Raw genomic sequence first — 144179 nt, 5'->3', positions numbered from 1 at the left:
ATTTTATCTATTTCATGATATGTAGACACTGATTCAACTGTTACAGACATCTGTCAATTCAGCTGTCTTCTCTTAACAAGAGCTGGTGTTGTTACTCTCCATTAGACAATGAATCAACTACGTTTGGAAGCGACTAAAATTCTGCCTGTTTCATCTGTGCTGCGTTTCTGAAACAGTCCAAAGGACCCTGTGAAAGCAAGCTGCTTAAGGACAAAAAGCCAGAGCTGATTTTGTCAGATTTTAGCAGAACTGGATCTTTTGGTCTGAATTTGAGTGTCTTTGGAGCATCGTTTCTATAGTTTGAAAAATTCCTTTCTGTATGTCTAACAAGCATCCTTTGAGGAAGGCCACTGAAAATGCAGATCTACTCTAGGTTGCAGAATTGCCTGACCAACCACCAGTACTCAGCACAGACAGGTTAAAGCCAGCACCACCCAGCTCTTCAGTGGCGTGGGGAAAGCTTTGCTGTTCTACAAAAAACTTGGACCTCTTCATGTGTCAGTTTACTCTTTGGCTGAAAGACAAAACCTTTTACAGGTTGAAATGATCTTGTTGCTGGATAGTCATCCAAAATAAGGAAAAAAAAAAATCTTAATTGTCAATGACCTGTTGCATCACAGATTACTGAGAACTGAAACTCAAAGCAAGCCTGTTGCTGATGGCAACAAGAACTGGGCTTAAATCAGAGGGATTCCTCTTAGCACTAGCAAAAGCTTTGAGTCTGAACCCTCACCTCGAGTCCTGGGGACATGCAGCTCTGAGTATCTTGATAAGCAATATTTCTCATTTAGAAGGTCAAGCCTGTACAGAAACAAAAGAAAGTAAAATAAACTTCGGAAGAATTAACAAAGCTGAATTAATCATATATTTGTATTAGCAGTGGTGAAAGGCACATTCTGTACTTCTTTGACCTAAACCTTTTACTCAGTTTCACAGCCACAACCATGACACTTGTTTCAGCTATTGCCCGTTTGTGGTCACTACTGTCATTTCAGCTAGCCCTTCTCTCTATTTCACCATCAGTGCTTACATCACCATGATATCCAGGAATTCCTTCAGTCACACAGACATGTTGCTAGCTCATAGGGATGCTCAGCCCTACCCCACTTGTTTCAAGAGACTTACAGGGAATTCACAGAGCCCTGATGCTCTGCTCAGCAGCTTCAGCTCAAGTTATTTCTTTCCCTCCAAAGCCACCTCCATATTAGCTCATCACAACGTCTGCAGGTGGTCTACAACTTGCAGGAGTCTTGAAGTCCTTGCTCTGTTTCTGTTATCATCTCTGTTCTACTCTGCCTCCATTTCAGCATGAGCTTCAAGCAGTTACGTAGATGATTCTGGATAGAAAGGTTATGCAAATAGAATGACGCTTTAGCTGCCCTTCTCCTTCTTCAATAGTATTTCATATTCTTCCCTTAGGTGGAGGTTATATTCTTTTTTGTCTCTGTTTACAAACACCAGCAAGGAGCAAAAAGCCCTTATTCCTTTAAGGAAATCACATTGAAAATGGTTAAAAAGTACTAGGTAACCACTTTCTTACTCTCTGTTGAGTCCTAATACCTTGTTTCCAAATGCCTGCCAGATAATGGCCAGTGTCATCAGATAATATCATTGAATTAGATCCAGTTCCCCCAGTATATGATGCTACTTGCTGTGGCCCTGTGAACACTCAGTATGTCAAATGCAAATTTTAAATTGCTCCTCAAAACTAAGCTGTCCTGCTGGGTTACCAAACAGTGCTATCAATGAAAGTCTGTTAAGAAATGACACTTTTATCTTGAGAAATAGCAGGTTTTTTGTCAACCAAGGATATATGGGTAGTTGCAGTTCAGATGACAGCCATGTTGATCCTTTTACATGGCACATACTATCAAATTTCAGTATGTATAAACACCAACTGATTTTCTGAGGCAGAACATAAGTCCCTTAGGAGCTTTACAGTCAGTGACTCAATTTTGCATAAAGAATGTAACAGGTGCAAATAGTTGGCATAAAGCACATCTGAATATTTCTAAAGACAGGTCAATAGTTTTGGAAAAGGGCATGAAATGGAATAGTTCTCACCAAACAAGCTGTCTGTTTCCAGAATCAATATTGGTATGCACAACAGAAGTAAAAACACTTCCATATTGCCCTGCAGAAATGTCTATCCCATGTCTTTTCAAAGGGTAAAGAAATATACTGCAGGATTTTCTAGTTTTTACCTCTTCCAACACTGATACATTTTTCTGGTAATTTCTGTGTTGTGTGGACCTAGGACTGAAACTGGAATCACTTCTGCCATGCAAACCCTTCCATAGCCAGAGAACAGTGATGTGATCACAGTGAATCCAATGTGCATTTAAACTTTGTACTCTGTGGTTCTCTAGTTTGTGGCACTTCTCGTGGAAATAAGCTCTGTTTATCTAATTAAAGTTAGAATTATTTATTTTGCATTTCTTCTACCGGCAACTTATTTGCAGTTGAAGACAAAAAGTGCAGGAAAGAATAAGTGTAATCTAAAAAGTTTGACTGAAAAATTTGTGTAAGATACTGCTCGTTCAAAACTGCTAATCCATGGAGTCACCACAGCTGTTCCATAAAAATCTTGGGTTTGGTTTCTAACAGAAATACTGCAGCAAGCCACAAAGTCATACAGAGGTTGTACAGGGCAAAAGTCAATGACTTCAGCTAACAAAGTATCTCCTGACCAAACTGATACTCCAGCCTGACCATAAGTCTGTCTTAATCAAGTACGGTCTTCTATAATTTGCTGGGAAAACTTATGCATTTGACACTGTGTAAAAGCCTTGCTGAAAATGGGCCTGATTTATATAAATCTTTGGTCACAGTGCCATTACCGTTCTGCAATGAATTCTGCATGGAGGTTGAAGTGGAAACTGGGACCAGAGCAAATGTCAGCCCTCCACTGCTTTGTGTCTCCAGGTAGCACGGAGTAGCTTTGAGATGAATGGAGAACACAGAGCTCTTGAGGAAGTCAAAGCTGAGCCCAAAGTATGAGACCAAGCCCCTTGCTGCTCCCACACGGCTCTATAAAGCGCCTGAGGAGGGGGCGAGGGCTCCCTTGGAGAGCTGATGGGAAGGGACCCAGCACCTCTCCAGCATCTGTGTCGCCGTGTCAGTGGTGTTTAGCTGATAGACCCCAGTAATTTCTGTTCATCACGGCTCTTCCCGAGCCACGTGTGTTGACTGCTCCCAAGCAGGGGTTGAACATCCTCACAGGGACCTTAAAATGCCACTGGATGTAGTATAATTTAGGATGTATTTTTCTGGCTCCCATGACATCAGAACCCTTCTGCTGTTGTATATAATTATAAAACTGTCCCTCTGACTTCTTGTTGCTGAAAATACATGGGCTGTTTTGTTTTCAAAAAAACAACATGTTCTTTCCCTCTTGTTTTTCTATTTTTGGCAGATTCTACCATGAAAACTGTGGTGATTACTACAGCTGAAAGCTCGAGTAAGACTTGAGATTACACCCTCTAGCATGCAGCTTTAGAAAGTTACCTAGCCTTTAACCTCCCTTCCAGGATTAACACTGGGGTTTTTTTCTTTTCATTTATATAGTACTCCTAAGAAGAAGATGAAGCACACTAGTTATTTGTAACTGGTGCTAAGATCTTACTAGCCTTAACCATGGGGCAAACTATCCCAGCAGAGGGGGATGCACAGCAGCAGAAAGGGAGTAGGCACTGAAATACACCATGCAGAAGCCTGAGTAATGGGCAAAAAATGGGAGTGTAACCCTATGACCATATTTAGTTTCCACATGTGAATCTTGGCTGGCTGAAACCTACTCCAAATGCCAGTGAAGCCTGAGAAGCTGGAAATCTTTTGCTCTGTGCATACAAGCAGAATCATGACTCACACAGAAGAGAAACAGTTTTCTTCTGCAAGAGGAACATTTTTCCTTATTGACCAGGGAGACACCCGAAAATAACTTTGCTTTCTGAGTGATTCTGTCAATTCACAGTAACGTTGTAGAGGTATGAAAACCAAAGAAGCATTTACAGCTCCAGGAATTTGCTAGTAAGAAGTAGAAATCCCTATTTAAAGCCAGCCAGCCAAATTTACTTTATATGTTAACTGCTTGAAGACAATGCATTAAACTGAGGGCAACTTGGACTTTTCAATAAATTCCAAACATCAAAGAAATGAAATGAAGGACCAAATAATATTAATGCAAGATATTTAAACTGCCATGCAATTTAATCTCTTTGAGTAGGGAACTCAGTGTACAATCTCATTTGCACTGGGCTTTATTTCTGATGCAATATATTTTCAGCATCAAAAGTGAAGAAGCATTAAAATTCTGTGAAAGATAGATAGAGCGCTCCCGACTGCAGGAAAAGGATGTTTTCTGGTAAAGGAAGGACAGTTTGGAGAATTCCAGATTATTGGAGTTTGTTTCCACCGAAATTGTTGGAATTTTCCAAGTTACCTCAATGGAAACCGAAGTGAGCCAAGGAAAAGCGCCCCCCCCCCCCCCCGGAACATAATTTAAAGGTATTAGTAATCAGAGCAAGGCAAACAGGACTTGTTTTAATGCTTTTTTTCTCTCCTGATTTGCACCAGTGACCCTCTTGTTCTAACGTTTATGAATGACATCGATCCAAACCAGCTGAAAATCAGGCCCTTGCCCACCAAGACGAGCTCGCCCAGCCCCACGCGTGTCCCACCGCGGTCCCCGTGCGGCCACCTCGCCCCGCGGCACCTCGCCCACGGGAGCAGCCGCAGGCAGCGGTTCAGGGGCACGGCAAAGCCTTCCCCGGAAAATACCTCTTTGTTTTTCCTTTAAATCCATGACAACACATGAGACGCAAAATTTTTTATTATCATTTATTTTTTTATTTATTTATTTATTTATTTTTAACGAGGGGGAATTTCGGCGGGGGACACGCCCGGCGGCGGCCGCATGGCCGTGCCGAGGCTGCCACCTCCCGGCGACCGGCCCCTGCGGCGCTGGGAACGGCGATAAAACGCTGCTTCGGAGCTCGACAAAGAAATTCATGTGATCCTGCTTAAGCTCACAACTTATTTCTCAAAACACCCCAGTGCACATCTGGCGGCAGGGCCCTGCTGTGCTCCCTCGGACTCACAGGGGGGTTAAGGATGCGTTTAGAAGTACGCATCAGCTTGCGAGATGTCTGGGATAAAAACGCTTCAGTGACCGGAGGCAATATTCTAATACGAGAAGTCAATTCTAAGTGTGAGAAATCCACATACATACATACATACATACATACATACATACAGAAAGAAAGAAAGAAAGAAAGAAAGAAAGAAAGAAAGAAAGAAAGAAAGAAAGAAAGAAAGAAAGAAAGAGAAATACAGTCTATTGACTGTAACATACCAGCTCCAGGACCCAAGTTTGTAAAAGCATGTTAGTGAAGTTACTTCCACTTACATCTCACCTGGTAAAACAGAAGTTTGTCGACCGCTTTACCAGTGGAAACATACCCTCTGCTCTCATTCTGATGGGATTGTTTCAAAAAGTCATCTGTTACTGTAAGTGTGGAGGGAAAGTAATTGAATAAAACACTCCCTTGAGGACAGCAAAAATGGATCCAGCAATGCAAACTGTGGTTTGACTGAAATCAGTACCAGGCTTTTCACACCAGGGAAGTGCAGTCAAAAAGAGAACAGAGAAGACACGAAATTAGACAAGCAGACCACCCACCTGCTAATCATTGACAGCAGAGGGATCAAGCCAGAGCAAGCTTGAAAAGACACAGTTTTTTCTTCTCTGCCCAACTTCCCTGGAAATTTTGGCTGGGGTTGAGCTGAGCCAGAGGCTCCCGAAACACCAGGTAGTGCTGTAGTAGTGGCAATGCACCAGGTGAACCCGTTTTAGCCCTGTGCTGTGCTTACCAGTGCAGCACAAAGCAGCCACTGCCATCCCTGTGAGTCCTATGGAGTAGATAAAATGCATTGTCCAAGGGAGGTGATAGTTCCACCCGTAACCACTATTTTTTTGCAAGAATATGTGATTCTTTAAGGGAATAAAGAGTGTTTTGAGAAGCCCAGCCCTCTATGTCAGAAGCAGCGGTGCTGCCAGCCGGCAAGGTTAGGCACTCTCACATTTGCTCAAGTTTTAGAGGAGTAACAGACAGGATAACAGTGAGCTAGAGTTGTTGCTGGTTAACATCTGGCTGTTCCGTGCTTCTTCCAATATCACAAAACAGCCCTAGGCCTCCAGTGAACTCACTGGCTGCATTAAATCCAGCAGGCAGATCCTCTGTTTTCAGAGCCACGCTAGGCATCAGGAGCAGATTGGTGACTCTGGCACAATGTCTATTAATAAATAAAAGCATCAGGCTTTGCATTTGAATAAGCTCTTTTCTTTGGAGATCTCAAAGTAATTTCTAAAGAAGGGCAAACATTATTATCTCCATTATGGAGCTAGGTTATATGACAAGCTCACAGTCAGGGACTGGGTGAGATCTTGGCTCTACAATAAGCAACAGCTGCTTTCCTTGGTAAAGTGCCACACACCAGCAGTCCCAAAAGTTGTCAGGTCCTGGCCAAGCACACAAAGCCCCTTAGCCAGATGGGCAAGAGTAAGCGCTGGAAAGCTGGTCCCATTACCCAGGCGGTTCCTGAGGAAACTAAAACTTCACAGAAGTCTGGAACTTATCCAGAACTGCAAACAAGCAGCGATAGTTTTTAACATGACCTGCCCTTTAGTTAGTTTCTCTTGCTTCCCATGCTCAGTTCTCAAATAGTCCTCACCTTTCCTTAGGCAGGGATCCAAACTGACCTGCTGTAGGGTAGAAATACTCTTTTTTTATTTCAAAATGTCCTGTTGGGGAAAATTTTGAACCTGTTTCCATTTTGTGGGCTTGCTACAGGCTTTTGGATACTTCTACAGCTCTTGGAAAGATGGCATCCTGGCAGAAAAACTACCCTGCAGGTAGCCTGCTTCACGTGCAAGCTTTGTATGAAAACACCATATAGAAACATCATAGCCGATGTTTTAGGTATTTGTCACTTTATATGCTAAAGGAAGAACTTACCACAGTCATTTCTGATTCTTAGTCAAGATGTCAAGCCAGCATCTCTTCCCGATCCCTTTGCAAAATAGAAATAAAATGTATTTCCAGTTAACAGTTCATTGGATTACTTTGACACATAGACATTAACTTGGCCTTTTAGCTAGTGAGCCAGGGCAATGCAAACTAGGGTTTGCAAACCACAGCACAGGGTAATATGCAACTTTACATGAGCCATTCTGTGCATTCATTAGCAAAGAGAAGAAAGCGGCTTCCCAGCACAGGGGCGGTTCAGAAGTTACACAAGCACAACACAAACATGTAAACACAATGAAAGCAGGCTCCTGCCGTTGGATACTGGCATTTGTTATCATCTGACAGCTGCTCTGAACCAGATGGGAAACAGGCATTCCAGTTCTGCTCTAAGCCACATCCCAACACCAGCATCACCACAGACTCCCAGGCTAGCATATCAATCGAAAGGCAGCAGGGCAAATGGGCAAAGGAGCCAATTCCGCCCCCCCCGCCCCCCCCCCCCCCCCCCCCCCCCCGATGGTGCCATCCCTCCAAGGAAAAGACTGAGGCATATTTGGTGTGGAGAGGAGAGAAGCAGGGAGCAGCAGGCTCATCTAAAGATGCTGTGCTTGGAAAACTATGATCACATCCATTCTGTGCACAGGGAACATCTGGGTCCAGTGTTGACAATCTGGCAGCGACTGAAAGCTGTCGAGTTAGCTCAGATGCGATAAACAGAAGGAAAAAAAGTAACAAGTCATCACCAAAAGCAGTAGTTCCCAACCGATGCGTCAAGCCTTCTTACTAAGGCATGACAGCATTAAAGATAAGATACAGAAGAAAGAGCAGAGGTACTGGTGAGGCTGAAAAACAGAAGAGAGCAAATTATGTTTATTATGTTTCTTCACTCTCTCTTTCACCCCCAGGTTCAAATCTCAGAGAAAAAGAACATGCGGCTTGGTTGTAAGGAAATATAATACTCTCGATCTCCGAAGGCAGGGACACCGAGGGGGTTGTGGGATGATGGAGGAAAGAAGGAAAAGAGACTATAACAAAGAGCTACAGCTATGGGGCATGCTTAAACAGATCAAGCATTGCAGCCTACAGAAAAGTGTCAGTCTGAAGCACTACTGTATTTAGAATAGTAAAATCAGCCAAATCCAAAACAAAAGCTCCACCTAAAGTCCAGTGAAATTTTCACACACACAAAAAAAAGAATAAACAAACAAACAAACAACATTCTCAGCCATTAAAAGTAAGTATTGGCAGTTATTTCCCTCAAATTGTATCATTCTGGTACCCTGCACAAAGATAAGTTGGTCATATATAAGAAATCTCACTTAAACAGAGAGGTTTAGAACATAGAGAGAGGCCACTTCTGTAAATGTTTATGTATATCAGCAATTTGATACTCATAAAAAATTACTCTTCTGTAAATGAGTGTGCTTCCCCAGATCCATCGAGTTACTGATTATCTCAAGCGAATCAAAGTCAAAAAAGGCAAAGCTCATATCTTTCCCTTTTGTTTGAAATTGAGTATCCTATTACACTTCAAAGACCCTTTTGGTATTGCAGTTCCACTGAATAATAAATATCTCGTAGTTATGTTTAGTCCAAATCTGTGTTTGTTTTCTGTCTTAACAGCTAGAAAAGGCAACAAGTTTTGCCTTGGATTTCTATTTTTCACAAATACTCTGAGGAAAATCATAAACAAATTGGGTATTGATTATTCATTGCCTGGATCCTATTGTTTGTATTTATCATCTTCATACTCCTTTGGGGATAGCTGCTTTAAATTCCACGTCAGACTTAGCAGTGCTGCAGCTCTGATGTCCTGTTTGTCTGCCCAGCAGTCCCAGCGCAATACAAGCATCAGCTGTTGGCTTTGCCCTGGACTGAAATCAGATGATTTCATCATCTGCAAGATAATCATCGTTCACCTGTAGGATGAGACACAAGTCTATAAATACAAGGGGATTGTATTTTATTGGCTTTGGGGTTAGTCTTGCATCCACAGTTCCTCTGTTGAAGCTCCCCTCCAGGATCTATGCTATTAAATGCCTGTGCTGTTTACAGTTCATATATTCTAGTCCACTCCTTTTAATGCCTTTCATCCAGTGGGGGCCATGCCTAGACTTGAAAAACCTGCTTGCAAGGGCAATTGTGATCATGAAACATATAAAGACTGCTAGGTTCAGTTCAGCTATTTTTGCTTACCTGGAGTCCCAGGACTCACCTCATCAGATAAAGATGTGAATAAAGCTCTCCTCCTACATTAGAAAAGCAAAAGCCAGCAAGCTTCAACGGCCTACTACAAACAACTGTTCCTAGGCACCTGTCCTCTCCACTGCTTTAGGCATCTCTCGTAGGATGGGATGTCTACGGAGGGAGTCTCTAGACCTGTATTTTTTTCACTGACTACAGAAAGAGCCAAGATGATGCTCTCGGACTAGCCTGGCTTTATGATGGCCAGCAACGGGTGAGATGGATCCCACCCACTGGATCCAGAGATGTTCTTCAGCACACTGGGAGCATAGCATTGCTCCCAATCTGAGTAAACAGCTCAGTTAGGTGGAACAGTTGGGTTTTTTTCTTTCATAATGGTGGAGCATCATCTTGAATTCATTTATGAAAATGGAAACCTAAAATAAATGTTCTCCGCTGGGAAGCAGTGCTGCCTTCCTTACCTAATGTACATTTCAAACGTCAGGCTGCTGAGAAGTATTAACATGCAAATAGAGATGTACTGCATGCAGAAGAACAAACCACAACATTAGCTTATCTTTGTGTAACACAGACAGCAACATGCTGCACATATATGAAGAGATGAATACATTAATCTGCTTGCACGCGCACAGGCACACACACCTTGTTTATACAAGGGTAATGATGTTACCCTCAATATGCAAACAGATGCACACAAATTTATCATGTGGCCCAGACAGGAATGAACAATTAATACCAATGGCCTGAATGCATACACATACATGCCAAAGACACATAGATAAATAATAATCTATAATCCTTTCAAATGATAATAACTAAAAAAACCTGTACTCAGACACAGAATATAGCCAGTGAAATTTTCTGTACCCTGGTGACCGATGTGGTGACAGTTTGGGTCCCAGCAGGTGGAATTAGAAAGGAGAAATCAACAAATGGCATAGGAAAATGCACTTGTCGAAGGTATCACTTTGATGTGTATTAGGCAAAATGAGACATGACAGCCATGCACTGACCGAAAACCTTGGGAGCCTTCTTCTGCTTCAGAAGTCGTAAGAGCAAAAAGGGTGCTGGAATAGCAGCCCTGGCAGGGTGGAAGCACCGAGCAAGCTTCCCCAGCCCCAGCCGAATCACGGGGCTTGCGACAGGTATGAAAATTATTCCTTACACTGCTGAAATTGTCAGATACAAGGACTAGAGACATCAAGTACCAGGCAGAAAAACAAAATCGAAAAATCATTAGCTGGGATATTACACCCACAACTTCTGGGGCAGGTGGAGGTATTTGGTTCCCCGCTGCAGGGGGAAGCTCGGCTCCCACAGCCCCAGGAGAGGAGGGGCAGGGGCAATAAAATGAGGGGTGATAAGATCAGAATATGAAGCACAGCAATCTCTGCTGCCAGTTGACTTTCCCCTGGAAAATACATACACACTGGGAAGAGCAGGCAGGGGAGTGGCTGTGCTCTCCTGCGGGACGCTTGCCCTTGCATGGTACTGCTGCAGGGAATGCCATGGGGTCCCTAAGGGGGTGACCAAAGCTGCAGGAGAAGACCACATTGCTCTGAGAAGATGAGTGACCACAGTAAGCTGCATTCATGCAAAATGATTGTATTCAAAAGTTAGAGGTGGTGAAAGTGCTGTGAGCCAGTGTTAATTCAACTGTTTGAGGGTGGTGAAACGCTGGAACAGGCTGCCCAGAGCGGTTGTAGCTGTCCCATCCCTGGAAATATCCAAGGTCAGGTTGGACGGGCTCTGAGCAACCTGATGTAGTTGAAGATGTCCCTGCTCATTGCAGGGGGGTTGGACCCGATGACCTTTAAAGGTCCCTGCCAACCCAAACCATTCTATGATTCTACGTGGAAAAACACCTGGATCCCACAAAACAACCATGGATGGGATTTCTAGGCCCAGAACAAGGAATTCTTAAGGGGATTTATCAAGGAAAATGTGACAGATGCTTGTGGACTGAAAAGCAATGGAGAAGTAATATTTTCCACATCAATAATAAAGAACTTTTACTCTGTGCTTTTACCTGAGCGGATCAATAAAGGTTACAAATGTTCCAGATAAAGCAATATATTCTAGCCTAAGTTCACTGTTCAAAATGCCAAGAGGTTAGGCAGAGAGCCAGGTTTAATAAAAATGAAACAGAAGCCATGGTTTGACTAAATCATTCTTTTGGATTTCTAGACAACATTATAAAGTGTTAGCGGCTACAGCAAAGAGCACTTCGAGGGCATGATTCATGGCTGTTTTACTCCAGTTGTGCTCTGGCTGAACACCCCTGGACACAATAAACAACACAGTGAATCAGACATGAAAGCTGTCAAGAGAAAGAAAACAGAAAATACAATGATCTTTATCATTAATCTGATTATTATCGTAATACACAGATCCTGAAGTCGCAAGGAAGAATGTTTGTCTCTGGCACATCGCTAACAGTCTTGAGCTTTGATTGCGATTTTTGTTTTCCTTGTCATTCTTCCTTAAGCTCCCAGGTCCTTGACTCGTATGATTAAATAAAAACTGGTGGGTTTGTGTTGTTGTTATTTTTTAAAAAGGACTCTCTGGCGCTCGTGGTACTGCTGGCAAAACCTGCGTAATAAGATTCAGATCTGCAAGAGACAAATAAAAAGAAACCATGGCTTTACTGTCACTTATTTCAAACACTTCTGATTTTAAGCTGCTGTAATCCTGGAAGACCTTGATACCTTGTTTTGTAGAGCCTGGAGCACTCGCTGACTTGGCATGTATGTGGTCAAGATTTAATATTTTGGAGCTAGGTTTTGCTTGTTAGACTCTGAAACAGTTAAGGGAGCATGACCCAAATAAAGGTAGCAGAGGTCAACATGGAAAATAACAAGACAAACGAGTAGCACAGATCTACCTTGATGATTTAAAACCTCACTTTGCCGGATTTATTGCTGAGGCCATTAACTGCTATGCCCAACTACAAAAACTAACGAGACCATTAAGGGGAAAACTAAAGAAAGACAGAGACAACTTGACTTCTTTTGTAACTTACCACTTGTAACTAGATTGTTAAATTGTTAGCATTGCCATTTAGTCGGCATTTACTGGATTTAGGTAACCTCATTGCCTGGACTTTGGAGCTATTAATACAAGGTAATGGAGGGATCTCCTAGTTAACACAGCAGAGAGCTCAGTCTTCTGGGGAGAAATAGGACCCTGATTCTCTTGATAAGAATTGCACTAAAGGCCATGTTTCCCATGTTGAAAGAAATGATAGGACACATTTGGCTAATTAAATTCAGATCAGTGAGCTATGAACAGTTTTGGAAGTCACTTCTTGTTAAGTGTAAAACCCATTCAACAAATAGTTGTCATCAGCACTGATCCATGATGCAGTCTGCAGCTTGTGACCATCCCTTTTGCTCATATTGTCCTCACCTTCCTAAGGTATAAGATGTTCGGCAATATCCTGAAACAGTTCAATGCAAATTGTAGTTTCCAGGATGTGTTCATGCTCAGAGGCTTTTCAGTGATGTTGTTTGTCTGCTTGGGGCACCAGCAGCCCGTGGCCTTGAAAACCAGATAGATATTCTGCAGGTGCTTTAAGAGCCTGGTGATCCTAAAAAAGATTTGCAAAATTGGTTGTCACAGAGGGTAAACACTTATTATTTTATCCATTTCATTCAGTTATACGACTAGAGATCTGTTCAGTGCAAACACCATGCACTCTGCGCACACACTTCTAGGCGTGTGTGAATCAACATCAGTATTCTCATATGAGGCTAGATATCAGTTTTAGTGTCTTCTTATATATTTTTTCAGATGAATTTTAAAGCAAATCTTCAGTCCAAAGCTATGCCTGTACGCTTCAGATGAGATACATTTTGGACTCATTGACAGCGAAAAGTAATGGTAAGTAGTTCTGCACTGGGTTTCCTCTTTTGTGAATCAGTAGTGAGCTTTGGTAATGTTACAGTGGAGCTTCCAACCCACCAGGTGTGTAATCATTCTTTTCAACTAAGCAAAAACGACGGCTTGCGCTACAAAGATATAATCATCATAGAAGAACTTAACAGAAAAAATGTAGATGTTGAGGAGTGAAGGAGCAGGCATGGACCTGCGGTAAACCTTTCCTAGCACACCCAGGTGCACAAGCTTGTTCAGAAGGTTACAGTTGAGATGGTTGCTCACCAGCATAGCCAGCAGTGTATGACAGTGGTGGGTGACGCTAGAAGCTGCGCAATTCTGTGTTCCTCCATGCAGCTAAATCCATGAGAGCTATTTTGGTTGTTAAGGGAGTACAATGTGCCCAATGAAAACAAAATCTTGCCCATACAATTTTAACACCATAGGGAACAGGTCTGTTCCCTTGGCAAAGCTGTTCTGATCTTGCTGACCAGCAAAACTTCTTCCATGAGCTTATGAATTGCCAGTAGGAAAGCTATTAAAACAGCAGTAATGTTACTTGGTGGCTTTCCATGTTGGAGAAGAACAAAGATCCTTGCTCTTTTTGAGTATACTAGTGAGAAAGATCTAGCATCTCCCAGCAGTGAATTCATCTCAAACACGTTCACACTATGGCTCCAATTTTTTGAAGGAGTCCCAAATTCTTGTCTTGATGGCATAAAGGGCTTGTTTGCATCCTCTGTGGTGTACAGGGAGAATAGCAATGACATGGGCAGATTCTGTCAAGCACTCAGAAGACATCCTCCCCGGATCTCCTTTACAGTGAGCTTTTTACTTTTGGTCCTTGAGCTGCAGAGAAGATAAGAGGTGACAGGAGCTGCTGTTGCTTTCGGTTGACAGTGCTTTGCCAGGTCAGCAGCATCCAGCTCACGGGGGAGCGCTCAGGCTCTGCAGGTGCCGTGGGCAAAGTCGAGTCCCTTCACTGTCTCATTCCATCTCTTCAACAGAGCAGGGTTCAGCTGATCTGGTGGAGATTTTGCTGTATCTGGATCACCATTTGCATAATTTTAAGGGTACTTCCACCTCCAGGTGTCAGTTGGAACTGCAGACCTCCTGTAGGCAGAGGGAGTAAGTTTCATTGCAATCGTGCCATAGCTGTGTTACAAGGGTCAACAACACAATTATAGTTTCTGGGACATGCACATCATATTTTTAACTTCTGTTAAATGCAATCCAGTGTTGTTTTGCTGTTGATACAGTTGGCAGACCCTCAAAAGTGTTGTGCAAAATGGAAAGCTTGCAAGAAAAGTTTCTTTCCATGTTCATGAGGCTTGCAAAGGAACATTTTGCTTCTGTGTTTAATTAAAAGTCAAAGGTCCAGAAAGCCATCCATATAGCTTGGAAAAGCCTTAAGTACTTCAGAGACAAGAGCAGGAGAAGTTTTGAAAGGAAGGGCCACTCTGTGAGCTATTTACCAGCTGTATCCCCATAGCTGACTGGGGAGGAGTGGGCTGTTCGATCTTCAATGCTTACAATTTGTAAGTTTGTAGATGGTCGATTACTTTCTTCTGGTTATTGTAGAAATTCACAGCCTTTGATCTCTCCAGAAAAAAAGGTATTTCTAGGCCAGCTCTGGCCCACATTTTTAAATTTCATTCAGCAGGTCAATAGCAAAGCAGTGGCCTCCTTAGGGCCTCAGTACTTTTCATAAAGCAGCAACGTCGATGTTACTTTTTACTTTCAGAATTCTTGAAAGTTATTTCAGTTTAACAGGTTACAGACTTGCACATTAAGTTAGAAAAACTACAGTTTTTCAGCAGTTCTCCAGGTGTGGACTCCTGGCAAATGTAGTCTTCATCCTGGACAGGGTAACCTTTTTCCAGCTCGCTTCCAGTGGATAGCAAGCACCTATATTTAAAACTTCTTTGTCTTTCCAGCTTGTATACCTTGTGGCTGTATGATAACCCTGTAGAGCTGGGCCTACTTGCCTTCTTAAAGAGCCAAGATTTGTTTTTCCAAGCATTAATGAAGGAAGCATCACTGGGCAGTCACGATGTTCTTTCTGCCATACAATATCCTCTGCTACCTTGCTGATCATCTTCCTACTGTGAAAACTGGTTATGCAGAGTTGAGGAAAAGCCACAGGGAAGTGTTTTATTTACATATAAACAGGAGCCTTGGAGCTCTTAAACTGGGTGCCTGTCTTTCCCAGGCACCCTGCCAGGGGGAGAAAGGCTGCACTGGAGAACAATGCAATGCACCCAAGCTGAACTTTCCTTCTGAACTGCTGGGTGTATTACCTGCACCCAACAAAGCTTCCTCAAGAAAGGTATTTTTAAGAGAGCAGGTTCAAAGTCAAGTACCCTTGCAAATCACCAGCAGGATTCAGTGTTCCAATTGCTATTGTTTTTTGGTTTGTTTTTTTTTTCCATTGAAAGCAGTGTTTCAGCTAAATCCAAATATTCTGCAGCAATTTTTAATTTCATTGGAATTGTAAATTAAAAAGCTAGCTGCAAATTAATTTCTGCAGTGTTGAAACAATTCGCTGTTACCATTTCAGCTTTTCTGTTTCAAGTAACATGCATTATCAAATGTTTCACTATGATCAGCTAACTAAAAATACAGGAATTCCTCTAGAGCTGGATTTCCCTTTTCCAGCCTGCTTTAGAGCTGGCTCTAAAAATGTGTAGGGTAGAGAGGAAACCTTTGCACAGATCCCTTTCTGCAGAAGACCGTTCTTCGGGGAACCTTGTGTAAACAAAGCTAACATCTATTATGCAGTCCCAGGACAGAAAACAGAGGGGAAAAAAACCAACTGGAAGACAGTATATAATGATGTTCTATGTATTTTTGAAGTCGTGGTTGCCATAATTCCACTGACTTTTTGCTGGAGCCCATTGAAACTTTATTTGAGCCTATGCAGTCTGTACCTCATGCACAGCTTTGGAGAACTGAGCATCCTCCACGAGGTACTAAGCACTACCTTCAGGGATCCTTTTTGAGGGTATCCTAGAAAAAAAAACTAGATCTGTCTGGAAGGAACTTCACCTTTGAAAATGCAGACTGTTCTTTGGAAAACTCAAGCAATGTAGCAAATCTTCCAAATCTCCATGGTTCAAAAGAGGACAAACTCTAGCTCCTGTCTGTATGTATGCATTAGTAATTAGACTGGCTTTTCATTGCCTTGTGTACCTTGGCACAGTTGCCATGCTGCACCCTGCCCTCACACCTTTGCTAAAGGTACACCATTGCCTGGTGTCCCACACTCCCCCGGTCCCAGCCGAGCCACCTGGAGACATTATGGGAGGGGAGAATAAGGCCTGTGGTCAACACCTGGGTCATACAGATGCATCCAGTCCATTTCAGGAGTCACTGGAAATAAGCAATAACTTCTTAACTGAGGCTGAAGAGAGAAGCAAATCCAGGCTTTATTGTTAGGAAAGGTTTCTGTCATGGGGGTTGGGGAGGGTGGGTTAGAAATGAATGGCTGCTCTCTCAGAAATCATTAAATTATTGTGGAAAGCTGCTGGCAGTGCTGTGTACTGAGATGGATAAAAATCAGAGTCAGAGCTGGGATGTGTTATAAAGAATTTAATTACAAAATCTCTGACTATATGTCAGAATTTTGATTGGCTTATCAATGGAAAAAATAATGTTATTGCTGTAGAATTAATGCCGGTTTAATTAGAAATAATGTTTTAATTAAAAATTACGATAGATTTCTCATTGTAAAGGTGCCATGACTGTTATACACTATCAAAATATTTGTGTTTGAAAGTGAATTGTATGATAATACCTGTATTTTACCTTTTATCAATAGATATCATTAGTGTGATCCACGGCGAATATGATGATCTTACAAAAGCATTTGAAAGAGTTTATGAAACATTAATGAGTCCTGTCCACAACCCTTGGGGGGAGAAACGTGCTCTTATAATAATTTAACAGTTGGATAAACTAAGGCAGGTGGTTTATGCAAATGATTAGAGGTCAATACAGAAAAAGAGCACCTCTTGCATCCCAAATACTCTTGTCCTCCATGAACAGGTTCCGTGCTCTTTCTGTGTACATTTATTTTATTTAATTGCAGTTTAAAAGAGTCTTCTAAAAGGCTGCTGCCATAGCTGCAGGCAAGGTAGCATCTGGAAAAATACACAATAATAACCTGATTAATTATGAATACATACAAACAGGCAAAATACAAGGGTAGCATCACGATGCTGTAAGAAGTCCATCTTCAGAGCCACTGGAGGTGGTACACAGGTTTTAAAGCAGAAAGGTGAATTAGCTGGTGATAAAAAGAAACTTCAGTTCCACACGCACCTCCTTATTTCATCCCATATTCTTCCTTTTGTTGTTCACTGGGGGAAAAAATCAACATATTAATGGAAAAGAATAGTCTGTCACCCAGGCTGAAATGGGGATGGGTTAGTGATAATCTGCTGCCCAATCTGTTGCATCTGGAATCTGACGATATATCAGAGCCACGGGCAGTTATCCTGTTTCACTGTCGTACAACAATCTGGGTAGAAAGGCTATTCAGATTATTATTCTTTTAATAACTAGGAAGAAGCAGGGTGTGTGGATGCCTACGAATTTATCGAAGTGGAAGAAACTCTCCTGGAGGAGCAGCTCATCACAGCGCTGTCACTCACGGCAGGGACACAGGGGCTGCAGTGCAGGAATCACACGGGCTCCTCTTCTGAGCAGCACCGCTGCTCCTGCTGGTTTTTCTGAGATCACCCCTATGCCTGGCAGCTTGTTTAATGGTTTGTAAAACCACCTTGACAGAAATCTAAAGTCTCTTCTGATCTGTAAATGAATTTATATCTTTGGAGCCTCTATTTAAGCTGAGCTAACAAGCCGCATTGCTATTGGCTGGTTTGTAAATGCGTTGAAGAGCCGTTTGACAAGCAGGAGTGATGACATTTCTGAAAGATTGTCACAACATTAGTTATTTAATACTGCACTGAAGTCAAAGACACTTGCCTGTGCAGGGACATGTTTCTACCACAGACTCAGCATACTAAATACAGAGTATCGGCTGGATTGCTAACAGCTGAAAGTAAGAAGTAATTTATGTTTTGGGCACTAAAACAGGAGTCTAGAAAGAAAATCTTGCTGATGCTTTGTTGACTATTCAGTCAACAATATTAGATGCTAAGCTTAGAACATAACCAGCAAGCGATTAAAAAGATAAATACTGTTCAATTATAGTCTCAGTAGTTATGTTTTCTGGATTTTTTTAAATCTACCTTAGGAGTAAAGATACATGTTGTGATTTTTAAAACACAGTTCAATTAAACACAAATTGATTAATTTTGATCTTCAAGAAGGTTTAGGTACTTTTTTGGAAAAGATGAAATAAACACGTAAAATACCTAGAGGTTTGCAATCACTTCAGTTGTCTTCGCCGGGAAGCAAGAATCAACATCCATATCTATGTTGGACAGAACAGACTAGTAAATGAAAACCATCTGAAAGGTTCATTTGTTCTCCCAACTGTGTCTGCACAGCAACTAAGTTTTTTATTCCAAAGGCACCAAGGTCCATTTAGTAGTACCTTACCGACTGATTTTCTAATCACAATATGCATTTACTATACTTTACTCCATGTGGTTCTGCAAAACCATGACAGGCACCTACAGTGACACCCAAGTGCATCTGCTGCTGGTGGTGCAGGATGTGCAGCCCTGTGAGACAGGTTACACAGGCAGAATCCATACAGCTGACAGGAGTCAGGGAACAGCAAACGTGACTTGCCCATGCGGATGAAACACCTCTATGTCTTTAAAAATATAGCATCTTTGAAGCTGAGATTTGGTCATGTCCCAAGGAGTCAGCAAACGTGGGAGCTAACGCTGCAGTTCAGATGCTCACATTTCGGAGTAGGACTGACAGTGGGATTATCTCCCCTCAGACCATTTGAGCTCTTTGAATCAAAGGTAAATCTTACATGATATAGTCATGTTTAACAAAAGAAGCCAGACTGACTGCGTGATAGGTAAACTAACAGGTTTACCTGTCAGATTAGCAATCAAAATGAATATTGCAGAAAAGCAGCCTCCCGAAATATCCTGAAGGCACTTGTTTCCTGGGCACAATATAATTACATAATACAACTATGAGAAAGACAGTTGTTGTATTAATATTATCTTGGCAGCTCTAGATTTACTACAGCAGCTTTATTAAGGCAATCAGAAGATAATAAACCAAGTCATCTTGAAAGCCCATAGCCCAATTCAGTCGTGACTTTCATCCCACTGACATCAAAGGAGTCAGTCAATGAATCGCGTCTGCTCCATCAGTCTCACAGGAGCAGGAGAAGGGAGAGACAAAAGACATAAGGTATCTTGGAAGACACAATAGTTTGTTTTCAGGATAAAATCAACTAGCATGCCTATATGCCATCAATTTTCCGTGAATTCACTGTTCCTCAATGCTTGTTACTTTTAAAGTAGTAAAAAGTCCTTAATTGGCCTGAAACTCGAAAATTTTATGCTTGACTTCCAGTGACCAAAAAATGCCTTTTTTGCTGCTGAGTGGTTAAAAGGTGTGGGGGGAATATGCCTAGAAAGAAATGAACACAGGGAAGCTAGGAAATGAGAATACCTCACCAAGCAGGTCAGTTGACATGAAAATCATGTTTAACACAGATCATAAATGCATAAAGCATTTCAGACAAAGCCATAAGGCCCAGCAAATCATATCATTATAGGTGGAAAACCTTTGATTCTCACCAAAAAAAACCAAAGTTGGCACTGAGCGTACCATAAACCAATGGATTTTAAATCGACAGTTTGGATAGAAGGAAACTTCTCCCCAGCTTGTTCTTTTTAGCATTGCAAAACCTGGCTGAGGTAGCCCATTGCAATAAAAAGGGGAGGAAAATCCTCAGAGATTAATTCAGACAATTGAGACCTGTGACAAAGTGCACAAAAGCATGAGAAAGGCCCACTTGTGCAAACAGGAACATGAGGGACCTGAAAAGCTGTCTGAAACGGAGGGGAGGAAGGTGTCTGAGAACACAACGTCAGGACCTGCTGCTGCTGTAGGGCAGGTAAAATAAATGAGCTAGGTTCTGACTTAAAAAGTCAATATATTTATTTTTAAAAATAAATCTAAGACCGTATAGTAAGAATGAGAATACAGACAGGAAAACACGATGTTTAAGAGACTGCCACGCCAAGCCTTAACAATCTAGTACCCAAGCAAGTTTAAAAAAACCTCCCATGCAAGACCTTCTGGTGCAAATACCTCAAAAATCACCCTGAAATTGTTTGAAAGCAGTTGTGGCTAATGCGAAATGCTCAGTATTTTCAGGTGGTGAAGTGCTTATGCTACAGGTTTGCTATGCAGCAGAAGAGTTTGATCACCCAAGTGCAGGTGGTCGGACCAGGTTTCCTATTGTTTCAATTGTGTTCAGTGCTTTGCGTATATATCTCAAGTGCAGTCATTTATAATTTTGTCAAGTATCCATCTTATAAACTTTCCTTTCGTGCAGCACAGATCAGTTCTCTGACAGAATCAGCATCATTCCTGAAACAAAGGAAATCAGTTAATGATATGCAGACCTTTTCTATCCCATTGCTTTCTGACAAGTTTTCAGCTAAATTAACTTCTTGATGAGAACTAGCCATTTACCAGGCAAAATTTCATGTTTTCCAAAAAGCGGATGCATTGTGTTGGCATGGCAAGGTTTAGGTAGCAGGGGGGCTACAGGGCCGGCTTCTGTGAGAAGCTGCCAGAAGCTTCCCCCATGTCCAATGGAGCCTGCGTCAGCCAGCTCTAAGGTGAACCCACCGCTGGCCAAGGCCGAGCCCATCAGTGATGGTGGTAGCACCCCTGGGATGACGTATTTAAGAAGGGGAAAAAACCTGCACAGCAGGAGCTGGGAGAGGGGGGTGAGGCTGTGTGAGCGGAGCGTCCCTGCAGCCCCCCGGGCCAGTGCAGACGGAGGGGCAGGGGGGCTCCAGGCCCGGAGCAGAGGTTCCCCGGCAGCCCCTGGGGAAGCCCCTGGTGAGGCCGGCTGTGCCCCTCGGCCCGTGGAGGGTAACGGTGGGGCAGATCCCCACCTGCAGCCCGTGGGACCCCACGCCGGAGCAGGGGGTGCCCGAAGGGGGCTGTGACCCCGTGGGCAGCCCGTGCTGGGGCAGGGTCCTGGCAGGGCCTGTGGCCCCGCGGGGAGAGGAGCCCGGGCTGGGGCAGGTTTGCTGGCCGGGCTGGTGGCCCCGCGGGGGACCCCGGCTGGAGCCGGCTGTGCCTGAGGGGCTGGACTCCATGGAACGGATGAACTGCAGCCCATGGGAAGGAGTCATGTTGAAGAGGTTTGTGGAGGACTGTCTCCCATGGGGGGGACCCCGGCTGGAGCCGGGCGGGGTGTGAGGAGCCCCCCTGAGGGGGAAGAGGCAGCAGGGGCAGCGTGTGAGGGACTGAGCGCAGCCCCCAGGCCCCGTCCCTGCGCCGCTGGTGGGGAGGACTTCGGAAAAATTGGGAGTGAAGTTGAGCCCAGGAAGAAGGGAGAGGGCAGGGGGAGGTGTTTTTGAAGATTTGGTTTTATTTCTCATTATCCTACTCTGATTTGATGGGTAATAAAACAATTTTTCCCCAAGTCAAGTCTGTTTTGCCTGTGACGGTAACTGCTGAGTGATCTCCCTGTCCTTATCTCGACCCACCAGTCTTTCATTATATTTTTCTCTCCCCTCCAGCTGAAGAGGGGAGTGACAGAGCAGCTTGGTGGGCACCTGGCACCCAGCCAAGGTCAACCCACCAGAGCAGATTACCAGGAATCTAAATTAGCTTCTTTTTTTCTTTTTTTCTTAAAGCAGATTACCAGAAATCTAAATCATCTGTTTCTTTTTTCTTTTTTTCTTTTTTTTTTTTCCCTTAAAAACCCAAAACATTTCAGGATTGTCCCTGTGGTGGTTCATGAAAGCTGTAGCTGTCTCCAGCCCCCTCCGTTGCCCAGGTTTCCTAGCTGGACCAGATATCGTATAACGAGTCCTACAGCCGGGAACTCGTACAGCAGGTCAAGGGAGGAGCAGTTTGTTTAAGAAGCCCACACAGCTGAAGGCTTTGGAATATGAAGCATGCAGACTACCGCTCCCAGGAGATGCTTGAGGTATCAAAACAAAAACATTTTCCATTGAAAACATGAGCTTAATTTTTCATCATAAAGCATAATTTTCATTAAGAAAAATAATTTCTGGGCAGCTCCAAAAACAACAGTCCAGTGGCATACACAGTTCAATGGCTTATTAAAACTGAAGGGGGGAATTTGCATGTTATGAAACTGGGGCATGGCCAGGATATTCTCGGAAAAAAAGAACCAGGGGACCTTTGCTAATCATTAACAGTCACAGATGCCAGTGATAACACCTCGTCCAAAACCTGTTACCTCCAAAGTCCTGCACCTCCCTAAGACCCTGTGAAGGAGGTAATCAGGAAGGATTCAGGGGAAACTTAACAATAATAAATGCTTATTTTTGCCAAAGCTGATTAAAACTCCCTTCTTTTGCCAGCAAGCAAATGATTCAACATGTGTACCTCTTTCTCCATCTGTATTAAGATGGAACAGTCTTTCCTACATTGCACTGCTGGTATTATTAGAAATACTGAATCAACAGACAAGATGCATATTAGCAAGAAAAGCATCCAACGTTTTCAGCACAAAGCAAAGCAACTTCCCCAAGTGCATGTTCAAAAACCTGACTGTGTCACAGCAAGTCAAAGTACTTTAAGATTACTAAAAAGCTCTTCTTCCCTCAACATCAGGCAGCTGGGGTTGTTTGCCACTGTGGGATTTATTGGAAGCCATGAATTTGTAAAAGCTCTCAGAAAGTGGGCACTACCTTAGGGCCATATTGCAGCATCTTAATTAAGTTTTTCCAGCAAAATATTTGCTGCCCAATGGCTCTAACGGTCGGGACCTTTCTCTCAATGATTTTTCGGAACTCCCAGAGACTATGTGAGAGGTAGGATAAAAGGAAATGGCACAGCCCTAAAAGTGCCTCACCAGAAGGTGGGTGACTGTCTCGACAGCAAGGTCCAGCCCCACAGGCTGGCACCCTGCCCCACCGCTGCCTTCGGTGGAGGGGTGCAAAGGACAGGCGGCCACGAAGCAGCCACGGAGTCTGTCTGTAATTGCTATGACAGTCCTAACATTTCAGCAGCCCTGGGATGGAGAAAGGCTGGCTGAGGTACTTTAAGGAAGGGTTAGATGACAAAGACAGTGGCTTGCCAAGAATAGAAGCCCAATCCGAAAAGGAAAGCCTATAATAGCTGGTCAAATCTATATAATAGGTCAATAATCTTCAGGGAAAATCCCCCATTAAAGGATTATAGTTGCAGAGCTGTCTGAAAGAGGGGAATATTTGAGACTTCCTATATTGCTATTCACTGCAGACTTCCTAGTACTTCTCCTAGGCCCATTCAAACTTTCAAGACAGATTTTTTTTCACAAGTTCTGTACGCACAAACACCAAAAAAAAAGCAAAAAGCAAATGAGAAGAGATGCAAAAAAAAGGTTAGAATGATCAGTGGTCCATTTCCAAGCTTAGTGTTTGCTGACTAGCATTTTTTAAAGCAGAATTTATAGAGAGATTACTACATTTATATATAGTTCATAGTGCTTAGTTCTATCTTCCTATGTTCATTCTGCCTTGAACTCCAAAAGATCTTCTGGAGTCAGACTCCTTTCCTAAAAATTTTATATCTTTAATGAGTTACATTTCCAGTGTTCTCTCAGGTAAGGGAAAGTCCTGAAATACAGTCCTTTCTTCTCCAAAAGCTAAATTTGAAAGTATATCTGCACACTGTTCCCTAAATCCCACTTGCAAATGTTCAGTCTTTTAATTTATTTGCTGATAGATGAGAAAACATCAAACTGCACACTGTTTATGAATTCATAAACCAGTATTTGGCCTCTGCTTACACTGTGAGATTAAGACAGGCTTGCAGACAAGCCTGAGAACATTGAGCCTCATGTCATGATCTCCATGCGTGAATGGATGCTTTCCATACATATCCCTGCCTATTAGTTTCATTCAAAGCACGTGCTGAAGGCAACTCATGAATAAGCTCTGGCCATGGACTGGTCCAGGAAGCTTGACCTCCCCCATGCACATCTGTTCGGGTTACCCAAGCCGGTGCAGGTACCGAGGCAGTGACCAGACCCCAGCTTTCCTCCCCAGGTGTATGCCAAACATCTGTCTGAGCCCACAGCAAAGCACATACCTGCTCATAAACAACGTGGAGTCTGGGCTTCAGCAAGGGCTTGAGACTAAAATAGCAGGTTAGACACATCAGTGCTGCCTCTTCCACACACAGCTGCAGCAGTGTATTGCATGTCACTCATCCATGCCCACAATTATTTCCTCGGAAAAGAGCAGGACTCTGTAAAATTCACTTTATTTTCAAATGTGTATGAAGAAGATCAGTCAGGCACAGTACAGAAAAGTATGACTTGGATGCAAATAGTGTTGCTCGTGTCTGCCTATGACAACAATAAAAAACACAACACTTAAGTGAAATTGCTGACTCCCTAGTCTTTGGGGTTTAAAATATAATATTGATATTGACTTTAGATCTTGCCTGATTTACTTTAATTTGAGCCGGGCCTCTACAGATACCTGTTGCCTAGGTAACAAATGCTGTGCACCATAATAAGGCAAATTGCTGTTGAAATAAATAGTAATTATGGCCCTGGTTTCAAAAGTATTATCTTTCTCTTTATTTTAAACTATCCTTGGCTAAGGCTGTAAGCACCAGCTTTGTTCATTTGCATCATCTCATTGCGTGGCAGCTGGGGGAAGGGAAAGTGCCCACTTGCCTCCGTGTCCTCCCTCTGCTCCCCTAGCAGCACTAAGCACGTACGTATGGATATTTTCAAATGGTATTTAGTTCCTCAAGGGTACATCAATACCAAGTGTAAAATTCCCGGAAGGAAAGAGCAAGGGTTGACATTGCTCTTGTTCAACATCTCTTACAAGAATTGCTTACATGGGAGTGCCATCTTGCAGTTTTTTCCACGCACCCTGCAGAGTCCTGCCCTGACCTCAGGCCTTACATAGTCGTTCACATCCATCAGGTGCTGTATTTGTTTAGCATGTATGGCTCTTCATCTAATAGTTAGGTGACTCAGAGACAAGTATGAGCCTGAAGGAGCGAATAACAATGTCGTGCCTAACATTCATCTGCTTGTACTCGTAAAGTATTTGTATTGGAAAAACAAATGTAGAAGGAAATATGAATGGCCGCTTACGCTTTTTCCCTTATTCATCAGTTTTGGTAGAGTATGACAGACTCTGCTTTCATAATATGCCATGACCAGCCATAGCGTGGCTGCCATGTGGGTGCCCTAAATCTGCCACAAGGGAGCAAGGGGAGCACTCATTTACATGCCTCCTGGGGCTCTTGTCACAGCCCACCACAGCACGCAGCCAAGCCAAAGTCCCACCCCCCACCTTTCTCCATAGCAATCAGGCCCCAGAGCAAAGAAAACTGCTGCTGAGCAGATACGCGAGGAATAAACCACATGAGAAACTGTAACCCCATGACAGGTGGGAGCCATCAGCCAACACATCTGCAGGAAAGCAGTACACAGCCTCCCTGCTTGGTCCTACCACCCATGCCATGGAAGAAGGATGCTCAAGTTGTCACTCCACACAACAGCTCCTCTGCAATTTGCAGACAGGAACTGATGCTCCCCATGTGGGAATAGGGGGCAGATGACAAACTTATTTGGCTGTAGAGGATATCTGTCTGGAAAGAGTGACAGCAAGTCCATCCCTAGGTATACTTTCTATTGACATCAGATTTATTGGGTTGTAATGAACTAAAAAGCTAACCTGCAGTCTTCCCAGGCTGGTAGACCTCTGGAGTGGTGACACTGTCTTTAAAACGTCCTTCATCTTAATGATTTTCTTGTGATTTCCCTGGTGTTTCTACCTCTGTCATATGTTTGCTTACCAGAGCTTTCAGGCATTCTGCCTGATAAACTACCATAGAATCCAATTTAATAACATTGATGTGACAGCAGCCAGGGAAGTGACAGGATATGAATAAAAGAAATGTTCAAAATGCCACATTGCTCAGGAAGACGTCTTCTTTCCATTAGGAAAAGCTAAGTCCTGGGGTGAGGGTGGACTTGGCTTTGAACAGAAGGGGTACGGCCAGTCTCCCTCCTGGCTTCTCCTCCAGTCTCAGAAGGAGTTGCAGCCTATGGGGACACCCCTGCATAATCACATCCTAGCATCCATTTTTTCCAGCATGGCTTAGATTTGGTCAAAGCTCTGTTCAAATAGGGCCAGGAGCACGGTACGTGCATCCTTATATGCCTATTCCTGGTAAGATTTGCACACCTCTTTGGAAATTCAAGAGGAGTTTTGGAAGTAAACTGACCTGAAGTGGTGGCAGTTGTTGTGCTGTAAGCCCTGGGACACTGCCCAGGCAATGGGTGCTTGGTCAGGCTTCAAAAGCTCTATGCTGAGAATAAAGGGTTCAGCCATGGAAAGTGAATTTTCACCTACTTTGGCTACTTTTTGAGACTTCCAAAAATGTGCAGAGCATGGATTCATTGCCCCATTGAGAAAGAATGATGTTTTCTAGAATTATCAGCCTGGCTTATTTAATGAGCCCTGAAACCACCTTAAAAGTGTGTGTGAGCATGCATGCATGTATGTACTGGAGGGCAGGGAGGCAGAGGGAATCAGAGATGCTTTATCAGAAAACATGATCTGTTCTTCACGGAGTTTGACACACACAATCTTATCTAATTATTCAGAACATTTAACATCACCTAACTCCAGATTAAAATCTCTTTCCTCCTCCCCTGCCCCCTCTTTGCTGAAACTTAATACACAGAGACTAATACGGCACAAAACCATCTCATTGAGCTTTAAGATGTAAGATGACAACTCATGACCTTTACCATTGATTGCCAGCCAAGTTACATACGCCTCAGAGTCTCAGTGGGCCACCATTTGTCACTGCACTGACAGTGAAATATGGCTCAGCCTATTGTTCTGCAAAAGTAACCTCAGCCTGGGCCAGTGGTGATGGGGGGCAGTTTGCAGGACGTTGTGCTGTGTTCCCTGGGAGACCCTGTTGTGCTGTGTGCCTTGGATAATCCACGGGGTTTGGGAGAGGCCACAGCCACCGGGGCGATAAGAGAGCTATTCCTTGGAACAGCCTTAGAAAGCAGGAGTGCCAGCATTGCCAGCCTAGAAAGGGTGAACAAACATCATGTGTTGGGAAAGATCATTGCATCTTTGGTGACAGAAGGAAGAAAAAAAAACACCTTCCTCACCAGCACTGTGTGTTTCTGCAGTAAGCTGCTGTTTGTGAACCCTGGGCTCTCTAAACTGGGGGTTGCCAAGTCCCTTCTATGCACATTTCATTTAGGCAAAGGACAGAAATTCTGAATTAGACTGTTTACTTGGGTGTAGCTGCTCTCCCACTGTGCTGGCCAGATTTCCTTTGTAGGCTTAGAAAAATAGCTAGAGACCAAACTGGCTGTCAGACAGCTATTTTTTATCATTTGATGCCCACAACTGGGTGGGTACAATTGCGAGGACACTTTGCATTAAGTGAAACAGGCATGCACACAGTCCAAGCAACTGGGTGCCCAGTCTGACTTACGCTGCGTGGGAAAGCTCTTTGCCTCCAGCTACTGTCTTCACAACAGGGACTAATTTTCCAGACTCCTGAAGTCCCAAATTAACATCCTTCAGACCTCCATTTAACACTAGACACACACAAAAAACCCTCCTGCCTTTCTACGTGTCTGCAGAACTACCTACATTTTGGCTGCACTGAACTGTTTGAGCACACGTCTTCCATTTAAATCCTAGTAGCACTGCTCCATACCTAGCACCACAATATTGTGGTCTTTACCCAGCCTTTGAGAATTGACTTGATAGCTAGGAATGTATTTAATCCCATATAAACCATACTGTGATGAAGATGCTGGCAGCCTAACTAATGTTCTGATTAAGTACCTATTTGCACCTACTTGGGATGGCAGAGGTGCTTTCCTGTCAACAGAAGTAAAATGGCAAGAAAGCCACATGCAGACAGATCAGCGGTCCAGTGTCACGAGTGTTCTCCTCAGAAGTGGCAGCCTTTGACCTTCCAACTCCATCAGCTGGACTGCTGGGTCATCTACATAAAGGCAGTCTCAGTTCTTCCCATCTGAGGATGCTTCTGATCACATGCATAAAATATTCAGAGGAGGCAGAGACTGCCTCCCCTATAGACTACGTGAAACCTCTGATTGCTGCTCTTACAATGCTAAATATTTATGCACTGCTGAACAGAAGCAAAAGCACAAGAGAAAATGGCCAGAAACACCTTGGAAATGGGAGATCTGGAATCCCCTCCCACCAGGCAGTGGAAGGATTTGAGTGCTGATGCCCCTCAGCTCAGCTGAGTCCCCAGACTGCCAAGCTACCAAGCCAAAAGAGAAGGATAGCTCTCCAGACTGGTTATGAGAAATGGGATGGGGTGACCCCAGCTCCTAACTTAGCCAAGGTTCCCAGGCTTCCAGCCCACAGGGTAGTACCCTGGGCATGGTACCTTCCTGTCTTCTAGCATCCTAGGCTGCTAGTTTTGTCTCATATGTGATTCTATATTTTAAAATGTACAAGCGTATATGCTTTGGTAAAAGAATAAAAGCCTTAATTCTAAGTGCAAATATTTGTACTTCTGCTTCTAAGCACTATGGTATTTGACACTGCTCAAATTAAAGCCCCAAATGTTAATCCGAGGCTCTAGTAGCAGCAGCATGAATACGAGCTTTCTTCTTTGTTTTCCCAGTGACCTTAACCATTTTCTCTAGAAACAAAAATTCTTCCCTAGGATGCCTCCATGATTTCTGGCTCGTCAAAGGAGTATTGCTGTGATAAATCCAGTAGAAACTCTCTTGTCACATGTAAAAGGACTGACCATTTCTCTTTCTTATGTTTAGCCATATATCACTGCAGAGTAAGGAAGAAGGGAGTTTGGTGGAGTTTTTTTATTTTATTTTGCTCGTTGGTCTTTTACTAGGGAAAAGAATCATAATTATTAATTATACTGGGGTTTGTTATTCATGTTAGCATTTTCAAACTCTAAAAAATAGCTTAATTAAATTAGTCTCCCTAAGAGAGGATTCAAATAATTAAACAGTAGAGTAGCAATCAGAATATAATAAAAGCTGTACCATGTCAGATGGATAGGTCCTCCCAGACCAGTATTCTATCTGACAAGCTAGCCTCAGATGCCTATGAAAGGGTGTTGAAACAGGGTCAGCACCCAGTAACACCCTCTCAGCCTCCAACAATTTGCAGATGCTGAGCTTCAGTTTGCATATAATAAACTTTGGTGGGTTTTTCTTCCTTGGGTTTTTCAGGAGAGGGAAGTCATGCGTAAGACTGGAAAATACACTGAGGAAATGAGATAAATATCAGAACTCTGCTAAAGTCAATAGATTTACATTTGAATAAAGCTGGTAGTAGAGAAAAAAATAAAGGTACATTTTAATATTTACTATGGATAGACAGAAGAAATTTTCTTGACTGGAATCAACAGGAATATGTCACGGTATTGTTTTATCCAGCTTCAAGCCGACTCTTCAGAATGTAAACTCCAAGCACTCTATAGTTTTCCTATGTACTATCAAACATCTGCACTCTTCCATTTGATTTCATTTCAGCACATTTAGGGTGGTTTTATCACATAAATAGTAAGATCTGTAGCAGTACAATTTGCCTTTTAATTTCTGTTTGAAATCAAGCTAATACCACTTGGATATAGCGCACATCCTACAAAAAAAAAATAATACTGCCATTCGTGTGCATTGTAGGTAGAGGTTATAGTAGAAAAGTCAAACCATCCCAAAGGCAGCAGTTAGCTGACCTCTGCCCCCCTAAGCACAGAGATGCACCAGTGGTGTGTGACACGTCTAACCAAGTGTGCTGGCCACTTCCGAAGAGTAGGTCTGGCGGTCCCAGCATCTCCACTCTCCATTCCCTGCCCTCAGAAGGTAGGGAAGCAGGGAGCACACGTGGCTTGTAACTCAGCCTTGGGTGCATTGAAGTTCAGAGGAGCAGGCAAGAAGCCTGGTAGCCAGGGATGGGATGCTCTGGAAGGTGGCTGTAGAGTACTGGCTAGGTCTCTGCCAACTCCTGTGCCAGGAGTCTCTGGGGGATTATCTACGATCCGTCTCCTTCTGATGATACGATTGATTATTGTCTTACCCTTTCTCTTGACAATTATCCAAAGCAGAGTTATACCAGCAAGAACAGAGGATCATGTTATGATGGATATGAGACAGAAATGTATATTTTTACTGTCACAATACAAAAGCAAACTGTGCTGTCCTCCTAACATTTGCATGTGATCAAGCTAAAAAAATATCCTGAGAAAGGAGAAGATCTGAACACTCAACGTCTGGGGGATGCTATAATCCTAGGATATGTCTCCACTATACTCACTGTGAGTATCTCCACTCCTGAGAGATGTTTTCAAGCTGGTTTTAGCTTAGTTACGCTGAGTACTGACAACAGAGCTAAGGAGGCATGCTGTATAACAGTTCAAAATACTCCAGGTTCCTGGCAATTTTACAATTCATAACGCAGCTGATTACAAGAAGGGCAGTTCCTTATTGCCAAGAACACTCAGTTGCGTTGTGTAAAACATGAAGAAGTTCAGTCCTGAGTACAACCACCCATCAGCTGCTGTCTTCTGAAACGCTTTCAAGAGTCTTAGCCCAGATTCAGCTGAACATGTTCAGACCACAGAAGCACAGTCACACTTTGTACCTTCTCACATCTCCCTTGAGCAGTTCCAGGCAGGTCATCCTTCTGCTCTGAGAAAGAGTTCCTCTGTCAGAGCACTGCAGTTCATCAGTGCAACAGTGTATAGGAGGAATGTCGTTATCTTCTTGTTCAGAAAGAAAAATTCATACTTACAATGACATTGCTCCAGGGAATAAAATTTTAAACAACCTCTCCCTGTTTCAAGATTACAAATAACTCAAATCTCTAAACTTCTTATGCTATGACTGCCTGAAATAATACAAGTTCACCTCGCGTATTTCTTACAGTAGCAAAAGCAATGCTGCTGTGAAAAGCAAGGCAGGATAGCCAGTAGCAGGCAAGTCCTATCCGTGGAGTTAATTGCACCTTTACAGCTGAAACATAATCAGAACTGTAGCTATGCAAAAAGCCAACAAATAATAATGACAGCTTAGCATCTGCAAATTGTTGGAGGCTGAGAGGATATTACCGGGTGCTGACCCTGTTTCAACACCTTTTCATAGATTATGTAGCTATATAATGTCAGAGGTTCTCTAGTCCTCACATTCAAAGCCAGACTACTTAAGTAGCCATCGAGTAAAAGTGGGAGGGGGGGGAGGTGTATGCATGTATATCTGGTATGTATGTGTGTGTGAGTGTGTGGATATTTGGAGAATTAAATAAACAAATACTGGCATGTTAACGTGCTGATGGCAATGCCTCTAGTCCAAAGCTGTGTTTTACAGCACTCTGTGCAGCTTTTTATGGAATACCTAGGTATAGGTCTCTTGGTGCTGTTTTAGACGAACTTGGGGGGAAAAAAAAAAAAGAAAAAAAGAAAAGGTTCTTTTTAAACTGGGATGTCTTTCCTATGCTAAAGATTGAATTCAGGGTAAGTATAATGGTGGCTCCTCATGCAGGTGCCTTGAAAGAGACCTGCAGGTAGTTCTGTCGGATTGTGTAGAGCAGCTACAACTCATACTGCATAATTTTATTCTGTGTGTGTTTTCCTGTGTTTTCTAGAGCACAGGTTAGAATGCATCATGGAAGGTGTCAGTTATAAATGCATAATTATTACCTGGAACTTCTTCCTAAAACAGAACATCAAAATGGCAAGATCAGACTGGAGATGACAGTAATCACTCCTGTTCTCATACTTTAATGTTTATTTCAAGTATTAAAAATCAACTAATATTTAGGCTAATTAAAAAATGAGCAGTGATAAGCTCAAGGTATCCATCTTAATAATATTTGCATCATCCTTGCTGAAAACAATACTTTTTTGGGGAAACAAGGGACCTTTACTTGGGAGACAGTATATTTGCCTCCAGAAAACAGTTATTTCTGTATGTATGAAATGTATGAATGTATGATGAACAATGAAATATGTATGTATGTATGAAAACCTAAGTTACAAAAATTGCCAATTTATTCCTCAAAACTTACTTTTTAAAAAGATGCTATTTATTTAAATTTACAAACATTCTTTTCTAAAATTCAGTATTACAATGTATAACATGAGCCATGCAGCTGGCTTCTATGAAGCAAAATGATGAAATCTCTTTCTAATGAACTTCCAAAATTATTTCCAACTCACAGATTTCTCCAAAATACCATTTAAAGCCCAGTTATTGATCATGAAAAATTTTTTTGTTATCAGTCTGCAACAAATTAGTTTTTTGGTTGCCTAATCATACAAGTCCTCTCTGCTTTCATAAAAAAAAAAATTGTACCTCTTCAAATAGTTAATTACAGTTACAAGATTCAAAATATTCTTGCAGTTATTACAGTTCGGTTTGGCTTTCACTTTTGCCTGCAAGTGTTTTATTTCTTTTCTCAGTTTCCTGCCCCGTAACGTTCTTTCTGGAATTTATGGTGTCATCTTGCCTCCAAACAGACTTTTATAGTATCTTTCTGCTCTCTGAAGTATTGTGGTAGGTTTTTTTCAGTTCACGTGAAGTGTTGCATTAACCAGCGTGTTTCTATTTCACAGTGCTGGGAGTCAGCCTTGAGACAAGAGCCACTGCCCCAAGGACAAGCTGGCCCCAACGGACCATTTTGTTTATTGTGACGCCTCCCCTTGCAGCTTCCCAGAGCCCTGGACCAAATCTGCTCCTCGACAGGTAAAGGTGTGTCCCTGGGGGAAGGCGATGAAGGTGAGGACTTGGAGCCTTCTGAGGATGCTGCTAGTGGTGCCTCACTTCATCCTGCCTCTGAACTCAGCCATGTCAGAGCACATGTCCACCTGCCCACCCACAGAGCTGCTGGGAAGTGAATAGATACCAGTTCTGGAAAATGCCGAGGGAAAGCTGAAGCTGCAAGACAGTAGACTTATTTATGATACCTGATATATATATATATATTTATGATACCTGCTATAAAATAGATATATTTTGATACCTGCTCTCCGAGACTCATTGCTGACTTACCTTTTACATTCACATCATTCTGGGCTGCACATGTTTGACTTTGAGGAACGACCATCCTTCCGCTCCTAGGCTTTGCGCTTCGAGTGAGGAGTGCAGCTGCGAGCTGACTCCAGCTGCCCTGAGGAGAATAATGGGAGCGGCCAGATTATGTGTCAGCTTTCCCCTTCGGTTTCTCATTTCCTGAAGTAGGTTGGTCACCTTTACATTTTTTTCCATTGTTTTCCATTTGAGTATCAGGCCACAATGGCTCTCAGGACGGGGTTTGCCTAGCCTCATGCTAACTTTCTAAGTCAGCTCTACCATTTGTTGGCTGGGCTGCCGAGGACATGCTAAAAGTGATGTCTGAAGCCAGCAGAATGGTTGCTCTCCAGATGGATCCGTCTCTCTTCATTGACTACCGACAGGATTTGACTAGTTTACATTACATATCAGGCTTTCACACTCTCAAAATTAGGTGAGGTGAATCTCATTTTCAGTAATTACAGGAGCTTGAGCTTTATGTTTTGAATTCTGAGGCTATGACTCTGTGCGAAGCAGCTCATCAACAAAATCCGGGGCCTGTGTCAGCTTAACAGCCCTGGTGGGTACCAACAGGAGGCAGATCAAAGCACTTGGTTTCTTCCGAGCCCCCTGCTCCCTTCAGAAGTGTTGACCAGCATCTTTTGCCTTTACCCCAGGTTTTAAGCCAAGAGCGCTCTGGGCAATCTTCTCGCTGTAACTATTTCAACAAATACCAAGCACAGGAAGGTTTTAGCTTTTGCATCTTACTCATGCTCACACTTCTGCTGGCTAGTTAAAAAAAACCGCATTACATCAAATATGGTCCTCAAATTGCTGAAAGGAGTTTTCTGTTTATTTATTTTAATCATTGCTTTTGCCTTACTTGTTATTCATAACATGCTTACTCATCACTGCAGTTTGATTGTTTAATATTGGCAGCATTTTCAGAAGGTTAGTAAAAATCTTCACCAGAATAGCCTTTGAAGACACAGCAGTATGAACCAAAGCTCTTATTCAAATTTTAACCCTAAAGTCCACCTACACACAGAAACAAAACCTGTTACCCTCCTTTGGCAGTACCTTGAGAGCAAGTAGATTATCCCACTGCAGACTACAGTCATGGGTTTTTTTTAACCTGGTATTTTGCAACGAGGATGCTGACTAACTCAGTGGAAAGCTGATAGTCTGCTAGTACATTCCCATAATTTCCCTTGAGGGATAAACAGATTCTCCCCAAATTGACTGAGAAAGCACGAGGTCTAGGAATTACACAGCCAGATACATGCAATAAATTGTAAAAACAATTAAGAAACAATTGTGCGCATGTGGGTGTGCAGTTCACACCCAGCTTGCATTAATTCAGCTTTTGAGACTTGAGTGACAAACTCTTGTGCTAACTTTGAATGAAAACATACTCCAAAAGAAACCTATATAGTCTTATATCTAAAGCACTGTATTATTATTAAGGAAACTTTATTGGTTCAGAAAAGATTTGTTTTCATGAGCTTCTCATTAAAACATGGTGGAACTAGAGAAAGGTTTTGAACACAGTGACAAGGATGATGTTAAAAAAAGAGACTAAACTGATTAATATTTGCCAGCTTGGAAAAGTGACAATGATGGGGAAATGTAAGAAGTACAAAGAAATGAAAGTATCACAGAGGAAAAAAAGTAAGGAAAAAATATTTGGTATGTCTAAAAATACAGGAGGCGAGATTAAACAAAATGACAAGGCAGAGGGGTTAAAACATACAGGAGGAAGTGCTGGAGGGTTTTTTTTTCTACACAGATTCTAGTTAAATGGTGGAACTCATTAGCAGAGGACACTGAAGGCCAACAGTATATAAAAGCACAAAGCATGGTAGAAAGAATGGATGGAAAAAATATCCATCAAGATCAGTGAAACAAAAGCCTGAGGAATCAGCAGTTGGCTACGAAAGTCCTCCAGCCACACTGTTGGAAAGTGGGCAGGAAAACTGGGGGAAACATCCCTGTACGTTTGCCTTGTTCTTGTGCTTCTTCCCCAAACATATGCTGTGGGTGACTGTCAGAGTTTGATGGTTTTTTTTGGAAATTTGTCCCAATCCAGTGTAGCAATTTTTATATACTTACAGAGTTGGTATCTCTCCCTGGATCTCTCCTTCATTGCTGTGGCCATTAATACCTTCTGAAGCTTGCCAGTGTAACCATACCTTCAAAGTGCATATTGTCAAAGCTGGTGAATTTTCTAATACTTCCCAGGTCCATTCTTTTCAAATTATCTATCAGGCCTTTGTCTCCACAAGTTAACTAACTTATCATATTGAGGACTATAATCTGTATTTCTTGCTACAAGCTTTCAGATATAATGAGACTTCCTCTTCACATGTGTTCTTTCTTAAACCTTATCAAAACAAAATGAATATTTTTTTGTGAGACAAATAGGAAAAATATATTTAGTGATGTTCTTGCCAATATTAAACAATCAAACTGCAGTAATGAGTAAGCATGTTATGAATAACAAGTAAGGCAAAAGCAATGATTAAAATAAATAAACAGAAAACTCCTTTCAGCAATTTGAGGACCATATTTGATGTAATGCGGTTTTTTTTAACTAGCCAGCAGAAGTGTGAGCATGAGTAAGATGCAAAAGCTAAAACCAAAACAATAAGCCAATGTTCAGACTTACAGAAGAAGGAAGTATGAGCAACTTAAAAAGCAACTGAGAACTGGTAAATAGAGAAAATAATAAATGCAAATAAATCACAGCTGCAGAGAGAATTAAAGAAAGTTAAATGTTTGATGATGTGAAATCTAAGTAGTTTAATTCTAAGTGTTAATTATTTCAAGTGCCTTTTGCAGCATGCTGAGTCTAGTGAAACAGTATGAATCACTGTCTAGCCTTAAATATGAACCATAATGGAGTTTATTTCAGTGATGGTGTCTGCTTTCCCATTTTTCTGCTAAAGCAGTCTTCAGGCACTGTTTATTTAAGGGGTTTGAGGCCCTTCCTCTAGCTTCTGCTTTGTCTGTGCAGCACAACAGCTCTTCTTTCACAAGCGTCTTCATAGCTGATTTTAAATATGCGGAAGTGCTATTTTTCATTCCCCTAAAGGGAAAAGCTGTCCTGATACAAATATCGATATCACTGGTTTATTATAGCTGCCAATAGTTTGGTCTCAGGATGGATTCATGCTGCACATAAAGCTGCAGCAACATTTAACAAGAAGCTGTGCTTCAGGTATTGGCTCCCACACTTATGGGATCTGGGCATTGTGATGCTGTTTGGTAAACTCAAAAAGCAAGGACAGCACTGAAGCTGAAGCACTTTTTTCTCATGCCTTGATTCACTACACAGTCACTGGTGATGTGCTGAAGGAATTGTTCAGATCCTTCAGGAAAAAAGAGGTTCTGTTGCTTTTTTCACTTTTTCTTGATTCATTTGGTCCAATAGAATACAGCACTTCTCAGTCCATGTTATTTATATACCAGAAGACTACAGGTGAAAGGATTAGTCAGACACACATACCCCAAACTTTCTCAGAGGTCAATAATAACATTCAGTTTACATTACAGCGAACAACTACACATAAAGAAGTCTTTTGTTCCTTATATTAGAAGTCTTTTCTTCCTTAAATTAGAAGCTTTCAACAATTTTATAAGAACTAAACCCCCGGCACAATTTGCTAGAATCCCTACATCTCAACGCAGTGTTAGTTTTTGTGGATGCTGCAGAGGAACTAATTGGCAAGTTTAGACTACTATTGCTTTTTAAAGCGCTGCTTAAGTGAGAGTATGCCTCCTAACTTTCAAACAGAAAGGAAGTGTTAGGAACTTAACTTATGGAATTGCTTACACCATTAGAAGCATAAATATTGACAAAAAAGATGGATTCTGTATTACAAAACTCTGTGTGTAAGAAATGAGCTATTATTTGGTCATGAAATGCAACACACATTTATGCCACCATGTTAATGATGTAGCTATTACCTCAGAATCCACGAGGTGGCAGTGTCATGATTTTCTTAGTATTGCACTCCGAAACATTAATTTTCTTTTAAAATATCTACGTGTCGCTGGGATATTTATCACCTCAGTTTTGAAAAGCTGGGGGAAGTATTTGAGACATCTCCTTAATTTCCAAAACCCAACAACAAGAAATTATTTTCCCAAGAAAAGGCAGAAACTGTTGTGTAAAGTTGAGGAGCTGGCTTCCTGTGAAGCATCTGTCATGGTCCTGGATGTTCAGTGCTGGGGTGCCCATTGAAGGCTTCTGAAGGATGCTAAATTCCGATGTGATCATATCCTGCACAGAAATCAGAACATCACACCCTGATATCAGCCAGTCCTCAGAAGTAAAATAAAAAATGAATGGCAATTTCTCCCTATTTCAGTTTTATTTAGAAAGCCTTGACTTTGTTATTTAGCAAAAATACTGCATGTTAGAGCTATGTTCTCTAATATCAGATCTCTTTAATAAAAAGCTCCTTATTTAGAAAGTGGAATACAAAATAGGCCCCTATGTTTGTGCAAATATATCTGCATTATATTTTTACAAACACTAAGAATGCAGAACCGCTAAGAATATCTAAAGGGAGAGATACCCTTGTCCTGTTCTAGCCTTCCCCTGGAAACACAGCATCTCTATTGCAAATGAAGGAAAAGGTCATAGTGACTTTAGCAAGTGGTTTCATTTGAATTCCCTGGCTTACAACACCCGCTGCAAGGCTGCTCATGGGCTGGTTTGCTCTGTCCCGAGGGCTGGGGTTGTGGCCATCACCCTGGCTGCTGGCTCTGTGCCGAAGCGGAGCCGGGTGGCCCACACAGAGTTGCCGTCACATTGCGAAGATTAATGTGATTGGATAGACCGCATCCATCAGGATCTGTCGGATTCCCAGGAGGATGATTAATTAATGTAATCAGATTTAAACACAGTGTATCAATCCCAATCTTTTCTACATCCAGTGTGAGTTTTCCTTCCTTATTCTAGCAAGCCCCTCAATAAACACCAGGGATGCGAGGCCATGGACATACAAAAGGAGTTGTTCTCTGCAGAGCCAGCATTGGGATTTCCTAGCCACCTCTCCGAGCAAGAGCTGCACAGTTGGCTAGCTCAACCTGTCACTTCCTTCTGAAACAACTGGTTAGGCTCTGTTGCAGCTATGGTCCTTTTCTTGAAAACCCGAATCTGTGCTTGTACCTCTTCCTTCTCTCCTGACCACCCCTCAATGTGATCTCTCCTGTTCCAGCTCTCCACATGCCTTTTAATCCCCTCCTCTGGTTTTCCTCCAAGGGTAATCTTACCCACACATGACACCTCAGCCATCGTCCCGGCTCTTTGCTATTCCAGATTAAGCTTGGTGATGAAGGCACCCACCTGGAGGTGCCTACTTGCAGGTGTCCACATGTGACCTGCGTGCTCAGGCCACACTGTGTGGAGGTGTGATTGATACCATTAACCAGCTCAGGAAACACACAGACATCTAAAATGAGTCTCAGCATCCACCAGACACACTTCACCCCTCTGAGTGAGCCTTCCAGCTTTATGAACATCCATCTCCAGCAGCCTGGTTAAGACACAGCTTTCAGCCTTCCTCAGAGCTTTGTCACCTGTGTCCTGCTACAAGCCTGAGGCACATCACCGCCTCAGACTGACCTCCAGATGCTCACACCTGGCCTGTCTCTAAACCACAGGTGCTGTCTAAGTGAGACCTCCGTAGCCTTTCAAAACCACCCCTAGGGATGCAGAGCAGTGGTGCTCAGCCCTAAGGCTGGCCAGGGCTATCGGGGCAGGCAGAACCAGCTCTTGAGTCCCTGCCAAAGGGACTATCCAGGAAAGAGGCATGTGAGGTTTACACACAAGCTGGTGAAAAAACATCCAGGTTGGATTAGGGAATCTCTTACTGGAAACTTTTAAGTTTAAAAATGGCAACCTGCTCCACATAAAGCAAGCGTCGATCAGACTACTGGAACTGCCAGGATATAGACAACAGAAGAGAAACAAGGTGGTCCATGAGCCAAAATCTCTGCCTCTCTTGGTGTCCATTTAAGAAATATCTCCAAAACTACTGTGGCAGAAATAGATCTGTAGTCCAAGGGTATCTCATTTGCCACCCCTTTAATGAAACATTAATGAATCACAATGAGAAAAAAACATCAGCAGTCCTGAGCCAAGGAACTTAGGAGCTGTATAAGTGTTGGGATGTTACATTTTTATCTGTGGATTTTGTCTGCTTTCTCCCTTGAAACAAAAATGGCCTGATTCAAAACCTCTTGGACAACACTGGAGATAACAAAACTTAGCAGGAATATTTCTATTGAGACCTGACCTAAATTAACTGGGTCTGAAATTTTCATTTGCCTAGGTGCTTCCCTCCTAGCACCCCAGGCAAACAAGTTGAGCTTTTCTTGTCTGACTGCCCATCTATAACTGAGACTCAGATAGGAAACATCCATATCTTGAATGTAGTACATGAAGAAAAATAAAGCAATTCATATTTTAGATGCACTGAACTACATTCTCAGATGCTTTTCCCTGTGCTGCTGTTTACTATAAAAGGAGACCAGGCTGACAAGATCCCCACCTTGAGCATCTCAAAGGCACACAAAGTAAGCTGGGTCTTGCCCAGGTGAGGGGAGAGGCCAGGTGGGAGCAAAGGCAAACGCACCCCTAACACAGAGGCCACCCCACAGTGGGGTGATGGGGCTGGAGACCTTCCTTTCCTTCCTAGAGAGGAGCAGCCTTTCCTTTTTATCTCCAGCCACACCTCTGCCCCAGCCACTCCCCTGACATGTTTGGGTTGAGATTAGGCCACTTCCCTGATTAATGCCAATAGGATGTGTGCAACGAGACACATCGCAGCCTTCTAAGATAGTTAACAGTTATTACATCATTATTGTCATTAAAGAGCACTAACACATACCAGAAAAGGTTTGCAGTACATTTGAGCTCTGAGAAAAGCATTAAAAACTACTTTAAGATGTAAAAGATCTGCCTAGGCTGGCACATTCAGAGGAAATTGAAAAACCCCAGCGAACGGCCTTCAGTGTAACTTCTAAGAGTTTCAAAGAACTAATCCTTTATTTCTCAGGGGACTGAGAGAACAGGCTGAAGTGGACTGGATGCTTCAAAGTGGCCAGATGACCTCACAAGCTGACTTGACCAAGGCGACCAAGGTGACCTCCTTCATCTGGTGACCAGGACGCTGAAGGCAGGTGATCCAAATAGCTCTGATTTCTTTCTTGTTTCTCAAGAAATGGTTGCAGACAAAAAACTCTGGATTTCAAAAACAAGCAGTTATGTAAGCAGTTGGCTAAGCAATGAAGTTACTAATGTATAGATTAACACCACCACATTGGCAGAAAGAATATTTGCAGAATTATCTTCATAACTCAAGGTCTCAGTTTCAAAGCTGATATTTTATTTTCATAAGGCTTGCATCCCTGATTTATTCAGGCATCATAAAAACATTTCCTTTAGGATTTTTGGACCTTCAGAAGTATAATTCTGCATTAGACCTACTTTTCTTCTTCTACTTCTCTAGAGGTTCCCTTCCTGTCTTACCTTAGACATGACAGTGGTTTTCTCTGTTCCTCAGTCCCTTGTCAGTAAAATGAAGCTAATAGCACTTCTCAGCAGTGGTTTTGGGGGAGGATTAAGACAGCAGGAGTTTGAGATGTTCTTCAGCATGTTAACATGAGAGACAGCCATAAGGGAGAAGAGCATATGTAAGAAAGAAGAAAGAAGGGGTAAAATCTTTCTTGTCTCTTAGTTGGGAGTCAAACTTTGGGAGCTAACGTGGGAGTCAATCAGAGCTGGATTTGTCCTGATGGTAATTGCAGCTTTTATAGGATCATTTAAATTGTCTGTCAAATGAAAATATTTCTGTATAATGAGCATGCTATTAAAAACACCCCTGCCAAACCGAGGGCAGACACAGTCACCATATCTATGAGGGCCTGGCAGATACCCCTGAGCTGGGTGAAGAGCAGCACATGATGCCTGAGCCTTCCCTGGTCCTCTGCAGCAGGCTGGGCAGGTAGGCAGGGCAAGTACTGTGATTTAACTTGGAAAAAAGTATCACCTTCCAGTTCCTCGCCTCTGATGTGCTCATTATACAGCTAAATCTCCTGAGCTGGATGTGTCTTGTCCTACTGGTCCCCTCTTTCTGGCTACCCAGTTCTTGTGGGGTGCTTTTGTTCCTTCTTAGAGATAAAATTAAATCCATGAAAAGGACTGAAATCAGGAAGGTGTTCTTACAAAACCCACGTCTTAACTTTGAATTTTGTCTTTGTTAAAAAATGCTCAGCAAAGAGAGGAAAGTGAAACATAAAATTACAATGCTGAAGTAATCGCTTTTGGTTTGGCTCAGTACTACCTAGAAATGCCTTGTTTCATTCAATTGCAAAGTGTTCCCAAACGCAAAGTTAAACTTCAAACATACCTGAGATCTTGCTGGTGTGTTAAATGTGCCTTCCCTCGGGATGCTACACCGCAGCTCCAAAGGAATACAAATGGTAACATTTTAATAATAGTACAAGGACACTGATTTTTACTTTTGTGTGTGTGTGTGTGTGAAGAAACATATTGCTATCAGTATAGATGTATTGTTAAGGGCACAAATATTTCCTGGCTACACATTATGGGTGTGCTTCTGCCTAATTTAAAATAATGGGATTTTAACGTTGACTTAATTCTCCATAGTATTAGATTCATAATCAGCACATGTGCCTAATTAAATTATGAAAGTTATTGAAAAGAATAATCTCCTATCAAGATTCTTATGAGTTGGGCTGTATCCTAAACCAGCCATATGAAACACAGCCTTTGGCAAATACCATACACTTACATCATTATATAATCAACAATGTTATTCTAAAGTTAATGCTAAAATGTCGATCCTTTAACGATAATGATCCAAATCCAGGCCTGACTTACAACAAATTGGCTTTGTCACAGAATACATTTCTCTATCTTTAAAAATTTCCCAAAAAAGTATTGTATATAAAATGCAACACATTCTAAACCACACCTGGGAAACCGCTCGTATTTAATGACATTAAGTAAAAAGCCACTAAAAGTTTTTAGAACTGTGTCCTCCTTCATGGGTGTGTAGAAGACAAACGTGATACGCTTATATGTGCATAAATGACCAGGTTTTTCAAATCAACAAATAATTCCACGGATAAGCCTCTAGAAGTGGTGAAAAGATGGCGATGAAACCTAGACACAGTTCTCCAAAACTAAGCATGCCAGCTAAGTTCCCACTAGAAACTACATCGGTCTAAGGTTTTGCCAAAGACCTCTGCTGTGCTAGTTATGGAGAGCTAAGATGCAGACCCTCAAGTCTGCAAACACTTGTGTATGCAACCGATTTTATTACCAAATATGTTCTGTAATGCTTCTCCTTTCTTTCTGCTTGACACCTGGTCAACATTATGCCAAGGAAATACAGGTCGATACAGGATCTACTTTTTCATGTATTCCCTGGCATCTTATGGAAGTTTTACAGTGATAATTTCTGTTCCTAAAGCACTTTCCCCTCTCTCTCAGATGTTGAAAAAATTGAGGAAAAATCCTTGACTTAATCTGGTAACAGGCAAAGTGCTATAAATGCAAGAAGTAAGCAAGCAGAAAATAAAAAGGCCTTTTTTCCCTCAAATGTCTCAGTTTCACTCCTCTGAGAGTGCTTACAGCAGCATTACCATAGGCAGTAGCACTCTGAGATGCTTTCAGGCAAAGGAGAAATCTGAAGGTGATGGTTCTCTTTCAACCTGCAGGAGCTCACCAATGGCAATACTTGTGCAAACGGCGCACTGCGGAGCTGCGTCGTGACCTACAATGATGAGCACAACCACTGCAAATGCCCATGGCACTTGGTGTCGCCAAACATTGGTATGTGCTTGACTTTAGGCATCCGATTATCTCTAGCAAAGCTTACGTGCTTCAAAGTAGGCTGAATCTGGACTGTGTTTGTTCACGTGTGCTCACACGTGGAATAGTACAGTCACACCCTTTCCCTGCTCACCAGGTGCACACATGGCTAGAGGCAGGATTTGTCCCTGTGCGTTTAACTAGGCAGATTTTTCTATTTCAAATGATCTGGCTGCTACAACCTTTGTAAACACAAACAGCAAACTGCAGTAAAAAAAGACCAAAAAACGACTGCATTTGAGTCACAGGAACTGGACTGAAAAGACTTCTAGAAACTTTCTAGCAGTTGGTCCAAAAATAATCCTGGAAATATCATAGTCAGAGTGATTTTACTACAAGACAAATACAACAGGTTTGCAGCCAAAATAAGGAAGGGAGGGGAATGCATTTAAAATGTACTGGAAAGAATGTCAAGAAACAGTTACACTTATGAGACCATTTTAAAACAGCTTTATGTGCGATAACAGTGAACATATGAATATAATACACAGCAAATTCCACACTTTGTAAATACCTGACTGTTTAATATCATCAGGTTCGTTTCCAGTTACACAAACAAATCTACTATGCCAAGGTGGCATGTCTATGCTATTGGGTTTGGGTTTTGCTGCTGTGCTTCACCTGAAGCGGTTCACAATCAGCTATGCTAGAAAAGTTCTCTACAGTGTGTGCTGGAAAGCCGAGAGCTACCGTGCTTGCATCCATTTCAGGGATGTGAGCATAAACCCATAAAAACCATTCAGCTTTCCATCCCCGAAATGATTTCTTGGTTTTGTAGGTTCAGAAACACTCATTCAGGGATTTAACATATTTCAGCACCCAGCAGGGAGGGAGGCAAGGCTAAGGTAGGGAGCAGTGCTGCAATCCACACCATCTCCTCCCAGTTCCCCTGCTGCTTCCCGGAGGGTGAGGTACCTCCTCAGTTTAAACTAACGTAAATCTCAGCTGCTGCGAGCCCACCCTCCTCCTCGGTCTCTGACCTTGTCCTTTTGCAGGCACTAGCACTCATATTACTGCATAGCAGATGGATTTCAAGAGCTGATCTCTCTGTAAACTAATTCTTTTGAGTGATTAATTTTTGCTGGATTCCTGAACTTCATGTACCAGCTTCCCATGTGGTCACCGAGGCTCTGGGACTAGCACAACAGACCCATAGCAATCCAGACTTCAGACGCGCTAACCCCATCCATATTTTTTCCTCCATTCTCAAGCAATCCAGCTAGTTGATGCCTGCACCATTTGGAATCGCCAGTTATGGTGTTTGTTTATAACCAGAAAGACAAATGCAGAGGAAAACTCCACCCAGTTAAAGGGCTTCCCTTTGCTCAGTCAATAACTAGAGAAAAGAAATCACCTGTGATCCTCAGTGCAATAAGTGGAAACACCTTTGGTTACTGTCTGTCTCTATACAAATGGAGAACCGCCCAGGGTAGCTTAATGGTTAGAGATTAGTGTTTCTACCTGTGGACTTCTATTTCTGACTTCGCAAGAGACTTTTGCAACCATCAGCTACAGGCTGAAATCTCTTCTGGTGTCATTGTTGACCCTCTTACAAACAAACCAAAAGTACTTACTTAGTTTGCAGAATCTATGGGCTTAGTTAATAAATGCCTAGATAATTAATAAATAGCCATAAAGCATAGTGATGATCAAATCTTTGGAGTCTGCAGATCTAAGTAGCAATTATGATATCTGGCCTGGTTTCCACAGAGGCAGAACAACCGCCACGGGCATGCTTTCTCAGAGCCCAATCCCCTAGTCAATACCGTCTGTCCCTGCCCACGGTGCTCTTTTTTTGAGCCCAGGAAAGACAGTGAAAGACAGATTTGTGGCAGAGTGACTTGAAGGGACAAAGTTGTCACAGGGAAATGTGCCTCAGGCGCAACCCCTTCCCTGAGCTGCCACTGGCATTTGCAGCCAGGCTGCCTTCCAGTAACCAAGGGTCTCCAGGAATTACAGTTACACATTACCCCAGCAGGCTGTTGCACTAATATTTTACCTTTGGATCACTGGTCTGTAAAGCAGTTGGGTTGGGTGGAACTATCTAAGGCTCTCTTTTTGTATATCACCTTCCAGGGAGACTCTGACTGAGCCAGTCAGTCCGTTTTGCAGAGTACTGTGGCAGAAGGGTACCAGCTACCCACCAGTACTAAGCTCGGGTCTACAGATCTTTGTCTGTGTTCTTAAGCATTAAATTAATTCCTTTCCACTGTCTTGCTCCTTGTGAAGTCATTTACTCATGAGTAAGCCCCGCTAAGTCAGAAGTCTCTGGAGTCTCACAATGACATTTGCGTTTTATATGAGCTCCCCAAGGTGTGAATGACTGCAGCAGAGGACAAAGAGCAAATCCACTGATGGTACCATACAGCTGTGGTACCGTACAGTATAGTGTGGTCCTGCAGAAACACGTAGTAGACCCATGTTTAATTCTGCAGGTTTTAAAAAGGTGGCTAGATCCAGATTTACACAGATATTTAAATATCTTCTCCTTACAGAAATCAAGTAGAAGCTGGACACCTAGCTGCATCTGGTCTTTGGACTCCATTTTCGTACCTGTAGTTATGATAAATCATTTCTTAGGCTCTAAGCACAAGTCTCAATCAAACCTACAGGACTGAACTGGGCCCCTTAGTTTGTTGGGAATGCACTACTGCCAACACATAGAAATACAAATTATCCTGTGTTTTCATTCCTCATCTTTACATTTGAAAGTTTAACTTAAACGTAGCCTTGCAATTCATTTTTGCAACTGTATGTCTGTATCCCTGGACAAGTGATAGTGTTTGCTCATCAGCTCCCTATCTCAAAACACGTCAGGGCTGGGAAGCCTGTGCCAATACTCTCCCTGGTGCGTTCCAGTTCTCTTGCAGAATAGATCACCCCGACAGACTCTCCTTAACACTTTTGAATTGTTTTTTCCAGTGCTGTCAGCTTTCTAAAATGTGCCACGCCGTCGTATTTATGCCAGATGCCTTAACAGTGCAGAGGACCAGCTCCTTTTAGACAGGCGAAGCAAGGAAAAGAAAAACAGGATGATAATTAAGAAGGTCATAGTTTCTTTTTCAACAGTTCCTGCACCTTAAAGGTGCTTCAGTACTCTGAGAAGTTGTTTGTGGGGCATACGTATCATTGCAAGCACAGTGAAGGCAGTAACCAAGGATTATCAAAACCCGGCTGCAGTGTAGTTGTCTCATACAGCTGACCTAAAATAACATGGCATCAGCATGGTCAAAATGGAAAGGAAACATCTGTTTCTCCTTTTTATGTTAGTGACAATCATTTGTTAGCTTTAGAATAGCACAGGCTGTCCCACTGATAACAGCCCGGGTGCTGGCCGTTCAGCCCAGGCAGGTGCACGGAGAACTGAGGATGGGCTAAGAACAGATAACACGCGGAGTTATCCTCATGAGGACCAACACCAGACTGAAACCTTTCCCTTTATCACTTTCTTTTAAAACTAGTAAGGCAGATTCTTCCAAATCTGGTGTAATTGTATAGACGCACACTGATTAAGTGATCACTAACTGAAGCCCAGCGAGCAGCACAATCTGTCTGTAACCGCGCTTTTCCCTCTAGGGGCTGACGCTGTGTGTGCTGCTTTTCAGTCTCCCTTTTCTAACTAATGCTGCGTATTAATTGAAGAAAAGGTCACTGAAGTAAATGGACAGATTGCCAGGGACTTCAAAGAAAGAGATCGGAGCATTTAGAACATCTGTATTGCTGGTTACTTTTCAGCAATTTTATCTTTCAGGGAGCAGGAGAAGCGACTGGTTTTATTTTCACTTGGTGTAATTTTTAGTGTGTTGCTAACATTGATGAAATGAGGAGGCAAGAAGTATAACCTCACCTGTGGTCTTACTGCGCCGTTCTTGTTGAAATGGGCTGACTTTCATGCTATCTGTTGTCAGCAAAAGATACTGCAGAATAAGAATTTCACGAGTTAAACACATAAAAGGTTACACGCTGCCTCGATCGCACATTTGTTTTTGCGGAGAATTGGCTTATAGCTAGGTTAGATGTCTTTATTCCTAGTGCCAAAAAGCCCATAGGAAGGAGAAGACAGATAAACAAGTTGTGAAAGCACTGCTGATGCAGGATAGCATGGCTAACTGCTTTTCAAAAGTATTTTGTTCTGATATACAGCTTTGTCTATATACACGTCATGGTGACATCCCAGGCCTAAGCCAAATGCATACAATACTTTATTTAATAATTTTCCTTTCAAAATGTTTTGATGTAAGGTCTGACATTTTTCCCATGGTTAATCATGAAACTGGGCAATGTTTCTTACAGTGCCTCGGACTTTACTCATGCAAAACATTCATCGGTTTAAATGCTATGATTAAGGGGAGCAGAGCTGGGGCCAAAAAAGGAAGCATGCAAAGGGAAAATAGATGTCTCCAATAACTTCCATTGGAATATGGAGCCTTTCACTTAAAATCTGGTTTAAATCAGTAGCTGCTGAAACTCATTACCACAAAAAAGATGGGTCCTCTGGTGCAGGCCCCGGTGGTGCAACTTGCAGTCTCTCAGCAGCCCCACAAGCGTACATGGCACTGCTTGGTGAGTCAGGTTCTCAGCATCTCAGAAAAACGAAGACACCATCTACTTAGGAAACCTTGCAAGGGAGAGACCCCAACCCGTGCCATTCAGTACCCTGTTGGAAGCACACGGGGCGGGGGGAAGGGGAGGGGATAGTTATTTCATGGTCTGTGTGGATTGAGGGCATTTACTCAGAATTACGCATGGACAGCCGTTCAGAGCTCAGCCAGCACTGACACTATGTCAGGAGCAATACGGGATGAATTTGTCTGCTGCCACACAACCGGTGGGGTCCGGGGCAGGCCTGGAGGTGCCCCGGTCCGGCCCTCCGGGGATGAGGCTTTAGCATCAGGCAGCCGCAGACACCTGATGTGCCCAGGGGCCGGGTGTGCCCGCGCGCCGCCGGTACCCGCTCGGCCCGAAACCGCCCCGACGCTGGGTGAGGGCCACCGAGGGTCCCCCCGTGGCTTTTGCCCGTCTCGGCAGCGACAGCCACCCCTCCCGCCCGCAGGCTGGGCGAGCCTGGCCGGGAGGCACGGGGGGAAGGAGGGAGGGGAGAGGGAGGGAGAGGAGGAGGCGCCCCCTCCCTCCTTTCCCCCGCCGCGCACCCGGGCTCCTGCGATGTGGTGAGTCACAGGCAGGTCAGGACCGCGCCAGAGGGGCGGAGGGAGCCGCGGGGACCGGCTGATTTACCGCTGGGAGCCGCCACCAGCACGGCGGAGGCGCCGGAGGGAAGGGCGCGCAGAGCCGCCCCGCAGCCCAGGTGCCGGGCGGGAGGCCCCTGCCCGCCGGGGCGCGCAGCCCCCGCCGCCCCCAGGTAGGGACGGCAGCGGGGGCCGGGGAGGCTGCGCCCGCGGGGGCTGCGGGGCGGGGGGAGCGGAGCGGGGTCGCGGAGGTGCGCCGGGCTGCGCCCCGCTCCGCCCCGCCCCGCCCGGGCTGGGCCGGGCGCCTGGGCGAGCACCGCGGGAGCCAGCCCGCCGGCGTGCAGCGCTCGCCCCTCCGGCGGCGGTGCCGGCGCGCAGCGCGCTCCGCTCCGGTAAGGGCCGGCGGCCGCAGGGAAGGACGGGGCGAGCCGGGGGACGCGGGGAGCGGGATGAGCCCGGCGCGGGGGAAGGACGGGGAGCGGCCGGGGTGCCGCGCCGTGCCCCGCCCGGGAACTTCGCGGGAGCGCGGCGCCCGGGGCCGCCGCTGCCCTCCCCGGGGCCGGCAGCCTGCGCGCCGGGCGGGCGCCGCGGGGCAGGTGAGCCGGGGTGCGGGGCCGCCGGCACCGGGCCGCCCCTGCCCGCCCGGGACCCGCACGGCGCCCGGACCGGAGGACGCCCCGCGGAGTCGCTGCCGCGGGCAGGGCAGGGCAGAGCGGGCAGCGCTCCCCGCAGCCGCCCCGCAGCCTCCCCGCAGCCGCCCCGCAGCGGAGCGCGCTGCCCCCGCCCGCCCCTTCCCGCTCCGCGGGCGCGGTAGGAGCGCGCAGCGGAGCTGGCGGCGGCAGCGCCCGCGGCTGCTTGCGGCGGGGCTCTCCGCAAGCGCAACGTGGAAGTTCCAACTCGGAAGCGGTGGCTGCGAGGTGCGGGCGTGTGGTGGCCAGCCCGGCAGCTTGCCGTGGGGCTGAGGTCTGGGGGTGAGCCCGTGGGGTTCTCCAAGTTGGGGGGTTGTACGTCGTGGCTGCACGGCGTTCACAGTCTTCCTTGCACTCACGCTGCGGTTTGGGCTTTTTTTTTTTTTTTTTCCCATTTTCAAAAGTAGAATTTGCTTAAATGGCAAATAATTCGCACTGTATAATGGCATCCCACCACTGTTTCCATGTCCGCATTAAATTAGGTGGTCTTTGGTTTTATAAATACTAAATGCATTGCCTTAGAATTTGGAAGTTTTGCCCATATATCTTAATATAGGGATTAATAGTCAAGTAATAGTGATATTTAACAAACTGCGCATTTGTAACCTGTAGGAGGTTATTCAAGCTGCAATGCATGTTTTTTCCAGAGAGCCTATGCCATGTGTGGTGGTTCATTTGTTTTCATCCTACAGGTGCTTTTTGCATTGTCTATCAGCAGAGAGAGGATGGTGTCTTTTTTTTTCTTTGTCTTTTTTTTTTGTCTTTTTTTTTTTTATGAGATCTGAGACGTTTGGATTCATAATCGGGCAAGATAAAGTGTCTCACATGTGCCTCTGAGAGCTGGTTAAATGTTTACAGATCATACACTGTGAGAGCAAAAAGCTAGCCTTTGGCAGGAGCTGCATGTTGAAAACTAAGTTAGGGAATGACTGTATCGCTTGTTCTTTGTGTGCCCAAATCCTTCTTCAGCACTGTATGATTCTTTTTCTGACTGTTTTCTAATATAAACTGAATCATGTGGAAAAAGGAATATTTTGTAAAACATTAATCTCTATTTACAGAAAAGAGAGTCAGTTTCTTTGCCTTTTTGGTGGGGAAGGAATGAATTATCTGTCTTTATCCTATATGGCTTTTTTTTCTCTGCTTTCCCCCACCCCCTTCCCCCCCGGTAGCCCCTGGGTAAACTAAATTGTTCATGTTGTGCCTGGAGAGTGGTTGGTGGAGGTGTCACTTGCTCAGAGGAGGTGGCAGTGCAGCCTATGGGTGGACAGGAGCATACTGCGTCAGGACAAACCAGCCAGAAAGCCAAAATTCAGCAAAGGTTCAATGAACCGCTTATGAATGGAAAACTGAGTGGCAAATGTTGTCCTCCCAGGACTGCCTTTCCCATCCTGACTTTCCTGCATTTATAGTTTTCTGGTACCTTAACTGATGACCCGTAACCTCTTCCTGCTGGTCCAATACAACTGAAGGGGCCAACCCACCTACTCTCAGTTCTTCTGTGATCTGCAAGTGACTGCTCTGTATTTTTCAACTTAGGCAGCAGGCTTTCAATTTCTCCTCTCCCAAAACTGGCTTTCAGGACTCCAGAGACTAACTGGCACAGCTGGTTGCAGTGCAAGAGCAGCCTTGCCTTTAGAGCCGCAAAGGGAGCCTGATGCCGGCAACACGCTGTGCTGGGGCAGCCGGAGAGCCAGAGCTGCAGTGGTGGGAGTCCCAGACCTCTGGCTGATCTGCTTTGCACCACGACTGCTTTGCGGTGGTGATGTGTCTAGACTTTATTCGCTTCAGGCAGAAAGCAAGGAGAGATTCTGCATCGCCATGTGTGTTGGTGGAGTATCTAGTGTAGGGGAAATCCTGCTTGGGCGCTCTCAGCAGTACAGAAACACACATCATTTCTTGAATGAGAAAGCAATAGAATAGCTGAGCCGTGTTCTCTGAAACTACAGGAGCGCGAAACCCAGAAGGGAGTTACCGGATCTGTTTGGCGCAAAAGAGAAGGAATGGTTTGCTTGCCCTGTGTTACTTCAAACAAACCTTCCTAATATTTTGGGTGGCAGCCACACTTTCGTGGCAGGTTCCTGTGAAACCCTTCTGTCCAGGTTTCCCACATCTCCATGGCTGCCTTGCTGGCTGACCTTCGAGACAGTGGCACAATTTTGTGTTTCATTAGGCTGTTACCCTCGGCCAAGCCATCAACCTGTGCATCTTGTCTGCTGCGGCCACAGCCTGTGATTTTGCCTCCCATGCGAAGGCTGTAGCTGGTGATTAAACCCATGCAGCTCACCACCCGTGGTCAATGCTGCGTGGTTCCAAGCAGCACTCCATCACTGAGGAGGCAGGACCATGGTCCCACAGGGGACTCTGGATGGCACCTCTTTGCCACAGCCAAGCCAGGAAGGTTTCTGTTGTTCTCTCCTTGCAAAAACATTGTGTTTTTCTCAGCAATGTTTTTAACAAATCTATATCTCATACATAGCGACCGATGCAAACACGTTAGCAGAAGCCATTTTTAAATCAGTTTCCTTACCCAGGGGAAATGTAGTATAGACAGGGCCTTCAGGAAACGAATAATTAGGTGACCTTTTTCCCCCCAGAATATCAGGTCTGTTTTATGTAGAGCTGTTTGAAGTCACACAAATTCTCATTACTCTCCAAATCTCTAACCTTGCCTTGTTTAAGATACCTTTTAGGAAATCAAATCAGTGTTTCAATCTAATTTCCAAAGGCATTCAAACACATGGTATGTGTGCTAACTTGTTTCCTCTAGCATTAACAAATCTAGCAAATTGCCAAGCTATTTGCCTTCAGGAAAACTATGATGTTGTACAAGAAGATAAAGTATTGTTTTCCTCCAATTTTAAACATTAGAAAAATAAAGGAGAGGCAAAGTTATCAGACCAAATTGGTCTAGGATATAACGCCTTTTGAAGGAAGCAATGTTCCCAAGTAGATTGCCATTTTTTTTGATCTGTTCTGAGACTTTCTAGTTGTGCTGTGATCTTTTTCAGTCACTTGATGCGGCTGGATGCTGACCGACTCCCCTCGGCTCAGATGGACTTCCCTTGAATTAGTTGCGATTGAGTACACCAAATATCAGAGTGAAAACAGAAGCAGAGATAAAGAATTTGAGGGGATTATAACCCTCAGATTTTAAGGAGAGGCTGTGTGCATAACCTAGGCGCAGGGTGCATGCGGTGCAGACAGGGAGGCGAATGGATGCCCTGAAACCCCTCTCCTCTGTCTGTCCCCCGGTGCGCCAGTCTCTGGGGATGCAAATGCCTCGGAGCATTTAATTTTTCAAGCAGGTGTCAATAAGAGAAGAGTTTCTGTAATGCTGAGGAGTTTAATAGGCTCAAAATGCTTTTGTTGTGCATCCTACAGCTCTATGATAGTCTCTTCTGCTTGTCCCAAGAAAATGAATGTGCAATCGGCAGCAGAAGGGATCTTGTTTGAATTCATGATAAATTTGGTTGGAAATACATGCAAAAGGAAAATTGCTGAATGCTTTCAGAAGATTTTCATTTTGCTCAAGTGTTCACACCATGGCCATCACCATGGTATTTGATAGCTATCCATTTTGTTGTGTACGTTGTGGCTTTAACCTCTCTTTGAAGGGTCACATTGGCATATCTTTTTTTTCCTCTAGTCACAGAGAAATAACAATATCTATATATAAGTTGCTTTACTGTAGCTCCTTCATTTTGACATTTATCCAACTAAATAGTATCAGAATCTTTTTGACATGTACGGGTATCATTTCTGCGAAGAATCAGTGACCTAGCTTGATAAATTTAAAAAATCAGCAATATAACTAAATATGTGACATTTATTGAAATTCATTCTTTGCCATGGAGCTATTTTCTTTCAAAAATATTAAGAATAGTAAGGGATTGCAGCTGCAATTTGATTAAATCTAGAGTTGTTACCATTTGCCTTCTGAAAAATTGATTCTCTCCCTTCCCCATCCCCCAGCTTGACATGCTTATTGATTAAAAAAACTGTGCTGGCCTAAGCCAGCATATATTTGTTAGTGTTTGTGTGCTTCCCATGCAAGTTCGGACAGGCTTTCGACCGTGGAAGCCAACTCTATTCCTAAACTATTGGAAATGGTAAGGTTCCTTAGCAATTGTTTTAAACTATATGATGACACATCTTTGAACCCCATTGTACGAAGGAAAAATACCTTCTGACTGGAGAGAGATTTCCTGTTTATGTGTGTGTTTGCTGGAATTAAGCCTTCCCCTGTGTGTTGGCTGGGTATTATTTTTTTTTTTTTTTTTTTTTGTAATCCAAAATGGCAACATGGCAAGTCACCTCCAGTGTTTATTTTTTGGACAGGATACGGGTCTTTTATGTTCAAAATAGCATGGCTCTGGAGTTGATGATGAAGCATAGGGCCCTCTCAGTTACACTTCTACAAGCAGATTCAGTTAATTGAGGTAGCACAGTTATAAAGACAGCTAGATTTAGGCAACAAGTAATTAACTCCTATTGACAATTTCATACAATGTAAGTTGTTCACTTCCCACACTGGAAGTTTTGGCTTCAGGCAGATGCTCTTTCAGCGTAAGGATATGAAATTTGCCAAATGTGTAATTTATTTTATAAAATGGCTAGAAGCATAGCTTTGGTTGTGACTGAAGAGAGTTCCATTAAATCTTCTGATTCTCTTTATAGACTAAGAGTAGCCCAACAGGTGGCTTCCAGGCGAGAACCCAACTGCCGGAGGACTGCATGTAGTACCCGAAGGGCTTTCAGCTGTATAGATGTGGGCAGGTGACCGAAAAATAAAGCATATATAATAGTCCTGCCTCGTGGTATCTGGGGTGCCTAGGTCTGTGACCTTGTAGCATGCCTCTGCACCCTACGTGCTGCAGCTGATCCCCCTTCACAGGGGAGAGCTGGTGTTGTGAGACTCAAAAAGGCATTTTTCCTATAGCAGCGATGAGGCTGGACCACCCTGAATTTAGGCAGTAAAGTTATAGTTATTTATTAAATGCAATGCTAAGGTTTCTGGTTTGCTTCAAATGATGCTCATTTTAAACAACTGTCTGGGACTGGGAGAAACCTGGACTAATAGACTGATTACGCCGAGCGTTTGTCAGGGCTGAGAGCCACATGGCCCTGGTGTGGGTTGTCTGCACCCAGCCCCAGCTGTGCGGGCTGCTGCCCCTGCCCACATCTGGCAGAGCATTGCCCTCAGCTGAATTCCAGTTCCTCTATCACCCACCACAAGGGCTCAGACCTACAACACATGTGGGTTTTAAGCAACTTGCTTTTTATACCTCCTTTTCTGGTTGTGCTGCTTGCCTGGTAGGAACCGTGAGCCAGCCAGTGGCTTCATGGTTGTTCTGGGGAGTTTTGCCACTGACTTTTCATGGACGCTGGGTTTAGCTCTGCATGGTATTTGCAAAATGGATTTTCTCTCCTTCAGCTTTAATAGAAGATTGAGATATCTTTTTTTCCACATGAAAATTTGATCATTAATATTTGTATGAATTGATTGCTCCTGCAGGAACTATTTATTTTTGTATAAATTTTGTGGAAACAGAAAGCCTTTCTGAGTATATCTAATGAGCAGATGAAAACAGTTAGCAGTTACAGTTAGAATCCCAAAGTTGCATTATCTCCTAAAATAAGCAGAAAATAAGTTTCTTTGTGTATTTTTTTTTTAGTTTGTTTGAGATGGATGCTGAACCTCACCTTTCATTTACTTTGCTTTTTCCATATTGAAACTGTTCTGGCTAGCACAGTTTCAGGCTTGGTAGAGGTCTGTTGTGCCATGTGAATGCCTAGAGAGATATGTGGGGTTTTGCTGTTTTGTCTTTAGCTTTATGATGAAGAAGAATGCTTTTTGGATTGGTTGGCCCAGTCACCAAAATGTCCCACCCCTGGACGTGTCCGGGGCCAGGTTGGATGGTGCTTTAAGCAGCCTGGTTTAGTGTCCCTGCCCATGACAGTGGGGTTGGAACTAGATGGTCTTCAGGGTCCCTTCCAACCCAAACTATTCTATGAAAATTTCAAGACCATTAAGAATGTTTATTAAGACACTGGAATTTGTTTCTCCCCCTCCGTGGATGATCCTATGAGGATAAAGGTAGCAGATTTCCAAGTAACTCCAGCCTTTGAGAAGCTTCCCAAATCTGTGAGTTGTCCCAAATGCATGAAAAGAAAAGAAAATGTTTTGCTCTGTAAAACTGAAATAACTTCACAAGCTTTATCTGTCTTCAGATATACGCTGGGGTAACTGGGGCTTGGATTTCTATCTTTAAGACTGTTTTACAGCCAGAATTGTATTAGGATTTCTGTTATGGGAATTATATATCCTTTTATCTTTATTATATTTCCCTGTATCTGTTATGGGTGTTATTGTATCATTTTCATGTGTCTTCATGACATATGTCTTCTCATCCAAAAATACCAAATTCTGTTAGTTAGGTCTGAGAAAGCAGAATAAAGCAGAGAGAGACAGCTTTGCTGAAGACAATGAAAGGTGTTGGTAGTTGAATTCATGTCTAAAGTTGATTAATTGCTCTTTCCTAATGTCATTGAAAATGTTAAATGAATTACTGGAGTTATATTCAGTTTTCCTGTCTACTTCTGGAAAGTGGGTACTAATTTCAAATGTTATGTATTACTGTCCTGCAAAACCTTTGCTTAAAGTCTTTAAGTTTATTGCTTTTGCTCTTTGGATTAGAGGCCAGTATTTTTCCTGGGGAAAAATGATTCTTGTTAATCCTTGGTATTTGATATCATTCTTACAAATGCCCAAAGCGGCACTAAAAAAAATAAAATAATACAATCACAATATTAATAATGCTTTAAATAGTCCAATACTGTTTGCATTCTACCTACTCCAGTGAAGCAGTGAGCCTGTATGGAGCTCCCTATGTGATTAAGCACTTTTGCATCAGAGACTATAATCCAAATTTCACCCTGAAAAATGTGTTTACCATCCATTCAAATCAGTGGAAAATGTGCATGTTTGAAGATGCAATTTAGCCCACAGTAGATGATTGAAAACTTCATCTCAACTGTTGCTTAACCCTTCTGACGAAGGAAAACTTTGGCATCTGCTTTGCTGTTGCCCTCCCATACGTGTTCAAGGACAGAGTGCAGAGTTTTATCCTTGTTCGTGTTTGCAGTGCTTCAGAGTAGTAAATGGGGGTGTTGCCCCAGCCAGGATGTAGGTCCCTTTTGTTAAACTCGGGGTGTCTGGATACAAGTAAGCTGTGTCACCTTCAGTGGAAACTATGAAAGTGCTGAGAACAGGTAGACGACCCGCACTTGTACTATGGCTGTATTTCTATGCTTTGCTTTGTCTTCCTCACTTCCTAGTGTTTAGTGTTTATTAAGTATGTTGTAGTCAGAATCTGAAGTCGCCAAATGTCTCCTTTTCCTGGTATTGCAAACACTGGCCTTACATATGAATCACCAGAGAACATGGCATGGTGGCAATATTTCACCGTTTCCTTCTGCCTTCTCAGAGGATTAAAGAGCTCTTTGTCTGGGAAGGTCCTCTCCTATGATATTCCCCACATCTTCCCAGGACTCCACCTTGGCTCGTCAGTCAGATTTCCTCAGCGGGAAAATGCTGTTGAATCTACCCAGCATGAGAACTTTACTGTTAGCTTTTGAACTATCCTACGAAATTTAATGTCAGTTATGTTCATGCTTCAGTACTGCAGTATGTTAAAACCCCATTACATTTTATCTTCCATTAAATCCCATAGAATTTAGTTACCACTCTTTGCATGAAATTCCATTGGATTTGTGTCCTTTTTATCCTGATCTTACATATACAAAAGAGATGGATTGCAAGGCAGGTCCATTTGTGAGAAAGGGATGATTCCCTCCCTCTCCTGGTTATAGTCAGAAAGGCCTGACCAACAGCAGTTAGCTTTTCCTTTTTTTTTTTTTTCTTTTTTTTTTTTTTTTTTTTCTTCCCCCCCCCCCCGGATAGCTATGTCAAGCTACACACAAGGAGGAGCTCTGAATGCGGAGCATGCTAATAGAAGTTGGGAGAGATGAGAACCAGACAGGAGGTAGGTAAAGTCAGCACAGAGTGCATGAAATCACAAAAATCATTAATGACTTTGTGACTGCAGAACTGGATCCCATGTGTTCTCCTGCAGGACTGAAAAGGGAAAAGATTGTGCATGGTCATTACCAGTCAGAAAGACTGTTTGCTAGTTCTCTGGAGTTTTCTTTCCTACTGAAAACACATTTGCAAAAATAAGTATGTTTGTTCTTCTTCAGATGTAAGCTGCCATGATAAAATCAGCTGGGAGAGAGCTCAGAGACATCTTTGCTGCTTCCTGAAAATTGCTGTGTGGTTTTTTTGTTTGTTTTCAAATTGAGAGGTTTTCATATAACATGCTTTGAAAGAACTCCTTTTATGCAAATAATACCATGCTTCTCTCATAAACTAAAGACAAGCCGGGCCAACCTCTGCCTGCAGATAAGCATGAATGGCTTCCAGAGTTCCCCTGACTGAAGGGAGGGCTTCTTGCTCATCTGAGGAGAGTACAGGGCCCAGAATCCCTGGAGGGCACAAAAATAAGGTAACAACCGGTGAATTGTTTTCACAGTACAAAAAGCCTTTCAGGAAGCAGCAAGGAGCATTTAAGAGGTGGCTAAAGAATAAGAAAGTACCCCTTTCCCTTCTAGAGAAGGCAAATCTGGAGGTAGGTTATTTACTGAGACCTTCATCACATGCTATTAATAGGGGTAAAAGCCCATCAGTCAAATATTTGACTAGGCATGGTTTATAGGGGTTTCAAAGACATATGAAAAGATAATGCCTGTGTCCATTAGCTAGTTACTTGGAAATGCAGTGTAGGTTAATTCAGCCTTTCTTTAAAGAGTAATGATTATCTTCATTAACAATATATAAGAGTTTTAAAGATAGTCTTCTGCACCTATCATCCCTTGTTAAGTTATGCCTTCTATATCTCAGTATTTACCCTGTATCATATATTGCTCATTTTAAATACGGTAATATTGAGATTCTGTCATGTCAACAGATCTGCCTTTCAGGCTGTTCTAGGCACCCTGTTTTCTAGTCCTTAGTCAGCTCAGCTATCACAGGAATCGATTAGAATATTGTTTGCGTAAAGACTGTGGAGCTGAGTCTTGGAAAAGGTAGCAGCTTCACAGTAAAGGACCGTAACTTACCCTGACAAACCTTAAGTCTGAAACCAGGCTTTTGTGTGAAAGCCCGGGTGCATAAGAGGTTAGATCTGTCCCATCATTATCCCCAACAGCTGTACCTTGTTCAAATTTAAATTGCTGAAGTAATTGTTAATCACAGGAGTAGCCCAGTTTTTTTATCTGAACATGACATGCATGGTGCTAATAAGTAATACAATATAATTTGAATATTTTAAGTAGGAGCAGGGATGTAAAAGAAAATGTTCTTGTTAAATGACAGTGACCTTTGTTCAGTGCCCGAAGTATTTAATTCAGTGGTATCAACTACTTAACAAAACCCCATGCTCAGGAGCAATTGTTGTAATATAAAGTCCTAAATTAAAAACATGCATTAACTGATGTTTCCAAATTCACCACTGCCATTTTATTTTCCTTTTGGATAAGCAAACCAAGCTTAAAATTATGCGTAAGATCCAGAGAGGCTACTTTGGCATCTAAAATGGGGTTTAGAGTGAGTTCAAGGCATAAGTCCAAGAAAGGCATCCAGAAAGCTAACACTTGCTGGCCACAAAGCTCTTAGGTGCTTAGATTAGCTGGTGGCTGCGCATTGTGCTGAATATTCCCTGGATCTCACCTGAGCGTGAGCTCTACAGAAGAAATCACGTGGAGCAGTTAGAGGCCCTCGGTCCTGGCTGGGTTACAGCTCCCAGCTAAGCTTGTTTGCAGGCCCCAGACAGGATGGAGCCGGGCACCGCAGACGGGTCCTGCTGCTGACAGGCAGCCTCCAGTCCCACGTTCATTCCCTTCTCTTCCTCCTGGCCCGCTCTGTTCTGAAGTGTGAGGACCGCTTTGCCTAGGGGGATTCATATCCGCACCTTCTGCTGTTGGCATCTTCCCACCCGAACAAGGAGGAGGGTGAGGAACGGCCGGTGGGGTGAGATGCTGGATCTCTCGTGGCAGAAGGGCAGGAGAGCGTGGGCAGGGGCTGCCTGCACCCAGGGGAGGGCAGGTGGCAGAGGGGGGCAAAGCCAAGCCCTAGTCCTGCATTTAGACCTTTGGCCGACCTGTTCTTGCAGAGGTGAAGACCGCGGTTTTAAATCAGCCCCTGTATGGAAGGCAGCATCTTACAGCTCAGCCTTGCAGTGCCGTGCCTGTTGTAAGCACCGGCACTAAGCCCTTCGTATTTTGGAGGTGTTTTGTAAGAATAAGCTAATTTATCCTCATGTCACCTCTATGAGAAAGGTAAATAGTCTCTGAAGTTTGGAAACAGCCTCTTTACTTATCTCACAAACTCCTTGCATCTGGCTGCAGATTTCCAAAGGACACACTCCAGGGTCTGAACAAGTCCAAAAACCTGGTATTGGGCCCTGTATAAACAAGAACCCTTGAAAGGCGCAGTTGCATGTTTCAGCTCCCCAGGTCTCCCCAAAATGAGGGGAGGGGTCGAGCTGAAAGAAAGTAAATAAAGCAGCTGGAAAAGCTGTTCAGGAAAAAAAAAAAAAAAAGACCCTATTAGCATGAAAAAACTCTGACCACTCAGCCATCCCTGAACACCTTCTTCAAACTATTGAGCTTTTCAGCATCTTCTGAAGGTCAGCACAATATTTCAGAATAAAAGCTGTGGCTGACGGACCCTCGCTGAGGGACATCTGCCAAAAACCAGGAGCTGAGGCTGCTCCAGATCAGCCACTCTGCTGATTGCAGCTGTGACACTGTTGCCTCTGGTGAGAGCCAGGATGTCAGATAGGCTGGTCCCAGGCCATTTCGGGATTTATGAACACCAATACCGTAAAGTCCTTGGAAGCAGATCATGAATCACAGGTTCACAGCAAGGCAGCAGTCACGCCAATGAGCCATCATTAACTCAGTTTCTAAACTGAGTGAAAGTAGGGCATCAGTTAAAGTGCATTGCAATAACATAAACTTGCAGTGACAAAAGCAAGGTCAGCATTAAAAAGAAAAGGTCATAACCTCCTAACCAAACACAGATGGGAAATAAGCACTATCCTTGACATTGTTCCTGTTTGATTATCAAAAAGCTGCTGTGAAGCTAAGTAGACCATCAGGTTATTAACGTTGGTATCAGATAAAGGATGTGTTCTGCTAAGCTAAGGCGTAAATATAGAGTTCATTACTTTCACTAGCCACTTTACAAACATAGCCAATTCAGTTTTACTCGTAGCTGTTCTGAGGGTTTGCACCATGTTTTTACTTGGGGCAAAGACCACCGAGTTAGTTTTGCATAGAGGCAGTTTGTGTTTGGTGGGGCACGTTATCTCAAACACAGCATTACACAATCACGGTTGTGCTGCCTGTGGAGCCAGCTTGGGAATAGAAGGAGTGCAGTCTATTTGCCAGCACTAAATATAATACATGAGGAGAAATCGTAGTATCAGCTCAACAGGCTGTGCGAGGCCAGGCTGGTTCAGCAGCCTCACAAAAGCTCCTAGATGCAGGGAGGGGGCTTGGAGGCAACCTAAAAGCCCCTGTGCAGTGCCAGCACAGGTCCACAAGCAGAGGTTTTTCCTGGTTTCTCCTTGATGTGGGTAAGCCACCCCCAGCAGGCTGAGTGAGGGAAAGCTGATGGTCTCATGCCAGCCCTTGGGCGAGCTCCCCAAATCTGGCAGCCCAGCTTACTCTTATAGATGCGCTGATCTCGCTTTGACCCTGCACAAAGTTTGACTGTGACACCTTGGCGTGACAAGATGTGTATCAAGCAAGGCATCAGCAACCTGTTGGAAATCCTTGACCCTAGGTTTTGTCACAAATTTGCCTCGTGGCCCTTGAAGACACATTGACTGAAAAGGGTGAAGTCATGGTACCCAGTGGCATGCTTTATGTGTGCCTGCGAAGCAGAAGAGCCTGACACCATCCTGCCAGCTCTTCAGAGAAAAGAACGGAGCCAGCATAATTTCTTTTGCTTGGTATCCTAGGTATTTCTGCCACACCTTGAAGGAATTGAGGGACTTGTTGAGTTTTAGTTGTTGTTATTGTACCTATTATATCTATTATGACAGCAAAACAGAATTTGATAATTTAGTGTGCATGTAGATCCTTCGGTACAGTTCTCATATAATATACTTTATCATCACTATCTATTAATGTACAGATTATTTTTTTTTTCTTTTTAAAGAGATTAGTATTTGGCTGTGAAGAGTTACTGTCTCAGGGACTCCTAAGAACCATTAGCACCAAATGACAATTAAACTGCAGGAAATGCCCTGCATCAAGATCATTCATAATTGCTGGTAGAACATTTAGATCAAATCTGTATGCTGTCTTGGTTACTCCTGGCTATCTGCCTTTTAATCTTTTTCATTTTATGACCCATGCCATTCCTTTAATTATCACAGTATGGAAGGCTGTTAGCTTTACAAGACAGGAAAAGCTTCCAAAATCTGCTCTGCATTTCAATACAAGAATTCAGGTAGATAGATGTTATAACCATAAAGCATAAAGTAGAAAAATCTAAGTGCTGAGAGTAGTTAAGGGAATTGAGCTAAAACTGTGCTTGCAGCCAGATTTGCCAACTTGGCTCTTCACGAAAGGAGGAACTGCATTCCAAGGAAATTACACTGTCCCCATTCTGTACAAGACAACCACAAAATGCTCAGACTCATGCAAAAAGTTGATTAACAGGATCAGCTCGGAAATACAAGAAAACTGCTTTCTCCTACTGTAAGGTGTTTTTACCACACCAAAAACGGCTTGCATCTTTACCTGAGCTTGTGTGACTTCCTCAGTGAACCAGGGCATATGTCTCAACTGGCTAGAGTCAATAAAGGTCTTTGCTTTGCATATATGGCGAAAATATGTTAAGAAATTAATTAGTCTGTCCAAACATGGAAGATCGGTAGTGGAACCCAAGTACCTCCGTATTCAGTAACTTAAAATCGAAAACCGACGCTGTCCTTTGTTATTGGTCACGACGTGTACCGTAACAAGCATAACATGTTATTCTACCCCACACAGAGCTCCTTTTCTACATGGACTGAACACTTGGACTGAATAAGATGTTCACATGTCAGTTGTCAGGCTGAATTATTTGCTGCAGATACCAAGCTTAAGTCTGTGCTAGAACTGAATTTATTTTACTACCAGTGTGAAAAGCCACAACAGCACCACAGGTATTTTCTTACTGAAGCTCCACAATTGCTGACTTGCGTTTCAGATGGGGTGGATCAATAGTGTTGTGTTGTTCAAAGTTTACTTTCTATTTTTGTGCTATTGCTAAACAATATAATAATTCTAAAAAATCCCCCCATCCAGATGTGGAAAGCTGTCCTCCTGTATTTTCAAGATCTAAATTAACCTGAAAATACAAGCATGAACAAACAACGAAGGACCTACCTTATTGTGGGTATTTCCTCCCTGTTTTTCAATTACTCTTTGTATATTTTGAACTTCTTTTCTAGTTCCTATTCTTTGCAGAATTGATTCCTCAGCCCTTAGAATGAGTACCGCTTCCACACATGTGAAATTCCCTGAATCCCAACAAATGCTGTATACCACCTTTTAAATTAGTCTTTTTGAGCAATGTGTAGCTCTTGAAATATATCAGCAAGTGTTTGCTGAGGTTCGTTATGAAAGAACCTGTAGTGCCATTGTAGCCCATCACAACAAAAAATGATTAAATAAATCCAGTTGTGACACAGACCCAAGACATGAGTTGGCTTTAGGATGTTAAGATCTGAACCAAGTTTCAAAGAAAATGCTCTACACTTTATTGCACTGCAGGACACCGACAAAAAAGAAATAATGCTAAATGAGTATAAGAATAACATTTTCTCCGCTGCAAAGGCTAGATTAGTGTTCTTGTGTTTTAATGGCAGTTAAAAATAAACTGGCAGAGAACAAAAATGCTTCTATTGATAGCTGTGGTGAATTACAGTGGTACTTTGGACCCAGTAATGGACCATGTATATTAAAGAGTATATTTTATGCAGGGAGAATTTAGATTCTTTTTTTGTGTGTTTGAATATTGTAGGAAAAGGCTCACAGATTAGTTGAACATGCTAATGAAAGCAATTTCTTCTGACACACATGACTGCACTGAATATGTAGAGGATTTAGTTAATGGTAGATCCTCCAGCAATTGCCTAGGCTGTGCTCTGCCCACCAGTTCCTCAGCATCAGCTAGCTGCATGCACGTGCACCTCTTGGAGTACCATAGAAACCTCCCAGCACTGTTATGAATAAATTTATGAACTAAATCACCACTACGAAGTCCTGTGACTCTATGCACTGGGAAAATGCATCATGATAGTGTACGTACTACACTGTAGAAGAATTGCGTTCCCACCTTGGTCAGGATGAGTAACCTAAACTAGAGTTGAAATAGTGCTGAAGACAAGGGAATGTGGATTTTCACTCAGATTAGCCATTTGAATTCAACTCGGAGTTCATTTGTGTGTTTGTTATTGACTTATTCCCTCAAATTTCCTTGTTCTGTCCATTATTTTGACTCAAGGTAGCTAATTCAGGTTAGCAATTCTGACTTAAGAACATTTTTAATCTGTGGACATAGAAAATAGGTTAACCTCTTGAAGTGTTTTATGTACAACCAATCTTGTCTACAGACGCAATCGGTTAATTCAAAAGTCTTACGAAGACACGTCCGCTGCGGGCTTAGACTGTTGAAGCTGGTGCCAGCACTGTGACAGATTTGCAACAACAAATTAAAGTTGGATGGATGGAGCTGTTATCACCTCCCCGTCTCATTTGTCTGTCCTGTTAAATGATGCTGCTGTCTCCATGGCAGGGCCTCTGATCCGCAGGGAATCAGGTCTTGAACTGGCACAGATTTCGGTCCAGGATAGCAAAGCAAACTGAAATGTCGGGAGCAGTTATCACTAGAGTTATCCTGTATACATTCGCCACCAGAAGTTTGTCAGAGCCCAAAGTAACAAGATGTACTGCCCTACTGGGAAAAATACAAAACTGTACTATCAAATATTTCCTTAAAGAGGGGAAAAGGCTACCATTTGCTGAAAATAGAGTTTTTGAAATATGAATTGATGTGGCTCTGCTGTTACCTAACCTGAAATGATCAGAGGACTAAATGTGTTCTTGTACAAACATGCTTTATATAGGATACGCATTTCCTTTTCTGTAATAAAGCAAGGAAAAATGAGATGCATGAAACAACCTACAAAACACTTTCATGTCAGCGTGTTGTCTTAGCTTGTGCAGATCTGAGGAGTCCTTTGTGATCAGAGTTAAATTTGACCTGAGTTGTTGAAATGGGAGCTAGGAAAACAAGCATGACCATGTTTTCTGGCTCCCTTGCATATGTCAGCTTGAACATGATTCCACAGTACGGCCAGGCCTGACTTGTTGGTACAGTGGCAAACAGTGTGAAGGAGAGACATGACGTTCAATATTTAAAAATTATCACCCAGGCTGTAATTAGAGAGAATGAAACTTGTAGGAAAAAGATTGCCATTGGGAAGCTGTTAATGGTACACAAACACTCAAGACAAAGCCTGGTGCGAACCATTGGACATAGAACTTGAGGTTGCCAAGCACACTAATACGACACCTCATTACTAGCCACTTGCAATGGTTGACCAAAATCCATTTTCTCATCAGCTATACAAGCTACTGTCTGCTGAGGGATGGAAGAATGAGTACATCACGACACAGGCTTTGAAAATATCTCTTACAAAAGGAATAATCCATCCACGACTATTGCTTGCTGATAGCTATTGCAGGCCAAAGCTTACAAGTCTTCTGTAGACACATGAAAGACACACTGACACACAAGTCACGAGAAGGTCACAAAAGAATGAACAGCATCCATCATTCAAACCAAGTAGAGAAACAAAGGGATTACTTGTTTTCCTTCTGCAAGTGATAGACAGCAGCTAGTTCTTTGGCCTGGACTCAGAAAGTGTATCTGTAGCCTAAGTATTTTGGTTCTAATTCAGCAAAACTCTTCAAGTGCTTAAATTCAACTGAAGTTACATTTGAGTGTGTGCTAAGGAGAACTGGGACTACTGGACCTTTGACAAGAGCTGAGACTGAAATTTTAATTCTCCAGTTTCTCTGCTTCTTCAGGTTGTGTTCAAGTGAAGTGTGTTTGCAGTGACCTGGTGTGGCGGTTACAGAAAAGCAGCTCTGTGTTGGAGGTTGCAGCAGTGGAATAAAGACCCTGGATCAAATGCAGATAAAAAGAGGCACTGAATGTCACGGGAGTCTCACCGAGGCACAGTGAAGTTTATATGATGTGAGGACTGTGAAGAAACAAATACCCAAGAAAAGGAGTTGCACATTGTACTCTTCGCATAACTCCTGTGTTCTCCCAAGGCTATAAACGTCTCACAGTAGAGCATGTGCCTTCTGATTTCAGGGACCATGAGGAAAGATTCACTGTGTCTTGGAGACATGCATTGTGGGGAACCATCCTCCCCAGAGCTGCCCATAAATCTGAGCCTGATCTTCCCATAGGTGGGAATCAGCAGATTTCTGTCTTGGAGAATGCTTAAAACACCTCAAAAGCATCCAAAGGAAGACACAATGATGGAGCTCAAATATGAGAGCAAAGATTACTTGTTTTCCTTTTATTGCTCATATTTTCCTTCCTGTAGTGGTGAAATACAGTACCTATTATTCCTGGCATTCTTTGCGTTACACTGAATCCCGCCCTTGCTCTTGCTGTTAAGCTTTTTGATTCCAATCTCACTTGCTAAAGGAGTTTAAGGAGGAATCTTCTGTCTCCAGAGCACAGATTCAAACCAGTGCTGTTTCACCAAGTGTAGGCAGAGTAGCCAATCCAAGGATACTGGCCTCACATCCCAAGATGTGATTTAAGGCAAAGAATAATTAGTCAGACAATATTTATGGCTCTAAATCGCTCTGCAGTGCACACTGGTGTTTACTGTTGGGACAGCTAGGGATTCTTTTTTTTGGACACTGGAGGAATGGGGAGGATTGTAAACTGAAGACTGGGAGGCATAGTGGGTGGGAAATCAATTTGGAAACTTATTAAAACAAGAACATAGCACAGAATATACTGCAACAAAGTAGGTGCCTGCCAAGTAACCTTGCATCTTTTTTTCCCATGTTGGTGCTTGATCAGCCTCATCCTCATCTGCTGTCTCACCTATTGCTTTCTCTCTCCACTGCAGTGCCACCTCTGTTAGATGGGTTTAAACTCCTTGCAGTAAACAATATACCTGCCTCCGCATTGTGTCAGAAATAGAGCACTTTTGGAATTTTCTGCTTAATCTGGTATTTGTCGGAACATGTTGACTCGTCAGAAGTAAATCTGCAGGAATGTGTCAGTTTTAGCAGTTTCTGGGGTGGAAGTGCTGGCTGAAAGGAGACCGATAGACCAGTCTCCCACTCCTCCCGTTGTGGGGACCTTTGCACTGGCGAGGCGGGGATGTGAACACGGTTGTTCTTGGATCAGGTGGGACTGCTGGGTGTTTCCACAAACTTCGAAAACTCTTGGTTTCATCCCAGCACAGATCAGGAAAAATTCTGTAATAGGTTTCAGAGGATGACAAAACTGTTTCCTGCCCTATACGATATAGAAGTCAGTGCTCTGTGTACTGGGGCTATTTTCTAATTATAGCGGTGCCTTTGCTCTTTCTTCTTTTCTTTTTCTTTTAACCTTGAACCATATTTGATTTGTTTCCATGATTCTTTTATCACTAATTAATATCAGAAAATGTTGTTGATTTGAAGGAAGATCTTAATTTCTCAATACCAGAAGCGTAACTTGTTCTTACTAGCTAATACTTGCAAATAGCCTCTGTTTCTGATTTTTATCCCCAGCTCTCGATCATTATTATTATAGATAGCATGGAGGAAGAACAATTCTTTGTTTCCAAAACCTATTATTTTGTGTAATTAATGAGGTAAGCCACAAAAAGAGTTCAGTGGATGCTGAAATAAAATGTCACAAGAAATGCAGGAGAATTATTGATGGATTATTTTAACCAATCTAGTCAAAACACTGAAGTTACACATGTCTGAAACAGCTCTGGTCTATAGTAATCTTTTCATTTTGCTTAAAGTCTTAATGAAATAAAAAGTCAACACAGATTCCTATTTTTAGTTTGCAGTTTTCAAGGTTGTCTATTTTAAATCCTATCAGTGGTCATAAGCATTTCTCAGTTAGCAACAATTGCTTAACTATAGCCAAGCTGTAAGTATTTTCCCAAAGTATGTGATCATATTGCTGTTAGAATGCATAATTGTTTTCTCCATGAAGAAGCTAAATTTGGCTTAACAACTGTGTCATGACATTAACAGAAAATGTCTGGTGTGACAGGGCATAGTGTGGACACTGCACTGAAACGTTCATAACCACAGTTCATTTAATTGATCTTCTGAGGGGGTGAAATATCGTACTAGTCATCTGCCTTTGGTTTTTCAAGCCACATCAAACAATTGTGTGGAGAAGTAAAAAAAAGGAAAGTGCTAGGTTGTTTCATCAGTTAATGGCTGTAGGTCACTCGATCCCCCTTTGTTTACAATACAGTGATATGCCTGTATCTTGTAAAGGTTCACCAGAGTGACTTACTGCTGTGGTACAAGGCCTAAAATAAAACTTGCACATGCCAGGCACCACATGATGCATAAAATATTCTAACAATATATTACAAAACCTTGTCAACACTAGGGGAAATGACTATTCCAAGAAGAGCTGGCTGAAAAAAACATTCCTTTTTTCCGAACTGGGCCCTTATGAAAGGCAGTGGTTTGGGGATCTGAAGGGAGAGAGAGAGAGAGAGGGGTTTCTTCCTTTGGTCTGGTGGAGAAAAGGCTCTTCCTTGGTTAATCAGAAATGTCAACAGAATGAAAGAGAAGCCCACTTCCAGCTCAGATCTTGACATTATTTCATATTTTTCTATTTCTCATTTTTGAGCAGCTGCGCTAAGAACCAGCTCAGCCCCTTGAGAAACTTGCCAAATATATCTACACACTGAAGTGCTATAACTGTTTTGCGTGCAGTTGTGTCCTGAGTGTCCTGAGCAGATTTGCTTTCACCTACCTGTGCACCATCTTCTAAACTGTATCAGTCAGTTGATTTAATGCTGATGTGGAAGTGGTTGTCTCTGCTGCTGCTGTACAACACACTGAGGGGTCCTGCAAAATTAATCGTAAGAAAATCTTGCTGTGAGTTGTTCTAAAAGCAGTGAAATGGGTACCCACGAAGAACAGTCATCATAGCAGTTGCTAGCACAGACTATTAATGACACTAAGCAAGATTACGACACTTCTTAGACTGAAATAGTTCAGCTAATACATGCAGCCTAGAAACGGATTTCTGTTGACTGATAAACTGATGTTTAAGTATATGAAATATAACCAGTCTTTCCTTTAAATATATTTTGACAGATTAAATCTCTGACAATGAAGTCTCTTACTGCATATCCTTCTGGGTTTATCGTATTCCTGTTTGCCTTGCTGCAGAGGAGCCATGGACAATGCAAAGAAGCAGCTAAAAAATCAGAGATGAATTTGAATGTAAAATACGATCTTCCTAACTTCATCGCAGAAACACCAATTCAGAATGTAGTTTTATACAAGCATCATGTTTATATTGGAGCAGTCAACAAGATTTATGTACTAAATGAAACTCTCCAGAACATTTCCGTGTACAAGACCGGGCCCATTTTGGAGAACCCTAACTGCGCGCCGTGCGAAGACTGCAGAGATAAAGCCAATTTATCTAACAGCGTATGGAAGGATAATGTCAACCTGGCACTGCTCTTAGAAACTTACTATGATGATCAGCTCATCAGCTGTGGTAGTGTGTCCGGAGGCATCTGCCACCGTCACATCATTCACCCTGACAACCCTGCTGACATCGAAAGCGAGGTACACTGCATGTATTCACCCCGGGTGGACGGAGAAGCAGATAATTGTCCTGACTGTGTTGTAAGCACTTTAGGAACCAAAGTTTTGGTGACTGAAAAGGACAGGTTTGTTAACTTCTTTGTTGGAAATACTGTGACATCTACATTTCAACCTCCCCATGTGCTGCATTCAATATCAGTTAGAAGGTTAAAAGAAACACAGGATGGTTTTGAATTTCTCACAGATCAGTCTTACATAGATATCCTCCCTCAGTTCCGTGACTCGTATCCCGTTAGGTATGTCCATGCCTTTGAAAATGATCACTTTGTCTATTTTCTGACTGTCCAGAGAGAATCACTTGACTCCCAAGCTTTTCACACTAGAATTATCCGCTTCTGCACTTTAGACTCAGAGATGCGTTCTTACATGGAAATGCCTCTTGAATGTATTTTTACCGAAAAGCGGAGAAAGAGATCCATCCGAAAGGAGGTATTCAACATTTTGCAGGCTGCCTACGTAAGCAAGCCAGGTGCAGCTCTAGCCCACGAAATGGGCCTTGGGTTGAACGATGATATCCTCTATGGTGTTTTTGCACAAAGCAAACCAGACTCTTCTGAACCAACCAACAGATCTGCAGTCTGTGCCGTCTCCGTGCGAACCATCAATGAGTTCTTCAACAAGATTGTTGACAAGCAGAACATGAAATGTCTCCAGCACTTTTATGGGAAAGAGAGCAAATACTGCTTGAACAGGGTAAGTGACAATTAATTTGTTACATTTTGGGACTCTCATTCTGTCTTTGCCTACTCCATTGCCAGGTAGCCGTCCCCTCAGTTTCAGTTACAAAATCATTTGATTATTTCAGATCACTTCGCATTGCTCATGATTCGTGTCTCTAAGAATTAGTTCCTGTAAGTTGAGTATGAAAATCGCTGAGGTCCTTAAGGTGTTAAAAAAGTATTAGTGGAACGGGGGAAAATTTATTTTTTAAAAAAAATTGTAAGTAATTATTTTTCTTGAGAGACTGGGATGCAGATAAATGGAACATTTAGACAGTTATTTCTTTTAATATTTCAAAAAAGTATTCATTAACATTTGTAGCCATGTGTACTGAGGAGTCCCTGAAAATATCACTCATATTTAAACTATGTTAATGCTGAATCACAGCCCTCCTTAGAAAAAAATGAAAGAGCTGGTTTGGAACATGCCATGAAGAGCCAGATTGTAATACAGTTACTCATGCCTGATACAGAAACGGCCCCACTGAAAGCAGTTTCCTTAATGAAAGAAGTGTCTGTGAGAAGTGTGTTTGAATGCGGATACCAGTAGTCTCGGATGGGAGGGTTGCCTTTCTGTACACCATGTGTTCAGGTGCTGCTCTCCCACCGTCTGAAATATTGTGACTGAAGGAAACACAGAAGTTATTTTTTCCCGTCTGGCTGGTGTTAGCTCTTCTAAAGGAAATACAGCATCTGGGAATCAGGTATTTTTGACATTTATTTTGAAACATGAAATGCTAGAGCTTTGAATTGTACCTGCTTATGCAGCAGGGCTTTAAATATCCTCTCTGGGAGGCATATTTTCCCCTCAAATACAGGAAGGTTAGAGCTGCCCTGTACCAGAGGTCAGTGCCAGAGCTGTGGTGATGGGGCTGTGCTCAGCCTCGCAAGCCAAGATGAGGCCTGTGTCAGGATTGAGCAATGGCTCAACCTGCATTTGGAGACAGGTGGGATCTATCATGGCCCATCATCGGCATGGCTCGGGGTAAGGATGGGGGAACTGCAGGCCTTCGTCACCCCAGTACCACCAGAGTCCTCCTCAGCGTGGCCACCCACACAGGGCATCAGGATGGGGTGCTGGCACATGCCCTGGTTGAAGGTGGGAGCCTCTTGCATGTAAGAGAAGGAGCTACTTGTCACTGTCAGGGCTGACGCGGGGTGGTCTGGGGAGAAGCATCCGTTAACAGAGCTGCTATGGCTTCTCCCCCGTAGTGGGAATGTGCTCAGAGGTGGGGTCTGACCTAGCCTGAGCACCATCACAGCGGCCTCGGCGTTCAGGGGACAACTGCTTATCGCAGGTGCTGAACACAGATGTAGGCATTGCCAGTGGGTGCTGATACAGCAGCCACAACAGACATAGCATTTTATTCCCTTTTTTTGCAGGGAAAGGCAATTTTCAGGAACTAAAAGCAAGTTAGCAGACATTCAGCACAGTAACTTCTTATCTTTCTTCACTATGCTATTGCTGTCCTAATTTTTCATTTCAGGTCTTAATATCCTTCCACCCCCCACCCCCCACCCCCCCACCCCCCCCCCCAATTTTTCAGTTCGTTTTTAACAATTAACATTGTTCTTCTCTGACAGCACTTTTTTTCCTTTTTCCTGGGGTGTTTTATTTGTGAGTGACTGTCTTTAAAGTTTATGGCCTTTAACTTACCTCATTCTGTACTTGCCTATAAACCCATTTCATAAGGTGATCTTTTCATAGCAAAGTATACCATTAAAATATTGACAGAATAATTTGCCACTTTTCACATGCTGGGAAGTACTTTCCTGTTTCAAAAGCTTCTCCAGAGTCTGCTGCTGCTTTGCATATCAGACCTGAATGCCTTATACTGCAGACGGTTTATTATAGTTGCCCATTTGCAAGAAATGTCGTCAGAACTCTGATTTCTGCTACATTAAATTGATAAAGGGAAAAATGTTTCTGTGATTTCTTTTAATGGCATAAAGGCAGTCAGAAATTTTTGTCCTGGTTGTTTGCTTAACACTGAAATATCAAGACTTCAGCCTTGCCATTCAGTTTCCTTTGCTTTAATCCAGAGAGCTCATTAAGGCTCCACTAAAAGTGTCCTGTAAATTTTTTCAGATTTCAATTGCATCCTTTCTACGCCTGCTTTTCTCAGGTGTGTGAAATAGACCTGCAAGGTTGGAAGGAGAAGGAAGGGAAGGAACAGGCAGAAGAAGGAAAGCAGGTTATTTCTTATGCTTGTGTCAGGAATATCAGATCTGGTATTCCTTGATTTTGCTGGAGATAAAATAGTCATAACAAAAGGAGTCCCACACCCCTCAACTGTTCTTAGGCCCTTTTTTGTACATTATAAAAATGTACATGAAGGCATAACCCATTTTTCCCCTTCTGTAAGTCACCTTCAACTTAAAAGAAAGCTTTTATAAACTGTGAGAGTTTGTCACAGTTTATTTTGGCAGAATTCAAAACTTGCATTTTGTAATGTAGCCAAGATGATCCTTCTCTTTGATGTTGAGAGAATGAAACCACAGACCACTGATGCAAGTGAAAGGCACTGACCACTGTGCGATTAAGTCATAGGACAGTGAAAACAGTACAGCAGTGAATATGGTATACCACTAACTGCAACATTAAAAAGAAAAATGAGCCTTTAGCAGTGTTTGCAAGGGAGTGCTATCTGATAATTTACAGTTAGAGTCTGATTGATGAATGCCATTTCATGGTATCAAAAGAAGTCCCACAAGACAATTGCACATGATTTTGTTGGACTTTGGGTAGTCTATCTTTTTAAGTGGCTGTCCCTCAGGACTGTTTAGTTGGAGGCTGCTAAAGGCAGAATTAGACCAACATAAACCAGAATGTAACATCCAAAACACTTCCTCAACTTAGTCTTCTCGGATTTTAACCGTTTTTAAAAAAAATGTTCAACTCATCTTGATGTGTTTGCCAAAATTTATTCTTTTTTAGCCTTGTTTCCTAAAGGAATGAAGTTTATGTGGTCATGCTATTGCATACCTGTCTTTCTGTTTGTTGTCCTGACAACCTCAACAATAAGAAACCTCAAGGATGTGAATCCAGGTGCGAAGCCAGGTGTAAATCCAGGGATATATCCAGTATACGCTCAGGCTATGGAAACCAATGAAATTTAAGGAGCCCCTTTATAAACATCAGAAGGACTCACGGGGACCGAAGCTGGTATTGCTTACCCAAGGGAAAATGCTCTGTCAGAGCTCAGCTGGACAGCTAAGTCAACCAACCACAAGATATAAATCCAGACACAACTCTGCTTCACTTCCCCCAGTGCTCATGGAAAACTTTATAAAATCAAAATAAAAAAATTCCAGTTGTGTTTCAGTGAAGTACATATTAAGCCAAAGCTTGGGGTCATTGAAGTCAGGGTTAGGAAAAATAGATCTGGTGGCACATCTGATTGATTCAGAGCTACCTCAGTGGAACTATGACCAGCTAGCACTTCCCAATAATTTTCTTCAGTGAAAAGCTGGCTGTCACTTCAATGACAGCAAGGAGGAAACTGGCTTTGAATTAAAAGAAAAATTTGGAGTCATAGTAAAGGGTTTTATTGCCCAAGTCAGGACAAAGATACCTGAAAGGTAGCTGCTGTGGAAAGTTTTGAATCACTGTTTAGGAATATCCTCACCCACAACAAAGAGAAAACTGGATGTAGACTTTTAGCAGAGTTTATTTGGTCACAGTTAGTCACTATGACCCCTAGTGTGGTTCTCCTCAAAGCAGAGGAGTACTTAGATGAGGAGACAAATGCTGCTTACTTCATTTGCAGACACAGTCCAGTAGTGTGCACTTCTATCATGGATTAAATGAGATTCTCCAAGTGAGGAAGACGGGTTGAGTTTAGCCTTGACAATCTCAACTATTCATTTCAATTGTCATTAGTTAGATCATGATCTTACGGGCTTTGTTTAGCCTTTCTGTGTCTCTTACGTGCTAAACAGTCATGGGCCCAGTTGTCCTCTGATACCTAATTTCAATCACTATTGGCTTCCATGAAAAAGCACCTGTAAAAATGAAATCCAAATTCAGCTCTGTGAAGATCCTGTGGCTCTGTTTCTTCTACACGTAAGCTCCGGTGAAAACCTAAAGTACTCCATTCACCTTACAGGAAAAGAGAAACCACAGACAGGCTTTTGCCACCGTGTCCCAACAAGTGTCCTAAAGCAAGACAAACTGTTCACAAGTCCTGTCAAATGAAAGGCACAAACAGCTGGAAGAACGTGAAATGAAAATAGAAGATCACCAAAACAAAAGATAAAAGTGACAGTAAAATAAACACATGGTGATGCTTCTTTATTACCATTACACAAATGATAGATGAGTAAAATCGGGTTATGCTTATATTGTAATGGAAGAAAATAATTGCTGCTTTCTATCAGGAAACCACAAAGGCACTTATTGATCTGTCATCCTAAGGGTATGTCTAGGAATATTTAATAAAATAAATAGAGACAAATAACTTTTTCGAGGCCCTGTAACCGTACTATCCCACACCATTTAGCTTAAAAGTTTTTGGCAGGTTTAAAAATAACACCACATCTCTCTCATTAGGAAGGGTTGATGTGGTTTATTTAGATAATCTCACAGCGTGGAGATGTTTTTTATATTGTGAGTAGAATGTGCCTGAATATTTTCCCTAAAAGTCAGGAACCAGAATCCGTCAAATTGGTTCAGTCACTTATTCCTCTGGAAATGTTATATCAAATGGCATACAGCACCCTGCCTGGGCACAAAGCCTGCTCCCACCCGTACAGATTTTGTGCAAGCTTCTCTGTGGGGTTTTGATGTCTCAGAAGGATAAATGAAGAGGGACTGGGTGATGGGCAATATGCACTGAAACCCTTTAAAACAGGCTTAAACCATAGTAGTAGGGTGACAGGCTGCATCCACATTCCTGTTCTGTGCTTACTGCCTGTCTGCTGAAAGCCCAGGTGGTACCCCAAGGGTCCCTGTTGTGCCCTGTACGGTGGAGTGCGAGGCAGGGTGTGCTTACCACCCAGCTCCCCTCCACCATTAGGTATGTGGCCATCTACCCACCTGGCCATGCAAGACCTGACTGGGGCAAATAGCATGGCATAAGGGGTTGCAGGAAGAGTCTGAACTCCAGTTAAGCTGCATATGACGGGAGCATGGGTATGGAGATGGGTATGAGTAGAGATACGGGTACGTGTAGGTGGTATGGTATAAGCATCGGTATGGGTATGGGTGTCATCTCAGGGTGGGGCAGATTCCACAGGCTCTTCTGTCCCTGGGACCAGCCACGTGGGGACCGGCACAAGGGAGTTCCCAAGAGAAAAGGCAAGGCAAGAAAAAAGGCAGGTGAGGGAGTTTCTTTGGAAAGTGCCACACCACCCTGAGTGGTAGGTATCTTTGCAGCTATGAAATTTGGGGACCAACCTGTTAGTCCCCGAGTGCTGCAAAAACTAGTTTTCCTCCTCCTGATGTCCTGTTAGGGGCCTGTCTCTGCCTCCCAGTGCTGCTACTGAGTGTTTTATCATCTTCTTGATGAAAGCAGGATTTCTCTGTGAAAAAGTGGTATCTGTTAAACTCCCGTTTTCTGCAAAGGGCACTACTTTATCAGCCAGAGTTACTAATAATGTTCCATTTCCAGACTTTTAAATCAAATTCTTCCACTGAAGGCAGGGTTCCCTATTGGTTATTAGTGTGGAAGAGAGACTCTGCTGCTTTTCTCTGGAATCGTGCAGAAATCATTTCAGGCAGAAAGTGATTTTTATCTTTCTAACACGGATATCTTGTCATGTGGTTTTTATGTCTCAGAGTTTCTGAAGGCACTTAAATATCTCTAAAGACCAGAACTGGACTAAGAATAATTTCCTTATGATGTGTAACCTTGCAAATGCAAAAACCTTTATAATCCCACAAGAAAAGATATCCAAAATGCAGACGAGTAGGTATGTAACATTAAGGGCACTCACTAGAGATGTGTAATATTCAGATCTAAGCCTCTTTTCCTGAGTTCAGACCAAATTTTAAGGCTCTGTTGCCCTAGATTAAGTTCCTGTCTAGTCTGCTGATGGCTGTTCTGCAATGGGACCATGTCAGCCCCTCCTGAAAGATCTGCTTGGATTTCTTTATAAACAATTCCATGTTCTGGAGGAAGAGAAGCTGATTCTGCAGTGCAGATCTAAGTCCTGAATTCATCCCACCTGACTTTGGTAGGTAGTTGAAACATCTAAGTCAACAATTTTCCTCAGCTTCTGCTGCCAAACGATGGAGAGACATAAATCCCGACAAAGCAGACATCTGCCTTTCAGCTCACTCAGCACCAACCTTACCTCAGCAGTTTCTCTACTTACTCTACTTGTTCTGACTCAGGACCACGAATTGCCATCATTATTACTCACTGAAACAACAGTAGGTAATTATTATCCAGGAGAGTGTTGTGTTACTCAAACTTTCTAGGTGGCATGTGGGTTCCTGATCTCAGACAGTTTTTGCATCGAAGTGGAATTACTCTTCATTTCCAAACCTACAAGTAAAACCAGAGGAAAATCCCCCAGTAAAAAAAAAAAAAAAATACTACTAAGGAAGAAGATCTGTGGCATAAATGGTTCAGAAAGGAAGTGTAGGTCACAAAGAAATGTTACTTGCACTGTCTGTGGAGTGGGTGAAAACAATGAAATGTTAAGGAGGAATGATCTTGGGGGAAGTGATAATGAGATCGTCATTTTCTTAAGGCAGATGTTACCCTGCTTTTATACACAGCCTGTGGAAATTAGAGCAAATTGCATGATTTTCTCTTTCTTTCTGGACTCCTTTCTATCCCACATATCTCTTGCACCACTGTTTTGGCTAGACATGCAGTTGTTGTGCAATGTTATCTTGGAATAAGTCTCCGCACTCAGCATTATCTCAGGATAACTGGCTGACTTGGAATTCAGTTTTTCTATTTCATCACAGCTTCCATGTAAATAAGGACTTCTATGAAAAATGCACCTGAATGTGAAAAATACACAACAAATGTACAGCAAAACTGCTTTTATCAACACAGTATCTCTGATGCATTATTTTATTTCTTCAAAATGTGTAATTAGTCAACACCTCTCCTTTGATAATCTGTATACTGAGTTAAATGTTAAATTAATATAAAGGAAATCAGCAAAATACAAAGATTACTTAGGTCCATTTTATCTGCTGAATCAATAGAATTTACTTAGTGCTAATGCACTAACCAGATTATGAGAACTAATGCAGCACTGTTCAATGACAAAAGCAAATAACTCTTTGAATGATCTTGACAACAGAACATGTAATCATCGTAATTTCTATTAACTAATTACATTTAACATGGATGTCTTTTTATCTGTTACCTTAAGTGGAGCACCAATACAGTAACTTCCTTCACCCCTCTCATTTTAGCAGTGAAGTGGATCAAAACAACAAGTATTAAGAGTTAGTGGCATGAAACTGTGTAAAATTTTACATCAATAGAGTTCTTTGAAGGATTTCTCTTCCTCTAGGGGTTATAAAAATTTGTGTAATCTTTCTGTTGACTTCAGTGAGTTCTAAATCAAGTCCTTGAAGTTGAAAGTGTAGCTTAAAGGTAATTAATCCTGCAGTATTTCCCTCTAAATTGTTCCTTATTTTGCAACAGGTAGTATTTTGATAGTTGTTTTCCTGTGTAACTCGGACCACCTCCAGGCAGTAGGTAGCAGCACACAGTAGTGGCCACTGCGTAGTTAGGATTGCTTGTTTCCATGTTAAAGGACTGTTTTCTGTTGCTTGCTTTTTCTTCAAGTCTCCTAGTTCACAGTTGAGATTTGAAAAGGGAACATACTTCTTCTGTGTTTTCTAAAAAAAACCCCTTTCATTTGCTTTCAAATACATGACAAATAATTGGGAAGAGGAGGAAGGAAGAAGAAGGAAACAATCCTTTGTTTAAAACAAAAAGAGGAAAAAACTCTTTTACCATTTAGAGTAAAGCTTCAGCAGAAATTCTTAGAAACAGGAGAACCCAGTCCCCTGCCCCAGGTGTGTTCAGTTCTCCATAAACACTGGGCCAAGTTCACAGCACCTGCACCCTCGAGGTGTCTTTCACTGGTCAAGAAGAAACCAGAAGCGCAGTGGAGCTGCTTCTATGGGAATAGTGTAGCACATAAATTTGTGTCCACTGGCAAAATTGAGCTGTTCCATTTATTACTCATTTTTCCCTGCCTTAGGATTACAAGAAGTGCTTGGTAATGATGTCTGGTGCTACTGTGCAGAAATCTTTTACAAAGCATGTAGCACTTTGAATACTGTATTTTCAGATAACTTTTCTCTTGTGATGTGATCTCTGTTCTGGGAAGAACACATTAGTTGTTTGACAAAATAAATCTTGAAGAAGAAAGAGAAATTCAGCATACCTGGTACCTGTCACTGCCATGTTAACATGGAAATCAGCTGTCTTTGTGTGCTGTGAGAGCAGCAGGTGGGGTATGCGCTGTGTATCCCCAGCAGACTGCTCCGGTCTGGCTTCTGTGCAGTCCCTACTGCAAGGAATACCTGATTCATCCACTTGGGATATCTCTTTCTGAGGACTTACTGACCCTATCAATATGAACAGGTGCGATAGTTCAATTTGAAAGATACAATCTCTTAATTGATAATATTTATAAAGGAAGTGAGATGGGAGAATATGAATGTAATGTAACCTCGATGCTAATAAGGAACACTACTCGTGCATTTGGCCTGCTGTTGAACAGTACATATAACTAGTACTTACGTACGGCCAACCCTCTTTAGTTACCCGTAATTGCTTCTCTTGAAAATGCAGCAGCAAGTTTTGGGAACTCACACGGCAGTTACACTGACCCAGCGGGTGAAGAGTGTCACTGTGGACTTGGACTTCATCATGCTGGCGAAAGCCAACATGCTACATCCAAAGAATTTTTGTTTCTCATGTTCCTCAGTTCTGGCTGGCTTCTCTTCTGTCTGTTGCAGAGCTCTGAAGTTAGTTCATGAGAGATTCTTTTCTGGTCAATTACTTCCAAAAAATAAATGTGTCCATATTTTTTCCATGTATCATCATTGAATATGCTCATAACCGTAAAGAATTCGGACACCCTGCGACAGTTGTGTATAGTGAGAACAATAAATGTGACTAGGATGTTTTAGAATTGCTAGTAGTAAAATTTTGCCCATTTCACAAACTTCCTGTCTTGCAAATTGCAGAGGAAAAAATACTCCTTTGTGATAGCATAGTAGAAAGCTATTTAGATATTTCTCCTCTTCTCCATTACACTTTATTCACTCTGACTAGCTATGGCATGAAACACGGGGGAAAAGAGGAGGGAGATAGTCACTTTGCCAAGGGAACTAACAGAAGAAGGCATGAAGTGAACAGAGTCTGTAAATGTGCCAGAAGCCAGAAAGTTTGTCCTGGTTATTTTTCTCCTCTCCCATTTTTTTGAAGAGCTGTAAGTACAGAGATCTTACAGTCATCTCTAACTGAGTCTAGAATTAAAAAGACCAGTATGTGACAGCTGGGAAGATTTATGGGGTTTATGAAATTTAAGGAGTAATTTCTTTCAAAAATAATGATAGGCAGGCAAAATTTATGATGTCACTCACTTTTATTTACATGGGACTGGGAAACACAATACAGGTTCTAACTCCAGCGCTCTGACAGACCTCCAATGTGATGATGATCAAGTCATTCATCCTCTTTCAGGCAACAGCCTGGCTTCACTGAGTTATTGGGGCCAGAATGTCACTTCTTGTATTTCACATGGAGAGAAGAAGTGATCAAAAGCACTTCTCACCTGAAGACAAATGCTGCAAACTACACAGAAAACTCAGATGTATTAAAGAACAGCAAAATTGTGTTGGCTAAAAATGCACAAGAATATTCAGCGAGGAAAATCTTATAAGGTTCTTATATGTTCCTCACAGTTACTCTTCCTTTTCAGACTCTGCCGTACATGTAAATTCTTCACCATTATGTGCTTGATTCCAATAGGACACGCTCCTGAAAACTGTAGTTTTATTATTCATCTTAATTCACTGACCTCCATGACAGAAGAGATTAGCAAGTCATACACTCTTGGATTTTAATTGTCTTGGGAATCAATTTGTTATGTAGAGTCATCTATCCATTCACTTGTACAGCACTTTCTTTGAAAAAGGATTTTTTTCCATTTGCAGATACAGGATCTAGTTTGTTTTGCAGTAGCTCATTCCCCCCTGCTCCATGTTATGTCACAGAAGTGCTCAAAGGATAAATATTGTCAGCACTTGGGGGTGTCCACTTCTCCTGAGGGAGACTCCCAGGATCCATAGCAGCAAGCAGAAGTTGATACTTAAGAATTTGATTCCTGACAGCCAACAAGTTAACAGTCATATAAACAAACCAGCAGGAAATAGACTCCTGCTTATTCATACTTTCACTTGAGTTCTTCATCCTAACTGTAGTATTTCACAACTGACAGTAGGAAATTTTACCAAGTTACTTTCAGACCATTACTCCAATTTGTCAAATGAAATCTTAATTTTAATCGTGTCCTCTGAATCACTCACAAGACAGTGTAGGTTGTTCTGCAGTGATTAAGTCAAATTTCTAGTTTATTCAAGACATAAAACGTAACACCAAGATAAAACACACAATATCACTTTCTAATTGAGCACTGCACTTAACTAAGAAGAACAGGTGTTGTCCAGGTCTAGAAGGACAAGCCTGGAGGAGAGTTTCTCCAAACTGCAGTCACTGCAAATAACAGTTTTTCCCTCAGTCTAGTATTCAGACTAGAGACTAGACTCTTATGATCAGTTCTGACACAGACCTAACTGGGTGGGTTTTTAAGATTTTCATTAGTGGCTTTAAGATTTCCTTCCAGCTTTGCACTTTTGGCTTCAGACTCTGTCCGAAATATTATTTTTATGCTCACTGAATATGATATATAAATCATCAGTTGACTGCCAAACAGCGACAGTTCCTGATGGCCCAGCTCAATATCGTCTAGAGACTTTTTTGGCGTGTTCATCTTCTGTGGACTGAATCCAGGGTGAATTCCGACACACCATAACTTCCCCTATGAACAAATAAGATAGTGTTGGTTATCTTCTACCCTTCTGGACATTGCTGAAGGTCAGGGCTTGCCCACACCTCATTGCATTCCAGTGGCACACCTACATAAGCTTCATAAAGCCCTCACTATGAATCACATATGCAATTGGCACCTCTTGTCCTGCAAAAGAAGTAATATAGCCCAACCCAAGCACGTACCCGTGCTCCAATCATCCATTTTAATAGTTGTGTGATTTGTCACTGGAACTTGGCATAGTATCCAGAGTGCATCATCTGACATCAGTTATTTTTCCACATTGACAGCCAAAATGGATACTTATGTGTATACTGGGAGAGAGGGAGGAAGGGAGAGATTCAGGCTTCAAAGAGTTAATTTAAAGCAGCTTCTTAGCCTCAGTTTTCCATGTTATCAATCTTCCTTTAGTTTTCCAAGTAGTCTTTTAATCTCTGCATTTCTACTCGAAGATGAAAGCCTTCCTATTTCTTAAACAGCTAACCTTACATTATGGTTAATCCATAAAGCGCCAGGTTTTGTAAGAGAGCCATATGTGAAACAATCTGCAGGTTCTTGGGCAGATACCCAAAATTACAACATCACTGAGGAAGGCTGAGCTGACTTTGTGGCTGAACTGACTTCGGGGAAGCTAGGAAAGGTGTCGGAACAAGCAGGAAAATCTAGCCACTTGTTAAAAAGAGCTTGAACAGGGTTTGATGAGACATGTCAGGATGTTCAAATTGTATTGAGATGACTACATAGAAGGAAGTACTTTTTTAGGGTTAGCACAGAAATGTCTCTTCCTAAAGTTTGCTTATGGAAAAAAAAAAAAAGAAAAGAAAAAAAAAAAAAAAGGGATTTACAGCAAAGAGCAGACATCCCAAAATTGGGGGAGGGTAAATTCAGAAATCTGCCTTATTTAAAAAAGCATGAAAACTGTACATCTTTCTGCACTTGAACTGTTCATACTCACTGTATGAGTAATCTTTGCACAGATGTTTCAGAAATACTTTTAGACTGGGTAGGATATGAGCGCAAAAGAATAAAGCTTTTAGCTTGTTTGGTGACTGAAGCAAAGAAAAGCTAAATTTGCCCGTTGATGTGTTTTCAATGTTCCTAATGTAAAGTATTAGTTCAGTTCCTATTGAGCAAAACATACCATACGTTAACAGTTAATGTGAAAACTAATACAGCAAACCCTTTAGCATGTGGATAACGAAACTGTTAAGTCATTGCTGTATTAAATCTAAAAGCTCTTCTTCTGTATCATTAAGGCACTGCACAGAGATTTCAGTTGCTCTTGCTTGGTCTTACACAGGTTTTTACCTAAATAATACAATAAATTGACAGGGCAACTGGAGAAAAACTGGCAGTGCTGACTGCAACTCCTAGGGGTCATAGAAAACTACCTGCCGATGCTGTTGCCCTGCACAATTCAGAAATGTTACAATTCGACAGCAAAGGACTGCCCTGTTGGGTTGAACATTTTGTTAATAACATTTTCAATGCCTTGGTTGTTTTCCCCAGAATTCACCAGTTAAGCCAGCAAGAAATTCTTGGTTCATTGCTTGTTTTCTTGTAGTACTTTGAGGGAAAAACTTCACCCATCAGTGCTGTTGCTGTGCAGAGTTCAGAAATGTTACAATTCAGCAGCAAAGGACTGAGCTATTAGCTTGAACATTTTGTTAATGGCATTTTCAAAGCCTTGGGTTTTTTTCCAGAATTCAGCAGTTAAGCCAGCAAGAAACTCTTTTGTTCATTGCTTGGTTTCTCATAGTACTTTGAGAGAAAAACATCTAGAATCCAGAAAAGAAGAAAAAAAATAATTACTACTACATGTTCTTTAAGGGTATGATCCGGATCTGTTTAATTTAGTGGAAATACTCTGACTGTCTTTAAAAGGTTTAGTTCAAGCTTTTTAAAAGATTTTTAAAAACCACATTTGTAACAACAACAAATCAATTAAAAAAATTGGGAAAAATGAAGCTCTCTATTGATTACAACAGAGGAATCACCATAAGGTCCTTTATAATGTCCCTACATGTTCATTCATAAAGTATGTCACAGTGGGAACGTGCTAGATAGCTTCCAAATTTAAACCAGTTAGAGATTCTTCAGGGGGTTCCTGGTTATTATCTGTACAGTCTCACCAAAACAGATGATGTAGTATCAATAGTAATGGAATTACCAGTTAATAGATTACTATTGAATTGTCAGCACAACAGGTTATATTCTTCTCAAGAGAGAACTTAAAGTGTATTGTCCAATAATTTTTCCAATGCAAATTAAAAACCTGTATTCTCTATTCCCAAACTGAAAGAGAAAATCCTGCAAATGCAGCAACTATTATAGTACACTCAAGAAATACAGAGATTGGACAAAATAGAGCATGAGCCATAGATGATCAATACGATCGCCTAAGTAATTATAAAAAGCTGGCTTCCCCATAGTTTCATTTAAATATACAATCAGAAACATATTTTTCCTGGTTTATCTCCCTTTTCTCTTTCTCCATCTTTTTCTCCCTTTTTCTCTCTTACCACTGGAAAAGGTGGTGAAAACAATAGAAGAATACTGGAAATTGTTATTGTAATGCAATAAAAGGTTGAAAAAATTGCAGCATTTTTAGAGAAAAATTTTCAAAGTATCACTGTTTTAGAAGCAGGTGTGTTGCTGGGCAGGCTCTGCAGTCAAAGAATCTTAGACCCTTGAAGAAGCAGCATGATGGAAGTCACTGACAGAAAGGATACCTTGATGCATGTACATATACACATATCATCTGGTTAAATAAAGACCCTATGTCTTATTCCCAACAGACAAGATAAAAAAAAAACTTAAAAGAAACATTTCCATAACATTAAGAAGTCATTGCCTTCCTCATGGAACATCATAACTGATGAAGCAATTAAGTTTGAAACATTTTTAAATACTTTTGGTCAAATGCATTTGTGCTAAATGACTTCACTCTGACAAAGATCTATTCCTACTCGTAAAGACGGTACTCATCTGTACTTCATTTTCAACAGGCTTTTTCAAGAAATGCTTCATACTGCAGAGCACAAGATGATGAATATCGCTTAGAAGTTACGACTCCTTTGCAGAGGGTTGACTTGTTCATGGGCCAGTTCAACAGTGTCCTGCTAACTTCGGTATCTGTCTTCACCAAAGGGAACCTTACCGTTGCTAATCTGGGAACTTCGGACGGTCACTTCATGCAGGTAAATATTACTATGACACCTTCACAATAAAAAAAAAACCATACTGGAGTTTAGCGGGATGGTGAAGAGCGAGGAGCAGTATTATCCCGGTTTAACGGGGCATTAGAAAATTGAAATTCCTGAGCAAAGTAGAGCTTCTGGAATACAAACGAAGTGCCTAATAGAGCATTCAGCATTTTAAGTGTTTACATGGGCTTTGTGGTCTGGAGCAATGGTTCTGGGGCACGTTCTGCCATGATCTCCACTTAGTCCAGCTGGCTCAGATCACAGAGCAGTTTTGGTCCATACAAACTAGATTCCTTTCAAAGGAAACTAAACTGAAAGCTCTGTCATGAGTACACATCAAATATGCTGCAACCCCAGCTGGGGCAGAAAGGTCTGAAACAGTGACTGATTGTCCAGACAGCTTCAGATACACACTTCATATGAGCATTTGGTCTAGAGGATCAGACTGAACCTAGTTCAGTGTAAAATGCCAAGACAGCTTATAATGTAGAAGCAGGAGCCTCAGCAGTAGTTGTTTCTATATACTGATCCACTCCTCTGGCACCAGATCACTTGCTAATATACCCTTAGCCTATGACTCACAGCTGTAGAATTGAGATTAGCTCCTCCTCCACCTACTTTTAAGTTTCTCTGAGTGCATCTTAATTTTTTGGGCTCTTGCTCATTCCCATCTCCCCCTGTTCTTTTGGACAGCAATTCTTCCTGTCCTAAAATATGTTTTCCATAGTATGTGGTAAATCACCCTCCTGAGAAGCCTGTCTCCCTCCACCGAGTACATAACTGATTAGACAGGTAGATTATACTACATGACTTCTTTGTAGGTAACTAACAAAATAAACAAAATAACAAAAGTCAGCAGTCTTTTAAAAACTTGGTGGTCAAAATCAAACATAAGAATAGAAAATACTTCGAAAGCACCAAGGGCTCCCTCTATTCACCCATCTTATTTCAAGCACTGCCATCGTGCAGTGAGCACCTTGGAGAGCTTGGCTTCTCCAGCTGCCACTGAGCCCAGCCTGGATGTACAGCTCAGCCTGGATTCCTCTTGCACCCAAGCACCCAAGGACTGCCCTTTTCTCTGCCAGTATTACTTGTCTTCCACTGGGCTTCCTGAAGTATTGGCAGTCTTTGGCCTTTCTTGCTCTGTAGGCCGCAGAGTGTCATCTAAGCTAGTAGTGTTGTTCCCTGGTCATCATTAACTGAAACCCCTTGAGAAGGCTATCAGTTGCTGTGCCCTTCCAGTTTTCGCATTTTCTGTAACGTTCCATTAGAAAATACTTGGGCATATGTAACTTTTCATAAAAACAAGCTTTCCCTTTCTTCTCTCCTTTCCTCTCCTTTCCTGTCCTTACTGCGTACAGTAAGTAGGGTTACAAATTGTCCCCAGTACATGCACCCTTTCTGGGCGAAGGAAATCCTGTACCTCCACTTCTGTCTTCTGCACAGACTGGACACAGAACCTGCCCCACAATGCAAAATCCAGAATGCTCCTACACGGAAGGAGGTCAGCGTGATTTACCACAAAGGACAGATGAAAAGTTGGAGGAAATTGTGTTTCTCTTTCCCCCTAAAAGATAAAAATTTAACAAAATATTCAGTGACAGCCCTGCTGGTTGTACCCGAACTTCCCTTGATGACCTTGGGTAAATTTAAGCTGCAGTTTGTCATCAGCACAGAAGGGGCAAATGCTAAGAGCTACGCACTGAGCACAGCACCATCTATGCTCTGTTCTTAAATGTAGGTACTGGTTCGAACAGTGAACATGAGCAATTTGTTTAACCTTTCTGAAGCCATTTCCTTATCTACAAAATACAGTTAATAGCAACTACTGTCTTACTCACAGCATTTCTTCTGGGCTGTCACAAAGCTTTTAGGGAAGTTTTGTGGAAAGCGCAAGGCAGCATTATTTTTATTTGTAACATTCTTTAAATTATTCATTCAAGTCCTGCACCACACACTTCATTCAGGCGTTTGCCCAACTCAAGGAACAATTAAAATATTTCCAGAATACATTTCCCATTCCAGGTTCAGTTACAGATCAAAAGAAAGGCTATTGTGTAAACTACACATTGCCATTAGCAGAAATATTCTCATAATTGAATTAGATTGGCTTGAGCTACAGGGGGAAGTCAGCACTGGGTTCATATTGTAATAAGGAGGAGCTCTTTCTTCGAGGGTTTGGTGCAACCAACAGGAGAATAAGCATACTGACTGCCTTTAGTGACACTGCCTCCAGATATTTGTTCTGCTTTTAAAGGATCTTGAAAGGGATTCTAGGCCTGTAGGGTACAGCAGACACAGCTTCTTGCAGAATTTAATGTTCACTTACATTAAATCTTTTTTATTTTTTTCCACTAATAGTTCTCTAGGAAGTGCTTTCAAACATGTTCATTAGCAAATGCCCAACTAAAGCAGATTTGCAGTGTTTCTATGGAAATACAGCTATTAACTGCAATGAGATGGAGATCATTAAAAATTGAGTTATTAAAAGACCATTACTGAAGTAAAATGGGTTAAAAAAATCAGGATAATCTAACAATGACTTAATATATCAGAAAGATATCCCAAACACTTCCCCAGATTTTTTAGCAAAGAAATGTAATGATGTTCTATTTTTCTGGTGTTTCATTCACAAATCTTCTGGAACATATTGCAAAGAATCCTCAGTTTTTCACTTATTACATACCTCATTTTTGCATGGTCATTTGCACTCGTATTTTTAGCTCTTTGTACATGCAATCCCCTTGTAACTTGTAGCTATTCAGAGTTGACTGTCTCCCTTCAGAGACAGGTATGCTTTCAGAGAAAATTGGTTGTAAAATTCTACCTATCAGGGTACCCATTTTAAAACTGGTTATATTGCATTAATATCTTGCGAACATATTTTCATGCCAGCTATTTAAAAGCAAAAGGAAAAAAGATATTCATATATGGGGTTCTAAAATTAGAAAATCAGCTCAGTCCTTCCAGTGAATCCAGTTCATCTTGTATCCTCTTTGAAATACCAAACCTTACCATATTTGGGCAATTTAGTTTGTGACATAAATTTCAGCACTAGCAGTCATCCATGAGATTAAAAGAAATAGTAGAACAGTACCTCTGCCTCTGACAACCGCACCCTGAAGTGCCCAAATATGAAACAGCTTGGTGAAAGTATTGAACATTTGATTCACATTTTTGCTGTATTAACTTAGCGTTTCCTTTAATTATGAACTTTTTTTTTGGGGGGGGGCGGGGGGAAGATGTTTGAAATGTAGCAATCATGTTACCTAAATGGAATTGAAGATCCGAGCCTGTGCTGTGGAAGCCAGTAAGCTGTGGAAGCAAGCTACTGATACTCAACCTGAGAGAAATTTATTTGAAAATTTTTCTCATATTGTCCCATTATACTTGCTTATATTTGATAAGCAGCCAACCACTTTCTTTTCTTTTTCTTGTCATCTTTCCATCCCCTTTTGCGTTTCTTTTGCTCATAACTTCCTGCCTTCCTATCACCCCATCATCTCTGACTTTGTTTCCATTTCCATTTTCTCTCTTTACCATACAACTATAGCACAGCACTGCTGCAAAAGTCAACAGAAGTTTTAATATGTAGTTTCTGGGAACAAAGTTTTTCTTTCTGTAGATGATAGCTACCTGTTCTGGGGTTTTGATGTATTTAAGAGAAATAACACAATGAATAATTCCTATCTTTACAAGTGATTCCACTGAAGCTTATGGTATTACCCATCAAAACTGTGCTAATGACCCAACTCAGAATACACTCTGTATTTTCCTTATTTTTAAAAAAGTCATCTGAGGAGCCGATAATATTCAGAATGAAAAAGCAGGTACGTTTTATCCAACCAAAGAATAAGTCGCCTGTTGTTTTCTGCTTGTGCTTTTAGTTTGATTAAATAGAACTACTCGCTTAAACAGCTCTGGAAATAACTAATTCTGGAAAGGAAATACAACCTCCTTTACTAAATGTTTCATTTTTTCAGCCAAAATCTAAAACAAAATTGATCTGGATGGTCCAAATACAGAAGATTCATGAGTTCTTTTAAGGAGGATAATTGGGGCCAGGAGGTGAATTCCAAAGCTCTCCTGGGGAGTAATTGCAGCCCATTGACATACTGAGCATGTTTTGGCTGCATCAGAAATGTTAAATCTGTATTTGGCCATGAATAGATTGGAGTTTGTAGTTTACCAAATATTGTGGAGTTTCTGTTACAAAACAGAGCAGTAATAATTTTTCTAAGACAGCTGACATGCATGAGACGGAAAAGAAAAATGGTTTTACTTCCTTCCTAAGCTGGAGCCTGACAACAAGCTTTTTTCCCCCTTTTTTTTTTTTCTGTTGAGAAGTTGCAGCTGTTTCGGCCTTTCTTATTGTGCTTGTTTTCAGAGTGTGACTGGGAACACAGACTGAAAGTACAGCTGTTGGGTGCAAAGTGAATCAGGTATTTCACAGTGGTTATTTGATTAGAAAACAGCACCCAGTCACACTGCTATAGCTGAAGAATCAGATTTTCAGCTGGTGTAAAGCAGCCTTACTCTACTCAAGCTAAAGAAGCTATGCTGAGAATAAGACTCAGAACTGCAAAAGTCACTTCCATTACCAGGCAATATTTTTGGAAATTAGAGTTTGTCAAAAAAAGCCAACCATAATACATTGAGATAAAATATCTTCTATTTTTGCTCAGTTCCAAGGTGATATGTGGGGGTTTTTTCCTGCCTGGAGCTTGGTATTATTTCAGAGAGTGACTTTTGAGTGATGAAGAGCAAAGTTCTTCAGGAAGGGGAAATCTTTCTGATAGCTCTGGGGAGAGTGGGATATGAGAAAGTTTTACAAGATTTATTCTGAAAAGCTCACATTTGGTTTGGCCTTGACAGTGAACAAGAGTGTGATGCCCTTGATATATGCAGAGGCTGGTTTTCAGTATAATGCTATGTTTGGAAGTGGAATACTGCATGCGCTCCCTACACTGGCCTCACCGAGGTAAAGGCCAAGCAAATGCACTGTTTGTTGGTAACCTTGAGGAGGAAGGGATAAAGAAGTTTTCAGTGTACATTTTACAGCTGCTGTGGGCAACCACTCTCTTTAGATCCAGTTTTGGCAGCAGGGCCGTCTCATCCTTCTGACTCTGCCAGAGCACAGTGGGGCAGCACTGGCTGCATGTGGAGTGAGGAGCTCCCCCATGTGCCCTCTCATCTGCACAGGCCAGTAGGACATCCATCTGTTGCTTCTGGAGGTAAAGGACAGGGTCCTTCTATGGGCATACCTACTGCCTGAGATGCAGTCAGCCACGTGCTGGCTGCGGTCCTGTCCAGTCTAGATGGATATGAGCCAGCTCTAGCTGAGAAGTCAAGCATTAGCGAAACATGGTCATGCACTGTCATGTCTGAACAGGTTCTGGAATGAAAATGGCTTAGGACACGTGAACCAAAGCATGATGGCACAGATGGGTCTCATTGGAGTAAAGCATGTCACGCAACAGGCCACGTCATCCTCCTCAGGGCCTCTCTGCACTTGTTAGACACATAACAATACAAAATAATAATAAACCTTATTCTAGGGACCCATTATATCCCAGTATTTTTAACCAGATTTTTCGCTGAGAAAGATGTATGGGGTTAGAATAAGGGTTCAAGGAGCAGAGCTTCCTATCTCTGACAGAGGCTAAGATGGGTAAGGGAGAAGTATGAGGCAGGTAAAAGCACACAGTGATACCTCTCCAAGTACTCTCCTGCTTCTGGCACTCTGTGGCTCAGAGGTTCCCTGAGCTGGAAATTGCACCATATCTGGCATTTAATAGCCCTTTATGGACTTCTTTTCCATCAGTTTTGCTTATTGTATTTTGAAATTATTTGTTGTTTTGTCCTTCATGGTACCTCCATGGTGAGAACGACTTCCATAATTTCATTCCACTTTGAATGATGAAGAGCTTCCTGTGGGGTTTCTTTAATCTGCTGCCTTATCTTTTCATTTGGTACCCCTGATTCTGTCTGATAAGGAATAGGGACGGGGCTTTCACAGGTCAATGGTTTGGTAAATTTTCACACCCTGAGTATGAATCTGTTGGCTTTCACATGCAAGTAGACCAAACACTTGATAGTCACACTCATTTCCCAGGAACACTTATGATTAAAAACAAACACCACCACCAAACTTTAACACACATCTCATTTCCCTGAAAAGAGAGAAAATAACATGTGTCATAGTTGCTTTCATAGATTACATGCCAGGGAACATAATGCATGCTACAGAAATTAGTATAGACAAAAATAATCACATCTGCTTTTTATTTGTAACTGCAGTCAAGGCTTGGAAAAATGTGTCCCAGAATTCAGCAAGAAGAGAGCCAAGCCTTCAGCATTGCTCTCCTCCTGCAAACAGCAAAGTGGTAAGGCCTCGCCTCTCCAGGAACTGAGGCTCAGAGCCATTGAGCCGATCAGCAAAATGAGTTGACGCGAAGAGCTACGGAGCTCTTTGCTCTGTACTTTGCTCTGTACAGAATCATCGTTCAGCGTGGTCATTCAAATCCATTCAAATACCCATAGTATACTGGGAGCCATTTCCACCTTCAAAAGACTTCTTCTAATCTAATTCCTGTCCCACTGGACGAGTGTAGTCATAACAAAACCCACCAGTGCAAGTGGGAAACCGTGTTGGAAGCAAGTGTGAGGAGGTCAAGAAATACATGAGCATGGACCTTAAACCTTACAGAGCCTGAAGGAGGAAAAAGTGATGACATGCCCGTGGAGTCATTGCAATGGATGTCCTCCTCAGTGCCCACTGCTGTCTTGCCTCTGTGGTCCAGCAATTCACCTGGACTGGCAGTCTGACCTATTTAAGGCTAAATGCAAACTGTGCACACATGCATTTGTAGGTATGTGAATAGTTGCAATCCTTCCCACTTTATCGTTTTTAAATGAACAGAAAACTGTGGCAAACTCTTGGTAAGTAACATCTTCGTATCTATAGCTCAACTTTTATCAGTTTTATAATAGCAGTTCTTTCTGTGGTAGAGAATGTATCTTGATTCTCCGAGAAAAAAAAAAAATCAAATATTGCATAATGCAAAATCCATATCATCAAAATTAACACCTGGTGCCAAATAACTGTTTTGAGAGCACACATGTTTTAATATTCAGTTTGAGTAGAAAAGCTTACACTCTTCAGAGGAGATCCTCAGAGGAGATCCATTATACTCTCCATGGATTAGGATGATATACAGCATTTAGAAAGATACATATGTGCCCTTTGCAAGGCCATGCTGCATATCCCAGGGCATTTGAGGCGTTACACAATAAAGTTAACCCTGAGCCTATCTCTGCTGGGTAATGGTGTACACCTGCCAGACATCTAGGAAAAAAATAACAATATGATACTTAGATGGGATTGCTTTTAGAAGGCCTCTCATTTTTGCAGAAGGTATTTCAACATGTAGACAGTAACATTTGTAATTCAATCCTGCTGACTAGCAGAACTGAGCATCAAAATGATTTTTAAAAGAAGCTGTTGCATGCTGTTTTTCAACTCCAGTTATTACAGTCTTAATTTCCCGTATTATGCATAAATGAATGGCAGTGAAAGAATATTTAAATGAATTATTTTAATGTTCATGGGCCTAAGTGATCACTGACTTCCAGTATAAAGGATATATAAATTAATATATTCATTAATTAACTGTTGGCTGTTATCTTTGTGGAGGTACTTTGAGCTATGCTGAAAGACCACATACTTGTTTGTTTTTCTCTTAAATAGAGGGACATAAATACTGTGTTTGCTTTGCAAAGGATGTCTGGGGTTGCAGTTACTGACAATGAATATGATTCTCAGAAGAGTTATTTGTAAGAACATCAGAAGAGCCATATGGGTTTAAACGAAGGGTCCATCTAATTCAGTGCTCTGTCTCCAGCAGTGGTGACAAGTGGATCAGGCAACATACATTACACTTTCTGCTTCAGGCCTCCAGCTATTTTCCATTCTGGGGATTTCCTGAGCTACTGGGTTTTCTCTATTTAGCTCTTTCCATGTACATGTGGAATTTCCCTTTGAATGTGTATTCCTCTTGCAGTCACATCCTTCAGCAAGGAGTCCCATAGGTCATCACATATGGCTAGAAAGTCTTACTCTTTGTTTGCTTTGAACCTGACTCTCACTTTTGTCTTTTGGTGGTGTTTAGTAGTTTGATTAGAAGAAAGTAAATGGTCAGTCTCTACCCACTCATGATTCTCTATGCCCTTTTCATAGCATATCCACACCTACCCTACTCAGTCATCGTTCATTACAGCCTTCTGATCATCTTTGTTACCCTTCTCCGAACCTTCTCCTATTTTAACATACTCTTTTTGTCATGAGGCAGCCAGAACTGCACAGAGAACTGAAGGTTCAGGCAAGCCATGAATTTATATGACATCAGGATATTTTCTGATTTGTTCTCTATTATTTTTCTAATAATTCCTAAGTTTTTATTTGTTTAGGGGCTTGGGTTTTTTTTTTTTTTACTGCTGCTGAGCAGTGAAATTATGTTTTCATGGAACTATCTATCATATACCACTTTAAATTCATCTTCTTTGTTGTATTTCATCTGCCATTTTATTGCCTTGACATGCTGTTTTGTAAAGTTGTTCTGCCATCCTTCATAATCTGTCCTCATTCTTATCACCTTGAATACCTTCAGATCATCAGAAAACTTTGTCACTGGACTGCTCAACCAGTTTTCCAGCTCATTTATGGGTATGTTGAACAGTATGGATCCCAGCACAGACATCTTGTAGAACACCTCTGGTGACTTCTCACTATTGCAAGGACTGACTATATACTAGTAATGTCTGTTTGTTTTCTTTGAATTAATTATTTATCTGTGTAAGACCTTCCCCCTCTCCTAGCTGCTTGAGTGCAGGCACATAGATATACTTTCATTTCTCTTATGCTCTGGCGACATGCTTGGTTATTACATTAATTATTAAAATGTAACCCCCCCCAAAAAAACCACCCATACCCACACACCCCTAGAAAAACCCCAAACCAAACCAGCACTTCATAGTCTTTGTAAAGACAAATTCTTCTGTAGTACTGAATGATTTCCATGGTAGAAGTAGCCCCTGTATGGTGGCGTATCCATGGTAGATTAAAGCCACACTGTATGCATACCAGCCCAGTCCCAAGCAATAAAAATCAGAGGTTTCTGAGAACGATGCTGGAGTCCTAAGTAGCCTCTTCTGCCTGCTGTAGAAGCTGTCTTCAAATTGCTTTCTTATTCAGGATTATGTTGGATAAGGGTAAGATAGAATTTCAAGGACTGGGCTGATGCATGCAAAAACCGCAGTTATATAGACCAAGAAGAACATTTTTGCATCTAGTATCTGTTACAACAGCACTGTAGGCTGGTAGATAAGTTCTAAGCAAACTCCAGACTTTTATTGCATAGTCCCAAATGAGTTAGGAATTGTAATCTGAGCTCCCTGCATGTCATGAGGTCAAAGTCTATTCACTTGGCCTTTGAGCAGGTGATTTGACCATCAGCCTCAGTAAAATAAAGGTCAGTCAGTGTTCAAAGGACTGGATAAATTTTTCCAAGATTGTAGAAATGGGTTCCAAATTTTCATGTATTGCTCTGAAGTTGCAACGCAGATGTGTTTAAGGGGTTAACACTGTGGCTCAATCCGAAAGAATGCTTGGCAATAAGAGGAAGCCTGGATTAATGATAGAAAAGAATTCTTAGCATTTTATAGCAGTGGGTATTCGAGATGAGACACGGCTAATGATCAACTAAAAAGGTATTTGCAGCTGTGGTGTTACCTCTCCCCATAATGCCAACATTAATCAAGCTTTTTCATGCAGCTTTGCAGTCCATTCTATTTTTCATTGCCCTGAATATAAAAACAGAGCCTCATGCCCTAATACACTGAGTCAGAAACCATACTTCTGTGTCACTGAAAACTATCAGGCCTTATTGATTTCTAAAAGCTGCACTTTCTGTACTGTGACACAAACCCATAGCAAAGTCTTTAACAAAACCAGTTTCATTTTAGAAAAAAAAAAAGAAAAAAGCCTCTTGTACCCCAAACTGTAAATACCTCTGGGATGTAGAGCACTTTACCGCCATGAATTAACCGCTCATATATTTTATTTAAGTCTTGAATTACAACAAAACATCAACTGTAATTACAGCATCTCTTAAGTCTGGTTTTGGAGTCAGCCATCTTGCTGAAAGACCTTGGCAGTGCAAAAAGCCAGTGAAATCGTGTAAGTCAATGTCCTAGCTGTTCTGATGCTGCCTTTGGAGTCAGAAGAAAAGCTTCATTATAGTGAAAAATTAAACATTTGACATACAAGTTATTTCCAGAATGCCTTCAATCTTTTTACATAATGAAACCCATTGAATCGCAACTTCTAGCAAATGTTGATTATCTAAATTCCTTAAGTAAACTACACGTGATGCAGCTTTTGAAACATGAACATGATCTTCCCTCATGTAAACAATCCTCTGCCTTTCTTCCCTGATGCTATCACATTTGGGTGCACATCCTTCTGGATTGCATGCCCAAGCCTATAAAATCTTGCTATCAAATATCCACCCCAATCTGCAGATGCTTTATGCCTCTGCTTAACAGCCATGACTCATCCCATTAAAGTCAACAAAGTTACAGTAGTAAAGTTAAGCGTGTGTTTGCAGGAATAGGCCCAAATTCTCAGAAGTATTTCAGTAACTCAAGATGCAGAGAGATGACTAGTGGGGGAATTTCATACTGGTGTGACTAATCTCCCTAAGATCTCCTGAAATCAAGTGAAAGAGAGAGAGAGAGAGAGAGAGCTCTTGCAAAGGGGCTCCAGGACAATTAAATTAGGCTCCTGTTTTAGAGCATCTTCCAAAGCATCCTCCAGCTCTCCCTGTCGTTTAAGAGATGCTTTGGGTGCTCTGTCCTGGACACCTGGCTCCCACAGAAGTCATCAGGAACCAGACCTCAAGGTGCCCAGTAATGTCTTGCAAGGAGCTTGTCTGCAGCAATAGCCACCTCACCAGTTCTGGGAACTGAGCTCCATGTACTTGTGGCTCTATAGCACTGCTCGCAGCGATGACCTGCGCCTGCCATGGGTTTGCGCTCTAATGGGCCCACGTGCATCAAAACCAGATACTGCTGACACAGGTTAACATTTACTTTCCAAACTGAAGGACCAAAGTGAGAATAAACGGAAATATCTTTGACTTTTGAAGGCCTGGAGTTTTAAGATTCTTTTAAATAGACATAGATAAAGTTCTTCTTTCTTAAAAGTACAGGTCTGACTAAATGACAAATCTTCATTTTTTACAGTTGATTTACAAATACCTGAAATTAAAGGACTACAAAACATTCAGTGACTCCTTCATATTTTAATAAATACGGTGTATTTTGAGGATCCTCCAACAGCCATGATTTTGCCGTGTTAAATAAAGTAGATTTTATAGTGCTTTAATCAGATCATGATGGAACATTATGCAAAATATTATGCAATGTAATGCAAAGTAATTAATGCAAGCAGAGAAGTGGTAGGAATGTGAGACCACTGAGCAGCATGCATTTGTGTCACACACTGCCTGCTGATTTTTCCCAATTTCTTTCTTTCTTAGATAGTGGTTTCTCGTTCAGAACCCACAGCTCCACATGTCAGCTTTCAGCTAGACTCCTATCCCGTCTCTCCCCAAGTTGTTGTCGAGGATTCATTAGCAGATGATGGCTATACCCTGGTAGTCACTGGGAAAAAGGTGAGTGGTTCATAATCTAATCCTTCTGTGCACTGTCTAAACCTGCCTTCAGAGCAGCAACTTCCAGTAAGAGCAACTGTTCACACCACTGCTTTATGCTTCGCATCCTCCCAGCCTTGCCATTCCCTTGGGAACATTGGAGGGACAGGTTTCCTCCAAGAATTTTTCCCCCCCTACTAAACAGACTGACAGCCTCGTATTGAGAAATGTTTAAATTATGTAAGAGCTGTGATATAAAACAACAAAAGCCAGGAAATGCAAATTTTGAGGCTGAAACCCTGTCCTTAATTCAAATGCTTGCACAGAAAAAACACACAATGGCTTAAGAAAAGAATAGTGCTCACAGTTTCCTGGCTTTTGTTGGTTTGTGTCATAACATTATAACTTTTTAAGGAGGGGAGTGTGTTGCAAGAGTTACATAGGTGTGTTTAAAATTGAGACTCAGTGTTCATAGTAAAGTTTAAAAATTACTTTAGCATGTAGTCTACGAAGAGTTAATAAGAGATGAAGAGCTGTTATAAATATGCTGTTGTCATAAGTAGATATGCATCGTAGAATAGGTTTAAAAGATCAGCAGATAATATTACAGATGATCTTAAACCATAATAGTTAGCAATGATTTGACCCCTTGAGATCTATAAGAATTTACATTAATACATCAACCATTAGTAAAGTTGGTAATTAATCATTTACTAGGAATTATGAGATATTTATAAGAGTTATCTTCAAGAAAATGTCCAAAATAAGTTTAAAGAAGGTACTGAAGTGTAAAGAAGTATGATGTACTTATATAGTAATGTAATCATATACTCATTTTAATATTTTGACTAAAAAGAATTCTTACATATTTAGAGTGACTATTATCATAACTATCCTGGTATTTTAAACAATACACATTTTAATTCCTATTTTAGGTATAGTATAGGGGTTTTGATGATAGGCGTTAAAAAACAAGTACATGAGCAGTTGTGTGCTGTGTGTCACAGGTAGTAACACAACCTTGCCAAAGTTGGAACAGCCATCATGCCTGTTCTTACAAATGTATGAACTAAGACACAGAGATACACTGTTTTTTCCAAGAACTAGTGCAGAATAGGGAGGAGCACACTGCTGTTTTCTTTTTCCATCAGCAAGAACTGCTATCTTGCTGTAAACACCAGATGCTGGTAGTAACTGTATATAACATTAAGATGCCTTTAGGGTTTCTCCCAAGTGAATTTAAAATCATGTCAGTTAAATTACTTATAAGATCCTGTAATTACTGAGCTAAAGAGAAGTCGAACCGTGGCTTGCACATGTGAAATCTGAGCAGCACCACAGCACGTTGCATAAATAGAGACTCTCCTTGCTGCTTTGTGTATGCATTAAAGGATTTGTGCATCATGTCTTTCCATCGACAGATAACGAAGATCCCGCTGAAGGGGCCAGGCTGCCATCACTTCAGGTCCTGCAGCCAGTGCCTGCTGGCGCCTGCCTTCATGCAGTGCGGCTGGTGCAGCCAGCAGTGCCTCCGGTCTGCCGAGTGCCCCGGCGGCACCTGGACCCAGGAGACCTGCTTGCCTAGGGTTTATGAGGTAAAACAGGGGATTTCTTGTATTTATCTCTAGGGGAAGAATGTGGCCTGTACTCTGCAGGCATCTTCTGTTTATGTTTTATGCAATTATGATAAATGACGTGTCTGCTCTCCTTGACTCCCCCCCGGCCTCGGTGTCCATGAAGCCTCTGGCTGGACGCACGTACTCTCCCCGAATGCCGTGGGCTCAGGTGCTCACGGTGGACAGGTCTGTCCGGTCATCCTGACTTGCCACGGAGAGCCTCAGCCCTGCAAAGCACTCGTGGTGGGCAAACATGGGTCTGAGCCAGCCTGGCAGGGGTCTGACAGGGAAGGACAGTCACGGAAAGGAGCAGCCTTTCTCTCAGAACCTCTCAAGGGGAGGAGGTGGGGGAAAGCACTGCCCACCCACAGCTGCCACAGCCTGACCCAACACAGGAGGTCTCCGGCCCCCGCTCCTCATCCGTCCCCAGTGCTGGAGAAACAAGTGTTATTTCTCCCTGTTGGGAAGAGTCCCTCAAACACCACCCTGGGCGAGATGTTTTTTCCTAACATCCCTCCCTGGTTCCTTGTTCCCATGGGTGCACTCGCCACCGAGGGGGGTGAGCCTGTAGCTGCACCCCTCCCTGGGAAGGGAGACAGCCGGAGGCTGCTGCCAGCCAGGCAAAGCCCATCCAGGGTCTGCAAGAGCAAAACCACACGGACAAGCAGAGAGCCACAGCGGCGCGTTCCTGTTTTAATTTAGCTATGGTTAATGCAGGATTCGTACTGGCCGGCTGTACGTGTAACCGAATCATCCGGTGTGAAGTGTGACATAGCTGTGAAGACAGAGGTTTATAGGGCAGTTAACGGACTAGAAAACTTGAGGGAAGGACAAGCATAAAACTTTCTGGCAGCACTTATACCCATTTACTTTCGTTAGTGCATTTAAACTACACCGTGTAGTTAAAAATACATTTTCCTTTATGGGCATACAGCTTATAAATGGAGATGAAAACTTGACATGCTAAACTCTCTGAGAGTAAGAGGGAAAAAAAGGTTTTCTTAAATAAATGATGTATTTCTTTCAACCAGGCAGATGATTATGACAACTTTTTAAAGAGTAGACAGGCAAAGCTGCTAATAATCTAGAAACATATGTTTACAATGTGGTTTTTTTTCTGTGTTCACCTTTCAGATACAATATTTAGGACTAAGACAGGCAAAATTAAATGAAAAAACAATGAAGCATTATAAGAATCAAACCCAAAATGGATGGAAAGGGCGTATGTTTGTGTCTGTTTCTGTGTGTCTGTGTGTGTGTTTGCCTTGCCTTCTATTGCTGTTTACCTTCGGGCGAAGGGGATGTAAAAAAAATTGCTAATGCAGAATGTGAACAGTTTACTTTCCCTTTATACGAGAACACATTTATTTCAAAAAGACTGTATTAGATGATCCAATAGTCCTTTTCGGCCTGAGTTTGTATGAGACTACGAATCGCCAAGTCAAAGGGATACACTGAGAATTAATCCTGATACATTTTTATATGCCTCTGCAGGCCCAAGCTACTTATCTATCCTGCACAGGTTGTTTTGTCTTTCCTATAGCTCAAGCACAAGTAGCATCCCTTAATGTTTTTTTCTTGGCAAAACTTTCCAGTGGTGGCTGCATATTGCTGTGCCTCCAGAAAGATTTCTAAGGCTCTGAACTGCTTGCTTTCTGATTTTCAGAGGTGCTGAGCTCGTATAGCCCTCTTTAATTTTAATTATGAGTGTGTGCACTCAGCAGTTTTAAGAATGAAGCGCCTGGAGCCCTTGCAGAGATGTTTATATCAAGAGGTGTGTCCCCAAGGCTGCCTCTTCAGTCCCTATGGAGTCACTGGGAGGGCTTTTCCAGGGGAACACACCTTGGACACGGGGTGGTGGGAGCAGGCGTGGGGCTGGCCAGGTGCTCCCCTTCCCCATGTGGCTTAGCCCTGCCTGCTAAGCAGAAGCCCAGTCTACCCTGTAATGAATATGGATCTGTGGCAGTGATGTATCTTACAAGTCAATCTCAAATTACAGCATGCCCAAGTTGGTAGAGGTTGCTTCTAGAAGGCTTGTAAGGAAAAAAAAGCAGCTGAGTACTTAAATCCCTTTGGATTGCTAGCTGTTAAGACAGATTTCATGCTCTACTGGACCATGACATTTAACATGATTACTGAAAAAAATATAAAACAGATTCTTCATCATCTTCTGATCTGTCTTTAAACCCATATACATAAAATATGAGAAACAAGCTTGTTTTTTTCCTAACAAACAGAGGATGACCTGCTTTGCATAGTATCTGAAATTCAGTCTGAATCCCCCTCTAATATTTTCCAGCTTTCAGAGGGACATATTGCTTGAGATATGTCATACAACTGCTTTAACCTGAGGGGAACAGGGAGCTTCTCTGAGGGTCTAGTCCAGTGGACTTGAGCTAGCTAAGACTTCAGCAGATTTTTCCTGGGTTATTACGAAGAGTGCTGTGCAATGGAGGGAAAAAAAAAATATAAAAAGATCTCTTCCTCTCAGGAGGGATGGCAGCGAAGAAACCCAGCATTTTCCTGTGGAGTCCTGCAGATCCTTTGCGTCTCTGCCCTGCTTTGAGCACTTTTCCTTGGAGCCAGGGATGGCGGGGAGCAGCCCCGCACCCCAGCCCAGCACAGAGCTCCCACTCTGCCCAGGTACCCTCCTTGCTCCAGGCAGCGCAGCAGGGCTGGCACGGGGACACATCCCCACCACAGCCCAGCTCCTACCCTGCACCTCTGCCCCATACCCAGCTCCCGTCCACCGCCTCTGCCAACAGTGAGGCGTGTTTTGTCAGCCTGGACAAGCGGTGTGGAGGAAAGCTGGGGAACTCGGGAAGCGGGGAGTCTCCTCGGAGATTACTTGGTGCTGGAACAAATTGCAGGCATCTGCATGCGGCGTTCAGGTCACGCTGAAAGGTGAACGGCGTAAAAGAAGAAATAAATTGGTCTCCCTTTTGATTCTTTGTTGTGGTTAAAAAACTGAGATGGTTTGTTGTTGTTTTTAAAGTGAGTCATTGTAGCTGGCTTTTGTCTCAGGCGTATCAAGAACATCAGGCCTTCTGCTGCCTGTTTGGGTTGGAGGTTTTGCTGGTAATCGCACGTGGCCTGTACATGTTCTTGCCTCTTAATTAAAATGAATGGGCCGTTGAAACTTTAATAAATAGATAACTTTCTTCCAACAATTTATAAAGTATGTGAGTGGATATTAGCATAATGGCTAATGCCATTAAAGGCTTTAGATTAATGCTTTAAATTTTTCCAAAAAGAAAATTTAACTTTCTCTCCCTTAACCTGAATCCAGAGACCAGCAGGGACAAGCAGAATGGCAGGCCTTGCAGCCAGACTTGCTCCCTATCATCAGTGGAGTTTCCTTGCTATAGAAACCTTCTGAATACTGAATTTCATAGCATTTATAACTGATTTGAGGTTTGCTTACTTTCTGTTACTACCTGTGTGATGTAAGCACATGGAAGATGTGTTCCTGTACCCGAGTTCAAAGTCCAGGAGGTCCACTGTTCATTCCTGTCAACTCTCCCAAGAGCAAGTCTGGGAAACCACATTTGACTTTCAGAGGTTTCATCATGCAGGACAAACGGAACAAAAATAAAGACATGAATAAAAACACTTTGGGGGAATTTCTGCAGAACCTAAATACAAAAGTTTAAGATTTGGTTTATTTTTTGCTATCTGCTTAGAGGTCTTGCCTCCTAAATTTGCTGGCAGAATGTGGTAAATATTTTTACTCTCCCTCAAGGCATACAGGCTCTATCACAAGTCTCTTTTGGCAGATAAGATCACTCAAAACCAGTTAAGTGCCTTCGATTTTAATTCTGTGACTTTATGAAGCCTGATTTTAACACACGTATTTTGCTAACTTACGGATTGCATTTCATACTCTTCAAATGCCACATGTCAGTGCATTATTGTACAAAACATTGAGACATCCTGTACCCCCACAGAGTAATTTCAGTTTCTGCTAGGGTTTTGTTACTCCAAAAATAGATAGTATGCTGAAATACTAAGTAGAGTGGAAAACTAGGATCTGAAGGCAATCCAGATTTTGAAGAAAAACCCCAAAGAAATAAGGAAAAGTTAAATTGGGAATAGCACAGACTCAATGGGGTACAGTACTGCTCCACACTCTTAGCTGCAGTGTTGTGTGCCATGGGGGTTGTGTGAGCAGCACTTCTTTTTTATGGGATTTGTGCAAAAGTACTGTTCCTGCATAGGTTCCCTCTTCTTTGCTCATTGAGAGCTGATTCAAAGCTCATTAAAATAGGAAAGATTCCTACTGGCTTCAGTGCATTTTAGATCAGACTTTTTGTCTGGTTTCTAATGGGGGCAGTAAATTTCCCCATATAGAATATAGGGTATAATTCTTTTGAAGTATGCTTCAGCCTCCTTTCTGTCTACAATAGTTCATTTGTGAGAGTCTTGAAGTGTAGCTACAAGAGAGTTGAAAAGAAATGTGCTGTCTTATTGGATTTCCAGATGAAATAATAGCCAAGTATCTCTCAAACACTTTCCTTTCAGCTTGAAAATTAAGTCCGGTCCTTTGAAAGGCACAGCTGTATTGCATTTTCGGGGCAAAATTACTATCACTAAAGCATTAAGTCCAAGACATTTAGGCACTATGACCACAAGTATAAATTTAGTCTTTCAATCTCTGTTGTTTGTCCAGTGGTACTGGTATGTTTTCAAAATTATGCAGTATTGTTAAAAATCCCCATAAACCCTGAACCAATGTCTTTTTGATATTTTTTTTTAAACTGGCATTACTGACCAGTACTTTTACTGAGTTTTGTAAGACTTCTATAGTGTTCCTACATTTTTCCCACCATTGTTATATTTTACAGGACAATTTACAATATACAGAAAAAAGCATTTCCTTTGTAGATTGTCTCTGTGTTTCTGAGGGATAGTTTATTTTTAACTTGGAATTAGAGGTGACCAAATGTAAAAGATTTAAGGAAAGAATAGCAGAAGTCACGTTAACTTTATCACAGCCAACGCGATACTGGATTATGGTATCTTTGAAGCTACTTCACTCTGAACCTGACTTTCATCAAGCTGACAAAAAATGGTCATTTTTGGGACTCTTTTGTGTTCAGCATTCAGCTTCTAACAAAATAAGTACATTGTATGTTTAACATGCCAGAAATAAGATGTGAAAGACAAGAACAGTAGGATTTAAAAGGTTGTTACAATGCACAGCTTGTTCAGTGCCCCTAAACACTATCCTTCAAAGCTTTCTAGTATAGGTTTTGTTATTTATTGCTACTGTCAGAGAAAGCTCATAATGTGACAAATGAAAGATGAAGAACAATTAAGATGAATGGTAGGACACAGTCTACCAGAAGGAATGCTTTTCTAAAATTATTCCTTTGCACATTCTTTAACTCCATTTGAAGTTCAAGAAAACCTGATTTAACTAACACAATATTTTTTTAACAGATTCTCCCAAGCAGTGCTCCCTTAGAAGGTGGGACAAAACTGACACTGTGTGGATGGGACTTTGGATTCAGCAGAAATAATAGATTTGAATTAAAAAATACAGTAGTCCATATCGGAGGGCATATCTGTACTCTGGAAGCAAAATCCAGCAACAAAAACAAGTAAGAAACCTAAAATGCTAATTTCCTTTCATGCAGATGTTCTTTTTGTGGTATGGATTTTTTTACGATATAAGCATTCAGTTTATAAGCGTCATCTCCGATTCTGAAATTTCAAACAGCAAACAGTCCCTTGGTTTGGTAAGCCCCCCAAGAAAAAAGTGTTGGAAATGGAGATCAAATAAATCTAGTTCATGCCAATAGCTCGTGCAGCAGCTTTTTCTGGTTTGTCTGTGAAATGCTGTTCAACATCTGTGGGAGCTGGTGAGAACAAAGCTATTCAAAGGTTTGAAAAGGGGGCAGGTTCCTTTGGCCAGGATCCGGCTGGGCTGTTATGTCAGCTCCATCTTCCCGATCTGTGAAGCTGCTGGAGAGAAGCGTGAGAAGATGCAGGTATTTCGTCATCCAGAGACTTATGACCCTCAGCTGCAGCTCTCCTCCTCCTTCTCAGAAATAAGTATGTGGGAGAGTGGGATAATAGCTTAAGTTTAAGATGGAGGTTATTCCAGTTGTTGTCTTGAAGAAATAGGAAGTTCAATGAATATCTTCTCTCAGTTCAAAGCATATGACTATCATCTACTTCGCAATGTGCAAATAATGGCACAGCTTCCCTATGCATAGATACAGCAGCAAAAAAAGGTCACCCTCCAGAAGTATTGAGCACTCCTCTCGCTGCTATTCCAAACAGTCTTAATGATTTAAGGAGACTAGCTCATATATGAGACTGTGTAAATCTAATATAATACACATGCCGCCTCAAAAGTTCAAGTTTCATTCTTGGTAGTACTTAAATTTATACAACAAATTTGTGTATATAATGCATTTTTTTCTAATTTTGTTGTCTGCCCAAATTTGGCACTAAAGGAAAATTCCAAAAAGCAACTCAGCCATTGAATGGGAGGTATTTGTTTTCTCTAGCATGCTTCTTTTTTTCTGAAACGTATTTGATATACTAAAATTATTTTCTCTGACCAAGTATAAACACCACAGTGTTTGTATTTAGTATTATAGAAGATGACCACAGTTCTTTTAGCTGTTATTTCTGAATTGTCTCTACCGCATATAGATTGATTTGTTTAGTATGGATCCTCCATTGTTATGAGTTTGAAGTGATTATATTTTAATACAAAAAATCAAGTCAGAAAAAAAATGTAATCCCATCTTTTTCCTTGTTTTCCAAAGGCTGGAATGCACAGTTCCTGCTGCAAAAAATTCAAGTTCCAATATATCCAGTAGTGTTTCTGTTGGACATGGCAAAACACTATTCAGTACATTTTCATACGTGGTAAGCACTATGATTAAAACTTTGTTGTCAAAATCAGCTTCAGTAATAACTGGAAGGAGACTCGTCATGAGTCTAACCCAGTATAGTAATTCTATATTCCTGTTTGCTTTATTATTACTACTACATGGAAATGCTAATAAATGTTCTAAGATTCTTCCTCTTCACATTTTGAAAATAATTTATCAGTCTACTGTTCTTACTTTTACCCCACTACAGAATCCTGTAATAACAAGTATATCTCCCACCTATGGCCCCAAATCTGGAGGAACATTGCTAACTATAGCTGGAAAATACCTAAACAGTGGAAAATCCAGAAGGATTTTTGTTGGTGAGAAACCGTGCACCTTGAAAAGGTAATGTACTTAGTAAAAAGTGATGCCTTTAATACTGAAATGGCTTGGAGTAAAAAAATACACGCAAATGTGCATCGCTCTCCTCTCCTTGTGATACATATTGGAGAATTGAAACTGCAATACACATTCAGTTCTGGACTGCATCCTGAGTTTAGGATGTCTGAAAGGTTTCTAGAAGCGATGACAGTTCCCTAGTAGACTTTATTTATTCTGTAATGCCTTCATTAACCTCATTAAAAGGTTGCATAGAGAAGTAGCAAATCGGCTTCTAATGGACTAGAAGCTGCCCATTTCCCATCATTTTGTCAGCCTGACTCCCGCACACTCAGCCCCCTCTCTTGTATTGGCAAGAGCTGCTGTTCATGCAGCAGCTCCCAGTGAGTGTCCAGCGGGTGCAGGTTACTATTTGCTACAGGTTTGTTTGGGGGAAACCTGACCAGTGTGGGAATTTGTATCCCATGCAAAGGAGCAGCTATTTCTGTGCTGCTACCAGCAAACAGCCTCCAAACCAGAACCAGCGTCAGTTTGAGACTATTCCTGGTATATACAAAATGGTTTTGAGGAGTAAGCCGGAATTTCTTGTGGCTCTGTATTGGGTCCACTAGGAGCTCAGTCAAGAATCTTTGACATGCCCTGTGTGGAAACGCCTTCGGTCCCAGCTGAATATAAATCATTAAATACCCAGCACAGGTTCTCTGCTATGGGCAGACAAGTGTTCTGCATTTGGCAGCCATTCTACCATGGTGCAAATCCTGCATGGTCCTGTCTTCCGGTACCGCAGCGTGGCTCCAGAATTGTCACCTCTGTGGCCGAGGGCAGAATGTGGCCCACTGTGTTCCAGGAATAGCATGTCCAGCAATTCCTCTACATTTTGAGTCTCTCCTAGTCATTATGGAAAGTTGTAATGGCGAAACGTCCCACTTGCAGAAAACATGGAGAAGCAATAGCCTATTTGTTAATGTCAGACTCAAAGTCGGGAAAGCTAAGTTTTATTCTTTGCTGCTAAATGATTTATTATATGCTCTTGATCATATCAGCTAAGGCTGACTAAATCAAGAAAAGGATTTAGGTATTCAAGTCTGATATTTAATCACTATCAAGATCTTCAGGACTTCTGTCCACTTCTGGCTACTTAATAGGTTAGGGTGGCATTTGTTGATGTCATCATCTCAGCTGGTCAACTAATGGACAAATAAATAAACCTTTTGGGAATGATTCATCTGATCCATTTGAGACATGTACTGTGGGCATGAGATGACAGCCAGCTCAGAGGCAAACATTTGCTTTGGTCAGGTAGACCTCTAGGTGTCGAACCATAGTTGGGACTTATACAGGAAGCATCCCCAGCACTCTTCTTTCTCACCACCCAAGTTGTCTGGAGACTTCTACACAGATCTTAGCGAGTTTCTTGGTGCAGGTATCTCCCTACCTAAACGGGAAGCTTTCCCCAGTTCTGAGGGCTACATCAAGGGTTTATTTTTTGCCTTTAAAAAATGGTAAAAAGCTTCCAGATACATATACATGAACAAATTACTAATCCCTAGAGCACACGGTGAATCCCACCTCCTTGAAAAGCTTCTGAAGTGTCAGTAAATGCCCCTTTTGTCTAATTTGGAGACAATCTCTCACATCCTTTGAGAATGGCCTCACTTGGAGGGCTCCTGGATGTGTTTGTGCCCAAATCACTGAAGCCAGTTGGTAGAATTCATTTGCTTCTCCAGTCAGTTGTTAACCTTGCCTCTGATGGGCCCTGCTCACTGTAGTCACACTTCATGTGCTTCAGGATCCTTCACCCCTCCGCTGTCCACTCACAGCATGAGGAGGAGGAGGACTTCCAGGGCCAAGCATGAGAGAACAAGGGAAAGGTGAATATCCCAGAGACTGCTGCTGTACTGAATTCATACAGCTCTTCCTGAATTTTCACCTTCTCTTCCCTTCTCCTTGCCTTCTGCCTGCCCCTCAGCAGCACCTGGAGTCAGTATGCCTGCAGGGCAGGACATCATGGACATCTCGGTACGTCCCCCACCAGTACCTTTTCTTGAGGTTTCTAACACAGTAAATTTTGTGGATTTGGAAGAGAAAGATGTTACCCCTTGATTGCAGCAGAGCAAGTCTTTCTCCTTAAACTTGGAATATTGTTTTCCAGACTGGAAGCTGCCTTTGCAGGGTGCAGGGGCTGATGTAACTGCTGCCGGCACTGGTGAAACACTCTTCCAGCAGGAAGGGTGCAGGTCAACCAAATTAAGATGAATCTTGAGCCTAAGCAGGGGTGTTCTGTCTGTACCTCATGCTATGCTGCTTTGTTGCAATATGATAATCCGTTGGGGGAATCTACAGCATTTTTTTACAAGCTTATGCGAGGTTGGGGCTTACTAAAGGACAGTGTTTTAAACTGAGTACATGTTTTATAATGCTGACAAGCAGGCCCTTTTCTGTCCTTCCAGCGTATCAGCAAGCACTGTGGAGTGCTACACACCGGCACAACAAATTCCCCAGGAATATCGTGTGAGGGTAGGAATCGACGAAGCTATTCGAGATGCAGGCGGTCATTTCACATACAGGGAAGACCCGGTTGTTTTAAAAATTCATCCAGCCAAATCTTTCCTTGGGTGAGTAAAAGTTTCTTACAGAAATAAGAAAAGTAATGAATGAAAGAAGAATGGCTATGCTGCGCAGCAATCTATCAAAAGAAATTGCATTTTTATCTCTATCTGCCATGCCAATTGCTTCTATTATGGTGCAGCTGCAAAGGGCAGATCATTTCCTTTCAGAGGTGAAGGAGAAGGGGGAAGGGCGCCTCTTTTCTTTATGTGATGTAACTCCCAGCTGCAGCTGAGCATACCTGTGATGTCCTGCTGAGATACCTACTGTACAGCAAAGTGCGTCTCCTATACTGCATCTGGGCATTAAACTGATTAGTGAGGAAAATCATTTAATGTGACAAGTCAGAGGTACTCAGGAGAGCAAATGGATTTTAAAATAGTCTAAATCCAGTGCTACATAAATATTATGAATATATATGTATGGTATTATGTGTGTGTTTTTAAGTGATATATTTATGGTCTCAGTAGCTCTAATCCAAGCCACCTGCCTTTGCCAAAAAAATGTCAGCAGTAAAAAAGACACCTTTTTCAGCACCACTGAAACCAATAAGTTAAGTAAGTTGGCAAATGCTAAGTACAAGTATACACCCTCCTTTAAAATGTACACATTTGGTTTATATTCTGGCATACCACAATTTTAAAATTTATTTTTCTTTTCTTGTATTTGATTAGTTGCTACAGCAAGCGTAAAATTTGTTTCTCAGAAAAATAAGCTCACTGCTCAGCTGTGTATTTGCATTCACCCTGTATATCTCTAATTCTGGTTTTATGTTGTCATTTACTCTAAAATATAATTTGTAATTAAGATTATCGTAGCAGATGTATCATTATCCGACCCATCTTCTGGTTTTTTTCTCTTTTTTTTTTTTCTTTTTCCTAGTGGTGGAAGTACAATCACAGCTCAGGGAATCAACTTGAACTCAGTGTGCTTTCCTCAGATGGTGATTACTGTACCTAAACTGGGAATGAACTTCTCTGTGGTGAGTCAATCTTGGAGAAGACAATCTGTTACCTTGTCATCTTCATGTGGTGAATGGCACAGAATTTTCAGTCAAAATACCTTGAAACTTCCATGGCTTCCACTGACATTTTGGTGTTTTCCGTACAGACTGTTTCCACTGCGCAGGCAAAACTCAACAACAAATGCGAAATTAAGCTGGGGGTAGATCAACAGTTTCTAAGAAACCTCTTCCAAAGAACTAAGGCTTTTACAGTGTCTGCTAACAAGATTTTTATATTGTAGTTTAACAATGCAAATTCAGTGAATAAACAGAGAACAATGCCGTACAGGTATAGATTACATAGCGAGTGCTACTGTGATAGCTAGGAAGTATATTCAAATGGTGACTGGATATAACTGGAAAATAGAACAGACATCAAAGAAAGAGGAAAAACACGTAAAATCAAAATTATTTTTCTGAAGAATTTCTGATTGCCAAATTACCTGTTGGGGCCAATCTTTCCTAATTTATCAAAGTTCAGCAACTAAGTTTTAAGAGAGGTTTGGACATTTACAGTTGGGTACCTGTGCACGAACAGGTCAGTCAGGGATCTGAGCCTTCTTTTGTGACCTGAGTTGATAATACACATATCTAAATCTAAACATGGTACTCAGATATGACCATGTGATGTTCTTTAATTTTTATAAGGCAAAGATGACATTTATTGGCTAGTTGTACTGGAACTGTTTCCTGCCAGCTTTTGCCTGCACATTTGTCTTGCACTTCCAACGTTTTCTTATCCTGTAAGGTCTATTTAGCCTAACTGAAGTTAAATTGACCTACACTCTTTATGACATGCTACGTTACTGTTCATATTCTCAGCTTATTTCTAATGATCATCATACACTATTTCCTGTATTGAATTTCAAGTATTAGATCTAGGTTTGCTCAAAGCATTTTAAACAGTATGTGTGCAAATTTGCAGTCTTTTATAGCTTCAAGGTCATAATATTCTTCATGATCCTAATTTGTATAATATTATGAGTGTTAGGACCTGAATTTCAGCTGGATGTAATCGTGGCTTGTAAATTAATGGGTTCAGATTTTAATCTGAAAATCAGTGCCCCTGCAATGAAACAGTGTTCAATGTTATCAAAAAGACACTTTACCCATGAGTCAGAAAGCAAAACATTTCGGTGAAATCAACCAAACTGAAAATTTATTAGGTTTTGAGTAAAGAAATCAGCTCTTTAGATTTTGCTTTGTGTGGATACGAGAAGTAAAGATCATTCACTTGCTTTCTCAGCTCCCCTGTGAAAATATGCGATACTGCTTCTCCTCAGACCTCGCTTGTCAAATATTTGGGACTTCGTCAGAATTTGAATAGATTTGAAAGGATCTGAAGTTTTAAAGAACTAAATCCACTCTCCAGAAGTGACTGGCAACTCCAGGCAACGAACACTGTAGAGTTTACTCTCTCTCCCAGATATTGGGGAGCAGCCTTTCCTTTGAGCAGTGGTTTGCTGCCACCCTGCATTTAACCTGCTTTTGAAAAAAGGGCATGGACACAGACAATCAGAATTGTCTCCCTTTTTTTTCTTATACCTTGCAGTGTGCATTACATTTGCCAACACACAAGAAGAGGCAGGTTTGACCCTCCTTTTCCATAAAGGTATCTGTCCCCTACCACTGCTGATCTCTTAGGAATCTGCCCCAGTGTAAAAGCAGCTGTACACAAGTTCATTGTCCCCACACAAAGTGTGGAATATAACCTCAAACAGATTATAATCTGGAGTGTTTTATACTTTGACACTGCCCAAGCAATATATTTTGCTCTATTATAATTGAAGGCTTCTGGCACTCGGTGGCTTTCCCTGTCTCTGTGGCAGCCCATCTCTGCTTGCCATTTGTTCTGCCATTAGTCTTTACCTCAAGCTTATTTCTCAAGGAAGGATATTAGTTCTCAGGGAGAAGGAGAAGATTTATAAGTGGCAAAACAAGACTGCACTGTGTAACTGAGGAAATTGCTGGGAGAGGATGCCTAAGGCTGCAGCCTGCCCCATCCTGTCGTGGAGATGCTGGGCCCTATGCATAAGTGATACGGCAAAAATTTCATTCGGTCCTTACAAAAATAAACTACGATGAGGAACTATTTCCAGCAGGGTTCCAGAGCACTGCAATGACCAGCTATCCCATTATAAAGGAGAAAACAGTTTGTGGTCCTGAATAGACTAAACCCAGACAAACAGGAGAATACAAACCAAAATGATCAAGAAGCCCTGTAGCTGAGGTTATCTATCTTGCTTCTTAGAGGAGAGCTGAGTCTTGTTGTTGTTGTTACTTAAGCCCTTTTTCTTTTCAGATTTCTCTCACTAGCCTCCTCCAAGAAGCTGCTTTTGTCAGCATTCAGAAACTCTGGCTCTTGAGAAAACCAAAGCCAGCACTGAAACACATCCCAAAGCATCAAAGGAAAGTACAGCTGGGAGGGACCACAAAGACCTAGCCTGGCCCACTTCCCTACGGCAGGACAAATGTATGCAGACCACTGCCTGACAGATATTTGTCTAGGGTGTTATTAAAGCTCCTTGTGAAAGAAATTTCACAACCTTGCTTAAACAAGCTTTGGAAAGAGCTGCTTTACCTGCTTACCTAGTGGTTTGGAAAGATTTCTTCCTAATAATTAACCGACAAATCCTAGCTGCTAATTAGCTATCTTCTTCTTTAACCCTCAGTGGACACAAACAACAGATTACCAGTCTCTCCTGCTAATTTTATATATTTGCAGTACATTATGATTCAACCTTTCTCTTTTCCAGTTAAACCAAACCACTCTGAATTCTCCTGATAAGTGGTGTTTCCTAGAGCTCTGCTCATTCTTTCAACCACCTCACATACCCTCTCCCATTTGCCTAAGACTGGTGGTGCCCAGTTTAAAAGAAGGTCTCACCTTTTCCTGTCAGCTGTCTTTCCTCAGACCCTTAATTCACTCCATCAGGCTTAACGGTGGCCTAGAGCCCTGGTGGAGTTGCAGTGTGAGTGGAGGGTCGCTTTTGTAAGCAGCAGGAGTTGTCAGGGATGCTCTGCATCCCAAAGCCTCAGGGAGCAGAGCCAGCAGATGTGCCCTGGGATGTCTGCTCTTCTTTGCCTGTTTCTTTCCATCCTGATGAAAGGGATGAGTGGTACAACTGGTAAGAGTTTTTGTGGAACAACTCCCTGTAAGAAATGCACTTTCTCTGGGACTGAAAAGTTTTGGGGGCAATATGCCAGTGCCCTGTAGAAGAAAAATTTAAGTTGAGCTTTTCAGCTTTTATGTTTGAAGTTCAGTATTTCTGAAACGTTTTATTCTATAAGGCAAAAATTCCTTGCTTCAACTTTGTCATTTTCATTTCATATTTATTTAAATTTCCTTAAAATCATTCAGTACTCTGTTCACACTAGTTGTGTTTATATTACATACTATGTTAACACTGTAAAAATAATACATTTTGCCTTCTTCAAATTTGGTATTTCAACAAGTGAAAAAATGTTTTAGAGCTATTGAACCATATGTTTCAACACTTGCAATGTGTTTCTTTTTAATTTCTATCTCATGAGTTCTTTTGACCATTTGTTCTGACTAGGAACAAAAAATAGGAATTTAGGCAGTGCTGAATAAATTCCTGACAGCTCTAGATAATGCATGAGGATACACAAACCCTCTCACTTCTGCTCACACATCCAGTTCCTGTTGACACGCACAAGGAGGGAAGAAGCTCATTCCTTCCTTTCACTTTGCATTGTGCCTGTAAAAAAGATTCACACAATTTGGAATGGTGTGTGATCAGGAGCTTGATTACAAAATAAGTGTCTTCTAGCCTCTGCCATAAGTCGTGCTAGTCATGGTTCTGCTTCTGAAGCACTTGAGGCCAGTATTTTCTCTTTGAAAGCCTGTACTTTGCATTGATTCCCCAGTAGTGAACAAGTGGTCATTTGGAGATCCTTTGCTGTAGCATTTTTAATATTCCATCCAATAACTCATGTGGAGATATATATTCCCACTGCGTAATCTCTTCTAATTGTGAATGTGCCAAAATATGCAAGGTTGCAAAATTAGGGAGAAGCACCTTTTAATGCATGACCTTCAACAACAGACCCTGTAGCTATGCACGATCATCTCTTTCCACAGACTTTTAATTATCACTTCTTGAGTCTCTTGAATGGTCTTTAGCATTTCTTAATTGCTCCCTGCTAGATGCCATTTCCTGCTGTATTACAGGAGAACTTTAAAATATCCTACAGTTCCTTCAATGTTTACAAGTCCATGAACAATCCATACTCATAATACTCATCAAAATACCTAGAATTCACCTTAGAATACCTTAGGTTTATTCAATAATGATAATCCTGGGAACTGTGGATGGTAAGCATGTGATTATTGAAGGTATTCCTGACTACCTATCCGAAGACACTCAGGGTTGGATCCTTTATCTGTGTTGACTCTGTGGCATAAGGCTGCCACAGAAGCCCAGCAAAGAGTTTCCCTTATGAAGGGGAACCATTGGCTCTTGTTTCTGTGCCAAATCTGCATCTCAGGCACGTCTTCTGCCAGGGAAAGAGTGCAGCAGATGGTGTCAGGGAAAAGGTCTAGATCATTGTGAAATCAGCAGGGTTCTGCGGATGTGGTGCTAGCAGGTACATTGACCATCCCAAGCCCAGGGTGGAATTTAGACTCCCAGTCAATATTGGTCGTGTCATGTGAAGGGCTGGCTCTCAGACCCAGGAGCAAGAGAAGTTTTACTCTACCTTCTGGTCCAGTGGTCCGATAGACTAGAAATATTATCTCCCTGGCCTTCATCCAAGAAGACAACTAGAATAAAAATGCTACCAAAGCATTAGGGCTCTTCATTGCACTACCTGAAATGGCAGCAAAACCCAATGAATTCTCTGAAAAATCTTCCAAGATACCCTGCTTGAGTGTCACCGCTCGGTCTTACACTTGCACATAAAAAGCCGTCTGAATGGGCTTTTCTTAAGGTGGACATGGATTCTCATCTCTTTCTATTGAGAAATCATCCTTTGGCAAAGATGGTTGAAGAATCTCCTGGTCTGTCTTTAACCTCATTCATCTTTCATTCCTCACTGGCAGTCCAAAAGTTTACTTTTTATGAAAGGACAAATTGGCCCTTTTCTCCCTTCTGACTGCTACAGATCCTGTAATACACATCCAGCTGCCCCTCTCTTACCTGGGTCAGCTGCTGGGAGACCTCTGGAGCTCAGAGATCCTTCCTCATACTTCTGCTGTTTTTCTATCAGCTGAAAAAAAAAAATGAATTGGGCAGTGAAGTTGAGATTCTGTAGGTCAGGCTTGAATTAATTGCCTCAAGGGTCATATTTTACAAATGAAACAAGAATACATACCTTTAAGTGATGAGTCATGTTCATCGTGCAATGGATTATTATTCCCTTTGGGGAACAGTATTTACTTTACGCTTGCGAAATGCTCCATAATTTTTACATCTTTTCTTCCTTATTGTCTTCAGATGTAGATTATAGTCACAAGAAGAATGTAGGCCTAGCTTTTAAAGTGAATGTATTTTAAAGCCTAATTAAATAAAAGTTAAAGGTGCTGGGTGATAGGCAGTATCTTAATTGAGAAGGCAATTTATTGAATTAGGGTTTTTTCCTTCTAGAGCCTCAATCCAATATTTCTTGAAAACTAAACCATCATATTCTTCAATTGTTAAAACCAATTTCAAGGGAAAAATGTCATGTCAAATCATGTACCAATAAGGGCATTGCAAATAAGATTTTTTGTGACCTTACCAATCAGTCACATTGCATCTCCTCCAAAGAGCATTATTAGATTTTTACCATTTTTTGAAAGCTGCTGCTTCAGAGACCAGCCTGATAAAGTAAAGTATCTGATTCTAATAGATAGCCACAAACAAAGTTATGAATACCACTGTTATTCATTTAAGGGATATCACTACTCTACAGTAGATAAAAAGTCTAATGAATTTACATTAATCAAATAAACATAATGATGACCTGACATATTTGGTTTCATAATTATATATGTATTAGTAATCCCTTTTTAGAATCTACACAATATGATAGATACCTTTACGAATATTCATATTTCATGGAAAAGTATGGCTTGATCATCCATTATACTAATGTTGCATCTTATTACCATACTGATTCAAATGAATTTCTAGATCCATGTGATATAGCAAAGCCTGAGATATGGTCAATGGTGTATAACAAGGTATTCAAAAGAGGAAGAATAGTCTAATACTGTAAGCAAATGAAGCGAAAATCTGCCTTGTCTTGCGTCCCACAGATTACCTTCTTGTCAAGGGGGATGCACAAATATTTCTGCATTTGTGCTAGGAATCTAAACGGGCTGTTAGTTTCAGGGATGCAAGTCCCATTAGCATCACTGAGAGCTGCACCAAGTTATTTAACTGAGTGCTGAACTTACAGCTCACAGACATGTAACCCTTGTAGTAGAGCTCTAAAACTCTAGTGTTTGGTTTCAGAGCCTTGAAAATGTTTCCCTTGGCGGATTCAAGCTTTCACAACATTATGCATAGAAACATGAATTGCTGTGGTGATAAGAAAAAGTGCTGATTTGTAGATAGCTAATTTCATCCCACTTTTCAAGCTAATGGGGGTATATAACTGATATAGCTTGAACAGTTATGTCACTGATTTGAAACAGCAAAATTACATTGCATTAATTTAGCATATTAGACAGAAATGTAAACTAATTTCACAGCTCCTGCAGGCAGCATTTTATAATGAGAACCAACTTAATTTGAAAAACTAAACAGAAAAATGTGTATTTTTTGGCCTTCTCTAGATGCACAAAGGTATTCAACAGCACTGTTGCTTTTCCAGGGAAATTTCTTGTAAAACAAATGTCAGATTTATGATGACTAGGAGCTAAGCCCCAACCCCATTGTTACCGGGGCACATGTTAGCCATTCTTATTTATATGTTTTTTTAAAAAAGGTGTAATCTCTGCTGTCAGGCCCTGTTCAGGGAGTGTACACAGGCAGTGTGCAGGGAACTACTTACAGGAGGTTTATACAGTTGGAAGAGAAATACTTCTGTGGAGCTGAAGCAACTCTGTGGCAGAAGTCCTTCAACCGTAGCCACAGTAGGCAGCATGAAAGGGAGGCACAGAGAAGGGAGTACATGATACAATCACAAAGAATCCACTCTGCGGTTTGTGTGATGCTGCCCGGCACCCACCGTGCCTCCCATCGATGCTTGTAGATGTGCTGTTGACATTATAATCAAATTAGTCATGTAGAAACCTTCACAGTCAAGAGAGAGAAGCTGACCCTTCTAGAGCACCGTTGATCTAATTAAAGCTGTTTTCTAAAATGGATCAGATGAATCCCATTCTAGGTGATCCTGTTTCCCTCTGTTGACTATAAAGACAGTTTAGACATAACTCCAGTGCAGGTGTCTGGATGCAGGCTGGATGAATCCTGACTGCATGAAGACTGTCTAAACTCAGCTTCAGATCAGGCTGCCTGCAAACCCCCTCTGTCCTTGCTTGAAACACAGCAGTCCTTTTAGGAAGGACATGGCAGAGTGACCATGAGAGAGACCCTGACCCAGGGTCCAACTTGTATGTCTCATGAGTCTGATCAAGGTGGTATAGGATAGAGGGAAGGACCCTGGCCAGACATCTCACACTGGATCACACTCCCATGGCACAATGCATGCTTTGGCAGGTCTCCTGGAGTGTGGGTGCACCAGCAGCTTCCCCCCAGGAAGGACCTCCAGAGCAGGCCCTCACAAGGAATAACAGCAAAGTGAGGGGTAAGCGTGGTTTCATGCCTGTTGTCAGGCAGCTCGTGCACTGCACTGCAGGGCAAATATCTCCCTCCTGCTGGTCCAAGATGCAGTGTGAAGCACATCCTATGGTCAGCACTCCCAGGAGGGACGTGCATGACACCTGTGTACCTAAGCACCAAATGCTGCACATCTGGGGCCTTACACATACACTTTTAGACAGAAGATAACACTTTCTGAGCTTTTGTGACTCGGAATGCCACGGTGGCTTTGGCTTTAAAGCAGTTTCTCACAGACTCCGTAGTGCCTCTCTGGAAATACAGAAACTTAGCTACACTGTGGGTAAACAATGCTTTATTTCTGTTTTCTGCTATTTCAGTCAGATTCATTGGCCTTGTTTTTACCTTCTCTGGGCCCTTGCTATTGCTTTGGTAGCAGAAAAGGAAGAGAAATCCATGTGGCCGTCACACTGACATAGGCTGGGTAAGCTGAATTACGGCTGCTCAGTACATCAGGCCAGCCTCCTGATGGTCCTTGGCTTTGGAAATCATTTTCCATTAATTATCTGCAAAATATTTACTTTAAAAGTGCTGTGAACAATCAGGCCAGGAAGCTTGTTTACTTGAACATTTCCTCAACAAGAGTGCAAACAGCATTGACATGAAGTTTTTGTACTTTTCTCCCAGCTCTAAATAAACGCTGTGTAGTACTGATCAGAATTTTGCTTTGGTTAAAGAAGAGTAAGACCTCTGGTGTTTATTTTTTCAATATATGTGTATTGTTAAAGAACAGTTACATTCATCAGTGACTTCCTATGCACGTACTTACTGCAGTTGCCTTTGTTTCTTTCTTACAGGCATGTAGCCACCGCTCTAGTTCAGAGATAATCTGCTGTACAACTCCTTCACTGAAAGCCTTCAACCTCCAACCACCCTTTGTAACCAAAGTGTTCTTTATTTTTGATGGTGTCAGCTCTTTGTTCTTTGATTTTGATTATGTAAATAATCCTGTATTTAAGCATTTTGAAAAGCCGGTGTTCATCTCAAGAGGCAACCAAAACGTTCTGGAAATCAAGGTAAGAAATGCTGAAGTAAGTTTTTCAATTATTTGCAAGCACGCAGCAGCATAGTGTATAACAGACGTTTTGATGAAATGAAGGAAGCCCCAAGGAAGCAAGGGCAGAGAGAGCAGTGTGTTCAGTACTGCGTGCACCCAAGCCCCCAGCTGTCGCCACTTAAAGGATGCAGATTTGAAAACAAAAATGCATACCAGGGTGGTTGTTGGCATCAGGTGGGGTGGGAGAGGGGTTTTCCTTATCCTCATGGGAGGACCATGCTGTGTCAGCTTCTGAGTGCGATATGCTGTGTCACCAGTTCAGGATCAAATGTGGCCAGCAGCTCAGAACCTGAAGTGGGTGGTCTGCATGCAAGTCCTGGCTCATGGACTGATGGGTTTGTGTCCTTCCTCATGAAAGATGTGGCGTTCTCTTTAGAAAGTGGCCTAGCAGCTATAGATCTCTAGAGCTGAGGGAAACTCTGGCCTGTGCACAGAAGTCACTCATGAGGATCAGTCACCACTGTAGCCTAAATATTTATGGATTCGTGAAAAATGCAAAGTCAATGCTGAGCACCTCTTAAAAAAGCACTGAGAATAGCCTACACAGCAGTGAGGAACATCTGTTAGGAATTCAGGGCCCTTGCAAGCACAGGCTGCTATCTACTACAGTGCTGTGGAGAAAGCAAGAGTCTGATTTCTTAAAATCTAGTGCTTTTTTAAGTATCAAGCAGAAACAGTATAAATACAGGTATTCCTAATTTGCAATGAATATTTATGAAAATTTAGTATTATGTATGTGTAATTTATATAGAATAGCTATAATTTATATAGAATACAATCTATAAAAAGTGCTTTATGGAAGAGAATCAGTCCTAATACTGGGGTCATCTCTTTGTGTAGCTTGTCCGTAGTTCTGTAAGCCAGAACTCTTTTCCCTTATGACAATCATGAAATCTTGAAGCCCTGAGGTCTTTGACTCCAAGATGGTCCAGTTGGGCGAGCTTCTGAGCTGCAGGAAATCAGAGGGTTCAGAGGTTCTGTCAGCCATGCTGAGTTGCAGTCAAACTCTGAATATTGATCTGTTTCCACAAAGTGTTTTGGGCAGATTCCAAAGAATAATCAATCTCTGATTCTTATTTTTTTTGTTTTGTTTTTCTACTTGGAACTCTTGGCCATACAAGACATACTTTTCCTCAGTGCAGAGCAATTCTCTTGTTCAGTTGCAGAGGAACACTAGAAAGAGTTGTGTGCACGTCAGTGGCGAGCTGGGAATATATATCTGCTGCATGGCTCAGTGCCTCAGTGCAGTGATAGCAGTGTTTTCCAGTATTTTCCAAGTCATGCATATCAACCGATTGGAAAGAAGACTAATTTGAGAAGAATCATAGAATAACTTAGATTGGAAGGAACCTCTAGAGGTCTTTGTAGTCTTTTGAGCCCTTGCTCAAAACAGGGCTAAGTTAAAAATTAGGTCAGGTTGCCTATGGCTTCATCCAGTTTGGCGGTATGTCTCTTGTTCTGTGGGGTTCAAAACACGGCAAATTGCCCAGGTGTGGCCTTTCAAGTGCTGAGCAGAGGAGAACCATCCACCTCCGAGGTACTGGTTTTGCTGCTGCTGTTGAAGTATGTGCTGAGCCTTCATCACTACAATGGCACGCTGCTGCCTCATTTCACCTTGTGGTCCAGTGTTTCAGTCATTTTCTTAAATTTGATGTCATCTGAAAGGGCAAGGACAGTGCATCCTGTCCCTTTGTCCAGGTTGTCAATAAACCAGTATTTATCCCAGTATCAGCCACTGACAAATGCCACTTGTTAGACTCCTAAGCTTTGAGCTGATGGACCATCAGTTTTTCATTTGCCTTGTAGTCCATCCATCCTGTCCTTATAATCTCAATTTGTTTTCATTGCTAGGAGGGACTGTGTTGCAAACTGTGCTGAAATCAAGGTGAACACTGTCCGGTGCTCTCCCTTCATCTACGGAGCCAGTTATCTCTGCATAGAAGGCAATCAGGCTGCTCAGGCAAAGTGCACCCTGTGCGCAAAGGAAACCTGTGCTGGCTCTTCCCACATTCTTATCCTTCCTCTGCCTGGAAGTGCTTCCATAAGGACTTGCTCCATAATCTTTCCAGAGGCTGAGGGTTAAAAAAATAGTTGGTTTTTTTAACTCTCTTCTTTCTTTTACTCCTGAACTTTTTATTCTCCCTGAAGGAGAAGCCTTCCTGGTGGGAAGAAGACATTCAGATAAGAAAGGCTAGCTCAGAGCTGTCCCACTGACAACTGACCAAAGTCACAACTTTTTAGTATTGATGTCACCTGTAGTCACGGCACCCACGGCAGATGCTGTCTACCTAAGCCTAATGCCCTGGTTATTTCCTGGCAACCGACTGGAGAATAACATTAGAGAAAGCTGGTCTCCTAGAACAAAGCATGAACAAGCACCAATTTAACATATTCCACTAAATAGAATTAGTTATACTGGGATGCTTCTGTCAAAACAGCGAGGCAACTTTCAGAAATTATAGTTGGGAGCCAAAAGATCATTACAAGCCATATTGGCAAAACTTTTCCCTTGCCCTGTACCCGCATTCAAAAATACACAAGTTTACATCCCTCATGGTCATATTTTGTGCAGTAATTAAGCAAGATCAGCATGAAATTAAATGGCAGCTTGCTTCAGTGAACAGTCTGTTCTACCAAACCAAAGTTCTTTTATCTTTTTCTTAATGAGTTTCAGAGGGGTGGAGGGAGCTTTTACCACGAGTTTTTCAATCAAACTAATCTAGTGCGACATATTTGGCTTCCATCAAATAACAGTGGGTACCAGTTGAAAGATTCTGTTTGGTTTCCCCTGATGACCATAAGATGTTTTTGTAAGAAAATGTTACACACAAGAAAGCATTAAGTCTTCTGTCTAAAACAGTCAGGGCACTGTGTGCCATGAATGCCAGCCCTTCTTGTCTTCAGTGCCAGCTCTTTTGTCTTCCACACTACCAAGCTTCTCAAGGTCCCACATCATCGCTGTCTGCCTCTGCCAAGTACATGGCTCTTCAGAGTCTCTCAGTGCCCACCGTACCCCAGTCAGAGGGGTCATGGCAGAGTGCCTTCAGGCACTTCTCTGCTTCAGCACCATGAAGACACCTCTGCAGAAGGGCTCCTGTCTCCCGCCAACACGGGAAGCTCTAGGGCCAGGAAACATTCTGGTATTTCGCTGTTGGGGGACAACCAAAGACCTGAGTCTGCTGAAGAGGACCACACATTCTTTATAAGACAATCTTAAGGAACTCTTCTTATCTCTTTGTAGGTCACTCTCTTTTCCATCTTCCACGTTGCACATAAAATTATGTTGCTTTCAGTATCTGATCCAAGAGAATGCAATATGGAAACTGGGATTTCTGAGCGAGCTGCAGTGGAAGCTGTGCAGCCGCAGTAACTCCTCATTCTTCCCAAGTCCACCTCGTCTGCTTAAGAACCTCAAGAATTCTTCTGACACCAATCTCAAAATTTCCATGCCTGGCTTTGTGGTCCTTCTACTGCTTCTAGAATTTACCCCAGATTATTCCCATCTCTCTAAATTTTTTAGGTAGTTGATCTATCAGATTGGTTTGCAACAGCTGCTCAGCCCAGTAACGAGCTTCTCCAGCTTGTGTGCAAGGGCATTGCTCAGCAAGAAGCGAGTAATACGCATTTTAAAATAGGAAATAGTTTCCCCGTTCTCACAGGAGCCGGTTTCTTCCTCTTCTTAAAATGGTAGTCAAATTTTGGTGGTCCTGAGAAGAGCAAAACCACTGCTGAGTTTTGAAACTCTTAATACATTGAGATACTATAGTGAATATATTTGAAACTGCATTATATGAATGGTAACATAATGGTAATGGTAGTAAGTAAAAGTTACTATCTTCATTATAACTGGCAAAGGACCAACTTAGGAAACATCAGTATGATTTTTTTTCCCCCTTTAGGATAAGTATCAGTTTTGGTGGAAAAAAAAATTTTAGAAATCGTTTTCAAAAAATCTTAAGATTCAGTGTAGAAGGAAAAGAGGCCACTCACCCATGCTCTCCAGGATAATATATTTATCCTGAAGGTGGAAAACTCGAATTCAAGTCTTTTGAGGTACATCGTTCAAAGGAAAGATTTGAACCTGAATAGCTCACAATATGCAGCAAGCCTCCATAGTAATAAACCATAAACAGTCAGTCACATGCTTCCTGGTCCAGCAAACAGAATGGCTCCAAGTAGACAGAAGATAGAGTGCAAAATGGACTGCTTTGGCCAAAAATTAAAAAGCATTTACCTGAGGTGTGGCTTTACCAGTCAAAATAGGACATTAAACTGGCTCTCCTCTATGTTTCTTTAAATCTTCCCAGGGTTCTGTCTGATTCTGCAGCAGACCTAAAACATATGCCAGAGTAAGATACTTTGCCCCTCAGAATGGGATTCTACTTTTATTTCCAGTGTACGAGGCCTTGCAGCAGTGTCAGCCACGATGCCTTCGTCCCTTCTCGTGAAGAGCTCCCAGATCAGCCCGCATAAATAGCCTTTATTAGTGTTACTCCCCATCCTCCCTTCTCCCTTCTTAATCCTGCTTAGTGTGCTTGTCCTTTCATCTTAAGCTGGGCTGTACACAGGGTAGGGCAGCTTCTTAAATACTGATGCACTCCTGAGCACAAAAGATCATGAACTTGGCCTTTGGACGCTACTATCACAACAGCAGAGGGAGTAATATTTCCTCCATGTCTGGGAGGTGAAAGCAGGTTTTCTGAGTAGGGAGTGCACTTTTCATGCTGTCATCTTTACCAGGGTTTGTTCCTTTTTGGTCTGTGGAACCTGATTTTAACAGATTTTTGCTTTTTTATGATTATGATTAAATAGCTCTTTTTGAAAACTTCGCTCCTGCTGCCCTAACCACTTGCAAAACAAAACGTTTGAGATGCCTTTAGTTTAAACATAATATAATGCCAGTTTTATATAAACAGCATCACATAATGCATCCTTTCTTGTGCAAAAATCTAAACAGGACCAATAGGTTTTATCCCTCAGACTTTTACATTTTTAATGTAAACTCATATACATATACATATACATACTCATATACATAAACTCATACAGTCTGCATGGGCTGTATGAGTATTAGTGACAGCAGATCTTATCTGTAAACTTTATCATCACCCTCTGGCCTGTCTGTCAAACTCCTGTTTACATGAAAAAAACCTGATACATGCATATTGACAGGGCAATGTAAATTTGCATTAGTCTTTTATTTCACAATTGTTTTTCCATTAAAAACATTTTCCAAGGTAATAAAAGGATTTCTCCCTAACTTTTATGAGATGGTTATGTAATGTGAAATTGATTTTTCTTTTCCAAGGGAAATTACATTGATTCAGAAGCTGTTAAAGGAGAAGTGCTAAAAGTTGGAAATAAAAGCTGCGAAAACCTCCTCCTGCAGTCAGAATCAATTCTGTGTACGGTTCCCAGCGATCTCCTGAAATCCAATAGTGAGCTGAACATAGAGGTGAGGCAGCTACACCACACGTGAGATATTAATGCCGTTTTTATTATCATTCACAAGGTCGCTATTGAACCTATGAACTTTAAATTTAAGCCTAAGCCTGTGTTTACAGAGATATCCCTATCTCTGTTTGAGATGGAAATTTATAAAAAATAATTATCATCATTGTTGTTGTTACCTGTTTGTGCAGAGACTTTCTGGAGCCTTAGGCACAAAGTAGGACGTAAACTAAGCACAGAAATAAAATCATGGTTATTAATCCAAACACAAAGGAAACATACGGGGAGGAACGGGAAGGTATAATGGAGTAGGTTTAATCTGGAGTTCACAAGCCCTTATTTCAGCAAAAAATTCTGCTGCAGTCAAGAGGATCAGATCCTTTCTGAAAGATTTTTTGGTCTGCTTTTTGTAATTTCCTTTCAGTTCTTCTTGTAAGATGCAGACACTTAGAATAAATGTTTGAGTTCCACTATTGTTCTAAAGGTGGTTTCACTAGAGTCATTCCGAGTACTACTGCGAATTTAAATTGTAGACACTTTTGACCTACTGACTCGTAGAATAAGACACAAATCTTTCAGTATCTTCATGGGGGTTTTGTAAATATAAAAAAAGGAAAATCACAGTGGAATGGGATTACTTTTAAACTCTGAAATCTGCTTGTCATGTACTCGATTCACTGAAAACGGTGGAGACTTTGGCAGTCATGTAAGTGTGATTAAGATCAAAGTCTATGTAAGCTCTTTGGAGCAGGGAACACCTATTTTTTTCTATGTCTTTATGACATTCATCTCAATAGGAACCTGGTCTGTAAATGGTAGTCCTATGTGCTACTGCAATCTAAGTAAATAGTAATAACTAATTTGATTTATTAATTCAGTAAATATTAATCTATTTTAAAATTAATTTCTTTTGAAAAGTACAGATTAAATTTCTTAGGTGAGTCAGGCAACCTATAAAATTAGATGCAGCTCTCCTTTTAGTGTATCTGTTTCCCGGACCTGTAAATGCCTAGTTTCATATAATACTTGTGCACATGTTGCATTCTGTACTGTTTGTATTTTTTGTATACAACCAGGACTGGCACTATATTCAGTCAGTTCTGCTAAATGATATTTCCTTAACCTCTAAGAAACAGATATGCGTGACGTATTTCATATGTAGAAAAGAACACAACATAAAGGGGTTAAATAAGGTTTCTGCTTGTTTACTGGCAAGGAGCCTCAGAAACTGCAGTCTGCCCAGCGAAGAAGAAAATTTGCTCTTTTGACGGGCAAATCCATCATTACAGTACCCAGAGGAACGAATTCCACAGGAGGAAGAGAAAAGATGGCCAAGTGCATTCTGACTAACAGAGCTAGTACCGTGTGACCTAAAACGGTTTTTCCCTGGTAGCTGCTTGGTGTTTGTTTGGGTGTTGGTTTTGGGGGTTGTTTGTTTGTTTGGTTTTGTTTCTTTAAACTGTTGACAAGCAAGAAGCTGGCAAGGGACAGGCTCACGTGACCTTGGGAACTGAAATGCAGGCATGCTGTCAACAGAGAGGGAGTTTGATGTTACAGCATATTTATGCCAGAAGGACGCATATTAAAGACATTTGGGCAATTTTTTAACATCGATTTCAGCCCATATAACCATAAGCCCATACATTTCTGTGCACCATTTCAGCAAAAGTATGAATTTAGTATTTTAAATTAACATCTGGTAGCAGTGGGACCCTGTTTTCCAGAGTGCATGTGTGAGTGTGTGCTGTGTGCATGGTGTAGCACGTACATAGCTGTGTCACTAGCAGAGCTCTTGAAGGCATGTAATGAAACATAAAAATGTACATCTGCTTTCACGTACACCAATATAACAATGTCTCTACTCCCAGTGTCTTATCACAGTACAGCATTACAAAATCAAGATTTAATACATATGGGACATATCAGCTTATACTTTAGCACTAATATTCTACTTCTTGCTTGTCTTTTGAAATCATCACACTATTTTTTCTGTGTTTTTTTCAGTGGAAGCAAGAAGTTTTGTCAACAGTTATTGGAAAAGTGCTGATCCGGCAAGATCAGAATTTCACGGGACTAATTGCTGGAGTTGTTTCAACATCAGTTTTAATTTTTATCTTATTGGTGTTTTTCCTCTGGAGAAGGAAGAAGAAACAAATTAAAGGTCTATCATTGTCGACTTCATCAAATAATTCTGTTATTATATCTTAGATTTTAAAAACTGACATCAATTTATGCTTTCCTTAACCGCTGTTCAATGTCCTGTTGTAACCTGTCAGCAGAGGTTTCACAATCAAGTGCAATGTTTAGTTGAGTTTTGGCCCTTGGCTCTTGCCTGAGCTGGGTGAAGGGCCACACTATGCCTAAAGGGGAAGGATTTCGGAGGAACTCTGAGCTATGTAGAAAACTTAGTAACTCCTCTTCCCCAGTCAGCCTTGGAAGAGGGAATGAGTCAATGACATGTGTGGAATCACAAGTACTTCAGCTTCATCCAGTTGCCTTGTAGTCCTCTAGGCTGTGCCTAGTTTGTGCAAGACACAGAGCGCTGCAGTGGCTGGTCTTCTGTCCACCCGGATCAGGGTGCCTCCCCTCTGGCCCCCATGTCTGGGTTTCCTTCGAGTGGGAACTGCTGCACTACGCAAGGGGGGAGGAGGAGGGGAGCTAATACACAACCAGGTCTTGTTCTGATACAATATCACGGTCAGATCATGAAGCTGGCCCCAGAGGCTTCAAAGCTCATTTGGATCTTCCAGTGTAGCCAAGAGTGGGGCTTTAACACAAGTCACAGCAAATCTTGTGCTGTACAAATAGCGCAAGTTCAGGTCTTGCACATGTCTGCTTCAGCAACAGCCCAACCCTCTTCCCAGCAGAGCAGAACATCTAAACTGAAATAAATGCCTAAATGAATGTTGGCACACAATAAACACAAGGGTTTTCTCATACTGTCTTTTTCTCCTTCCCCTTCAGATCTGGGAAGCGACCTAGTGCGCTATGATGGCAGGGTGCACACTCCTCACCTGGACAGGCTGGTGAGCGCGAGGAGTGTAAGTCCAACGACAGAAATGGTTTCAAGCGAATCTGTAGATTACAGATCAACTTTTCTAGAAGGTACACTTCTATTATGAATCTGTATGGATGATATTTTATACATCTTGCTTTTCATATGTCTTCAGATGATAGCTGTTGTGATCAATATCTTAATTTCATTTTCTCATCTGGTTTGTCTGTGTCTGCATTGTTTGGGATTTTCATGTGTTTACAGGCTTACTATTTGAACTGAGCTTCTCAGGTGCTTCCCAAGATTAAGGTGCGAAGGATTTTTACTTTTACTCAGGTTGGAGCAATATATAAAATGCTGTTAGTGAAAATTCTCTGTAAGTATGTTCCACAGTTTATTAGGAGCTAGTGGGTAGAATGATTTTGTGTTATCATAAGGTCCATCACACCATGCACAAATCCACTCTGAAAAAAGCGATTTTAAGGATAGCATCGAGTGGGTGTAGGTTTAGTGTGTCTCAGTGAGTTCATACAGTCATGGTAAAGCAGTTCTGTCAGCTCAACATGGGACATGGAGATTTGTAAACTGATACTCTTTTGTCCGTTCATGCACCTCCTATAAAATGGCACACTGTGTGATGCAGAAATGCTGATTTTAATAATTAAGCTAAAGGGGGTGTGAAAACTGTCACAAATTGAGTGGAGGCCCACGTGTGCTGAGATGTCAGTCTTACAAAACATGCTGTTCATTTTCAGACCTGTGGGCATGACGGAAGAATAACCCTATGCTGAATAGATTTTTGTGCCACACATCACCATTTTAGCAGGGGTATTCTCCAGATCACTCTGCTGCACTTACCATACCACTTCAGTCTGAACGTGGCCAAGATGTGTGGAGACCATGTTCTGTGATTACCATTAAAAGAGTCTTTAACTGTTAGAAGTCACCATATGATATTTGAGATACCACAGATATTTGTTGGTCTTGGTGTAGACATAGTCTTGTACTGTTTCAGGCGCTGCCATTACAACTCAATAGAAATCGCTCCAAATCCTTATTCCGCCTTGGTAATGCCCAATCGTGGAGTTGTTTGAAAGCCAGGCCTGTTCCAAGCTTCCTTTATGATTCTTTAATTGCTGCTGCCAGCTTGCACAGGAAGTTTCTTGATTGAAAGATTCCCAAAGGAAAAGCAAAGCCTGTGCCACTGGTTAGAAGGGAAAGTGCTACATGAGACACAACTATGCAGAGATCCTTGGTGGAAGGTAAATCTGCAGTGGTCCTGGGGCCACTGTGCACCAGCAAAGCACAGCCGAGAGTGCACCCAGGAAGGTGTGTTCACTTAATGTACCCGTAGGAATGTTTACATCAATTACTGTCAAAGAATAAAGTGACAGGAACATTAGAAAACATGCAGATCTACATGCAGCAGCTGTAAAAATTATTTTGCAACCGTGACTAGGGTATTTTACCATGATTTTTAAATAGATATTTGCCCTTGGTGACCTAAATATGGCTTTGTAAATGCAAGAGTTTGTATTTTTACCTCTAGATAGAGCAGCACTGAGTTTTTCTTGGCACCTGGAGTGATAACAGCACTATATAAAAATTTCCCAAGTTTTATACATAAATATATAAAGCATGTCTGTACAACATCTTTTACTCTTTGTGATAAAATATCTGATAATTTCTGTTGTTAAATTTATTCCTTTTTTTTTCTTTTTGACCCTGGGCTAAATTCTGCTCATTGACTCCACAGCAATCATTACAGACTGAAATTGGTGTCAATTAAACTTAGTTCTTTGATTCTATTACACAAAATACTAGGAAAAAATCTTTTCAACAAAAGCAGTTCAAAATACCTGAACAACATGCTGTTGACAAAAATAATTTTCTCAAATAAATGCTCCTTGCTTGACTGAAACATTTTTATTTCTGCTATTCTAAATCAGCTGGCTCATGTTATTTTCATGAGTAGCACTAACTGTATTATCTTCAGCAGTTACAGGATATGAATCACCTTTAGGCATTTCCCTGGTTGAATATTTACCATTGGATAAATATAGCTAGTCACCAGCAGTTTAGAAACCTTCATGAAATGCAGAGTTCCCTACCAGATTAGAATACGACAATAATAAAAGGTTTCACGGGTTTAATTGTTCACTACTTCCTCCTCCCATATTGCTGTAATTTTTCCATTTTACTCTTGTTACTCCCAATTACTAGAAATGCTATAACCTACACTTGGCAAGAAGTGACAAGGCTTCGTTCCATCCCCTCAGAAAAGTGGAAGTTCTGCCATTTACTTTCATAAAAGTAGGGCTGAGACAGGCCTAAGTTTCTAGTGACATGGTTTTCCTGGAGTTTGGCAGGTCAGCAGTGCATATTTTCATTTTTCCTTTGTGACCAAAACCTCTGCAAAGCCAAGCCGCTTCCAAACTGATAAAATCAAACCTTGCTTACCAAAGCAATAAAACTCTCAGTTTTCCAAGAAGTCTGAAAGGATTGTAACGGTTTCTGTTCATCTTGCAGATCAGTTTCCAAGCATGTCTCAGAATGGATCGTGCAGACCTGCCCAGTATCCTCACTCTGACCTCTCCCCGATTCTGTCTAGCGGAGACTCAGATTTAGCCAGTCCACTTCTCCAAACTAATGTCCACATTGACATCAGTGCCTTAAATCCTGACCTGGTCAAAGAAGTGCAGCATGTGGTTATTGGTGCTGACAGCCTGATTGTGCACTTCAGCGAAGTAATAGGAAGAGGTAGGTACTGCAACTCTTACCTTACCAACTGCTCTTCTTTTTTGTACGCCCTTTCATTATAAACCATTCTGAATAAGGTGTCTGCCTGGAGGTTTTTCAAGCCTTTTACCTCTTACAGGACTGCGTCCCATGCACCAAATCAAGGGGGGGAACCAAGGGGCTCTTGAAGTCAGGTGACAGGTTCTGCATTTGATCAGTTGGAGAAGACACCAAGAGGGTGGAGAGTCTGCCAATTAATAGGGCTCCTTTGAACTCAGAGATTTGCTGGTTCCCCCTCAGCTGCCTCACTCTTACCCTTTTCTAGGCTACAGAAAAGCTCAGCCAGGGCTTCTGATCCATGAGGCTGTGGTGGAGAAGTGAGGCTGTGATGGAGGAGTGAGGCTGCCACAGAATACTGCACAAGACTAAGGCACACCTCTGAATGGCAGGGTATGCTGAAGCAGGGGCACCAGCCATCTTAAACTCAGAGCCTGAGAGCTGGCAGGATCACTACACAACACAGAAAGTTCCAGCAGTCACTAGGGCATTCAGTAAAAGTCCCCATGGGCTAGGTGAAATGCACACACTCCTTTTCCCTCCGCATGTTTCCCCCAGCTCTGAGAGATTCACTGTTTGTTTCCTCTTACCAGACTCTGTTCCCCCTCGTTCCTCTCTCATCCCAGCTGCAGTAATGCATAGCTCCTGATTCACTTCCCCTTATTTTTATCCCTGATATAGCAAGCCCCCTATTTTTCTCAGTTTCTTCCATCATTCCTATTCCTCTGCATCTCCATAAGCAGGTTCCCTCCTTTCATAGCCTGAGCCAGCATTTGTTAGGGGCATTTATTAAACTCTGTACTGTTGAGTACCTATTAGTAACCCAAGTAGAAGCTGGATTTTCAGTACTTCTGCAGATCATGCGTGAGAGATCTCTTGTTGCATATCAGAATACTGATAAAAAATTGGCTATAAATGATATTCCTAATGCCTCTTCTGCAGGAAAATAGTCACAAATCAGTCAGTGTGTTTCCCTTCCATGTATTACACTTCATCATCCCCAAAGCAAGGGTGGGCCTTTTTCTTTTCTTTCTTGTTTCAGAAAAGTCCAAGTAATTTCCCATTTTTTAAATGTTGAAAAACATCAGAAATGACACCAATTAACCATTTTTAATTTTCTCCTCCTCTCTGATAACTAGAAATCAGCCAAACTGCAAAATATTTTAGACACACCCAATCCAAGCTTTAGGATTTGTGCCCAGGCTCCGAACAATCTGTGTTCTGATGGGATTTTAGTTGCTTTTATAAAACAAACTTTGTATTAACTTTACCCAAGCCAAAAGCAAAGCCAGCTGGGCTCTGACCAGCACTTTCGACTGGAACCTAGTAGAATTAAGCAGATAGTCTTGTTCTCTGCAGAGCTTACACTTGACAAAAATCTACTTGGCTTTCTAATTGAAAAATGTAAGTATTTTAAAAGTGTCCAGTAAATAGTACGTCTGTGAACGAAAGCCCCTAGTACCTGTACATAATTTGATTTGAACAAATTAATGTCTGGAGCTCAAAGTTCTCTGTATCCCAAACAGGTCAACCTGACTTCTCATAGCAGGTTTCCCCATAGTAGCGTTCTACAGACTACCCCATTTGCTTGGTAGAAAAGCACAGGATCAGGAAGGATTTCTGTGTCCCTGGCAGTCTATGTCACTGCTTAGACCATGAGAAAGAAGACAAATTTTGCTTCTCATCTTTTAGTGACATTTCACACTCTGAACTAGGCCCTAGCAGAGACCATAGACTGCTGCCTAGTGATGTGGTCAGTCTGTGATCAGTAGTTCATGTTCATAGCCAGCACACCGCTTTTAATACTTAACATTTTCTACGGAACAGCAAGACCCAAGAGACTGTAAGCTCACAGTGACCCTCCTTTTGCAACTTTCCACTGAAAGTGCAACAACACTGTGCACCAACAGTTGAGTGGACCGCTTGGCATGGGCTTGCAGACCACTGGCAACGACTGATCCAGGGGTCATGTCAGCTCCTAACTGCTCCCTTGTCCCTTCCAGTGGCCTCTTTTGACATCTGTGTCACAGGAGAGTATGGTGGGAATGGTCTGACATGGTTTTTGTGTGCATAGTCATTACAAGAACATGAAGCAGTTGTGGCATCAGCCTTGTCATTATTTGTACTCTCCATCTAGGTCAAGAAATATCACTTACACTGCAAATAGAGTTTGCATTTTATGTAATGACGGTTTTATGTAAAGGTAGTTTTATGTGTTAGTTATGAAGTATACGTTACAAGCGTTGGGAATTGGACAGTAATGCAGTGCGATCACTTTCTTAAAGCATAATTGCTACCCAGTGGAAAAAAAAAAAAAAGAAGCTATTTTTACCTATTAAAACTAACCTTGCTCATGTTTTCACACAGGGCATTTTGGGTGTGTGTACCATGGGACATTGCTGGATAATGATGGCAGGAAAATTCATTGTGCTGTGAAGTCACTGAATAGTGAGTTACATGTTTAATAGTGAGACGTTACCGTAATTCCAAAGATAACTGGGGTGAACTAATTAATTACAGTGAAGTATGCTCACAAATAAAGATTTCTAGTTGCAGCTGGATCAGATTTATCTCTAGAGCAGTTCCAATTACTTTAGATTACAATGAGGCACCAGTATATATTTGTACTTCAAATGAAATACCCATATATTTCATTTACAAAGAAAAGGACACGGGAAAATGAGGGAAAGGCAGTGTCACTTCTTATTCTGCTGACTACTGAAGATTTGGGTTTGGAAGTTAATTTGCTTAAGAGTGGGCAAAGCTGCTGGAAAAACAGGAAGAGACTATAACATTTATTAAAGGCTTTACTCAAGTGTTGTTATTCAATTCTAAATAATCCATAGTAAGAAAAAGAGAAATGGAATTAAAATCACCAACTCTATTTGGTCATGGTAACAAAATGGATGCACATAACCTAGTTGTAATGTGGGAGATGGGGAGATCGTTTGTAACTTCTCATTATCACTTTGTTGTGCAATGACATGCTGTACAGAAATGAGCCGTAGTTTGTTTGGGTTTCTTTTAATTAACTCATTTTATCACTGGATTTCTCAGGGATTACAGACCTGGAAGAAGTAGCTCAGTTTCTGAAAGAAGGAATAATAATGAAAGATTTCACTCATCCCAACGTTCTCTCACTCCTGGGAATCTGTTTGCCCAGTGAAGGATCCCCCTTAGTCGTTCTTCCATACATGAAACATGGAGATCTTCGAAACTTCATTAGGAATGAGACTCATGTAAGTACATGGTGAGGTCTACCAAATGGTAATTCAGGTCTAGCCACGCCCTGCTCCAACACCACAAGCTCTGATAATTACATTATGTCTATAACTTGCTGCTGTTACTACACCTTAACCTTTAGCACTTGCTTAGGCTGGCACGGAGCCCAACCACAGTGCTGCCACTCCTTCCCTTCCCCCTCAAATTCCTCTCTAGAATGTTTCCCAGAAATTATCAGCAATAAGTATTTCTCATTTCCCATCCATAAGCCTCTTTATAAACAAATGTGTTTATGAGATCTAAGTCAAGGGGCCCAACCATCTGCTAGTTTAAACTGGCATGTCTCCGTTGACTTCAGCACAACTGTGCCAGTCATCAACATCTGCTCTTCCAACTCCTAGGTGAGGGATCTTCGGGTACAGCTAGTGTCACAGCCCCGTTATTATCAATAATTTTTCTTCTTATAAGAAAGAAAACCAGCAATTGTTATACAGACTTTGAGTACTCTATTGTCAGAGATTTTCCCCATTTCCATTGAAAGACTGCAGATTTCTCAAACGCCTCGCTGCTTTCTCGCAAGTCTGAGACCATAGGCCTTGCCTCAGGTAGTGTAAGCCCACCTTATGCTGTAGTATTTCACCCATTTCACAGTGCTAGGACAGTATAAAGTGACTTCTCAGCCAACAGGATTTTGCCCCTGCCTGTGTGGCAATCAACAATAGCCAGTATAATTAAAATAAAAAAAATGCATTGTGACACATTGTTGGGGGAGTTAAGCTTTCTGAGTAGGGACCTCTTCCCCTCTGAGCTTCTTTCATTCTACAAATCCCTTGTCTGTGAATAGTGCCATGGCCCTTCCTGAAATAAATAGAATAATGCCCACAACTGAACGAGATTGTTGCACAGAAGAAAATTATATGGAGGAATTTCAACAACACAAAAATCTGTGGGAGTTCACGATTACATAACAAGTCGTGCTGCTGGATAAAAGAATTACAGGTTTATCTTTATACTTATTTTAATATTTAACATTTTCAGTAAGGTCTTACTTTGCAGACCCCCAGAAAGAGTTACCAGTCTTTGCAGAAAATCTTCCTCTGGTAACTGCTAAGGTTGCATTTACCTTTTCTATGGCATCATACTGATGATAGCTTGCACTTATTTTGCCTCAGATAGGGCTCTCTCCTTTCTTGATCATTTCCAGCTGTTGAGCTCCAAGTTCATAGTTAGCACCTTCTGCTGAGTTACATGCGATTACTCTTAAGTTCACAAATGTGAATTTTGTGTATCAGCTGTGATGCTGAGGTTTCAGCATACTGTTCCACTTCCCCAGCCCAGGTCATGCTGCTTATGCTGCAAACTCTGCTCTTCTGGAGTCTTGTCAGCGTTTTTGATTTCTTAAAGTGTGTTTCCTCACTGGAGGTAAGAACTTGACCTGAACTTACACCAGTTTTACTACAAGTATCAAGCTGTCTTGACCATTCTGGTGGCAAGATAGGTGTGTCAAAAACTGAGAGTCACAACAAAAAACAGTCTGCTCCTTGAGTTTCTGCATTCATTGTATCACAAATGTTTGTATTTTACAGAACCCAACAGTAAAAGATTTAATTGGATTTGGCCTTCAGGTTGCAAAAGGGATGAAATACCTTGCAAGCAAAAAGTTTGTCCATAGAGACTTGGCAGCAAGAAACTGTATGTAAGTACAGACATCTAATTCCAGCCAATTTTATCACACTATTCTGTGTCAGACAGTGGGATAAGATAAATTAAAGTTTCCAGGATTATTCTTTTTTAGTCAAAATAGGGTGGTTCTGTCACTGTTCCATAGTTATACTGATGTTTGTCTTGCATACTGATGAGCTACTCAGCTTGCTAATGGCTCATTTCTTACACATAAGCTTTTTTTGAGTGTGGGAAATAAGGAAAGCTGAGGTGAAAGTGTAGCCACTCAAAATCATTGGTTAGACAGTTTAAAAGGCATCTCCTAAGGGAAGTTAAACTGCTGTTGTCTCAACTTGCTGTGCTTCCACCCAACCTCTTCAGAAGCAGCCCGTCGCTGCTGCCACGCCTAGCAGGAGGGAGAGGAACACAGGGGAATTTTGTGAGAAAAACAGAAACACAAAGAAACACCAGTGAGACCTCCTGACAGTAATCTTTAAGTACATAACTATGAGCTTACTTTGGCTCAATTGCACACACAAATTAACATTAAAAAATCAGAGCATGCAAAGAATCTTACTAGTGTCTGGGTAGCCAGACAGTTCAGTTCACACAGAGACTGATACAGGAGTTGCTGATACTATTATGCAGATTCATCACCTATGCTGTGAATTAATGAGGAACAGGATTAAACATCAGAGTTTATTTTTAGCATATCATGACCTGAAACTCTGGCTGCAAAAAGGTTGTTTACCTGTGACATCATGTTTCTCAGTGTTTTTTTCAAAGGATGCACACTGGTGCACCTGAACAGTCTCTGAAAAATAATGTTTGCTTACAGCTGCTGGTTGTTTTAAGGGAGGAAAAAAGCTGCAAGCAACATGATTTTCAGGTTTCCTAAGAAGAAAGGAATTGGGTTACTGGATAAAAGTCCGGGTTCATCTAATCAAAGTCCAAGTAGTGGCAACAGGATATTTCTCTGGCCTACTGTCTCTTCCTTGGGTGAGGAGGGAACAAATGTCAGGATGTCTCACATTGCCAACTGAATGGCTGTGTTTCTATGTGGCAAGAATCACAGAAGCACAACCCTTGCCACAATGGCAGTGTCCATCAGAAAGGAAGCCAGGATGCAAATACAGTTCCCATGGGCTCTTGACTCTGTTCCACTATCCTGGAAGAGGTGCAGGAAGCTGCTATGGCATAAATTGTCCCCTGTTACCCCATCGAAGTTCCCTCCTACGCCCTTCCCTACCCCGTCATTGGCAATGGTTTATTTATTACATGAGTAAAAACAGCGGATCATTGTGTGCCTTTCAGAGGGACTTCAGCAGGCCAGATTGCTATCCAGGCAGAGACCTCGTAAATTCAAGACGGGGGAATGCCACATGTAGAGGCTGAAAGAGACAGGATTGTTTAGCCTGGAGAAGGCAGCGGGGTCATATCCATGTGTATAAATACCTAATATGGTGAAGTAAAGAAGATAAAAGCAGATTCTTCTTAGCGGTACCCAGGGACAGGCCAAGAGGCAGTGGGCACAAACTGGAATAGAGAAAATTGCATTTAAGCATAGAAAGAAATGCTCTTGCTGTAGGGGTGACTGGACACTGGCACAGGTTGCCCAGAGAGCTTCTGGAGTCTCCGTTCTTCCAGACATTCAAAGCCCCACTGGTCATAGTCCTGGGCGTCCTGCAGTAGCTGACCCTACTTTGGGCAGGAGAGGTGGTGGTGAACTAGATGATCTTCAGAGGTCCCTTCCAACCTCACCCATTCTGTGATTGTGTGATTCTGTAAAGAATCCCAAAAGCAGATGTTTGCTGTGGCTAGGTCTGCACATATAATGAGGGGTAGGCTTAGGCGTAGCTACATCTGTTTTCTGACAGTGAGACAGCTTGTCGGGACAAACACCAAGCATAGGAGGAGCACAGCTAGGGAGATCTTCTGGTATGGCTGAGCTGTAATCCCAGAGGAACTTAGCTTATATCACCATTCTTTCCCAGTCCAGATGCCAAACGCATCCTTAGTTACAGGACTACACTACTATATAGTCACTGAGATAATGATGGGTCCTTCCTTATCAAAACTGAGAGTGAATAGGAAAGGGAATGCCTTGACTTGGAAATAAAAATCAGAAGTTTCTAAGGGTATGGATGAAGAAACAGCTGTGGAAGAAATGATGTAACACTCAATCAGGATGTGTAGGCTATTAGCAAAAATCCTTTAATACAGAGCAATTGCTTTAAAAGAACTGTAATTCAGATTATATTATCAAAAGAGTATCAGTAATTTCCTGAGTTCATTAACTGTGTTAAATGGGTGTCAAATATACTTTGCTGCACTTTTTGTTTCACTGTTACATTAGTTAATAGATCCAAGATAAAGTACTGTCTTCCAAAGTTCCAGTCTCAAAAATGCAAGTCACTCATTATAATCCACCATCACTGTAACTCTCGCCTGCTCAGTTGCAGATAATACTTTTTGTCATTTCTCTAGGTTGGATGAAAAATTCACTGTCAAGGTTGCTGATTTTGGTCTTGCTAGAGATGTCTACGATAAGGAATACTACAGTGTGCACAATAAAACAGGAGCTAAACTGCCAGTGAAATGGATGGCTTTAGAAAGCTTACAAACTCAGAAGTTCACAACAAAGTCAGATGTGGTAACATACAAACATATTTGTATCACACGTTAATTTCTCTTATCTTGCCTGAGGCGTCTCTACCATTTAACGAATGGACTTACTCTAACCCAAAACTTTGATTTGAATCAAACTTTAGTTCACATAAGAGACTGTTTCTACATCCAAAAAGGGTATTTGTCCCAGTCACAAAGCAGTAAGTTGTTAACCTGATGATCTATTACTGTTACTGCTCAGGAAAGAATTAGGAGTTTAATCCCACTCCAAGGGAAACTAAGGACATTCCAAGAAGCCAAGCTGGAGCTGAACCCTGCTATAGGAGGGGCTCTGGAAAGCTTGACAAAACAGGTTAACTTTGAGACTCATAAAATTTAATAGTTCTGAAAAAGACTTTATTTGCTTTATAAATACTTACCGACTGCCTACAGCAATCTCAAGTATTACCTGGCCTTTTAGGAACAAAAAAAAATGTAAGATGAAGTCATTAGTTGGCTGGATCACTTTGTATTTTAGCTCTCCTTTCAATCCAGATTCAAATTAGCCTGTGATGCATAGAATTTTCACCATGTGTATTCTCTTCAGTATGTATTTACACAGGGTTAGTCAGATCATCAGCTCATGTAAATTGGCAGAGCTCCATTAACCTCAAAAGAGGTCTGCCAATTTATGCCAGCTAAGTAGCAGGCCTATGGGCTTTTATTTTCTTTCATTTACTTAGTTGAGTTTCTCTGGCTGCAATTTAAGTGGCTCCTCAAGTCCCTACAGCATTTATTAGCCCACTTAAAAGAAAGCTGAATGCAGTAAAATAACTTTTCAAAGGGAAAATCCATGCATTTGAACGCTTAAATCTGTCAAAAAGTCTTCTAAAAATGGAATGTAAAGCCCTCCAACCCTATAACTTATTATTTATTTCTTTGTTTTCTTAGTGGTCTTTTGGTGTCTTGTTATGGGAACTTATGACAAGAGGGGCACCACCTTATCCTGATGTAAATTCTTTTGATATAACTGTTTACTTATTACAAGGAAGAAGGCTGCTACAACCTGAATACTGCCCCGACCCACTGTAAGTAAATAGTTCGCAAAGCTTTCTGCAAATACTGCTGATATTCTGATACTATAGTAAGTGAGACTGTTGGAGGAAAGAGGGGAGCTTTTTGCCTTTTTACGTGTTTTCATAATTGAACGCTTTTTTTATTTGAATGGCAGGTATGAAGTCATGCTGAAGTGCTGGCATCCAAAACCTGAGATGCGTCCAGCATTTTCTGAACTCGTTTCAAAAATATCAACAATCTTCTCCACTTTTATTGGGGAACACTATGTTCATGTGAATGCTACTTATGTCAACGTGAAGTGCATTGCTCCCTATCCTTCTCTTTTATCATCACAAGACAACACAGACATGGATGCTGACACATGATGGGTATGTTTGAAATAGAGGGAAGTTCATTCCTAGTTGTATGAACAAAAAGCAAAACATTTTGTCCACTAGTTTTTACTGCCCGCTCTTTGTGAGAACGCTGTTGCACATGTTTATGTTGTTGCCCAAGTTGCACTAGTACAAGGACATCATATCATTGTTTAAGGCTATGGGATTCTATAAACCATCACAGTAATTTCCAAGTATTTGGACAACTGCATCAATTTACCAAATGGAAACGCTGTGTGCTACCATCCAGAGCTAGTTCCCACTAGCTCTCATTCATGTGTGCTCAAACCCAAGAACACAGATTCATCATTAATGCCATGAAGGAGAAAGTAGAATACCAATCAGTACGGCTGGAAGGACTATTACTGTGCACGTACGTTAGGATAATGAGCAGTGCAGAAGTGGTTTTCATACAAAAGACTAAGACAAACAGTGAGAGTTACAGTAGTTTAAAATGTATTTTCCTCCCGCACAGTCCCAACTTTGGATTTTTGCACTATAACGACAAGGTTTCTTAGAACACAGGCAGCCAAGAGAGCCAGCCTCACGGTAAATGTCTTAACAGAAATCAACAAAGTATGTCAGCCTTGCCAGTCCTCTGGTGTAGTCAGACGGTACATAAAATAAAGGGAAAAGCATCTAGCTTAAAGCATTCCTAGTGTCAACTTTATTCCAACATTCAACCACTTCTTTGAGTCAAACAGCCTGTATCGACAGATCTCTCGCTAAAAAATGCAAAGCCTCCATTTCTTTCAATAAAGAATTAACCACTCAGAATAAAAACTTGAAGGCATCCATATTAAATGCCAGGCTTATCCCTGGGATGCATTAATACGGGCTGCGTTATGCTAGAGAGGACGAGGAGACAGGCAGGCTGGCAACCTTATGGAGCTGCTGTCAGGTGAGTCACACGGTGAGTAGCTGAAGCTCTGCCACCTACCCTTGGGCAGAGCTGTTGGCAAAGGTGAGTAAAGAGCGGAGGCGTTGCATCCAGCCCTGACCTAAAAAGACACTGCCACAGAAGGAATGTTGATGATAACTTCTTCATGCCAGCCCTAAAGAGCTGAGAAGACCAAAAGAAGAAAGAGCTTTAGGCCCCCCAGCCTCTTCTTGGATCACACAACCCAGTGAATTACGATACCTTATTTTGAAATTACAACCAGAGAAACAGTTTTGGAAAGAGATAGTAAATAAAACTTTCATTCAGTAGGGAAGAGTACTATAGCTTTAGAGCAAGCATCACATGTCATTTCTGTTCCTGTGGAATTCTGTGCATACTACTGTATAGCTTGTTTAGTATAGGATAGAACTGGGTTTGTTGGTGTAAACATATAAAGTATTCTATTTTTATATTAAAAAAAAAAGTTTATTTTTAATGACATTTACAAAGTTTGGTTAGGCCACAAAATACTGCACTGTGAACATTTCAGAAAATACATGTCAACGTTCATGATTCATAAATTGTAGCAACCTTTAAAAAAATACTGTGTAAATATTAAAAAGGAAAAGAACTGACTGTAAACACACTCCACCCTAAGTATAATATCTCTGTTGCTGCAAGTCAACCATTTTAAGGTCTTCAGAGAGAGGTGGTATGGATAAAGAACTGGTATAAGGGACTCATATTGTTCTTGGGAGACAGTGTTATAACTGAAAGATTTATAACGAGGGCAGAGTGTGTAGGCAAACCATGAGCAGATAATATTGTATTGTGTTTCATCACCACTTTCATTTCAGAAATGAACTTTCATGTCTGCTGGGAGCAATACTAATTGTAGATTGCTCAAGGACAAAAGGCTTTGCTGCAGGCAAAAAAAGTCATCTCTATGGTTGTTAAAACAGCTAAGGAAGTTTATGACACATAGATTTGGAGAAGATACTCCAAACTTGTACATACATGCTTGAGGAACGCTGCAATGTGAAACAGAGGACATTTTTACTATTTATGAACTTTTGCTTAATAAAGTTAATGTTGTGTCTGGGACACCTGTAAGAATACGTGATTCTGGTAAAGATTTGATGTTAGTAAGTTCATATATCTGCAAATGGTACTTATGTTTATAGTTGTTGTTATGACCTAATAAACATGTTACTAAAATGAATGATTGTAATACTTTACACTCAGTGTGCTGTAATTACTGTTAACAGTTGCCTGTTAAGCTGATAAAAGTCTGTATGCTTTCTGTGACTAACATGGGAGGAGCAGCCTGCGGAACTGCGCGAGAGAGAGGAAACAACTCAGAAACATAGAAATACGGGGAGCGCACCACGAGATCAAACACGCAGTTCATCAGGCTCCTACCCATTAACAGATACGGGAAGGGTGCAGAATATTTGTCGTGAACAGCTACGGTGTAGTCTGTTTGATTAGGAAGTCTCTTGCCTAACCACAGGCTGCACCCACACAGAGCCTTCAGCTTCTTCATGCACTTAAGAGTTAGAGGCGACATCTGAAGCTTGGAATTTAGGCATAGTAAAGAGTACCTCCTTGGCCCAACAAGGATGCTCGTGCTTGCGTTTAGCATCCAAGTTCCCTGATCAGTCATGATCTACAAGGAATATCGAGCACCTGAACCTGTGTTCCTCACGGTCATCCAGCACGTGTTTCATGTCTGCAAGGTGCTTTGTATCTGTTGATACCTGAAGAGAGAAGGCACTGCGGTCCCTGTGGGTCTTGGCTTTTCCGAGGGAACAGGAACCAGCCCTGCTCGTCTCCCACACATTTCCTCCCGGTTACATTAGATGCTTCCCACAGAATTCACAAGTTGGCTTCTGTGAAGTGCATGTTAAGCAGGTACCCCACAAACACTGCAAGATGTGCTGCTCTGTGCCACTCCTAAGCCAGACAACACTGTGAGCGCCTTTCTCCAGCGGCTTACCTCAGGCAGACTTTATACTTGACTCACTCAGATGTATTCTAACGCACAAAGTCTCAGCTGATTAAAACCAGCATTTATATGCTCTTCTAATTTCTAAATATCAAACAAACCAACAGCAAAACACATTTCTCTCCAGACACATTTACTTCCTGGCACAAAATGTAAATGCTCGGCTTCAACTCGAGGTGTATTTTAGGGAAAAAAGGCATTGAAGCTAGCAGCTAAGGATGTTGCATCACAAGCCAAATCCAGCTAAAAGGTCTGACATTTTTTACATCTAATTTATTTTTCAGTTACATTTTCAGAATTTCACTGAAAAGTCAATAAGAAATCTCCATGGTTTTACCACAGTCTGCTATTAATACCGGGGTCTTCAGTCTCAACTGGCATAACACACGGCCAAATGATGGTCTGAACTTAAATGCCAGATTTGTAACACATTCTTCTGATTGCTTCTCGTGATTTCTAAGGGATGCTATATATTGCATTTTTGAAAGGGTCAGCAGAACCACAAGCTTCCCATGCTCAGTTTTTCACCCTAGTAACTCTGTTTATAGCAGGTACACCCTGCAGCAGATCTCCAGCTGACTTAGGCTGGCAGCCTTCCCCCCTGCATGAATATTAACTGTGGATGTGGCCCGTGGGCAAATCGTTGAGTAACAGATACCCTACACAAAAGCCAAGAGATTAAAAAAACAGAGAGGGATATCCTCACCCCACAGAAATTTTCCTCTTGATTTCACACATTTATTCTTTTTAGGGCACTATTAACCGTTTTAAATAATTTGCTATATTAAGGAAGATTTTTGACGCATCCAACAACATTAAAGGTTTGTAAAAATCAAGGAACACAGTACACTGCATCATGGCGTTGGTAAGGCTTTGCATATTGTCGTGTTAAATTCAATCATGAAGAATGGACCTACATCCCTTTTGTAAATAAATGAAGTGGAAAGGTACATTGTCATTTTTGTTACAGTGGCAGAAGCAGTACAGGTGAGCAACTGCAAAAGGGCATCAACGTAATTTTAAACCTACACATGAAACTCCCTTTTTGGAAATTTCATTGCTGGAATTCAGCCATAACACTGTATCACAGAAAAAGATCACAGCAGATAAATGCAGATCCTGTTTTTTTACTCACTAAACAGAACATCTATTCCTGAGAAATTCCGATTTCCATGATTTTTAACAAATAGGTCATGAACTGGGTATTCTGACCATTGAAGAAAGACACGGTAAATCTTAGGAGTTTGCCAAACCGATTACTAAAAATATTTACAAGAAATTGTGATCTCACAGACAGCAGGGAGAACTCAGAGCAACTTGATTGACTGAGCAGACACCGGCCCAGAGATCAGCCTCTTGTCCTGGACCTGGACCCGTGTGCTCTGGCATTAAACCTGAATTTGCCTTTTGAAATCCACATCCACCTGCTAGTGCTCAAGGTGTGATAACTCCCAACGAGGATGCTGACAGACTTTTTCTGATTCAGGCCAAGCACTTGTAGCCACTCCACAACCTCCTGGGGCACAGAGTTTCTGCTGTGTAAGGAACACTGCTTCCCTGGCTGCTGTTACTATTAACTTGGGTGCTTTCCTTCCCAGAGCCAGCAGCCTCCTCACCACACACCACGGGTGGGGACTGACGCTCAGCCGAAGGTAAATCCTTGCCAGGTCAGCCCGGGGAGACCCTCCCAGCTCCACAGCGATCAGATGCGGTCCAGCCCAATCAGGCTTAAACGAGAGCCTGACATGCAGACCGTGCTGGGCTTGTGGGTTTCCAGTTGTGAGTTTATTTGAGGTTACAGGGAGGAGGAGAGGCACATTCAGATTTCTTTTCCCCCTGCTGTCACCTCATCCCTTCCTCCCCACGTCCAGAGTCGCTGCAGAAAGCCTCAGGGCTGCAGACTGACCTGGGTCTGCAGTGGGACGAGGCTCTCACCTTCAACAACAGAACATGGTTGTAGTTAAGGATTTAAGCGAATATAACCAGAAACTTAGGTCAGGCTTAATAGGATTTTCTTTGCACAGTCCAAGGTAGAACAGCAAAGGAGAGTGATTTATTTAATCTGGTTTCCATGCGGTTTTCTGTTTCAGTAGTGCCGTTAGAAGGTTCATTGGTATCTGCTGAACATCTTCTCACGTTCACTACAACAATTCAACAGGGAAGTCATCCTCACCGGAGCCTCTGAGGCCCTGGGCATTTCTACAAATGCCATGTATCAACACTTGCCAGAGTTCTAATTACCAAGCACACATTTTGCCCCACTCTGGTACAAATGACAGTTTGAACATTCTCCTTTAGGATGTGAAAAGTGTTATTGCCAAAAACTTCAGGGTGCATGCCCAAACATGGACACCTCAGCTGCCAGGAGGTTGCAGCTCCCTGGGGCAGTTGGCATGCTTTGCAAGTGTGACAAAACCAAACACAAACGCTAAAAATACAGTTTGAGCTGTAATTAGGAAGCAAAGAAGGCCTCCAGACAACAGTAGTATATTCTCTTATCTTTTGTGCAGCTCAGAAAAAAAAAATGAAGGTAAGCTAAGACAGACAGCGGAGCTGCAGCCTGTTGGAGCTCACAGCGCAGAATTCATGGCAAAGAGATGCAATGTTGTGACAACACATATACCCTAGTCAGCAAGTGGGACATAAAAAGGAGTGAGTCGCATCCAACTCCTATCGTATGCCAATGGTTTTCTTTAAGAAAAGTTTTTTCTTAAAAGAGGTTACTGCTGCAGGAGGGGTAACCATCTTCAGAAGTCAAAAACAGTCTCACCATGTAATTTTTGCATTTTTTTGAGAAATATAATTACCCGAATAGCTTCTTTATTCATTTTCAGTTACTGGAAACATTATCAATTGAAATTAGCTTGCCTATTAAATTACTAGCCACGCCTGTGTAGTATACTGGCCAGCTGCCCACAAGAGCCAGTATTCAAAGTACTTCCCTCAAAGGTCAATGGCTCAATAATTGTAAAAATGTTCCAGCACTGCTTGTGTCCTCCGTACACCTCTGAGGACCAAATTGTTGCAGCTATTGGCAGAATATTTAAACAGCAGCTCTGATTCAGGTGGGAGAAGGGTAGAAGCTTGTCAGGCCCATGCAGTCCCCATGAGTGTCGAATCACAGAATGGTTTGGGTTGGAAGGGACCTTAAAGATCATCTAGCTGCAGATGAAAACAAACTCACCTCATTGACAGGTGTAAACTTGGGCTGTTGTATGAAATACAAGTAAATAAAAGGCATCTATGTCAGGACTACTTCTATTCCTTTTTGTGAATATTTGGTTTACTTGAAAATATCCTGGAAAAATACTTGCACATCTGCAACAACAATGATAAAATACATTTTCTAGGTATCTTGATACTAATTTATAGCATCAGGGTTTTCTTAAGACCACCACAAAAATACAAAGTAAATTATTTTAAAATATGTTTAAGTCTATGTCATATCTAGGAGAGTGAACGCCTTCAAAATATATCTGCTAGCCTATTTGGATAAATGAAAGGAATTCTCTTCTGTTAGCCACTCTGGGCATCTTGAATTAGGTTTTGTTTCTTCTCAAAGCTGAGTTGATTTCTGGTGAAGAGTCCAGCAAACTGATTTGGGATCGTCTGGTAGAAACTAGGGCTCTCTGCAGTACTTGAGGGTTCCTCTGTCCATCAGAACTGATTTATCAAATATTTCATCCTGTCTCTTGTCTCTAGTATCTTCACACTACCTGAAAGCATCACGATATGGAGGTTCTGCATGCAAATATCTACCCAATATTACTTTCTGCAGACAATCCTAAATAGGATGATAATGGCTGGATGGTGATGATCAATATAAACAAATCCTTATTGCTGCACTGAACAAAGCATTATGAACACAGCACTTTTTCCATGCACTCACTTCTAAAGCCCCTATAGTACTTACCACGACTGCATAAAAATTTATGTAGTCCTGTATTTTACTGCATAAAACCTTGAATGGTGTTAAAATAGTAACTTCATTG

General features: G+C 41.8%; 1 protein-coding gene and 1 long non-coding RNA gene across 5 annotated transcripts; one reads left to right on the top strand and one right to left on the bottom strand.

Moving 5' to 3' along the window:
- Positions 1–40284: 40284 nt before the first annotated feature.
- On the bottom strand, positions 40285–41794 carry LOC130150780 (uncharacterized). Its single transcript, XR_008822386.1, has 3 exons — positions 41739–41794; positions 40859–40975; positions 40285–40570 (listed from the first exon to the last, which is right to left on the bottom strand). It is a non-coding gene; the product is annotated as an uncharacterized LOC130150780 (long non-coding RNA).
- A 6643-nt stretch (positions 41795–48437) lies between these two features.
- Positions 48438–139417, top strand: MET (MET proto-oncogene, receptor tyrosine kinase). 4 transcript variants are annotated; one of them, XM_056340647.1, is made up of 22 exons: positions 48438–48587; positions 68610–69824; positions 83899–84090; positions 95697–95831; positions 97232–97405; positions 102869–103029; positions 104209–104311; positions 104528–104664; positions 107109–107273; positions 108148–108247; positions 116856–117074; positions 122424–122570; positions 124571–124727; positions 125531–125671; positions 128091–128321; positions 130725–130805; positions 131415–131596; positions 133166–133275; positions 135729–135894; positions 136800–136936; positions 137080–137293; positions 139037–139417. In XM_056340647.1, the coding sequence occupies exons 2-21, from the start codon at positions 68625–68627 to the stop codon at positions 137288–137290; spliced, it is 4149 nt and encodes a 1382-aa protein (XP_056196622.1). In that variant the 5' UTR covers positions 48438–48587; positions 68610–68624; the 3' UTR covers positions 137291–137293; positions 139037–139417. The 4 variants fall into 4 exon arrangements, with proteins under 4 accessions (XP_056196622.1, XP_056196621.1, XP_056196623.1 ...); XM_056340646.1 differs by having other exon boundaries at positions 137080–139417; XM_056340648.1 differs by lacking the exon at positions 48438–48587 and adding an exon at positions 48675–48806 and having other exon boundaries at positions 137080–139417.
- The last annotated feature ends 4762 nt before the right edge of the window (positions 139418–144179 follow it).

This window comes from Falco biarmicus, chromosome 5, assembly GCF_023638135.1.
Source record: "Falco biarmicus isolate bFalBia1 chromosome 5, bFalBia1.pri, whole genome shotgun sequence".
Taxonomy (NCBI): Eukaryota; Metazoa; Chordata; class Aves; order Falconiformes; family Falconidae; genus Falco; species Falco biarmicus.
Note: the sequence above shows the minus strand (reverse complement) of the source record. Positions and strands in the feature narration are given on the sequence as shown.

Excerpts from the sequence above, each read along its gene's own strand:
- MET (XM_056340647.1), top strand. The coding sequence starts at position 68,625 with ATGAAGTCTCTTACTGCATATCCTTCTGGGTTTATCGTATTCCTGTTT. Across the intron at positions 108,248-116,855 it reads TGGGAATGAACTTCTCTGTG|GCATGTAGCCACCGCTCTAG; the intron begins GTGAGTCAATCT and ends TCTTTCTTACAG. Across the intron at positions 125,672-128,090 it reads CAGATCAACTTTTCTAGAAG|ATCAGTTTCCAAGCATGTCT; the intron begins GTACACTTCTAT and ends TTCATCTTGCAG.